This window comes from Ovis canadensis, chromosome 21, assembly GCF_042477335.2.
Source record: "Ovis canadensis isolate MfBH-ARS-UI-01 breed Bighorn chromosome 21, ARS-UI_OviCan_v2, whole genome shotgun sequence".
Classification (NCBI taxonomy): domain Eukaryota; kingdom Metazoa; phylum Chordata; class Mammalia; order Artiodactyla; family Bovidae; genus Ovis; species Ovis canadensis.
In genome coordinates this window covers 53,623,469-53,767,647 of record NC_091265.1, presented here as the reverse complement: position 1 = coordinate 53,767,647, position 144,179 = coordinate 53,623,469, and the positions used below count along the sequence as shown (strand labels likewise).

At 41.9% G+C, this 144,179-nt stretch overlaps 2 protein-coding genes and 2 pseudogenes across 2 annotated transcripts; 3 read left to right on the top strand and 1 right to left on the bottom strand.

Moving 5' to 3' along the window:
- The first annotated feature begins 31,618 nt into the window (after positions 1-31,618).
- Positions 31,619-41,114, top strand: LOC138427324 (pregnancy-associated glycoprotein 4). The gene is made up of 9 exons (XM_069566676.2): positions 31,619-31,676; positions 33,103-33,253; positions 34,226-34,343; positions 34,442-34,560; positions 35,735-35,928; positions 36,855-36,971; positions 38,645-38,786; positions 38,874-38,972; positions 40,951-41,114. Exons 1-9 carry the CDS (start codon positions 31,624-31,626, stop codon positions 41,098-41,100), a joined length of 1,143 nt encoding a protein of 380 aa, XP_069422777.2. The 5' UTR covers positions 31,619-31,623; the 3' UTR covers positions 41,101-41,114.
- A 20,557-nt stretch (positions 41,115-61,671) lies between these two features.
- LOC138426637 (pregnancy-associated glycoprotein 1-like) lies at positions 61,672-93,256 on the top strand (annotated as a pseudogene).
- Positions 93,257-110,688: 17,432 nt separating this feature from the next.
- On the bottom strand, positions 110,689-110,789 carry LOC138427352 (U6 spliceosomal RNA; annotated as a pseudogene).
- A 13,636-nt stretch (positions 110,790-124,425) lies between these two features.
- On the top strand, positions 124,426-132,235 carry LOC138427325 (pregnancy-associated glycoprotein 4-like). Its single transcript, XM_069566677.2, has 9 exons — positions 124,426-124,478; positions 125,547-125,697; positions 126,673-126,790; positions 126,890-127,008; positions 128,198-128,391; positions 129,313-129,429; positions 131,102-131,243; positions 131,331-131,429; positions 132,086-132,235. Exons 1-9 carry the CDS (start codon positions 124,426-124,428, stop codon positions 132,233-132,235), a joined length of 1,143 nt encoding a protein of 380 aa, XP_069422778.1.
- The last annotated feature ends 11,944 nt before the right edge of the window (positions 132,236-144,179 follow it).

Sequence of the window (144,179 nt, the reverse complement as noted above, 5' to 3'; positions counted from 1 at the left end):
TAAAAAAGCCTTTCTAAGGATCAGTGAAAGAAATAAAGGAAAATATTAGAATGGTAAAAAACAGAGATCTATTCAAGAAAATTAGAGATAGGGAAGGAATGTTTCAGGCAAAAAATGGGCATAATAAAAGAGAGACAGGGATGGACCTAACAGAAGCAGGATATATTAAGAAGAGGTTGAAAAAATACACAGAAGAACTACACAAAAATATATTAATGACCATGATAACCACGATGGTGTGATCAATCACCTAGAGCTAGACAATCCTGAAAAGCGAAGTCAAATGGGTCTTCAGAAGCATCACTAAGAGCAAATCTAGTGGGTGTGATGGCATTGCAGTAGAGCTATATCAGATCTTAAAAGATGATGCTTTTAAAGTGCTGCACTCAATATGCCAGCAAATGTGAAAAACTCAGCAGTGGCCACAGGACTGGAAATGTCATTTTCCTTACAATCCTCATAAAATTGATTTTAAAGAATGTACAACTACTGCACAGTTGCACTCATCTCACATGCTACCAAAGTAATTTATCCAGGCAAGTCTTCAACAATACACAAACTGTGAAATTCCATATGTTCAAGCTGGATTGAGAAAAGACAGAGGAACCAGAGATCAAGTTGCCAACATTCGTTGGATGATAGAAAAAGCAAGAGGATTCTAGTAAAACACCTACTTCTGCTCTATTGACCATGCAAAAACCTTTGACTATGTGGATCACAACAAACTGTGGAAAAACTTACAGAGAAGGGAATACCAGACCACCTTACCTGCCTTCTGAGAAATCTGTATGCAGGTCAAGAAACAACAGTTAGAACTGAACATGGAACAACAAACTGGTTCCAATTTGGGAATGGAATACGTAAAGGCTGTATACTGTCACCTTGTTTATATAACTTATTTACAGAGTACATCATGTGAAATGCCCAACTGGATATAGCACAAGCTGGAATCAAGATTGCTGGGAGAAATATCAGGAACTTTAGATATGCAGAAGACACCACCTTCATGGCAGAAATTGAAGGGGAACTAAAGAGCCTCTTGATGAAAGTGAAAGAAGAGAGCGAAACATCTGGTTTAAACTTCACATTCAGAGAATGAAGATCATGGCATTTGGTCCCATCACTTCATGGCAAATAATGGGGAGACAAAACAGTGACAGACTTTATTTTCAGGGGCTCCAAAATCACTGCAGAGGATGACTGCAGTCATGAAATTAAAAGATGCTTGCTCCTTTGAAGAAAAACTGTGACACAACTATACAATTTTTTTTTAAAGCAGAGACATTACTTTGCTGAAAAAGTTCAGTATAATCAAAGCTATTATTTTTCCAGTTGTCATGTATAGATGTGACAGTTGCCTCATCAAGAATGGTGAGCGAAGAATTGATGGTTTTGAACTGTGGCGTTTTACAAGACTCTTGAGAATCCCTTGGACTGCAAGGAGATCCACCCAGTCATCCTAAAGGAAATCAGTCCTGAATACTCATTGGAAGGACCAATGTTGAAATTGAACCTTCAATACTTTGGGCCAACTGATATGAAGAACTGACTCATTAGAAAAGACCCTGTTACTGGGCAAGATTGAAGGCAGGAGGAGAGAGGATGACAGAGCATGAGATGGTTGAATGGAAGCACCAACTCGATGGACATGAGCTTACCAAGCTCCAGGATTTGGTGAAGAACAGTGAGCCCTGGCATGCTGCAGTCCACAGGGTTGCAAAGAGTCAGACATGACTGAAAGACTGAACTGAAGTGAACATACCACATAGCAAATACTATTTGTAATGGGCATGTTTCTCCAGCAAGACTGGGGCTCCCTATGGCCCCAACATATATTCCCAATCAAGTTTGCACCCATGCACAGAAGTCAGTGCCTAGCATTCACAAGCCATTCAGTGAGTTCTGATTGCAGGGGGACCTTCATTTCAGTCGACAGAAAGGATTAAAAAACACATTTATCCCCCTGTCTGTAATAACTCCAAAGTAGGAAAGACAAATGAAAGAGCATTGTCTTACATCAAGCATCTGTCAGCAGACAATGGATTCTTGAGGTGGGGAGCAAGCAAGGAGAGTTCTACAATTGCCCCAACTCTAGAAATAGTTTCCAACACATACATGGAAGTTGAACCTAGGCAGAGACAAACAGTCTCCCCAAGAAGAGAGATTTATGACTTTATATAACTAGAGTCCACAGGAGAGAGCTACACACAGAGAACTGTAGGAAGCTACAGGTGATACTCTTCCAGTTTTCTGCAGAGAGTTGATAGTACTGGTCTGAATTATAGGGAACAATCCTTGAGTCTCAGATTGCACCAGGCCTAATTGTGTCCCCACCCACCAGTGTGTAAATTACTCATTTTTAATATAAATTTATTTATTTTATTTGGAAGATAATTACCTTACAATATTGTATTGGTGTGTCATACATTGACATGAATCCATCATTGGTATACACATATTTCTCATCCTGAACCCCCCTCCCACCGCCCTCCCTATAGTATCCCTCTGGGTCATCCCAGTGCACCTGCCCCAAGCATCCTGTATCATGCATCAAACCTGGACTGGTGATTCGTTTCACATATGATAATATACATGTTTCAATGCCATTCTCCCAAATCATCCCACCCTTGCCCTCTCCAGAGTCTAAAAGACTATTCTATATATCTGTGTCTCTTTTGCTGTCTTGCATACAGGGTTATCATTACCATCTTTCTAAATTACATATGTATGTGTTAGTATACTGTATTGGTGTTTTTCTTTCTGGCTTACTTCACTCTGTATAACAGGTTCCAGTTTCATCCACCTCATTAGAATGGATTCAAATGTATTTTTTTAATGGCTAAGTAATACTCCATTGTGTATATGTACCACACATTTCATATCCATTCATCTGCTGATGGACAACTAGGTTGCTTCCATGTCCTGGCTATTATAAACAGTGGTGCTGAGAGGGTAACAGGCAGGAAGGCCAGGGGTCTCCAAATGGAGGAAGTAGCCTGCAAGTGTCAGACATTTTTATCTCTCAAGCGGCAGGAGGAAACAAACTAGCAATATTTTTTCCTTCTCTATACAAATTTAAAAGGAGGTTTCTCTTAAAATTCTGTGTTGCCATGACACCTGGTTTCACCTGAAGTTATCCATTGTCTTTTTCTTATGGAAATGTTTATCTTAAGTTATGCTAATGTACTGTGCATTTACCCCAGACTCTGTCTTCAAGTTGGTTCCACCTTTTGGGCTCAGAACCTACTTGATAAACCAGTATGTTATACTCCGATATTGTTCCTCTAATCTATGTAAATAACACTATTTGTATGGTGCTCTGCCCTTCTTCAAGATTCAAGTTAATCCTTTTATGGCCCAAGATGAACCATTTAGAGCCAAGATTATCCCAAAATACATCTTATGGGTGAGGGGCCTGGTGCCATTCTTAGTTTTGTGACATTCCTTTCTTTCATTAACAGACTGCTGATGACTATATGACACCCAGCTAAAGACTAGCAGGGGGCTACTCTTTCTGCCCCCTTCTGATACCTATGTCAGAAGCTTTCTCTATCTCCTTTATACTTTAATAAAAGTTTGTTATACAAAAGCTCTGAGCGATCAAGCCTCGTCTCTGGCCCCGGATTGAATTCTTCTCCTCTGGGGGCCAAGAATCCCGGCGTCGTGATTCAACAACAACCTTTCGTCTTGGGGGCTCATCCGGGATCCTTCAGGACAAGGTAAGGATGCTTGGAGCTCTAGTTCTTTGTTCTCTTAGCGAACACATTTTCTGCTGTGCTTTACTAATTCTATGGTTTGCTTGTGTGAATGAATGAAATGCCCTGCATGAAGCAAGTGAGGAGCCTTGCTCTGAGGTTCCACGGTGATCTCATACGGCTTATGGCAGAAACCTGTCGGGGGTCTCTACCGACCTGCCAAGGCCAAGAGGCACCCAATGTCTCCTTTGGGAACCGACCAGAAATGGGCAAAGTGTGTCTCCTTTCTCAGTCAAACTTTTCGGTCTCTTTGACCATTTCATAACTCCTTGGGAATTAGAAGCACTAACCTAATCTATCGGATCATAGACTTTCCAGGGACTTGTGATCTATACTGTTACTGTGTACTGTGGCAAACTTGGATTGGTAGTCAAGAAAGCGCCTAGCCTCGCTAGGAATCGGAAGTTCGGAAACTAGATGGAGTTTTAGCCCCAAGAACATCTCGGAGGTTAAAGGTTACTCAGATTGGGAAGGCAATGGGTTTTTTCCTTTGGTAACACTGGCTCTTAGTGGACTAGAGGAGGCTGTCATATTGGTGTGGAGATGCTTGAAAAGAACATCTCAGCTTTATGTTCATATCGGTCTTATTATGGTCAGGAATATACTCAGGGTCATGCACAGGCACTCAGGTGATGAATGTTTCCCCCAGCATTCTTAGCTTGGGAGGCATTCCGGAAGATTACTCTGATTGCACCTCAGGTGGCATCAGAGGCAAGCAAGGTTAAAGGTGAAGAGCTGGACGTCAGGTAGAGATGCTATCAGGTCTACCCCTGGTACATCCCCACCCCGTCTTGGTGGTAGAACCGAGAGGGTCGAGAAGGCGCCTGTGTCAGTAAGGGACAGATTAAGTCCGATCAGGAAGGAAAAGCTTTTGGTGTAAAGTCTGTCTACACCCCCATCTAGAGCAGGGAGGGACGCCTCCGGTAGAAAAATGGCAGTGGTCGCTTTTTTCTCTCTTACAGATGGGAGCTAACAATTCCAGCCTCACTCCTTTGAACTGTATCCTGAAAAAAACTGGGATAGATTTGATCCCCAGGCCTTAAAGAAGACACACTTGGTCTTCCTATGCGATACTGCATGGCCACGGTATCCATTGGAGGATGGCAAACGGTGGCCTGTTGGAGGGTCTCTTAAATATAATACTGTTTTACAGTTAGACCGGTTCTGTAAAAAACAAAGGAAAAGTGATCTTAAAAGATAGATTTATCACTCAGTCTGCTCCAGATATCCGCCATAAGCTATAAAAACGGGCGTATGGTCCAAATCACGCTTTAGTGACTCTGTTACAACTGGCTCAGATGGTCTATGACGGTAGGGAATATGAGGAAAAGAAAGAAAGGCAAAGAAAGACAAAGGAAAAGGCAGAAGCCTTCGCAATGGCTATGAAAAATGCTCTTAAACAGCTGGAGAAAAATGCCCAGAGGGACCCAGGTGAAAAGGGATGGTCTTGCTATTCCTGTGGAAAGGAGGGGCATCTCAAGTGGGATTGCCCTCAGGCATCTAAGCTGCCGCCCCCCCCCCCCCCCGCCCCCCCACTCCATGTCCAGTCTGCAAAGGACCACACTGGAAGAGAGACTGCCCTCAGAGGCGTAGGTCTCCAGGGTCGGACTCTCAAGACAATCAGGACTGAAGGTGCCCGGGGGTCCCCACACAAGCTCCGGTCCTAATTACACCTGAGAAACTCCGGGTATTAATAATTATGGGGGCCCAATCCATCGATTTCCTTTTAGATACTGGGGCAACTTACTCTGTGCTTTCTGAAGCCCCTGGCCCACTTTCTTCCTGATCCGCTTCCGTAATGGGGCTGTCTGGATGAGCCAAAAGGTACTATTTCAGTTATTCTTTATCTTGTAACTGGGATTCTGTGCTACTTTCACACGAGTTTCTGATCGTGCCAAAATCTCCCTCACCCCTTTTGGGGAGGGATATACTGAGCAAGGTCCATGCCTCTGTTTTTATGAATATGGAGCCCTCCCTTTCTCTTCCTCTAGTTCAACAAAATGTAAATCCTAGAGTATGGGCTGATGGAAAATCTGTGGGTCAAGCACAAAATGCTATTCCTGTAGTTGTCAAGCTCAAAGACCCACACTTATTTCCACATAAGAAGCAGTATCCTCTGAAACCTGAGGTTAAGGAAGGGTTAAAACCCATCATCGAAAATTTAAAGGAACAAGGACTATTAATTCCCTGTAACAGTCCTTGCAACACTCCTGTTTTGGGTATAAAGAAATCAAATGGTAAATGGAGACTAGTTCAAGATTTACATATAATAAGTGAGGCTGTAGTTCCTTTACACCCCTTGGTGCCTAATCCTTATACTCTTGTCTGAAATTCCTGAACAAGCCAAGTATTTCTCAGTAATTGATTTAAAAGATGCCTTCTATTCAGTGCCTTTGGTGGAGGAAAGTCAATTTCTATTTGCCTTTGAAGACCCTATGCAGCCAGCTTCTCAATTAACCTGGACAGTTTTGCCCCAGGGATTTCGTGACAGTCCTCACTTATTTGGACAAAGTTTGTCACGGGATCTCCAAAACTTCAATAGCTCTGAAGCAGTGGTGTTACAATATGTAGATGATATTTTGCTCTGTGCTGAGACAGAGGAAGCTTGTTCGCGAGCCTCGAAGATTTCTTAAATTTTCTGGCAGGCTGTGGTTATAAGGCAGCAAGAGAAAAGGCTCAGCTTTGTCAACAATCAGTTAGATATCTGGGCCTAATCATATCAGAAGGGACTATGGCCATAGGCCCTGATAAAATTAAGGCTATACTAAATCATCCCCTACCTATGACTTTAAGACAATTGAGAGGATTTTTGGGAATCACAGGTTACTGTTGCATTTGGATTCCTGGTTATGGGGAACTTGCCCGGCCTTTATATAAACTTATAGCTGAAACTCAGAAGGCCCAAACTAACCACCTGGTTTGGTCACCAGAAACTCAAAAGGCTTTTAAGGTTCTTCAGACTGCTCTCCTGCAAGCTCCAGCTCTGAGCTTGCCCACAGGGTCAGAATTTAATTTGTTTGTCACTGAAAGGAAAGGTGTGGCCTTGGGAGTTTTGACACAACCCTGAGGGCCTCATCAGCAACCTATTGCTTATCTAAGCAGAGAATTAGATGTAATTTCATGTGGGTGGCCCCACTGCCTAAGAGTAATTGGGGCAGTGGCTTTATTAGCACCTGAAGCTTTAAAAATAATTAATGGACGAAACCTTACTGTACTGACTTCTCATGTTGTGAGTGGGATCTTAAATTCTACGGTTACTATTTGGGTAACAGACAGTAGGCTTCTTAAATATCAGTCATTGTTGTTAAAAGGACCAGTAACTCAGCTTAAAGTTTGTGGAAATTTAAATCCTGCCACTTTCCTTCCTGAGAAGGAAAATAAAACACCTGATCACGATTGTTCTCAATTCCTAACTTTAAACTATGCAGCTCGGGAAGATCTAATGGATACCCCATTAGACAATCCTGACCTGGAAATATTTAGAGATGGCAGTTCTTTTGTTCGGGATGGAAAGCATAAAGCAGGTTATGCCGTGGTGACTGCTGACCAGGTTTTGGAAGCAAAATCTCTCCCCCAGGGAACCGGTGCTCAGTTAGCAGAGCTTGTGGCTGTGACCCGAGCTCTAGAGTTAAGCAAAGGGCAGCGGGTAAATATCTACACGGATTCTAAATATGCTTATTTGACTTTACATGCTCATGCTGCAATATGGAAAAAAAGACAGTTTAAAACAACAACAGGTGAACCTATTAAGCATTTCAGAGAGATCGAAAGACTTTTAAATACTATATATTGTCCTAAAGACATAGCTGTTATGCATTGCAAAGGGTACAGCTGGGATGGGCGTAAAGTAGCCAAAGGTAATCAGTTGGCTGACTGTCAAGCCAAAAAAGTGGCACTTTATGAAACCCCTTCACTGCAGACGCCTTTGATCTGGACAGGTCCTGTGAAACAGAAAAAACTACAATATACTATAGAAAAATTAAAAAGATATGAAAAAAGAGGAGCAAAGATTACTGATAAAGGATGGTTACAGTCTGAGGATGGACGATTAATAATTCCTGAAAATGCTCAATGGAAAATTCTTAAGGGTTTACATCAGAGTTTTCATTTGGGTGCAGAGAGTACTTACCAAATGGCTTGTCGTTTGTTTGAAGGTAAAAATGTAACGAAAACTTTAAAGAATATTAACAAAAGGTGTAAAGTTTGTCAGAAAAATAACCCAAAGACTGAAAAGCTTGCAAAATCTGGATTACAAAGAAGTGGGAAGTATCCTGGAGAGGACTGGGAAATTGATTTTACTCATAAGCCAAAAGCTAATGGATATTCTTGCTTACAAGTTTGGGTAGATACTTTTACTGGTGGATTGAAGCTTTTCCCTGTCGTAGTGAACAGGCTAAGGAGGTTATAAAGATCCTAATCCATGAAATTATCCCCAGGTTTGGGCTGCCACGGAGCCTTCAGAGTGGCAATGGCTCCGCCTTTAAAGCTGCTGTAATTCAGGGGGTATCTAAAGCTCTAGGAATAGAATATCACTTACACTGTTCCTAGAGACCCCAATCCTCGGGAAAGGTTGAAAAAGTTAATGATATTATCAAAAGACATCTGCGCAAATTAACTCAAGAGACACAGGACAATTGGATTAAAGTCCTACTCATAGCTTTAATGAGGGCTTGAACTGCCCCCAGAAAGGAGGTACTGTCCCCCTTTGAATGTATTTATGGAAGGATTTTCTTATGCACAGACATCGTTATAGAACCTGAAGCCTTGGAGTTAACTAGTTATGTAACTCAGCTCTCAGCTTTCAACAGGCATTAACAGAACTCTGGGAGATGACTCCCGACACTGCCTCTGAGTCAAGCAAGCGTCTATTTGAGCCAGGAACTGAGGTCCTCATAAAAACTTTGGGATCTGGGGGCCCATCCCTCGAGCCCCTCTGGGAAGGCCCTCTGGAAGGCCTTATTCTTTCTTCTCCCACAGCTGTCAAAGTGCCATGAATTGATTTCTGGGTACATCACACTTCAGTTAAGAGGTGGCACCCTGACCAAAATTAAGTGACATCGTTTTATGTCTTTATTTTCTATGCTCTGACTTTGTACTTTTCAGATGGGCCTAATAACTTATGTGAGCTAACTTCTGCTGACTCCAAATATCCTGAGTCTGCCGTTTGATCCTCAAGACAATGCCTTCCTCTCCTGGGCTCACTCCTACGCTTCATTCCACAATCGGTCTAACTGCTGGGTCTGTGGAGCACTCCCCTCTTCATCAGTGGAAGACTTCCCGTGGTGGACATCTCCACTTCAAAAAAAAGACTTTCTCCAAGTGTGTAAATACCTTTGAAAGCAATTACATGCAATGCCTCTCCTTCATCTGATGACATCTACCAACCCTAAAATGGACTGGTGCAACACTTTGTACTTTAACTATGGACATAATGTGACTTTTAATTTTGATTTTAACTTGTTTAAATGACTATGTTGCCTTACATCTGTAACTGTATAACTAAATTTGTTTCTAGCCACATGAAAGCTTTTAAGTTACAAATGGTTGCTCAAACTCCTGCTACTGCTGCAGCTGCCTCCAGCTACTATTTGGGGCCCCTGGATCAGATATCCTCAATATGAGGATTAGGAGAATATGTTGCCTCGTCAATTTAGGGACAACGCCCCTTCTCAGCTCCAAAGCAGTAATGGAAAGAAAGCGATGCCCTTTTTCCGTAGGCAACATAATTCTCCTAAAAGAAAAGAGGGGAATGTGAGGGTAACAGGCAGGAAGGCCAGGGGTCTCCAAATGGAGGAAGTAGCCTGCAAGTGTCAGACATTTTTATCTCTCAAGCGGCAGGAGGAAACAAACTAGCAATATTTTTTCCTTCTCTATACAAATTTAAAAGGAGGTTTCTCTTAAAATTCTGTGTTGCCATGACACCTGGTTTCACCTGAAGTTATCCATTGTCTTTTTCTTATGGAAATGTTTATCTTAAGTTATGCTAATGTACTGTGCATTTACCCCAGACTCTGTCTTCAAGTCAGTTCCACCTTTTGGGCTCAGAACCTACTTGATAAACCAGTATGTTATGCTCTGATATTGTTCCTCTAATCTATGTAAATAACACTATTTGTATGGTGCTCTGCCCTTCTTCAAGATTCAAGTTAATCCTTTTATGGCCCAAGATGAACCATTTAGAGCCAAAATTATGCCAAAATACATCTTATGGGTGAGGGGCCTGGTGCCATTCTAAGTTTTGTGACATTCCTTTCTTTCATTAACAGACTGCTGATGACTATATGACACCCAGCTAAAGACTAGCAGGGGGCTACTCTTTCTGCCCCCTTCTGATACCTATGTCAGAAGCTTTCTCTATCTCCTTTATACTTTAATAAAAGTTTGTTATACAAAAGCTCTGAGCGACCAAGCCTCGTCTCTGGCCCCGGATTGAATTCTTCTCCTCTAGGGGCCAAGAATCCCGTGTCGTGATTCAACAACAACCTTTCAGTGTGATGAACATTGGGGTACATATGTCTCTTTCAATTCTGGTTTCCTTGGTGCGTATGCCCAGTAGTGGAATTACTGGGTCACATGGCAGTTCTATTTCCAGTTTTTTAAGGAATCTCCACACTTTTCTCCAGAGTGGCTGTACTAGTGTGCATTCCCATCAACAGTGTAAGAGGGTTCCTTTTTCTCCACACCCTCTCCAGCGCTTACTGCTTGTAGACTTTTGGATAGCAGCCATTCTGACTGGCATGAAATGGAACATCGTTGTGGTTTAGATTTGCATTTCTCTGATGATGAGTGATGTTGAGCATCTTTTCATGTGTTTGTTAGCCATCTGTATGTCTTCTTTGGAGAAATGTCTGTTTAGTTCTTTGGTGCATTTTTTGAATGTGTCGTTTATTTTTCTGGAATTGAGCTGCAGGAGTTGCTTGCATATTTTTGAGATTAATTCTTTGTCAGTTGCTTCATTTGTTAATATTTTCTCCCATTCTGAGGGCAGTATTTCCACCTTGTTTATAGTTTCCTTTGTTATGCAGAAGCTGTCAATTTTAATTAGGTCCCATTTGTTTTCTTTTTGCATTTATTTCCAATATTCTGGGAGGTCGGTCACAGAGAATCCTGCTGTGATTTATGTTGGAGAGTGTTTTACCTATGTTCTACTCTAGGAGATTTATAGTGTCTGGTTGTGCGTTTAGATCTTTAATCCATTTTGATTTTATTTTTGTGTATGATGTTAGAAAGTGTTCTGATTTCATTCTTTTATAGGTGGTTGGCCAGTTTTCCCAGCACCACTTAAAGAGATTGTCTTTTCTCCATTGGATATTCTTGCCTCCTTTGTCAAAGAGAAGGTGTCCATAGGTGTGTGGATTTATCTCTGGGCTTTATATTTCATTCTGTTGATCTATATTTCTGTCTTTGTGCCAGTACCATACTGTCTTGATGACTGTGTCTTGCAGTAGAGCCTGAAGTCCGGCAGGTTGATTCCTAGAGTTCCATTCTTCTTTCTCAAGATTGCTTTGGCTATTCGAAATTTTTTTGTATTTCCATACAAATTGTGAAATTTGTTATTTGTTCTAGCTCTGTGAAAAATACACTTGGTAGGGTTTCCATTGGATCTATAGATTGTTTTGAGTAGTATACTCACTTTCACTATATTGATTTTTCCGATCCATGAACATGGTATATTTCTCCATCTATTAGTGTCCTCTTTGATTTCCTTCACCAATGTTTTATATTTTTCTATATATGTCATTAGTTTCCTTAGGTAGATATAGCCCTAAGTATTTTAATCATTCATTGCAATGGTGAAAGGAATTATTTCATTAATTTCTCTTTCTATTTTCTCATTATTAATATACAGGAATGCAAAGGATTTCTGTGTGTTGATTTTATATCCTGCAACTTTACCATATTAATTGTTTAGCTCTAGTAATTTTCTGGCGGAGTCTTTAGGGTTTTCTATGTAGAGGATCATGTCCTCTACAGTGAGAGTTTTACTTCTTCTTTTCCAATTTGGATTCCTTTTCTTTCTTTTTTTCTTGGATTGATATTTTGATCATTATGTAGTGTCCTTCTTTGTCTCTTTTCACAGCCTTTGTTTTAAAGTCTATTTTATCTGATATGAGTATTGCTACTCCTGCTTTCTTTTGGTCTCTATTTGCATGGAATATCTTTTTCCATCCCTTCACTTTCACTCTTTATGTGTACTTTGTTTCAAAGTGAGACTCTTTAGACAACATATATAGGGGTCTTGTTTTTGTGTCCATTCAACCAGTCTTTGCCTTTTGTTTGGGGCAATCTGCTGCTGCTGCTGCTGCTGCTGCTAAGTCGCTTCAGTCGTGCCCGACTCTGTGCGACCCCATGGACAGCAGCCCAACAGGCTCCCCCATCCTTGGGATTCTCCAGGCAAGAACACTGGAGTGGGTTGCCAGTTCCTTCTCCAATGCGTGAAAGTGAAGTCACTTAGTCATGTCCAACTCTTAGCAACCCCATGGACTGCAGCCTACCAGTCTCCTCCATCCATGGGATTTTCCAGGCAAGAGTACTGGAGTGGGGTGCCATTGCCTTCTCCATTGGGGATTCTATCCATTTGCATTTAAGGTAATTATTGATAAGTATGATCCCGTTGCCACTTACTATGGTTTGGGTTCGAGTTTCTACACCCTTTGTGTGTTTCCTGTCTAGACAAGATCCTTTAGCATTTGTTGGAGAGCTGGATTGGTGGTGCTGAATTCTCTCAGCTTTTGCTTGTCTGTAAAGCTTTTGATTTCTCCTTCATATTTGAAGGAGATCCTTTCTGGGTACACTCATCTGGGCTGTAGGGTTTTTTTCTTTCATCACTTTAAGTATGTCCTGCCATTCCCTCCTGGTCTGAAGAGTTTCTTTGAAAGATAAGCTGTTTTTCGTATGGGAATCCCCTCGCATGCTATTTGTTGTTTTCCCTTGCTGCTTTCAATATTTGTTCTGTGTGTTTGATCTTTGTTAATTTGATTAATATGTGTCTTGGGGTGTTTGGCCTTGGGTTTATCCTGTTTGGGACTCTCTCGATTTCTTGGACTTGTGTGATTATTTCCTTCCCCAATTTAGGGACGTTTTCAAATATTATCTCAAGTATTTTCTCAAGGTCTTTCTGTCTTCTTCTTCTGGGACTCCTGAGATTCTTATGTTGGGTGTTTAACATTGTCACAGAGGTCTCTGAGATTGTCCCCATTTCTTTACATTTCTTTTTCTTTTTCCTCTCTGTTTCATTGATTTTTGCCATTCTATCTTCTACCTCCATCATGCTACTCTTGGTTCCCACCAGAGTGTTTTTTATCTCATTTATTACATTATTCATTATATATTGACTTTTTTATTTCTTCTTTGTCCTTGTTAAACCTTTCTTGCATCCTCTCAATCCTTGTCTCCAGGCTATTTATCTGTATTTCCTTATTGTTTTCAAGATTTTGGATCGTGTTCACTATCATTATTTCGAATTCTTTATCAGGTAGATTCCCTATCTCTTCTTCTTTTGTTTGGTTTGGTGGACATTTATTCTGTTCCTTTACCTGCTGGGCATTTCTCTGCATCTTCTTCTTGTTTATATTGCTGCCTTTGTGGTTGCCTTTCCGTATTCTGGCAGTTTGTGGAGTTCTTTTTATTGTGGAGTTTCCTTACTGTGGGTGGGTTTGGAGGGATGGCTTGTCAAGGTTTCCTGGTTAGGCAAGCTTGTGTTAGCGTTCTTGTGGGTAGAGCTGGATTTCTTCCCTCTGTAGTGCAATGAATTGTCCAGTAATGAATTATGAGATGTCCATGGATTTGGAGTGAGTTTGGGCAGCCTGTATATTGAAGCTCAGGGCTATGTTCCTATGTTGCTGGGGAATTTGCATGGTATGTCCCTCTCTGGAGCTTGTTGGCCCTTGGGTGGTGCTTGGTTTCAGTGTAGGTATGGAGGCATTTGATGACTTCCTATGGATTAGTGTTCCCTGGACTCAAGAGTTCTCTGGTGTTGTCAGGATTTGGACTTAAACCTCCTGCCCCTGGATTTCAGTCTTATTCTTACAGTAGCCTCAAGACTTCTCCATCTATACAGCACCAATGATAAAACATCTTGGTTAAAGATGAAAAGTTTCTCCAGAGTGAGGGACACCCAGAGAGGTTCAAAGAGTTACATGGAGAAGAAGGAGGAAGGAAACAGAGGTGGCCAGGGGGGATAAAGGGGGTAATCAAGAGGAGAGAGACAGATCCAGCCAGTAATCAGTTCCCTAAGTGTTCTCAGCTGTCTGGAACACACAAAGAGAATCACAGATTTGGGTAGAGAAGAGAAGGGGGAGGGAACAGATAGAGGCGACCTGGTGGAGAAAAAGGAGATCCAAAGGAGGAGACAACAATCAGGCCAGTGATCTCGCTCCCAAATAAAACTGGTTACTGAAGATTGGGTTCTTAAAGGTACAAAATTGATAACAAATACCAAAAAGCAAAGATTAAAAATCTAGAGTAAAGGTTGGATTCTCAAAAATACAATATTAAAGAAAAAAACTCACAAAATTATATATATATATATATATATATATGAAATTTGCTTTAAGAAATAGGGTCTCTTTTTTGTTTAAAGTAATAGTAGGTTATAAAAATGAAATTTAAAGGAATAGTAATCAGTTGTAATGAAGTGGATGAAACTGGAGCCGATTATACAGAGTGAAGTAAGCCAGAAAGAAAAACACCAATACAGTATACTAACACATATATACGGAATTTAGAAAGGTCGTAATGATAATCCTGTATGCGAGACAGCAAAAGAGACACAGATGTATAGAATGGACTTTTTGACTCTGTGGGAGAGGAAGAGGGTAGGATGATTTGGGAGAATGGCATTGAAACATGTATACTACCAGGTAAGAAACGAATCCCCAGTCTATGTTCAATACAAGATACAGGATGCTTGAGGCTGGTGCACGGGAATGATCCAGAGAGATGATATGGGGTGGGAAGAGGGAGGGGGCTCAGGATTGGGAACTCATGTACACCCGTGGCTGATTCATGTCAATGTATGGCAAAACCAATACAGTATTGTAAAGCAAAATACAGTAAAAATTAAATACAAAACAAAAACAAAACAATGAACAGATACCAACCTTAAGGGAAAAAAAGTAAAAAATAAAATAAAGAAAAAGGAAAAAAAATGAAATAAAGGAGTAGTATAGGACTTAAAAATTAAAAAAAAAATTTGAAGAATGAAAATTGTAAAAATATACCTAGGACTTTCTCTGGTGTTGTTGTGGACAGTGTGGCATCAGTTCACTTTCAGATAGTTCCTTTTCCAGCATATACTTCTCAAGATCTATGGGCCCCTTGCTATGCAGTCGGTGCTGACTGCAGGGTTTTAATCTATTGCACCTGTCACTTCCAGGGTGGGTCCCTCTGTTGTACCTTCTACTGTTTGCTGGTCTCTTCAGCGTCTAATTTCTGCCCTGACTGAAGGGGTTGGTGGTGGACAACTTTTTAGGCTCACTTGTTCACTCGTGCTATGGGGAGGGAGGAACACTGCAAACAAATATCACTGGCGTGGATGGGGAGTGCTCCCAGTGTCTCAGGCACACTGGGTTTGCCCCTGCTCACGGCATGTGTGCTTTCCCAGTCTACACTGTTCAGGCTCTAGGTTGCTCTGCTGAGAACTGTCTGAGGCGGGCCCTGGGTTGCATGCACTTCCCAGGTCTAAGCCTCTCAGGTTCATTTACTTGGATACTCAACAAAGGCACAGACTTGGTTGGGCCTGCGTTTTGTGCCCTTCCCAGGTCCAAGCCGCTCAGGTGACCATGACCAGGTGTTTGGCGAGAGCAGTCACTCCTACTTATTGCCTCTCCCGTCCCTGCTGCTCAGTTTTCTGGGTATACAACCAGCCTACCTTCTCAGCAGGATATTGACCATCCAGAATCCCAAGAAGACTTGGTTAGAAATGAAGCCTGCTTGCAGTAATCTTGCCTGGAGAATGTCGGGGACAGAGAAGCCTGGTGGGCTGCCGTCTAAGGGATCACACAGAGTCAGACGTGACTGAAATGACTTAGCAGCAGCAGCAGCTGCTTGCAGTTTGGTAGATGATGACTCTCTGGGGCCACGATTGCCCCCTTCCGGTTCTGGCTGCCCTCACTCCCCTGTCCCTGGCAGGGGATGGGCCGGTCCACAGCCAGCTACCTCTGCTCACTCCTTTGACTGTGAGCAGGCCGGGAGGTGTCTTAGTTTAAGGCTTTTCACCAGGGGAGCTATCCCAGGGTCTGGTTTGCTATCTCAAGTTAGTTCCCTCAGATTGCCCTCGGGCCATTCAGGCCCGATCCTTGTTCTAAGCAATGCAGCCCGCAACCCCTGCCCAGTGCCCGCTTGCTGGTGGCAGATGTGGGCGTCTGCACTGCTTCTCTGCCGGGAGTTACCATTGGGCATATAATCTGTGGGTTTAAATTATTTTTCCTCCCAATTATGTTGCCCTCTGAGGTTCCAAGGCTCACCACAGATTCACCATTGAGAGTGTTCCCTGGTGTTTGGAAGATTCTCTATTTTTTAAGACTCTCTTCCCAGGACGGATCTCCATCCCTACCTCGTTTGCCTCTCTTTTTATCTGTTACATTTTTCCTACCTCCTTTCAGAGACAATGGGCTGCTTTTCTGGGTGCCTGATATCCTCTGCCTGTATTCAGAAGCAGTTTTGTGGAATTTACTCAGCGTTCAAATGTTCTTTTGATGACTCTTTTGGGCAGAAAGTGTTCTCCCTGTCCTATTCCTCCACCATCTTAGGACTGTCCCCGAAATTACTCATAATTCTCTTGAGATCAATAGGACCCTGAAGACAATATTGCCTTGCTAGTGGGGAATAGTAAGCCTGGTCTAAAGTCTGGTTTCACCTCAGAAACTTTAAAAAACTCAGAAACTTTAAAAAAGTTTACAGCAAGCCTTCAAAAAATGCAATTGTTTCCAAGAAATTAACAGTGTTTGCAAACAGTGAAAGGAATAATTTATAAAAATTAAAAAATATCCAGCATCCAAATGTAAAGTGACCACATCCACAATCCAATTAAAAATTTCCATATAAATTGTGAACATATTTGTCCTAGTTTCATCTCAATATTGTAAGGTAATTATTCTCTGATTAAGATAAATAAATAAATTTAAAAAGAAAAAAATCCAGATGCATAAGGAAGCAAGAAAATATCCATAACGAGGGCAAAATCAATTAGTAAAAACACAAGTAAGATGTCTGTTACATAATTATGAACAGTAATTAATTAATGAACAGTAATTAATTAATGAATAGTACCCAAAATGATAAACAGGTAATATGTATTGAAAGGTAAATATAGGGACTCCCTTGGTGGTCCAGGGGTTACGGATCTGCTTTGCAATGAAATGCATTTGCAAATGGCAAAGTTTTATTTCTTTGCCAGAGAACTAAGGTGCCACATGCCACTGAGCAACTATGCCTGCATGTCTCAAATAGAGTTTACACACTGCAAGTACTGAGCTTGCCCTCCTCAAATAGAGAGTCCCTACAAACCATTCAACATCACAGTTATCCAAGTCTATGCCCCAACCAGTAACGCTGAAGAAGCTGAAGTTGAACAGTTTTTTGAAGAACTACAAGACCTTTTAGAACTAACACCCAAAAAAGATGTCCTTTTCATTATAGGGGACTGGAATGCAACAGTAGGAAGTCAAGAAACACCTGGAGTAATAGGCAATTTGGCCTTGGAATACGGAATGAAGCAGGGCAAAGACTAATAGAGTTTTGCCAAGAATATGCACTGGTCATAACAAACACCCTCTTCTACCAACACAAGAGAACACTCTACACATGGACATCACCAGATGGTCAACACTGAAATCAGATTGATTATATTCTATGCAGCCAAAGATGGAGAAGCTCTATACAGTCCACAAAAACAAGACCAGGAGCTGACTGTGGCTCAGATCATGAACTCCTAATTGCAAATTCAGACTTAAATTGAAGAAAGTAGGGAAAACCGCTAGACCATTCAGGTATGACCTAAATCAAATCCCTTATGATTATACAGTGGAAGTGAGAAATAGATTTAAGGGCCTAGATCTGATAGAAAGAGTGCCTGATGAACTATGGAATGAGGTTCATGACATTGTTCAGGAGACAGGGATCAAGACCATCCCCATGGAAAAGAAATGCAAAAAAGCAAAATGGCTGTCTGGGGAGGCCTTACAAATAGCTGTGAAAAGAAGAGAGGCAAAAAGCAAAGGAGAAGAGGAAAGATATAAGCATCTGAATGCAGAGTTCCAAAGAATAGCAAGAAGAGATAAGAAAGCCTTCTTCAGTGATTAAAGCAAAGAAATAGAGGAAAACAACAGAATGGGAAAGACTAGAGATCTCTTCAAGAAAATTAGAGATACCAAGGGAACATTTCATGCAAAGATGGGCTCTATAAAGGACAGAAATGGTATTGACCTAACAGAAGCAGAAGATATTAAGAAGAGGTGGCAAGAATACACAGAAGAACTGTACAAAAAAGACGTTCACGACCTAGATAATCATGATGATATGATCGGTAATCTAGAGCCAGACATCTTGGAAAATGAAGTCAAGTGGGCCTTAGAAAGCATCACTATGAACAAAGCTAGTGGAGGTGATGGAATTCCAGTTGAGCTATTTCAAATCCTGAAAGATGATGCTGTGATAGTGCTGCACTTAATATGCCAGCAAATTTGGAAAACTCAGCAGTGGCCACAGGACTGGAAAAGGTCCGTTTTCATTCTAATCCCAAAGAAAGGCAATGCCAAAGAATGCTCAAACTACCGCACAATCACACTCATCTCACATGCTAGTAAAGTAATGCTCAAAATTCTCCAAGCCAGTCTTCAGCAATACGTGAACTGTGAACTCCCTGATGTTCAAGCTGGTTTTAGAAAAGGCAGAGGAAACAGAGATCAAATTGCCAACATCAGCTGGATCATGGAAAAAGCAAGAGAGTTCCAGAAAAACGTCTATTTCTGCTTTATTGACTATGCCAAAGCCTTTGACTGTGTGGATCACAATAAACTGGAAAATTCTGAAAGAGATGGGAATACCAGACCACCTAACCTGCCTCTTGAGAAATCTGTATGTAGGTCAGGAAGTAACAGTTAGAACTGGAAATGGAACAACAGACTGGTTCCAAATAGGAAAAGGAGTACATCAAGGCTGTATATTGTCACCCTGCTTATTTAACTTATGTGCAGAGTACATCATGAGAAACGCTGGACTGGAAGAAACACAAGCTGGAATCAAGATTGCTGGGAGAAATATCAATAACCTCAGATATGCAGATGACACCACCCTTATGGCAGAAAGTGAAGAGGAGCTAAAAAGCCTCTTGATGAAAGTGACAGAGGAGTGCGAAAAAGTTGGCTTAAAGCTCAACATTCAGAAAACGAAGATCATGGCATCCGGTCCCATCATTCATGGGAAATAGATGGGGAAACAGTGGAAACAGTGTCAGACTTTATTTTATGGGGCTCCAAAATCACTGCAGATGGTGACTGCAGCCATGAAATTAAAAGACACTTACTCCTTGGAAGAAAAGTTATGATCAACCTAGATAGTATATTCAAAAGCAGAGACATTACTTTGCCAACTAAGTTGCATCTAGTCAAGGCTATGGTTTTTCCTGTTGTCATGTATGGATGTGAGAGTTGGACTGTGAAGAAGGCTGAGCCCCGAAGAATTGATGCTTTTGAACTGTGGTGTTGGAGAAGACTCTTGAGGGTCCCTTGGACTGCAAGGAGATTCAACCAGTCCATTCTGAAGGAGATCAACCCTGGGATTTCTTTGGAAGGAATGATGCTAAAACTGAATCTCCAGGACTTTGGCCACCTCGTGAGAAGATTGACTCACTGGAAAATTCTCTGATGGTGGGAGAGATTGGGGGCAGGAGGAGAAGGAGACGACAGAGGATGAGATGGCTGGAAGGCATCACAGACTCGATGGACGTGAGTCTGAGTGAACTCTGGGCGATGGTGATTAACAGGGAGGCCTGGCATGCTGTGATTCATGGGGTCGCAAAGACTTGACACGACTGAGGGACTGAACTTAATTGAATTGAACCACAAGGAATATACTGCATGGCACACTAAGACCCAGTACAGACAAAGAAATGATAAATGAATAAATAATTTAATAATTATCATAATAATGATAGACTGCAAGTTAAAGATGCATACCATGGATCTTAAAACTACTTAAAAAACAATTACAGTGAATAAAGTGACCAAAGATATAAAAGGGAATCCGAAAACCTACTCAGTCACAAGGAAGTCAGGGATAAAAAGAGACATGGGAAAAAAGAACATGGGACAAACTGAAGATAAAGAGCAAGATAATAGAGTTAAACCAAGTAGAGTTAACCCCTCAAATGTGAACCCAGACCGAAGATATACCCCAGGCCCCAGACGACAGCAGATCCCCATACACTGCACTATGAAGCTGAAACAGAGCCTTCCAGCCTCCAGGGCCCCATGTGCCTGGGCACAGAACAGCACCAAAAGTTTATAAGGAACAGTAATTTAGAAGACTTCAATCATACAAAGTACACTTCTGTTTATAAAGAAATGGCATTAGAAATCAATGTTCACTGGACAGAAGAATAAGGCGCTAGCATAGTGAAGACCTTCCTACTTTCAAAACACTAATTCTGCCCAGGAAGGAGCAGATAAATTACAGGACTTATATCTCTTCAATACTAGACATACTTGACATACATAGACAATACTAGACATACATGTTTGATTTTCATGGTTAGCCTCCTCTCTTGCTCATCCTGGGCAACAGGGACTGCTCCTCTAAACCACAGCTCAATCACTACACACAAAGCCCGATGATATTTGCCGCGTCTTTCACATAAACCTGTGAAAACATATGTTTCCTCCTATTTCACACCCTTGGCTCTTTTCAACCAACCACAGCTCTTTTCCTACCTCCTGGGATCTTGGTCCTCCGTCATTTGCAGCCATGTTCCCATACACTGGGCCTCACTTACACCCAAAGAAATTCTTATTCAGAGTGGCCATAATACATGCAAAAAGGGAAAGAACAGGCACCTCCTTACTCTCCTCTCTTGTTCCTTCACTACATACATTCACTGAAAACCTGGGTAGCAAGTTTGTTACATACAAACGTTCAAGTTGAAAACATTCAAACATGTAAAAGTGCATTTGCAAATGCAATCACATCAGTTAATTCACAGATCTGATACCCATTGTTGTGGGCACGTCCAAGACAAGTTGGTGTGCATTTGTGTACTTTACTGTACAGAACTGTATGGAGTACAATAGTGCAGGACTTTTATTTCAAGCCTATGCTGTCTGAAAGGAAGCATAAGTGCAGTGGTAATGGAGATGCTACTACTATTCTATTTTTAGAGGTGTACTTCTTTGCTCAGCTGTGTCTGAATTTTCAGTATATGGACTGGAATATGCCAGGCTCCTCTTGCCATGGGGATTCTCCAGACAAGAATACTGGAGTGGGTTGCCATGCCCTATCCAGGTACACAAGTTTTAATATGTTTCTTTTATTGTTTGTGTTTGTTTTTTATGTATTACTTGTGTGAAAAGTATCATAAAGTTATTAAACTACAGTAATATATAGCCAATTGTCTTAGTTGGGTACTTAAGTAACTTTGCTGGATTTATGAAGAAATTGGGATTTTTGAACCCCCCTTTCAAATGGAACTTGTTCACATACAGGGGACTTACTGTTCTGCTAAAACCTGTGGATCCAAAAGAGAACGCATCCCCTCCAGGTCCAAGGAAGTCACATTCTTGGTTGGGATTTTAGAGGAAACATGAGATCTCCATAATTCTAGCCATTTCAGTCTTTTCAAAAGACCTTGATCAGGACAAACAAATAGTAAAGTAGAAATAGTCATTGTGTTTCTACCCACTTCTAGAAAGTGTTGCTAAGTTTTCAATACTGGATCTTGTAATGCTGGTGGACTATTGGAGAAGTGATGTGAACAAAAATAAGGAAGGTGAACCAGGTAGGTCAGAATGTGAGATAACAAAGACAAGATATTTAGAAGCTGAAGAATTGAGAGAGATTTGGGACCTGGGTTGGAAAAGCAGTTTTCAAAACAAATTGGGTCATGTGGTATGTGTAATCCTCACTTCATCCCTTAGAAGATTTCTACAGACCAGTCTGCCTCTATTTTGTGGAGCACAGTTCAGATCCATCCAGCTGTTTCTCATTGCTGCTCCTTTCTCCTGGTTCCCACACTGTGGCCAGCCACTCAGCCTATTCCATTCAATTGTTGTTATTGTAGTTGTTGTTCTTTAAGGCAGGTGCTGCAGGCTACCTACAAAATGATCAGTTCTCTGCTTCTCCTTCAAAACTGAAAATAGTTTGTTATATAGCCATGAGCCCAGTAGCTACAAGACTGCCCTTCTTATACACCCGTGCCTTAGTCATGACTGGTGACTTAGAGATACAAGAAGATATGTAAGAGGGATTTCTTGGAAGACTGCATTCAAGGAGCTGATTTAGCTGAAAGATAGGATTCTTCCCTTCCTTACTTTCTTCTTAACTGATGTCTCGATTTTACTTGTGATGGCTGGAACTCCTGCAGTTGTATTGCACAATCATGTAAACTTGGAAATGGATACCACCCAAGTTCTGGCTGGCCCACCCCCAGCTTTGTTTCAGAGGGAGAGAAAAATCAAGTTTATCTTGGTAAAGTTATAGTTGTTTTAGTTTTTTGCAATGCGCATCCAAACTTAATCCTGATACTACTATGTGTTTAATATGATATAGCCTTATTATTTTGTTGGGTTTAGTGTACATATTTATGTTTTACATTTCTCTAATTTTTTATTTTATAAATTGATTCATCAGCCATTATACCTAAATTGTATAAATGCAAAATTATGATTATAAGCATGCTTTCCTTTGGATTTTTAACTTTTATACTTTCTTATCTTCTTTCCATTCTTGTTTTCTCCATATTGTACAGCCTGGGCCATGTCCTCTCTTATAACCTCATCCATATCCATATCTGCAGGCTAAAACAGACTGAGAGCTGTGTGGGGAGAACCAAAAAAGGATGAATTACAGAGACATGAATGAAGGATGGTGGACCTTGTTACTCATTATGAATGTTCTTCAGTAGGATCACATTCCCCTGCCCTTCTGTGTGCCCACCACCCCCAGGTTTGCCATGACCACGGAAGACAAGTCAGCCGGTGGAATTTGAGTAGAATTGATATGTCACTTCCAAATGGAAGTATTATTTTCTGTTCCACTAGCTGGAATGCAGATATAATGAAGGACTGGAGTAGCCATGTTAGACCAAAGGTAAGCAGCACAGGTGTAAGATGTGACAAGAAAGAAGTAGGTCCTCGTCTCTGTGGCGAGACCTTTACTAACTACATGACAGAGAATTGAAATTGTATTGTATTTAAGACAACGTTATTTCGGATTCGATTACAGTTGTTGAACCTGTAACCTAACAGTCAGAATGTCTGATCTTTGTGTTAGCCTTGTCTTGACATTAGGGTCTGAATGAGACAATATCTACTGATGTATATTTAGAAGTGAGTCAAGTGACAGCCCTGCCCTCAGGAAGCTTTGCTCTTGTGTGGGATTCAGAATCTGAAGCAAGAAAAAGCCACATGGAAAGAGAGATTCATGATCCTGTAGGAACCCTTGGGAGGGGAACCTCAATCAATCCTGATCTCAGGAGGTTGCTTGAAGCAGAGACAATCCTCTCTCAGTCTCCTCATAAATAGACCATGGTGCCAAGTTTCATGTAAAAGTGATTTATTTCGAATTCCTTCCAGAGTGTTTTCCCGCTTGATCCAGTGCTTAAGATGTGCATTTGAGACCTGGTTTGGGAAGATTTCAAATGCTGCAGGGCAACTAAGCTGGTGACCCACAGCTACTGAACCTGAATGACCTAGGGCCTGTGATCTACATTAAGAGAAGCACAGGATTGAAAAGCCAGTTCACTGCGATTACAGAGTAGCCCCTGCTCGCTGACAATATGGAAGTCCTGAGCAGCAATGATCTGCTGCTGCTGCTAAGTCACTTTAGTCATGTTCAACTCTGTGAGTCCCCATAGACGGCAGCCCACCAGGCTACTCTGTCCCTGGGATTCTCCCCACAGTGGAGTGGGTTGCCATTTCCTTCTCCAACAAATGAAAGTGAAAAGTGAAAGTGAAGTCGTTCAGTCATGTCTGATCCTCAGCAACCCCTTGCATTGCAGCCTTCCAGTCTCCTCTGTTCATGGAATTTTCCAGGCAACAGTACTGGAATGGGGTGCATTGCCTTCTCCGCAATGAAGACCTAGTGCTGGCAAAAGGAAAAAAAAAAAAAGATTCTCCGAGAGAAACGAGTGAGGTCTCACTGGAAGCAGGACATGAAAAATGATGAAACCAGTTTGTGTCTGATATCACGCAAGTCATTGAGAGGGTAGCTACAGCCTGTTTTCACAGGGAACTTGGGATATAAGTTGTGGCTCAAACATTTCCCAACCCAAGGCTATGGAGCTGGGATTTCACTTTCCCACTAGTGCCTCCCTCTCATCCTTCAACTAACACCCAGCTGGTGTCTCCAAGCCCTTGTATTAGATCCTCCAAAGACGAATCAATGGTGACACTAGAAGGAAAAGACACCAAAGCTCAGGAAAATGCAAACTCAGATAATGTCTAGATTTCTGCACCCGTTCTGCCATCTCCAGCATCATATCTGGATTTCTGCGAGTCTAAAAAACTCCATGGGTCTCTACATGTAAGCATTTTTTTTAATTCAGGTTTTAATTTATATAGGAGTGTAGTTGATTTGCAACATTGTATTAATCTTAGTTGTATGGGAAATTAATTTCCTTATACATGCACAAGTATCCATTGTTTCTTAGATTCTTTTCCCATACAGGATATTACAGTCTACTGAGCAGAATTCCTGTGCTGTACAGTAGTTCTTTGTTGATTATCTATTAAATAAAGTAGTATACATATATTAACCTCAAACTCTCAAATTATCCCTCTGCCACCTTTCCACATTGGTAACTATAATTATTGTTTTGATGGAGGGAAGTGTCTATAGGCACTTTTTGTATCAGGGTCTGTGCATGTGAGAGTGGAGTGGCCAGGGAAAGCAAGCCTGAGAGAGACTCATTTGAGATGATGCTAAATGTGGAGAAGGACCTGGCCACGCAAAAATCTGAGAGAAAAACATTCTAGATAAAGGAAGTCGACCCTGCTAAGGACTAAGTTAAACAAGTTTAATAAATGGCTACCCTTACACTGCCAATCTTCCTTCCACAGGTCAACCGCCATGACCTCATCCCATGTTTCAGTTGTGAGTTAGCAGGAACGAGCCATGTCAGCCTTCCCAAGAAGGGAGAACCTGGGGTAATCACAAGGCTGAATATGCTCTGGACTCCGGGGCTTGTACACAAACTGGTTATCACCAGGAGCATCAGGTGCCAGGGGGGCCACCAATGCTCTGACTCTCCACGTGCTTGTTCTCAGGGGTAGAAAAGCCAAGGAACTGATAGAGCAAAGAAACAAGTAATGACTCTTGTTTCATCTTGCCCTGTGTGATTCCCACTGCCCTTTGACCACACTGCTTTCTGCCCAAAACTCTTTCCTCTTTTGCTTCTTCAAAGGTTGCTTGTGAATAACATCAGCACCTGACTGTGAAGGCTGGTGGCTGGAACTCACCTCACAGTCAGCTGGGACCCGGAGATGTCCAGCCTTGTCCTGTGTTTCTGTCCTTTATCTCTAACCAGATTCATAAAGCAAAGTCCCTACAAAATATAAGGGTGATTGTAATTCTCTCAAGGCCTTAGAATCTCCAAGGTCTATTTGGAGCATCAAAGTGGGAACATATCCCCTGCATCATGGCTAGTCTCAGACCCCGACTTAACTCAGCCAGGGGTTCCCTGAGGAAACATAAGGCACATATCTAAGTTGCCAGAAGGCTGACCTCTTTCATTTTCATCAAGAGGCTTTTGAGTTCATCTTCACTTTCTGCCATAAGGGTGGTGTCATCTACATATCTGAGGTTATTGATATTTCTCCCGGCAATCTTGATTCCAGCTTGTGTTTCTTCCAGCCCAGCATTTCTCATGATGTACTCTGCCTATAAGTTAAATCAGCAGGGTGACAATATTCAGCCTTGACATACTCCTTTTCCTATTTGGAACCAGTCTGTTGTTCCATGTCCAGTTCTAACTATTACTTCCTGATCTACATACAGATTTCTCAAGAGGCAGGTTAGGTGGTCTGGTATTCCCATCTCGTTCAGTGAAAAATTACATGTTTCCTATTAACATTTGGACACATTCAGCCAGCTTTAAATTCAATATTAATAAACTAAGATAATGGGATCCAGCCTCATCCTTCATGGCAAATAGAAGGAGAAATGGTGGAAACACTGACAGATTTCCTCATCTTAGCCTCTAAAACCACTGTGGATGCTGCCTGCAGCCATGACATCAGAAGACATTAGTTTCTTGGCAGGAAAGCTATGAGAAACATAAACAGTGTGTTAAGAAGCAGAAACATCATTCTGCCTAACAGACTGGAAGATGTCTGGCCTTTTTATTTTGGTTTCTAAACATTCTGTCCAGTCCCCACTGGTATTTGAAGTCCCTCACTTTACCAGTCCTTCAAAATTCCCAAGATTATTTGTGCATTTCTCTATCCAGTCCTGAAATCAGCCATCTCTTTAAGATCTTCTGATGGGAAATGTATTTAGAAGCTACATGTTAGACCTCAGAATAGGTACTGTCATCAAGTTGTTACTGCTTCTAAGCTTTACAGTGGTTGAAGGAGGAAGTACCCATTTTCCTTAAAAGTTAAAATAAAAAGGAATATAATTAGTTGGTACAAACTTATGCTTTCAGTTCAAGATTTAAGACAGCAGGGTTTGAATTAAACTTCTTTATATTATGTGTGAACCTTTTTTCGTAGCCACTGAAAGGCTTACTTTAAAACATTAGTTTTAATTATCATCTTGCTTTTACCTGTTAACATACATACGATCCTGTCACAATAACAGAAACAACATGAGGAACAATAAGTGGTTGAATTTTTGCTCTCTTTAGCTGCGATTGCGGTGCAGATGCATGACGGTTACAATGGCAGCGCAGAAGTGTGGCGGAGAGGAACTACCTTACGTCCAAATCAGGGGCAGCAACCAAGAGAAGCTATCCTACATCCAAGGTAAAAAGCAGAGGCTGTGCTTTGCTAGAGAGCAGTGAAGTGATACCCCACGTCCAAGGTAAGAGAAACCCAAGTAAGATGGTAGGCGCTGAGAGAGGGCATCAGAGGGCAGACGGACTGAAATCACATGCACAGACAACTAGCCAGTCTGGCACAGGGACCACAGCCATGTCTAACTCAATGAAACTAAGCCATGCCGTGTGGGGCCACCCTAGACAGATGGGTCATGGTGGAGAGGTCTGAGAGACTGTGGTCCACTGGAGAAAGGAATGGCAAACTATTTCAGTATTCTTGCTTTGGGAACCCCAAGAACAGTATGATAAGCAAAAAGAACACTGAAAGATGAACTCCCCAGGTCAGTAGGTGCCCAATATGCTACTGGAGATCAGTGGAGAAATAACTCCAGAAAGAATGAAGGGATGGAACCAAAGCAAAGACAAAACACAGTTGTGGGTGGGACTGATGATAGAAGCAAGAGTTGATGCTGTAGAGAGCAAATTTGCATAGGAACCTGGATTTTTAGGTCCATGAATCAGGGCAAATTGGAAGTGGTCAAACAGGAGATGACAAGAGTGAACACAGACATCCTAGGAATCAGCAAACTTAGATGGACTGGAATGGGTGAATTTAGCTCAGATGACCAATATATCTATTATTCGGGCAGGAATACCTTAGAAGAAATGGAATAGACATTATAGTCAACAAAAGAGTCTAAAATGCAGTACTTGGATGCAGTCTCAAAAACGACAGTATGATCTCTGTTCGTTTCCAAGGTGAACCATTCAGTACCACGATAATGCAAGTCTATGCCCCCATCAGTAAAGCTAAAGAAGCTGAAGTTGAACAGTTCTATGAAGACCTACAAGACCTAGAACTAACAGCCAAAAAAAGTATCATTCTCATTGTAAGGGACTGGAACGCAACAGTAGGAGTCAAGAAACACCAGGAGTAACATGGAAATTTGGCTTCGGAGTACAGAATGAAGCAGTGCAAAGGCATTCTGCCAAGAGAACGCACTGGTCATAGCAAATACCGTCTTCCAACAACGCAAGAGAAGACTCTACACATGACATCACCAGATGGTTGGCACCAAAATCAGACTGATTATATTCTTTGCAGCCAAAGACGGAGAAGATCTATACAGTCAGAAAAAAAAAAAAAAAGACTGGGAGTTGATGGTGGCTCAGATCATGAACTCCTTATTGGCAAATTCTGACTGAAATTGAAGAAAGTGGAGAAAAGCACTAGACCATTCAGGTATGACCTAAATCAAATCCCTTATGATTATACAGTGGAAGTGAGAAATAGATTTAAGGGACTAGATCTAATAGACAGAGTGCCTGATGAACAATGGACCAAGGTTCATGACATTGTACAGGAGACAGCAATCAAGACATCCCCAAGGAAAAGAAATCCAAAAAAGCCAAATGGCTGTCTGAGGAGGCCTTACAGATAGCTGTAAAAAGAAGGGAAGCAAAAAGCAAAGGAGAAAATCAAAGATTTACCCATTTAAATGCAGAGTTCTAAAGAATAGCAAGAAGAGAAGAAAGCCTTCCTCAGTGATCAAGGCAAAGAAATAGAGGAAAACAACAGAATGGGAAGGACTAGAGATTACTTCAAGAAAAGTAGAGATACCAAGGGAATATGTCATGCAAAGATGAGCTCAATAAAGGACAGTAATGGTATGGACCTAAGAGAAGCAGAAGATATTAAGAAGAGGTGGCAAGAATACACAGAGGAACTGTAGAGAAAAGATCTTCATGACCCAGACAATCACTATGGTGTGATCACTCACCTAGAGCCAGACATCCTAGAATGTGAAGTCAATGGGCCTTAGGAAGGATCACTATGAACAAAGCTAGTGGAGGTGATGGAATTCCAGTTGAGCTATTTCAAATCCTGAAAGATGATGCCGTGAAAATGCTGCACTCAATATGCTAGCAAATTTGGAAAAAGCAGCAGTGGCCACAGGACTGGACAAGGTCAGTTTTCATTGAAATCCCAAAGAAAGGAGGTGCCACAGATTGCTCTAATTACCACACAATTGCACACATCTCACACACTAGTAAAGTAATGCTAAAAGTTCTCCAAGCCAGGCTTCAGCAATACGTGAATCATGAACTTCCAGATGATCAAGCTGGTTGTAGAAAAGGCAGAGGAACCAGAGATTGTATTGCCAACATCTGATGGATTATCAAAAAAGCAAGAAATTCGAGAAAAACACCTACTTCTGCTCTACTGACTATGCCAAAGCCTTTGACTGTGTGGATCACAATAAAATGTGGAAAATTCTGAAAGAGATGGGAATACAAAACCACCTGAATTGCCTCTTGAGAAACCTGTACTCAGGTCAGGAAGTAGTAGTTAGAACTGGACTTTTGAACGGTGGTGTTGGAGAAGAATCTTGAGTGTCCCTTGGACTTCAAGGAGATGCAACCAGTCCATCCTAAAGGAAATCAGTCCTGAATGTTCACTGGAAGGACTGATGCTGAAGCTGAAACTCCAGTACTTGGCCACCTGATGCAAAGAGCTGACTCATTTGAAAAGGCCCTGATGTTGGGAAAGATTGAAGGCAGGAGGAGAAGGGGATGACAGAGGATGAGATGGTTGGATGGCATTACCAACTCAAGGGACATGAATATGTGTGGACTCCGGGTTGGTGATGGACAAGGAGGTTTGTCTGCTGCCCTTCATGGGCTCACAAGAGTTGAACATGACTGAGGAACTGAACTGAACTGAAGTTGTTGAATATATTGTCAGACTTCTTTCCTTTTTTTCTTTTGGTTTTCTTTGGTTTTGTTCTGATGGGCAGGATTTTTGTTTTTCCTTAGAAGATATTCCACTCTGAATGCAGAGTCATAAGTCTGAATTTTTAAAGCCACTTAAGTAATGTGTTGTTATAGGTAGCTAGTCAACACCTTGATGCAATTAGATTTATTAGTCTTTGTTCTCAATTTGTTCAGTTCAGATCAGTCCTTCAGCTGTGTCTGTCTCTTTGCAACGTCATGCACTGGAACAGGCCAGGCTTCCCTATCCATCACCAACTCCTGGAGCTTTCTCAAGCTCCTGTCCATCGACTTGGTGATGCTATCCAACCATCTCATCCTCTGTCTTTCACTTCTCGTCTTGCCTTCAATCTTTCCTAATATCAGGGTCTTTTCCAATGAGTCAGCATGTTTAGTATGCAGTCAGTCTCTTTTAAAATCAATCAACATGAATTGAATTCGTCTTTGTCCCCACTTCACTCTCAACTCTAGGCCAGAAACAAAAACCTGCAGAGACTGAAGGTTGATGCCAGCACATTGCTGTGGAGATTTTGTACCCCTCCCTTTTTTTTTGGGGGGGGGATGGTGAAATAAAATTAGTTGCTAATTTAAAATCAGTACATTGTACATAAATATCCAAACTTCTGATTTTCTTGAAAACATGGCCAACTGGCCTGGTTTCCAGCACAGGTGAAGTGGAGAAAGGCTGCTCCCAGAGGTAAGGCCTGTGCTGCCCAGATTCCAACATGGCCACCTAGTCCTAGTATCATATTTCCTGCCTCCTGGGGCCATGAGTTTGTGAGAACTGTGGTGTTGGAGAAGATTCTTGAGAGTCCCTTGGACTGCAAGGAGATCCAACCAGTCCATTCTGAAGGAGATCAACCATGGGATTTCTTTGGAAGGAATGATGCTAAAGTTGAAACTCCAGTACTTTGGCCACCTCATGAGAAAAGTTGACTCATTGGAAAAGACTTTGATGCTGGGAGGGATTGGGGGCAGGAGGAGAAAGGGACGACCGAGGATGAGATGGCTGGATTTCATCATGGACTCGATGGACATGAGTCTGAGTTAACTCCGGAAGTTGGTGATGGACAGGGAGGCCTGGAGTGCTGTGATTCATGGAGTCACAAAGAGTCGGACACGACTGAGTGAATGAACTGAACTGAACTGAACTGAACTGAGACTTCTAGCTCTCTTAAGATAAAGACTACTTTTGTCTTGATCAACTTTGACTTTGAAGCCTTTAACCCAGAACCTAGCACACAGTTCTTCCTTGTACAGTTGTTGGATGATAGAAAATATCTTGTGGATGCATTTGACATTTCTTGCAATACAGACACCATGCAATTGAAGTACTGCTTTGCCCTATATCTTTGATGCAGCCTAGCATCATAGGTGTCCCATGTCTGCCATTCGACCCACTACCTAAACCCAGTTGTATGTCCCTGGGCTGTCCCTGAAGTCTTCACTTTGCCATTTGACAACTTATCATCCTAGCAATATCCTCACCAATGAAGACAGCAATGCATATCTCACGAAGTAGCTAGGAAGATGACATGAAACCACACACGTCGAGCATGGCCCCAAATATCCATTTTCATGATGTTGTTAGCAGTTTTTTTTCTCCAAGTAGCCCGGTTTTCCATCTTCTTAGATGTCCATGCAAATCAGCTTGATTTTCGAGCCAAGATTCAAGGAAGAGATTACAGCTCAATTCTCTGTATTCTGAAAAGCTTCAAAGTCCATTCGCCGAGAACACTGATGAAGGTAAAGTTTTTATTGAGACCTTTGTGTTTTTTCCAGATCTTTTAGTGGCCTGAAGGGGAAAACTAGGGTAGGTCAGAGCATATATAACTAGGGGCTCCCAGCCACCACTACATGCTAAGAATCCAAACTTCCCTGAGTACTTGGAGCCAGAAAAGAAGCATGAAGTGGCTTGTGCTCCTCGGGCTGGTGGCCTTCTCAGAGTGCATATTTAAGTAAGTATGGGGACAGTATGTCACATCATATTCCTTTCTCGGATTTTTCTTTTCATCTGATTATTCTTCTAACCATCAGGTTTAGAATGGAAAGGAATATTACTGTAAGATTCTTCAAGTTCAACACTGACTTATTGATAAGTAACTTGCTATAGGAACTGTGGATCCCAAGATCTTGGTGTAGATTAGTGTTGCACAACACTTGGGGTCTAGTCATGTCATGACCTGTTGAAAATGCAGCTCCTTGCAACTGTTCAGTGCACAGTCAATGCAGATGTTGATCTGGTCCTGTGGAATAGCACTTTTCTGCATTTTGTTCAACATGTCTTCCCTGTCTATTTCAGTGTGTATATGCCTATATCTGCATCTCTGTATCACTGTCATTTATCTCTCCATCTCTTTGGAAGTCACTGGGTGTGTACTTCTCTATGTGTTGTTTGCTTTTTTTTTTTTCACTGAAAACAAATATTATATTTAAGGATACAAATATTTTCCATATTAACTCTAGATTTTTCAGCTCGTTACAAAGTATTTTCTCTTAACTTATTCATGGAATAGGCAAAATGTAAATGTCTTTAAAAATAATATGAGAAAGATTCTAAAGATGATAATAAAATATTCTTATGTTTCCTCCAGTACAAAGATATTTTTACTGATAAAAATGGTGATTTACCATAAGATGATTTTCAGTCTTTGTTAACTTATAGAATAAATGATGTGGCTTTTAGAGTCTTGCAGTCTTTCATTTATCAATCCAAGAAGCTAATGAAAGTTTGCCTAAACTTTCCCATATTAAAAGTGTTGTTTGCTTTTAATTTTTCATTTGACTCATCCTTCCTTCTCAAGCCTCTGAATTTCCCTTACTTGTTCCCTATATTTGGACTCTTCTTTCAACTCTCTCTTCTCATTCAACTTGGAGAAAGATACACTGTTTTATATCTGACAAGCAGTGTGACCATAGCCAACTCAGAAACCTCTTGCATTTCAAATTTCTCCCTTGTAAAAGAGAATGAGTCCCCTTTCTACCTCCTTCCTTGAGGTTCTTTGTGAAGGAATGAGTGGGATGGCAACAACAATGCTAACGGCTGTCACTGTTGAGACTTCCTATTTATCAGGTACCTTATATCCATCACTTCGCATAGCCCCAAGATATTCTATTTGGAGGGTTTGTATTGTTACATTCCACCATTTTGCCGAAGGGGAGACTGAGACACCACCTGGTCATATGGCTTACCCAAGATGGCAGAAAAGAACCTGTATTCAAATCTATGTCTTTGCCATGGTATATGCATAATATTCTGATAATAATGTGCCTCATAAAAATGATTAGAAAACACACAGGGCCATTACAATGACAGTTATATCTTAACACTGACAGCTAATTGTAGCATCTTCTTTGTTTTCTTTGTCAAACACTTGGTGAAAGAATACCTCTAAGGAGAGTGAAGACCATGAGAAAAACACTCAGTGGTAAAAACATGCTGAACGATGTCTTGAAGGAGCATCCTTACAGACTGCCCCAGATTTCTTTTCGTGGCTCAAATCTAATTATTCACCCACTGAGAAACATCAGAGATGTGAGTATTTTGGGATGATGGTGCTCCACAGTGCTTCCTGGTGCTCTAGCTTAGCATGGGGCTCATCTGGAGGTGCCAGGTGGGATGTTAGGGTTGGGATTCCTGCAGAAGGCCGAGACACTGGAAAACAGGAACCCCACCTAGAGATAAGGCACTCTCATCCTCAACTGTTGGTCTTGGTGCCTGGGCCTGGCCATTACCAGGTGGCAGGTAAATATCCATTTCTGTGTCAAACGTGTCATTAGTTTGAGAGTGATTGTTCCTTCTGAAATAAGTGAGCACCTCAGTTACAGATGAAGAGTGAACTATCATTGATCAAGAGGTAGAACCAAATGCAAAGCAACTGTGAATCCCCAGGTAGAGGAATTCGGTTTCCACAGATGCAAGAACAACAGCACGAAAAAGTTACTGAACCTGTATTCCATGTATGGCCATAAGAATCTAACAGAGTGCTTACTCTTTCTAGATTAGAAAAGGGCTTATTTTGTCTTCAAAAATGCCCATGCCAGCCTGAGAGATAGGCAAAGAGTAAATACATGTCAAATGAAAGGGTCACCTGTGTGGTGTTGATTGGATGTGGTCTGAGTTTAGAGGGAGTAGCTGGAGTTGATCAAGAAGGACCTCCTGGAAAAGGGATTGCTAAGGCTTGGTTTGAAGAGACTACAGAGCTTCTCAAATGAAGGCACCAGGACTTCCCTGGGTGTCCAGTGGTCCTGGAGGCCCAGTGGTTATGCCTCTGGTCTTCTCATGCAGGAGGTACCACTTCAATGCCTGTTCATAGAGTCAATATCTTGCTTACAATGTAGCACAGGAAAAATATATCAAATGTAGATACCTCTGTGACCAAAGTCTGTGAACTGCACGATGGTTAGAAAGTGGTCTCAAGAGATATGTGACACCCAGAGGGAGGCATCAGTGTGGGAATAGAGGGTAATCAATCTGCATTAACCCACTCCCTCCTTCTCTATGTAGACATTCTACGTGGGTAACATCACCATTGGAACACCCCCTCAGGAATTCCAGGTTCTCTTTGACACAGGCTCATCTGTTTTGTGGGTGCCCTCTGTCCTTTGCAACAGCTCAACCTGTTGTGAGTACAGACACTCCCTACGCGGATGATCTTTCACTTGCCCTGCTGCCCTATTTCCACCCTTGGCACCTGATGACACTCATCTCTTGTGTCTGCAGCTATACACGTTAGGTTCAGACATCTTCAGTCTTCCACCTTCCGGACAACCAATAAGACATTCTGGATCACCTATGGAGCTGGGACAATGAAAGGAGTTGTTGCTCATGACACAGTTCGGGTAATAGAGTAACAAATGCTGAGTCAGGACTAGATATGAGGAGACCACTGCTTGCAAAACAGATGCAAGACCATATGGCAGGACCCTTCTTATCCTAACTCCCATAGATATTGGCCATCTTATCAACAGGATCTTGTCTCTGAGGTGGTAGTGCCCGTGGTGACACACAAGCAAACAGATTAGCTAACCCAGAGTGTGGCTTGAGGTGTTGACTTGCAGCTCCTCTGCCCATGAGCAGTTCAAGGTTCATTTCTCTCAGAGTGAAAAGGGATAAAAGCACCCACTTTTATATTAACAGACTCTTCCAGCCACTTTCCACTTAATTCTGCAACAACTTCACAAAGCAGTTACTCTGATTAGCTCATGAGACATATGAGGAAACTGAGGTCCAGACAGCAAGGGCCTTGCTGAGAGCACACATGTGATAAAAGGTGGAGTTAGGCTGGCTTTTCAGGACTGAGGTTGCTGTGGGGTGTTTGGGGACAGGATAAAACTGATCTGGGGACCTTGGGGGGCAGTCAAGGCCTTCAGGTATCCAGAGAGGGAAACTGGAGGCCTGAGAAGTCAAGGGGCCTGATAAATGAGTTCTCACTCTAGAGGACCCTTGAGAGTCTAATAAATCTATGGCTTGCCTCCCCCAAAGTACTTGAGTAGTTCCCTCCCCCCTCATACACACTGACAGAAATATACACATATCCCCAAAAGTAATTCCCCAGACAATAATTTCATAGAACCCTGCAAGCAAGATTGTGTTTTTGTCTTCTGTCTTCCTGGACAGATGCAGAATCCACAGTACCTTACAGAGAATTCAGTCCATTCCTGTCATTAAGTCACAGTGATGCCAAAGAGAAGGCTACCTTGCTCTCAATTGTTTATCCATAAGGTGGCACCAATGGGACCTGGCCTGACTCTTGGTTGCCCCACCTGGACAGAAGCCACGGGGCAAATTTGACTCACTCAGGTGGTGTTTTTCAGAGGGGCAGATGTTTTAAAATTCACAGCCTCTCTCAAATGGAACCCAAATTCCCCTTTTACTTTGCTCTAACCATCTCTGGGCAACCAAAGACAGAGCCCAGCCTCAATTCTTCTCTAAGGATCTAAAGGCAATGCACCCCAGCCCAGTCCTAGCCCCATTTCATGTATCTATAAGTGAGAACACTCTTCTCTCCCACAGATTGGGGACCTTGTAAGTATTGACCAGCCGTTTGGTCTAAGCATGGCAGAATACGGGTTTCATGGCAGAAGATTTGATGGCGTCTTGGGCTTGAACTACCCCAGACAATCCTGCTGTAGACCAACTCCCATCTTTGACAAGCTGAAAAATCAAGGTGCCATTTCTGAGCCTGTTTTTGCCTTCTACTTGAGCAAGTAAGTCTGAGATGGACAATTCCTTTCTCCAGATTAGCTGTAAGATGCTTTCAGTTGCACAAAAATTATAGAACACTTGATAAAGAAGTATCCAGAGAGTAATATAACCAAGGATAACTATGGCCCCAGGTCCCTATCTGGTTTCACCACTGGCTTTTATAAATAAAATTTTATTGGAACACAACCCTACTCCTGGGCTCAAGACCAGTAACTTGGTCTAGGGGGTGAGTCATGAGGGAGGAAAAAGGAAGGCAACAGGAAACAAGTTGGAGGAAGAAGCATTATGATTTGCTTATGAATTTGATAAGGAAGGAAGGAGAAGAAGGATTGTGGATATCTTTCCTTCCTCATTAGCATTTAAAAGAGAGCCCAGTACCAGCTACCCAATTTGTGGAGCCACTGAGAAATGAAAGTATGGGACAAAAGAATGTGGGACCCCTTGTTCAAGAAATATTAGGCATTTCAAAACAGGGCGAGCAGAGGTGGGGTCCCTTCTGAGTGTGGGGCCCTTTGGACATTGTAGGCCACAGGCCATTGGAGCCAATTCTGGGTGACCTGAACCCATACCCTTAGAACTCCCAGGCCTTAACTTTCATGAAAAATGACAAGGTGGACACGGGGAAAGCCAAAACACTTCAGCACCCTGTCCTCTGAGGGTGTCTGAGCACTCAGGTCGCTGGAGGTCCAGGGCATCTTTCAAAGACATAGTGGGTGGAGCTCAGACAACTGATTCAGCTTCTAACCTCCTCTGTGCCACTCATGAGACAGTAACAGACCTCAGTCTGGATCTCTATCTCTCCTGGACTCGGTTTCTGCATCTGTACATGGGGACCTCGTTAGGGCCTTGATGGGTGGACCAGCACAGCTTTCAGACAGTGCTGTTGTTACTGTCCTCCAAGGATCCCCCAACTCACTTCTCTCTACAGAGACGAGCAGGAGGGCAGTGTGGTGATGTTTGGTGGGGTGGACCACCGCTACTACAAGGGAGAGCTCAACTGGGTACCATTGGTCAAAGCGGATGACTGGACTATACAAGTAGACCGGTAAGCCTCTCCCTCTGAGGGTCACCCCAAGTGATGCTCTCACTACTGTACATGGACACAGGCAGACACACACAAATACAGTCTCAGACACAGTCACACAGACATATACACCACCCACAATGACACAGACAGACACACAGACCCTTGGAAACACACAAGCAGACACATATTAACATACACAGAGACACATAAAAACACGCATAGCTAGTCAGAGACACACAAGAACTCACAGAGACACATACAAACACACATACAGACAAACACACAAGCACATAGATACACAAACAACTCATGGGTTCATAATCCCCAGGCCTTCTGAGCAAGGTTCTGACTAGGGTCCTAAAAGAGTTCAGAGAGGTCTGTGCAGCTGGGAGAGGGCTGCACCCATTGCCCTTTGAGGTGGGGATCATGGTTAGAGGACTATATAGTGTAGTGAACAGAGGATCAGGGAGAGTTTCACCAGCCTGGACAGAGTTATGATAAGATGACTAACTGTCCAGGGCTACCTAGTACATAGGAAGTTCTCAGTACAGATAAATGTCTGTTTAAAAACAGGGACAGTCCTGAGAAAATGGGGAAAACTGGTCTTAGGGAGCAGCTACCCAGCAGTAGAGAGAGGCTGGCCGCAGTCTTAAGACCTGAAAGCAACTAATAAAAAAGGCACCCCATGTTCATGGGCACACAGTGGGGCAGTGGCTATAACAGAAAATCAGGAAGGTGGGATCGAGGAGTGACCTGAGGACAAGAAGCTTAATTGACAGGATTCTGTGGGATACCCTCAGACAAAAGCTCACCTGCCCTTTGGAGTCTGTGTGGGCTAGTCATGTATTTCCTGGCCAGGGTCTCAGGGTCTGAGCTGGTTGTAGGAGCAGTGTTGGGAGACACCCTCTCCCAGAGGAGTCCCTCTCTCCCCCTACTATAAGAATCTGCCTCCCCTGCGAATCTCCATCTTCACTCTGTGTGCGACCTGTTATTTGTTCCCCATCAGATACAGCTCTCTGGATTTTTCTTATTTTTTTCTCTGTTCATTCACTCTTTGAACAGACAAGCACTGGGCATCCACTGTGTGCCAGGCACTTTAGGGAGGCAAGGAGAATAAAACTCGCCCTCACATCTAAGAAGGCAGATGTACATGAAGTGACTCGCCCAGATAGTGAATTGTGACTTTGGTACATGCTAGACATGAGGAGGAGAAGGCAATGGAAACCCACTAAAGTACTTTGCCTGGAAAATCCCAGGGACAGGAGAGCCTGGTGGGCTGGTCTCTATGAGGTCTGACAGAGTTGGGCACGACTGAAGTGAGTTAGCAGCAGCCCAGCAGCAGCAGTCATGAGGAAGGGTCTACAGAGAGTGACCAAGACAGGAGACTGATAAACACCAGGGGAAAGACTTCCCAAAAACAATATAATTAAGCTAGAATCTGGAAGATGAGAAGAAATATACTAGTCAAAGGGGAGTGGAGTCTTCTAGGAAGGAAGACCAGTTTGTGTCAAGGTACAAAAATCCTGGTGTATTCAAGTCCTGCATTTGAGGATGTCAGGAAAGGTGCTGTGTCAACAGGAAAGGAAAAGAGGGCAAGAAATGAAGGGCTGTTTAGGAGACAGTCGGGAAGGGGGCACCTCTGGGGAGACTCAGAGTGACCTTGATGCCCGCTTTCTTCTATTGTCTCTCAGCATTTCCATGAGAAGAGAGGTTATTGCTTGTTCTGATGGCTGTGATGCCCTTTTGGACACTGGGGCATCATTTATCCATGGCCCAGGAAGACTGATCGATGACATACAAAAGCTCATTGGCGCCGAGCCACGAGATTTCAAGGTGAAGGGTAATGCCCCAGGGTCACTCCCAGTCTCCACACACAACAGGGATTTCCATACTTAATGTCTCACCCTCTCTCTCTAACAGCACTACATTTCATGTTCTGCAGTCAATACTCTGCCCTCTATTATCTTCACCATCAATGGCATCAACTACCCAGTGCCAGCTCAAGCCTACATCCTCAAGGTGAGGGGACAATACTGAGGGTTGGTTCTCAAACTGGAGGTTACAGGAACCCTTGGGCTGCTGCTGGGAGGAGGGCGCCCTCTGTAGGCCATGTCATACCATTGCAGAATTTGCTGAGCCCTGTGGCTGAGCCAGTGCCTCCCACAAAACCAATCACTTGAAAGTAAAGGGCAGTATGGGACTGCCGGGAGCCAGTGTGAGGAACTCCGCCCATAGCAAAGGTCATGAGTAGGGAGGCTTTGGCATACGCAAAGGTGGGATTGAACCTCAGGAAACCCCCTGTTCCCGAGCATCTACCCCCAAAACCAGAGTCTACCTACTTTACTGTTTCATGCTCTCACCTTCACCTCTGACTTTATGGGGGGGGAGGAGGGGGGGGCTGTTCCACACCGGTTCTCTCGAAGAAGGAGTAAACTTGCAGCTCCAGTCAATAAAAATTTCTGGGCATGACAAGGGTGTCTCAGGTCAAACCTCTACACTGATTTTCCATATGGCTTGGTGGGAGTTAGGGAGTGGGGAACACTAAGGTCCTCAGTCCCCAAAGAGCTTCAATTCAATCTGAACCCTTAGGTGCATGAACATAAAATTCAGCTCTAGCAGTCCCTAAAATAGGCCATGGTACAAGGAGAATGGCTGGGGACAGTCCAAGTGTGAAATCCCTGCAAAAGTTAACAGTCTGCCTTACCTTCTCAAGATTTTTCTGGTTTGAATGATAAATTACATGATCAGCCTAGTCCTCGCCTGCATCTTCCCCTTGCTCTGAAGAGGTGCCTTCTTTGTCAGTTGGGATACCAAACCAAGTGGGGAGGTTGTATAATAAGGTGTATAAAGGGCACACAGTGACTGCTCAGCCCCGGCACAGGGTGAAGACTCCATGTCAGCTCCCTGCGAGAGCTCAGAGCAGGCTGATGGGCTCAAAGAAGACTTTGAGGAAGAGAGGGAATTTCAGGAATTCTAAAACGACAAACTAATTGAGCCATATGGAGGGTTGCTTGGTTCTAGGCAAAAGTGCACTGGTTTTTATGCAAATGTCATCTCAAGGTGCTCTGCACTAAGTCACTGGGGACTTACTAGGGCTGATGAGGGCTACGGACTGACTAGCGGGGATGGGGAACCAGAGTACCTTACCCATCCAAGCCTGGAGTGGCCAAAGAGGGTGAGGGTGGGCTGAAGGAGGCTTCTTAGTGTTCCTGAGTTAAGCGTTCAAGAACGTGTTGCAGGCACTGCTCTATTTAAGATGGATAACCTACATTGAGTTACTTTGTAGCACAAGGAACTCCACTCAGTTATATGACAGCCTGGATGGGAGAGGTGTCTTTGGGACCAGGATAACCGGAAACATACAGTTGGGTCCCTTTACTATCCACCTGAAACTCAGAATATTGTTAATCAGCTATATTCCAATGCAAAATAAAGGGGTTTTTTTCCAATAAAATACAGATTGTGGGGATGCAGGAGGAGAACCAGCATTCTCTGCAGAGAAAACAAAGAGCAGGAGTCAGAAGGAAAGAAACAGGGAGTGAGGGGAACTATGGACACACTTGTTCTTTTCTAAATAATTATATTTAAGTTTGGCATATCTTCAGTGTTGCATTGTTTTGCTGCACAAAAATGTGACACAGTTATACACATAAAAAATCTTTTATTCTTATTCTTTTTCATGTGGTTTATCACTCTTCGTTGTATATAGTTCCTGACGCTCTACAATAGGACTTTGTTTTTGTTTTTTTTTTTTTTTTACACATTCCTCTGTTTCCCAGCCTCCCAGTCCTACACTCACCACACCCTTCCACATGACAACCTGATATCTTGGAGCTTTTTGGTTTTCGATGAACTCTCATATCCCCTGCTGTTGAAAAAACCCCTTGATATTTACCAAAAGAGGGGAAAAAAACAAACAAATAATTTCGCTGGGTCTGGATATTGGGGGGACTCACTGGTAAGGGCTCATGCTGACTGGTGTCTCTGACTTCTCCAGGGTTCTACAGGCCACTGCTATACCGCCTTTAGAGCGAAAAGAGTGAGGACATCTACAGAGTCCTGGGTCCTGGGTGACGTCTTCCTGAGGCTGTATTTCTCAGTCTTTGATCGAGGAAATGACAGGATTGGACTGGCACCGGCAATGTAAATGCTTGGAGTGGTTCAGGAATCAGTAAGGCTGTTCCTAACACACACTCAATCACACTTTGGGCACTCCTGCCCAGGATGCTGGTGAACTATATTTGGTTTTCTGTACACCCTATTCTCAGTAATAATAAAGGGTTTCACTCTTAATGGTGCTGAAACAAACATTGCCTCTGTTTGTGTCTGGGTGTGAAGGATCTAGAACCAAGTCTGAATCAAAATTGAGAGGAGCCCTACTCCAACTGGCTTCAAGGAAAGGGGAGACTCATTGAAATGATTCTGGGAATCCAGGATACAAGAATCAGAGCAATACAAAGATCTCAGTGACTGGAACCAAGAGATCAGAAGTCATCAATTCTCTTTCACCCTCGCTATTTCCCTTCAGTCTGCTTTGATGGTCTTAGCCTGGCAACATTTTTCCTTAAGGCTTCTACACCTAGTGAGGGAGTTCAAGCTACCTACCCTAAGGCTTTAAATCCTGAAGGCATCTCCTAGTAGGGAAAAAGGATTGCAGACATCAGAGTTCAAGAGCGTTCTCTAAATGACCCATCTCAGTTCACATGTACAGCTCCAGATCAGCCATCTGGCAGGGACATGGTGTCTTATGACTGGCTTGACATGGTCTTTGGCCCTGACTCAGCAGCACACGTGAGTTTCCTCCAGAACTACATGACTGAAACTGGGGAGAGGCAGCCCCAAGGATAGCAACTGGCAGATGGTCTAGGCCATGGAAGAGTTTGTGACGACCCACAAACTCCACCACTTGCTCATTCGGAGGAATTATAAGGGGTAAAGAAATAGACTCTCTTTGTCCCATCTCAGAGGAACTTATCATTGGGCTTCTCCTCCAGGGGATTTTGGGTGAGGTGCTTCACGGAGAGCTGGTTCCCCCTTTTTCCCACACCCCAGGCACCAGCTGTCTGCCACATATGCCTGCTCTATCCTTTCTAGTCCTACATAGAAAGTGGTGGTCCCAGTGGATCCCTGAGCCATCTCCCTCTTCCAGGGCCCAGAATGCCCCTTCCTTGGCCTCCAATGCTGTTGGGGAGAATGCAATGCATGTATCAGGGAACCCAGGGTACACAGAGCCTTCAGCCTTTCTGAGCTTCCTCCAGGGGTGGAGCTACAGAGTATTTGCTTGGAGCTGCCATGGTTAGGCTCTTTTGCAGTGGCAGAATCCATTCCTTCCACCTGGAGGCCCTCAGTAGATGCTTCAGCTGAGTCAGCAGGCGTCATAAGTTGATTTCCTTTCAGATTGACTGGTTTGATCTCCTTGTTGTATAAGGGACTCTCAAGAATCTTCTCAAGCACCACAGTTCAAAAGCTCAATTCTTTGGCATTCACCCTTTCTTATGCTCCAGATCGCTCATCTGTACATGATTACTGGAAATATCATAGCTTTGACGCTACAGACCTCTGTATCAAAGTAAGGCTCTGCTTTAAAATACACTGTGCAGGTTTTTCGTAGCCTCTCTTCCTTCCAAGAAGCAAGTGTCTTTTACTTTTGGGCTGTAGTCAAGGTCCATTGTGGTTTTGGAGCCCAGGAAAATAAAATCTGCCACTGTTTCCACATTTCCCTCATCTATATGCCATGAAGTGGTGGGACTGGATGCCATGAATGTTGAGTATAATTTTGAGAAGAGTTTTTGAATGTTGAGTTTTAAGCCAGTTTTTGCATCTCCTCTCCTCATCAAAAGGCACTTTAGTTCTTCTTTGCTTTCTGCCATTAGGGCAGTGTTATCTTCATATCTGTGGATGTTGATATTTCTCCCATCAATCTTTATTCCAGCTTGGGATTTATGCAGTCCAGCATATCAAATGATGTATCCTACATAGAAGTTAAATAACCAGAGTGAGAATGTACACCTTGTCACGCTTCTTTCCCAGTTTTAAATCTTTCAATTGTTCCATGTCTGATTCTAACTGCCGCTTTTTGAGCTACATACAGACTTTTCAGGAGACGGGTAAGGTGATCTGGTACTCCCATTTCCTTAAGAATTTTCCACAGTTTATGGTGGTCCTTTATGTAAAAGACTTTAGCATAATCAGTGAAGCAGACAGAAATGTTTACTAGGATTCCCTTGCTTTCTCTATGGTCCAATGGATATTACCAATCTGATATCTTGTTCCTCAAATCAGTTTGTACATCTGGAAGTTCTCAGTTCATGTAGTGTTGAAGCTTAGCTTGAAGGAGTTTGAGCATTACTTTGCTAGCAAATGAGATGAGTGCAATTGCATGATAGGTTGAACATTCATTGGAATTGCCTTTCTTTTGGATTGGAAAGAAAATTGACCTTTCCCAGCACTGTGGCCACTGCTGAGTTTTCCAAATTTGCTGACATATTGCATGCAGCATTTTAAAGCCACATTCTTTAGGATTTTTAAATAGCTCAGCTGGAATTCCATTACCTCTCCTATCATTGTTTGTAGTGATGCTTCCTAAGGCCCACTTGACTTCATACTCCAGTATATCTGGCTTTACATGAGTGACCCCAGCATCATCACTATCCCGATCTTTATGACCGTTTTTGTACAGTTCTTCTGTGCATTCTTGCCACCTCTTCTTAATCTCATCTGCTTCTGTTAGGTCTCTGACTTTTCTAACCTTTATTGTGCCCATCCTTCCATGAAGTGTTCCTCTGGTAGCTCCAAATTTCCTGAAGTAATCTATACTCTTTACATTTCTATTATTTTCCTCTAATTCTTACAGTGTTCACTTATGAAAACTTTCTTATATCCCCTTGCTATTCTCTGGAAGTCTGCATTCCATTCAGTATATCTTTCCCTTTCTCCTTTGCCTTTCACTTCTCTTATTTTCTCAGCTGTTTTAAGGCCTCCTCGTGCAACCCCTTTTCCTTCTCCTATTTGTTTTTCTTGGGGATAGTTTTGGTGACCACCTCCCGTACAGTGTTATGAACCTCCATCCATAGATCTTCAGGCTTCCAGACCTAATCCCTTGAATCTATTTTTCATCTCCACTATAAAATCATAAGGGATTTGATTTAGGTCATAGGTGAATGTTCTACTGGTTTCCTTACATTCTTCAATTAAAGCCTGAGTACTGCTCGCTTCTGCCTAAGCATTGTTGCCAGATCACCACCCACCACTCCCAGTGGGTGTGAAGCAAAAACACACAATTTGAGGACTATTACCCTGGGTTTGTGCTTGGATTTTCACGTGCTTAGCTGTGTGACCCTTATCAAGTCCCTTAACCTCAGTTTGCTCATCTGGTCAATGGGCACGATGATGATAATTCCACCTCTAGATGCATGTGTGCCCGCTAAGAAGAGATGGCCCTGAGAGGGCTTCCTGGAATCCTGAGTCTGAAAAAGTATGAATTATTCTGCCACCTGGGAAGATGGAAATCTTCTGTTTAGAGATTATGGCTGCCATCCCCAAGGATAAATATTGATTAAAGGCAAATGACATCTATCTCTGAACATTACCCAGAACTCTGACTCAGCCGATGCTTCTGTTTCCTGGGCCCCAATAAGAGCTAATCATTACTGGCTCAGATTGCTCCCTTCCCAGGCTTACCAGTCAGCGTTTCCTTGTCAACTACTTCTAGCCTGAAATCACACTGCAAGGAGAGTTGTAAGGCTGTTGGTCTCTTTTCAGTTTCCCACATCTCCAGCGTAGCAACAAGTAGCTGTTATGGCTTCTTGTCATGGCAACAAGTATGGCAACATGTACAGTCAATCTCAGCCTGTTAAATGAAACTGTCCCCATTTGGCAACTCATGTTTAAATTACCTACAGTTGCCTTAGAAACCTTCCTATGCTTGCTGTGTAATGACCAAATATGTGTGGACTTGATCTAGTTTTCTTTCCCAAGTATGATTCCAACCATGCAATGAAGTAACCAGACATTTAGTCTTCTAACTACCCACAGGAATTGACAAAAGCAAACCACCCATCCATTTCTTGTTTGCCCCAAAACAACTTTGAAGTGATCTGCTGAAACAATGTGATACATTGGCATGTACACTCCAGAAGGGACACTTTTTCTGGATTCATTTTGCACCTAGTGCCTGATGTCTACCACAAAACTCTCCCTCCAGCAGCCGGCCACCTGGTTTTTGAGGACTCAGCCAACTCCAGATCCCTTCGACATCCCTCAGTAAAATCTAGAGAACAAACAGTCTCTCCTGCAGAAAACAGTTTTTTGGTTTTTTTTTTTAAGAAAACAATTTCTGGTAACATTCAAATCTTGTGCTCCTTGCCTTGGATTCAAGGACCTGCACCAGAGGATGGGATGCCTCCCCTTCCAACTAAACCTTTACACTCCAACCAGGACCAGAGCCTTCACTGGACCCCGTGTCCTTATTGGTATCATTCAGTTGTTAAGCCATGTCTGACTTTTTGTGGTTACATGTTTGGCAACAAATCAGGCCTCCCTGTCTTTCACTATTTCATGTAGTTTCCTCAAACTAATGTCCTTTGAGTAGGTGATGCCATCTCATATTGTCATCTCTCTCTTTCTGCCCATGATATTTCCCAGCATCAGGGTCTCTTCCAATGAGCAGGGTCTTCATATCATTGCCCTAAGTGTTGGAGCTTCATCTTCATCATCAGTTCTTCCATTGAATGTTGCTGTACCACTTCATGTTTCCAATCACCTAACAATATTGAACACTGATAAAGTTTAATAGAAGTGGGATCTGGTCCTCTGGAAAATTCCAGCACTGCTCCCCTACCTTTCTCTTACCATTCTCTCCACCTGGCATAGAATTGCTTCCCTACAGCTTCTTCAGCTTGAAATGGCCTGCGGACCAAAAATTGTCAGCTATCGAGGACTTGTTCATTCCTCCTTCCTTAAAGACTTCTGCCTGCTTCCTGATTGCCTTCTGTACATCAATTCAGTTCAGTCTCTCAGTCATGTCCACTCTTTGCTATATCATGGGGTGCAGCACGCCAGGCTTCCCGGTCCATCACTAACTCCCAGATGTTGCTCAAACTCATGTTCATCAAGTTGATCATGCCAGCCAACAATTTAGTCTTCTGTCTTCCCCTTTGCCTCCTGCTTTTAATCTTTCCCAGCATCTGGGTCTTTTATAATGAGTCAGTTCTACCCATCAATTGGCCAAAATAATAGAGGTTCAGCTTTAGCATCAGTCCTTCCAATGAATATTCAGGACTGATTTCCTTTAAGATGGGCTGGTTGGATTTCCCTGCAGTCTAAGAGACTCTCAAGAGTCTTGTCCAGCACACAGTTCCAAAGCATCAATTCTTTGGTGCTCAGCTTTCTTTATGGTCCAACTCTCACATCTACTCATGACTTCTGGAAAAACCATAGTTTGACTCTACAAATCTTTGCTGGTAAAGTAATGTCTATGCTTTTTAGTATTCTGTCAAGGTTTTTCATACCTTTTCTTCCAAGGACCAAGTGTTGTTATTGTTGTTGTTTTCCCTACAGCTGCAGTCATTATCTGCAGTTAGTTAGGATCCCAGGGAAATAACCTCTATCACTGTGTTCATTGTTTCTCCATGTATTTGCCATGAAATAATGGAACTGGATGCAGTGATCTTCGTTTATTGATCTGTACGTACTTAATCAAGGTCATCCCCAACAAAATGAAATGCAAAAAGGCAAAATGGTTGTCCGAGGGTGCCTTAGAAATAACTTAGAAAAGAAGAGAAGCAAAAGGTAAAAGGGAAAAGAAACACATACCAACCTGAAGGCAGAGTTTCAAAGATAGCAAGAAGCTATTTTTAAAAAGCCTTCCTAAGTGATCAGTGCAAAGATATAGAGGAAAACAATAGAATGGAAAAGACCAGAGATCTGCTCAAGAAAATTAGAGGCAGGGAGGATCATTTCATGCAAAGATGGGCCAAATAAAAGACAGAAATGGTATGGACCTAAGAGAAGCAGAACATATTAAGAACAGGTTGAAAGAATATATAGAAGAACTATACAAAAAAGATATTAATGACCCAGATAACCACGATGGTGTGATCACTCACCTAGAGCTAGACATCCTGAAATGTGACGTCAAGAGGGCCGTAAGAAGCATCACTACAAGTAAAGCTAGTGGTTGTGATGGAATTGTAGTTGAGCTATTTCAAATCCTAAAAGATGATGCTGTTAAAGTGCTGCACTTAATACACTACCAAATTTAGAAAACTCAGCAGTGGCCACAGGTTGGAAAGGTTGTTTTCATTGTGATCCCAAAGAAAGGCGATTTCAAAGACTGTTCAACTACCACACACTTGCACTCATCTCACATGCTACCAAAGTAATTTCTCCAAGCAAGTCTTCAACAGTGCATGATCTGTGAAATCCCATATGTTCTAGCTGTACTTAGAAAAGGCAGAGGAACCAGAGATCAAATTGCCATCATCCATTGGATCATAGAAAAAGCAAGAGAATTCCAGATATATACCTACTTCTGCTTTATTGACCATATAAAAGCCTTTGACAGTGTGGATCACAACAAACTTTGGAAAACTTACTGAGATTGGCATACCAGACCATTGTGCCTGCCTTCTGAGAAATCTGTATGCAGGTTAAAAAGCAACAGTTAGAACTGAACATGGAACAGCAGACTGATTCCAAATCAGGAAAGGAATAAGTAAAGGCTGTATATCGTCACCCTGCTTATTTAAATTATATGCTGAGTACATCATGCGAAATGCCCAACTGGATGAAGCACAAGTTGGAATCACGGTTGGTGGGAGAAATATCAATAACCTCAGATATGCAGAAGACACCACTCTCATGGAAGAACATGAAGAGAAATTAAAGAGTCTCCTGTTGAAAGTGAAAAGGGAGAGTGAAACTTCTGGCTTAAATTCCACATTCAAAAAATGAATATCATGGCATTTCGTACCATCACTTCATGGCAAATAGATGGGGAAACAATGGAAACAGTGAGAGACTTTATTTTTAGGGGCTCCAAAATCACTGCAGGTGATGACAGCAGCCATGAAATTAAAAGATGCTTGCTTGTTTGAAGAAAAGTTATGACAAGCCTAGCCACATTTTTTAAAAGCAAAGACATTATTTTGCTGAAAAAGTTCAGTATAATCAAAGCTATTTTTCCAGTTTTCATGTATGGATGTGACAGTTGAGGCATAAAGAATGGTGAGTAATGAACTGAAGGTTTTAAACTGGGTGGTGGTGGTGTTAGACAAGTCTCTTGAGAGTCCCTTGGACTATACGGAGATCCAACAAGTCCATGCTAAAGGAAATCAATCCTGAATATTCATTGGAAAGACAGATGCTGAAGCTGAAATTCCAGTACTTTGGCCAACTGATATGAAGAACTTACTCATTAATAAAGACCCTATTACTGGGAAAGATTGAAGGCAGGAGGAGAAGAGGATGACAGAGGATGAGATGGTTGGATGGCATCACCAACTCGATGACATGAATTTGAGCAAGATCCAGGAGTTGGTGATGGACAGAGAAGCCTGGCGTGCTGCAGTCCATGGGGTTGCAAAGATTCAGGCATTACAGAGTCACTGAACTGAACTGAACATACCCCTTAACAAATGCTATTTGTAACTGTCAGGTTTCTCCAGCAAGACGGGTCTCCCCAAAGCCCCATATCCATAGTTAGTCTGCACCCATGCACGGAAGTCAGTGCCTAGCATTCACAAAGCATTCAGTGAGTTCTGATTGCAGGGGGACCTCTATTTTGCCAGACATAGAGGAGCAAAGGACACATTTATTCTCCTGTCTCAAACAACTTCAAAATAGAAGAGATAAATGAAGGAACACTTTTTTACATCCAATTCCTAGAACAATAATCTTTAGAGTCATGAAGCTGAAGAATAGTGAGTATGTTAAATAGAGACATGGAAAATAGGAATGAAAAGACTGTGGGAAAAAATTAATTGCCCATCACAGAGATTTGAAACAACTTTAAGACTACTGAAATATATGTAAATGGAATCCCACAGGAAATGAAAAGAGGAGAACAGAGAAAATAACTTCATAATTACTGGCTGAAAATTTTCCAGATACTATGAAAGCTTTAAACCCATTAACACAGAAGTTCAATTAACTCAAGGACTAGAAATAGGACAACTATTCAAAGGTGCATGATAATTCATTGTTTCAAACAGTCAACCAAAGAAATGTAACCAGAAGGAAAATCAGACACAGTAGAACCAAAAATGGGAAAGACAGAAGATTAGGCATAGGAAACAATGTTAGCCAGAGGACACTGTCATTACATCTTAAAATGCTTAGAGAAATATAATTGACTCAGAATTCAACACCCAAGAAAAATACATATCAAAAACAAGATAAAATACTTTCTCAGACATACAACAACTATGAGACTGCATCACCACCAACAACCAATGTAACAAGAAAATATTTTACTAGGCCTCAAAAGTGAGATCTCCATAATTTTAGCCATCTCATTCCTTCAAAAGACCTTGATAAGGACAAACAAATATTTAAGTAGAAATAGTCATTGTGTTTCTACCCACTTTGAGAAAGTATTGCTAACTCCTCAGTTCTGGATCTTTCAATACTTGTGGACTAGATGGAGAAGTGATGTGAACAGAAATAAACAAGGTGAGACAGGTAGATCAGAATGTGAGGTAACAAAGATAAGATATTTAGAAGCTGAAAAATTGAGAGAGACTTGGGACCTGAGCTGGAAAAGCAGTTTTCAAACCACATTGGGTCATGTGGTGTGTATAATCCTCACTTCAGTCCTTAGAAGATCTCTACTGACCAGTCTGCCTTTTATTTCTGGAGCACAGTTCAGGTTCATCTAGCTGTTTCTCATTGCTGTTCCTTTCTCCTAGCTTCCACACTGTGCCCAGCAATTAAGCCTAATCTATTCAGAAAAGGTTTCTTCTTTTAGGCAGGTGATGCAAGTTACCTACAAAATGATCTATTCTCTGATTCTCTTTCAAAACTAAAAATAGTTTGTTAAATAGCCAAGAGCACAGTAGCTACAGGACTGCATTTCCTGCCCACCTGTGCTCTTAGTCATGACAGGTGACTGAGATGCATGGAGAATCTGTAAGAGGGATTTCTATAAAGACTGCTTTCAAGGAGCTGATTTAGCTGAGAGATGGGACTCTTCTCTTCCCTACTTTCTTCCTAACTATTGTCTGGATTTTAGTTGTGACGGCTGGAACTCCTGCAGTTGTATTGCACAATCATGTAACCTTGGAGATGGATACCACCCAAGCTCTGGCTGGCCCACCTCCACCTTTGTTTCAGTGGGAGAGAAAAATGAAGCTTATCTTGCTAAAATTATAGTTGTTTTAGTTTTTTGCAATGTGCATCAAAATTTAATCCTGATACTACTATGTGTTTAATATGATATAGCCTTATTATTTCATTGGGGTTAGTGAATATACTTATGTTTTATATTTGACTATATTTTTGTTTTATAAATTGATTCATCAACCATTATACCTAAATTGTATAAATGCAAAATTATGATTAAAAGCATGTTTTCTTTTAGATTTTGAATTTTTATACTTTCTTATCTTCTTTACATTCTTGTTTTCTCCATATTTGTACAGCCTGGTCCATGTCCTCTCTTATAACTTGATCCATATCCATATCTGCAGGCTAAAACAGACTGAGAGCTGTGTGTGGAGAACCAAAAAAGAATGAATTACATAGACATGGATGAAGGATGGTGGCCCTTGTTACTCATCATGAATGTTCTTCAGTAGGATCACATTCCCCTGCCCTTCTGTGTGCCAACCACCCCCAGGTTTGCCATGACCATGGAAGATATGTCAGCCCATGGAATTTGAGTAGAGTTGATATGTCACTTCCAAATGTAAGTATTATTTTCTGTCTCATTAGCTGGAATGCAGATATAATGACAGGAGCTGGAGTAGCCATGTTAGACCAGAGGTAAGCAGCACAGGTGTAAGATGTGACAAGAAAGAAGTGGGCCCTCATCTCTGTGGAGAGACCCATACTAACATTATATGACAGAGAATTGAAGTTGTATTGTATGTAAGACAATGTTACTTAGGTTTTTATTACAGTCGTTGAACCTGTAACAACAGTCAGAATAACTGATCTTTGTGTTAGTCTTGTCTTGACATTGTGGTCTGCATGAGACAATACCTACTGAGGTATACTTAGAAGTGAGTCAAGCGACAGCCCTGCCCTCTGGAAGCTTTGCTCTTGTGTGGGATTCAGAAACTGAAGCAAGAATAAATCCACATGGAAGGAGAGATTCATGATCCTGTAGGAACCTTTGGGAGGGGAACCTCAATCAATCCTGATCTCACGAGGTTGCTTGAAGCAGGGACAATCCTCTCAGTCTCCTCATATATAGGCCATGGTGCCTAGTTTCATGTAAAAGTGATTTATTTCAAATTCCTTCCAGAGGGTTTTCCCTTCTGAGCCAGTGTTTAAGATATGTGTTTGAGACCTTGTTTGAGAAGATTGTAAATGCTGCAGGGCAACTAACCCAGTGGGCCAAAACTACTGAGCCTGAGTGACCTAGAGACTGAACTACATCAGGAGAATCACAGGATTGAAAAGTCAGTGCACTGCAACTACAGAGGAGTCCCTGCTCGCTGCAAATAGAGAAGTACTGAGCAGCAATGAAGACCTAGTGCAGCCAAAAAAAAAAAAAATTCTCGCAGAGAAACCAGTGAAGTCTCAGGGGAAGCAGGACATGAAAGAGGATGAAACCAGTCTGGGTCTGATATCAGGCAAGTCATGGAGAGGGACGCAAGAGCCTGTTTTCACAGGGAACTTGGGACATAAGTTGTGCCTCAAACGTGCCCCAACCCAAGGCTAGGGAGCTGGGATTTCACTCTCCCACTAATGCCTCCCTCTCATCCTTCAACTAACACCCAGCTGGTGTCTCCAAGCCTTGTATTAGATCCTCCAAAGACAAATCAAAGGTGACACTAGAAGCAAAAGACACCACAGCTCAGGAAAATATAACCTCAGAAAATATATAGATTTCTGTGCCCATTCTGGCATATCCAGCATCATATCTGAAATTCTGCGAGTCTAAATAACTCCATGGGTCTCTACATGTAAGGATTTTTTTAAAAAAAGCTTTTAATCTGTATAGTAGTATAGCTGATTTATAGCATCGTATTAATATTAGTTGTATGAGAAATTAATTAGCTTTTAATCTGTATAGTAGTAGAGCTGATTTATAGCATAGTATTAATATTTGTTGTATGAGAAATTAGTTCCCTTATACATAGACATATATCCATTCTTTCTTAGATTCTTTTCCCATACAGGATATTACAGACTATTGGGCAGAATTCCTGTGCAATACAGTAGGTCTTTGTTGATTATCTATTAAATAAGGTAGTATAAATATATTAATCTCAAACTCTCAATTTATCCCTCTCCCAACTTTCCACATTGGTAACTATAATGTTTTTTTTTTTTCAGAATTTTATTTTTTTTAATTTTTATTTTTACTTTATTTTGCTTTACAATACTGTATTTGTTTTGCCATACATTGACATGAATCAGCCACGGGTGTACATGAGTTCCCAATCCTGAACCCCTCTCCCACCTCCCACCCCATATTATCTCTCTGGATCATCCCCGTGCACCAGCCCCAAGCATCCTGTATCCTGTATCAAACATAGCCTGGCGATTCGTTTCTTACCTGGTAGTATACATGTTTCAATGCCATACTCCCAAATCATCCCACCCTCGCCCTTTCCCACAAAGTCCAAAAGCCTGTTCTATACATCTGTGTCTCTTTTGCTGTCTTGCATACAGGGTTATCATTACCATCTCTCTAAATTCCATGTATATGTGTTAGTATACTGTATTTGTGGTTTTCTTTCTGGCTTACTTCACTCTGTATAATCGGCTCCAGTTTCATCCATCTCATTAGAACTGATTTAAATATATTCTTTTTAATGGTTGAGTAATACTCCATTGTGTATATGTACCACAGCTTTCTTATCCATTCATCTGCTGATGGACATCTAGGTTGTTTCCATGTCCTGGCTATTATAAACAGTGCTGCGATGAACATTGGGGTACACGTGTCTCATTCAACTCTGGTTTCCTCGGTGTGTATGCCCAGCGGTGGGATTGCTGGGTCGTAAGGCAGTTCTATTTGCAATTTTTAAGGAAACTCCACACTGTTTTCCATAGTGGCTGTACTAATTTGCATTCCCACCAACAGTGTAAGAGGGTTCCCTTTTCTCCCCACCCTCTCCAGCAGTTATTGCTTGTAGATTTTTGGATCACTGCCATTCTGACTGGTGTGAAATGGTACCTCATTGTGGTTTTGATTTGCATTTCTCTGATAATGAGTGATGTTGAGCATCTTTTCATGTGTTTGTTAGCCATCCGTATGTCTTTTTTGGAGAAATGTCTATTTAGTTCTTTGGCCCATTTTTTGATTGGGTCGTTTATTTTTCTGGAATTGAGTTGAATAAGTTGCTTGTATATTTTTGAGATTAGTTGTTTGTCAGTTGCTTCATTTGCTATTATTTTCTCCCATTCAGAAGGCTATATTTTCACCTTGCTTATAGTTTCCTTTGTTGTGCAGAAGCTTTTGATTTTAATTAGATCCTATTTGTTTATTTTTGCTTTTATTTCCAGTATTCTGGGAGGTGGATCATAGAGTATCCTGCTGTGATTTATGTCGGAGAATGTTTTGCCTATGTTCTCCTCTAGGAGTTTTATAGTTTCTGGTCTTACATTTAGATCTTAAGTCCATTTTGAGTTTATTTTTGTGTGGGGTGTTAGAAAGTGATCTAGTTTCATTCTTTTACAAGTGGTTGACCAGTTTTCCAGCACCACTTGTTAAAGAGATTGTCTTTACTCCATTGTATATTCTCGCCTCTTTTGTTGAAGATAAGGTGTCCATAAGTGTGTGGATTTATCTCTGGGCTTTCTATTTTGTTCCATTGATCTACATTTCTGTCTTTGTGCCAGTACCATACTGTCTTGATGACTGTGGCTTTGTAGTAGAGCCTGAAGTCAGGCAGGTTGATTCCTCGAGTTCCACGCTTCTTTCTCAAGAAGAAAGAGAAGAATTGCTTTGGCTATTTCCATACAAATTGTGAAATTATTTGTTCTAGCTCTGTGAAAAATACCGTTGGTAGCTTGATAGGGATTGCATTGAATCTGTAGATTGCTTCCGGTAGTATACTCATTTTGCCTATATTGATTCTTCTGATCCATGAACATGGTATATTTCTCCATCTATTAGTGTCTTCTTTGATTTCTTTCATCAGCGTTTTATAATTTTCTATATACAGGTCTTTAGTTTCTTTAGGTAGATATATTCCTATGTATTTTATTCTTTTCCTTGCAATGATGAATGGAATTGTTTCCTTAATTTCTTTTTCTACTTTCTCATTATTCGTGTATAGGAATGCAAGGAATTTCTTTGTGTTGATTTTATATCCTGCAACTTTACTATATTCATTGATTAGCTCTAGTAATTTTCTGGTGGAGTCTTTAGGGTTTTCTATGTAGAGGATCATGTCATCTGCAAACAGTGAGAGTTTTATTTCTTCTTTTCCAACTTGGATTGCTTTTATTTCTTTTCCTGCTCTGATTGCTGTGGCCAAAACTTCCAGAACTATGTTGAATAGTAGTGGTGAAAGTGGGCACCCTTGTCTTGTTCCTTGCTTTAGGGGAAATGCTTTCAATTTTTCACCATTGAGAATGATGTTTGCTGTGGGTTTGCCATATATAGCTTTTATTATGTTGAGGTATGTTCCTTCTATTCCTGCTTTCTGGAGAGTTTTAATCATAAATCGATGTTGAATTTTGTCAAAGGCCTTCTCTGCATCTATTGGGATAATCATATGCCTTTTGTTTTTCAATTTGTTAATGTGGTGAATTACATTGATTGATTTGTGGATATTGAAGAATCCTTGCATCCCTGGGATAAAGCCCACTTGGTTATAGTGTATGATCTTTATAATGTGTTGTTGGATTCTGATTGCTAGGATTTCGTTGAGGATTTTTGTATCTATGTTCATCAGTGATATTGGCCTGTAGTTTTCTTTTTTTGTGGCATCTTTGTCAGGTTTTGGTATTAGGGTGATGGTGGCCTCATAGAATGAGTTTGGAAGTTTCCTTTCCTCTGCAATTTTCTGGAAGAGTTTGAGGAGGATAGGTGTTAGCTCTTCTCGAAATTTTTGGTAGAATTCAGCTGTGAGGCCGTCTGGACTTGGGCTTTTGTTTCCTGGAAGATTTCTGATTACAGTTTCAATTTCCATGCTTGTGATGGGTCTGTTAAGATTTTCTATTTCTTCCTGTTTCAGTTTTGGAAAGTTGTACTTTTCTAAGAATTTTTCCATTTCTTCCACATTGTCCATTTTATTGGCATATAAATGCTGATAGTAGTCTCTTATGATCCTTTGTATTTCTGTGTTGTCTGTTGTGATCTCTCCATTTTCATTTATAATTTTGTTGATTTGATTTTTCTCCCTTTGTTTCTTGATGAGTCTGGCTAATGATTTGTCAATTTTATTTATCCTTTCAAGAACCAGCTTTTGGCTTTGTTTATTTTTGCTATGGTCTCTTTTAATTCTTTTGCATTTATTTCTGTCATAATTTTTAAGATTTCTTTCCTTCTACTAACTCTGAGGTTCTCCATTTCTTCCTTTTCTATAGCTTTAGGTATAGAGTTAGGTTATTTATTTGACTTTTTTTATAATTTATTTATTTATTTATTTATTGATGGAGGGAAGTGTCTAGGAACTTTTTGTTTCAGGGTCTGTGCTTGTGAGAGTGCAGTGGCCAGGGAAAGCAAGCCTCATTTGAGACTGAAGGTAAATGTTGAGAAGGACCTGGCCATGCAAAAAAGCAGGAAGAAAAACATTCTAGATGTGGGAAGTGGCCCCAGCTATGGGCCAAGGTAACCAAGTTTAATGAATGGCTACTGTTCCACTCCAACCTTCCTTCCATCCTTGGAACTTGGCCTACAGGTCAACCACCATGACCTCATCCCATGCTTCAGTTGTGAGTTAGCAGCAATGAGCAATGTTAGCCTTCCCATGAAGGGAGAACCTGGAGTTATCATGAGGCTGAATATGCTCTGGACTCAGAGATGTGTACACAACTGGTTATCACCAGGAGCATCAGGTGCCAGGGGCACCACCAATGCCTCTGACTATCTTCATTTACTTGTTCTCAGAAGTAGAAATGCCAAGGAACTGATAGAGCAAAGAAACAAATAATGTCTCTTGTTCCATCTTGTCCCATGTGATTCCCATGGCCCTTTGACCACACTGCTCTCTGACCAAAAACTCTTTCCTCTTTTGCTTCCTCAAAGGTGGCTTGTGAATAACATCAGCACCTGGCTGTGAAGCCTTGTGGCTGGAACTCAACTCACAATCAGCCGGGACCCAGAGATGCCCAGCCTTGTCCTGAGTTTCTATCTTTTTTCTCCAACCAGATTCATAAAGCAAAGTCCCTAAAAAACATAAGGGTGATGGTAGTTCTCTTAAGGTCTTTGAATATCCAAGGTCTATTTAGAGCATCAAAGACAGAACATATTCCCCTGCATCCAGGCTAGTTTCAGGCCTCAGCCTCCCTCAGCCAGGGGTTCCCTGAGGAAACATAAGACACTTATCTACGTTGCCAGAATGCTGAGAAGAGAATGCTGCTCACTGTGAATGCAGGTTCATGTTATCTAGTCATCCAAAGGTCTGTGTTGTCTGAATGAGGATAGGGAGCTCTGGGGATTCTGAGTTGGGAGTGAGTCAGTCACCACCTGCATGATGGCCTCCTAGGGTCACTACAGCTCACAATGGGCTCCCCATTGTGCCTGGAACCCAGAAGAAATAGCCTGCGGTTTTGCTTTCCTGTTGCTAGAAGTAGGTAGGTATGCTGATAAAATCAGAACCAGACTTGAAGGGCAACGGGAAAGGAACTTCCACCCTGGTGCCTGCAGATATCTGATATCTCTCCAGCTTGGATGCAATCGAGTTTTCTCTCATCTTACCCTTCCTGGAAGTCTCCTAGTCTGAGAACCAAGGTTCCTGGGACCCAAGTCTTCACTAACGTACCTGCAGCTTTAGAGTGAGTCACCAACCCAGGGTTCAGTTTCCCACCTCTTGGATGAGGGAGACTGGACTTGCTTCACAGCACTTGTTCCAGACTGAAGTTCAGGGCCAATCAGTGGACAAGGGACTCAGAGGTGCATGTTGCTGAGGATGCTGAGGCTGCCTCTGGTAGGCAGGGGGCTGTAACTGTCTGATGATGTTCATGGGTCCTGGGATCAGAACTGGGAGTGATAGACCACTTGGCACACAGCTGCTATGACACCGAGGAGCTTATATGCCTTGCCTGCTAGAACTTACCATCATTTAGGTTCTGTGGGATGAGATCAGGTAGTTATAATTCAGAAGTTACCTATGGGGAAGTTTGTAGATTCCTCAGCAAAAACCCAAATTAGGTTGATGAACCATCTCTGCTAAAAAACTTGGGGAACTAGATATGCCAGGACTCTTAGACAAATTTTGTAGTATTTTAAATACTATTTAAAGTAGGTTATCTTTTGAATGACCTTACATTTGCTCTCTGCCTTAGGATGATACCCACAGTGAGAGTGGAATCAAAGGGCTCTAGGGGAGGCTGTCACTCTCCCTGTGACTCAGTAGGAGTGAGTACAGCTCTCTCCCTTCCACATCTGGAGCAGGAATTCCAGCAGGAAGGACGTGACCTCCAAGTTTAACCAGAAGACTCAGGTAGGTCTGGCCCTCAGGTAGGCACTATTCTTTTTCCCAGTGCTTCTTCCTTCCCTCCTGAATCCTGTGCAAGCTGCCCACCTCCTGGTTCCTGGGTTCTCAATTTCTCCTCCCTTCTCTTGCAAATATCCATGCAGTCCCACCTGTGGCTTCCTCTCTACCCAGGCCCAATCCCTCACATGCAGATGGCACGAAAGAAGGGAAAACTAAGGACGGGTCTGCCCAGTTCATTCTTCTAAAAATGTCCACATTCCTTCTGCTTCCAGACCCTTTCCTGAATCACTAACATCTCCAGCTAGTTGACTCAGCTTAGCAGGGTAATGAAAATGCAGATGTGGTAGGGGTGGTAAGTTGGGGGACGGTTTTCAGATGACAAGAGATGAGTTGGAGTAAGGAGCATGTTGTCCTCCAACCACTCATTCACTGGGGACCTGCCTGAATCTGCTATCTTGGACTCATTCAGGTATCTCTACGACAGAAATTTCAAAATGGACTTTCTATAAACTTCTTACTACAAAACGATTTCAAACATAAAAATATAATAAAGAAGAGTGTCATAAATGCTATATTTTATCATTTTGCATCAATAAGTACAAAACTAACCTCTTAGTCCCACAGATTGTCATTGACTGGAGACTATGCAACATCAAAGTGATGGCCATTTGAGTTCTCGGTAAAGACATTCCTAACTTGCATCAGTCTTTCTCTTTGCTATCTTCTCACATGTGGTGGTTGAAGGGAAGGAGGAAGAGGGAGAATAAGAGAGAAAAATAGGGAGAAGCTAATCCCATCATGAGGGACCACCATCAGAAATCCATGTCATCCTGGGTACCGCCCAAACGCCCTACTTCCTAATACCATCACACGGGGAGTCAAGGGTGGACATAATTCAATCCATAGCAGCTATGTAGATCTGCTTTTATATCAAGACAGACACTCATTTCATTCTCTCTTTTGCTTCTTATTTATTTTTCCTGAAGTATTTTAGTACATTTCACAAAATGTACATAATGAGTATTTGGCGTAAAATAATGGGATGTTAAAAACAATGCACTTTGTTGCCAATAAAATTAACATCTAATATCCAGTCCATGTACAAATTTCCCTGATGCTCAAAAAGCAGTTTTCACAGTTTATTGAAAGAATGTAGTCATATGTTGCACTTGGTTGATCTCCTTTAAGATGAAATAACTGTTCCTCTCCCAATTTTAATGCCATTCATTTGTTCAGAAACTGGGTGGTAGCAGGGTGGATTGTCTTACAGAATGTCCCACTATTGGGTTTAGAGCAGTTAATCGTCCTTTACGATTACCAAGATTATTTTGTGCATTTCTTTACCCGGTCCTGAAATCAGCCATCTCTTTGAGAATCCATGCATCATCTGATGGGAAATGCATTTAGAAGCTATATGTTAGACCTCAGAATAGTCACTGTTGCCATGTTGTCATGGCTTGTGGGCTTTACATTGGTCAGAGTAGGAAGGACTCATTTTCCTTAAAAAATAAAATAAAAAGAAATATAATTAGTTGGTACAAACTTATGCTTTCAGTTCTAGATTTAAGACAGCAAGGTTTGAATTAAACTTCTTTCTGTTACCTGTGAACCTCTTTTTCTAGCCGTTGAAAGGCTTATTTCAGAAGATTAGTATTAATTATTGTTTTGCTTTTACCTATTAACATACGTATGATTCTGTCACAATAACAGAAGTTATGAGGAAAAATAAGTTGTTGAATATAGTTTCAGATTTCTTTCCTGTTTTTTTTTATTTTGATATTCTTTGGTTTTGTTTTGGATGGCAGTATTTTTTGTTTTTATTTAGAAGATATTCCACTCTGAATATAATCATAATTCTGAATTTTAAAGCTACTTAAGTAATGTGTTGTTATGGGCAGCTAGTCACCAACTTGATACAATCAGATTCATCAGTCTCTTTCTTCTCAATTTGTTCAGTTCAGTTCAGTCCTTTCAGTGGTGTCCATCTCTTTGCAATGCCATGGACTGCAGCATGCCAGGCTTCCCTATCCACCACCAACTCTCGGAGCTTACTCAAGCTCATGTCCATCGACTTGGTGATGCCATCCAACCATCTCATTCTGTCTACCACCTCCCTTCCTGCCTTCAATCTTTCCTAACATTAGGTTCTTTTCCAATGAGTCAGTTCTTCCCATCCGGTAGGCAAATAATTGGAGCTTCAGCTTCAACATAAGTCCTTCCAGTGAATATACAGGACGTTGTTGTTGTGTGTTTTTTTTTTTTTTTTTAGGATGGACTGGTTTGATCTCCTTGCAGTCCCAGGTGTTCTCAAGAGTCTTCTCAAACACCATAGTTCAAAGGGCATATATATGTGCCGTTTGTCAGTGACGTCATATTCCCTCTGTTGGGATTTAACCACCAGAACTGAATTTAAACAACATGCAAAAATGAGGATTAAGTCACAGTGCCCCATCTAAACACACCTGGCAAAAGGAGAGGCTGCTGTTGTATTCAAGGGACAGGCATGGATTGATCTCAAGCAGGAATAGGCCCTGGGAGTCCTGGATGAGTCACTAAACACGATTGTCTTTACTTTGGCTGCCACAGTAGTTTTGTCTTCTTTGATTGGGAAGACATTCCAAAATTATTTTTTGTATGTTTGGTTTGGCAGACAAAATTTTTCATAACATAAAACTTATGGGGAAATTATATTAGAAATATATCCATTTATCTTCAGCAGTTAAATTTTGTTGGCTTGTATATCCCTGATGATCTTTCTTTTTAAATAGAAAGGAAACACACATGTTCAGTGTGCATTAAGTCTCTTTGTAAATCAACCAACATGAATTAAATTCCTCTCTGTCCCCACTGCAGTCCCAACTCTAGGCGAGAAATAAAAACCTGCAGAGACTAAAAGCTGATTCCAGCACATCACTGTGGAGATTTTGCTCCCATTGTTTTTTTGGGAAAAAAATTAGTTGCTAACTTTAAAATCAATAGATTGTATATAAATATCCAAACTTCCAATTCTTTTGAAAACATGGCCAAGTAGCCTGCTTTCCAGCATGGGTGAAGTGGAGGAAAGGCTGCTCCTAATGGTAAGACCTGTGTGGCCCAAAGTTCAACTTGGCCAACTAGTCGTAGTATCATATCTCCTGCCTCCAGGGACCATGACTTTGTGAACTAGACTGCTAGGTCTCTTAAGATAAAGACTACTTTGTCTTCATCAACTTTGACTTTGAAGCCTTTAACCCAGAACTTAGCACACAGTTCTTCCTCGTACATTTGTTAAATGCTATAAAATATGCTGTGGATGCATATGACATTTCTTCCAATACTGAAACCATGCAATTGAAGTACTGCTCTGCCCTAAATCTTTGATGCAGCCTGGCATCATAGGTGCCTCTGATGTCTGCCATCAGACCCATTACCTAAACCCAGTTGTATGTCCCTGGGCTGTGCCTGAAGTCTTCACTTTGCTATTTGACAACTTATCCTCCTAGCAATCTCCTCGCCAATGAAGACAGCAATGCATATCTCATGAAGTGGCTAGGAAGATGACATGAAACCAAGAAAGTTGAGCATGGCCCTTAATATCCATTTTTATAGTGTTTTTAGCAGTTTTTTCTCCAACTAGGCAAGGTTCAACATCTTCTTAGATGTCCATGCAGATCAGTTTGATTTTCCAGGCAACTTTCAAGGAAGAGATTACAGTTCAATTCTCTGTATTCTGTGAAGCTTCAAAATCCACTCACCAAGGACACTGATGAAGATAAAGATTTTATCGAGACCTTTGTGTGTGTGTGTGTGTGTGTGTGTGTGTGTGTTTCCAGACCTATTATTGGCCTAAAATGCTAAACTAGGGCATGTCAGAGTATATATAACTAGGGACTCCTGGTCACCACTACATGCTAAGAACTCAAACTTCCCTGAGTACTTGGAGCCAGGAAAGAAGCATGAAGTGGCTTGTGCTCCTCGACCTAGTGGCCTTCTCAGATTGCAGAGTCATGTAAGTATGGAGAGTGTAAGCCACATCATCTTCCTTTCTGTGATTTTTGTTTTCATCTGATTATTCTTCTACTCATCAGGTTTAGAATGGGATGGAATATTTCCCTGACAATCTTAAAGTTCAGCCCTTAAATATTGATAAGTACCTTGCTATAGGAACTCTGAGAACTATGGTTCTTGGTGTAGATTTACAGAGTTGCACAACTCTGGGGTCCAGTCTTGTCCTATTGTCCAATTTCCTATTGAAATTGGAACTCCTTGCAATTGTTCAGTGCACAGTCAATGCAGATGTAGCTGTGATCCTGGGGAATAGCACTTTTCTAGGTTTTATTTAGCATGTTCTTTGTTCCCTCTCTACTTCAGTGTGTATATCTCTATGTCTGCATGTCTGTATCACTATCATTTGTCTCTCCATCCCTTTGGAAGTCTCTGTGAGTGTATTTCTCTCTGTAGTGTTTTCTTTTAAATTTTATTTTAATTTTCTACACTTCCTGAACTTGTTACCTATCTCCTGGATTCTTCTTTTAACTCTCTCTTCTCTTTTAATTTGGAGAAAGATTGGGAGAGCAAGTTATACACCGTTTTATATCTGACAAGCAGTATGACCACAGCCAATTCACAAGCCTCTCACATTTCAAATTCCTCCCTTGTAAAGAGGAAAGGAATCCCCCTTCTACCTCCTTCCCTGAGCTTCTATGAGAAGGATACATTGGGGTGGCAAAAGCAATGCTAGTGGCTGTCATTGTTGAGACTTCCTATTTATCAGGCACCTTATATCCATCACTTCACTTATCTCAGAGATATCCTATTTGGAGGATTTGAATTGTTACATTCCACCATTATACTGAAGGGAAGACTGAGATCCCACATGGTCATATGGCTTACCCAACATTACAGAACAGAAGCTTTATTCAAACCTACGTCTTTGCCATGGAATATGCAAAAAATTCTTATAATAAGGTGACTCATAAAAATGAGTGGAAAGTACAGAGTGCCATTACAATGACAGTTATACTTTAACACTGACATGTAATTGTAGCATTTTCTTTCTCAAATGTTCGGTGAAAGAATACCTCTAAAGTATTCACCCACCAAGGAACATCATGGATGTGAGTGTTTTGGGAGGATGGTGCTCCACAGTGCCCCCTGATGCTCTAGCCTAGCACTGGGGCTCATCTGGAGATGCCACGTGGGATGTTGGGGCTAGAGCTCTTCAGGAGGCAGAAACACTGGGCAAAAGGGGCCCCATGCAGAGGAGAAGGCACTCTCATCCTCAACTCTTGGTCTTGGTGACTGGGCCCAGAAATTACCAGGTGGCAGGTAAACATCCATTTCTGTGTCAAAGATGTCTCATTAGTTTGAGGGAGATTGTTCCTTCTGAGCAGAAGGCAATGATGACCCACTACAGTACTTTTGCCTGGAATAACCCAAAGACAGAGAGGCCTGGTAGTCCCTGGGGTCGCTAAGAGTCGGACACAACTGAGCGACTTCACTTTCACTTTTCACTTTCCTGAATTGGAGAAGGAAATGGCAACCCACTCAAGTGTTCTTCCCTGGAGAAACCCAGGGACGGTGAAGCCTGGTGGGCTGCTGTCTATAGGGTTGCACAGAATCAGACACGACTGAAGTGACTTAGCAGCAGCAGCAGCTCCTTCTGAACTAAGGGAGTCAACTAGTTACAGATGAAGAAGGAACCATTTCTGATCAGAATGTAGAACCAACTGCAAAGCAGTTGCAAATAACCAGGCAGAGTAATTCAGTTTCCACAGATGCAAGAACGACAGCAAGAAAAAGTTACTGAACCCATATTCCCTGTAAGGCCATAAGAATCTAACACAGTGCTTACTGTTTTTAGATTAGAAAAAGGGCTTATTTGTCTTCAAGAATGCCCATGTCAGCCTGAGAGATAGGCAAAGAGTAAATACATGTCAAATGAATTGGTCACTTGTGTGGCGTTGATTGAATGTGGTCTGAGTTTAGAGTTAGTGCCTGGGGTTGATCAAGAAGGACCTCCTGGAGAAGGGGATGCTAAGGCTGCATTTGAAGAGACTACAGAATTTCTCAAATAAAGGCACCAGGACTTCCCTGGGTGTCCAACAGTCTTGGAGGTCCAATGGTTATGCCTCTGCACTTCCAATGCCAGAGGTACCGTTTCAATGCCTGGTCATAGAATGAATAACATGCATACAATGTAGCACAGGAAAAAAAAAAAGTGAAGTAAAATGCAACCACCTCTGTGATCAAAGGCTGTGAGCTTCACAGTGGTTGGAAAGTGATCTCAAGAGATATATGACACCCAGAGGGAGACATCAGTGTGGGAACAGAAGGTAGCCAGTTCTGCATTAACCCACTCCCTCCTTCTCCATATAGATGCTCTATGTGGGTAAAATCATCATTGGAACACGCCCTCAGCAATTCCAGGTTATCTTTGATGCAAGATCATCTGACTTGTGGGTTCCCTCCCACATTCGCCCCAGTCCAGCCTGTTGTGAATACAGACACCCCCTATCAGGACCATCTTTCACTTGTCCTGCTGCCCTGTTTCCACCCTTAGCACCTGATGACACTCATCTGTTGTGTCTGCAGCTACACAAGTTAGGTTCAGACATTACAAGTCTTCCATCTTCCGGCCAATCCAGAAGACCTTCTGGATTGCCTATGGATCTGGGAGCATGAAGGGATTTCATGCTTATGACACCATTCGGGTAATGTGTAAAAAGAAGCTGAGTCAGGACTGGCTGTGGAGTGACCCCTGATTGCAAAATAGATGCAGGACCATTTGGCAGGAACCTTCCTAGCCTAACTCCCAGAGACATTGGCCATCTTACCCACAGGATCCTGTCCCAGGGGAGGCAGTGCCCGTGGTGACACATGAGCAAACAGATTATCTAACCCAGAGAGTGGCTTGAGGTGTGGACTTGCAGCTCCTCTGCCCAGGAGCAGTTCAAGATTCATTTTGCTGGGAGCAAGAAGAGGGAAAAAAACACCCACTTTTATATTCACAGACTGTTTCAGCCACTTTCCTCTGATAACTGGTTTAATTCTGCAACAACCCCACAAAGCAGTTACTCTGATTAGCTCATGAGACGTATGAGGAAACTGAAGTACAGACAGCAAGGGCCTTGCTGGGAGCACACGTGTGGTAAAAGGTGGAGTTAGGCTGGCTTTTCAGGACTGAAGTTGCTGTGGGGTATTTTGGGACAGGATAAAAGTGATCTGGGGATCCTTGGGGCAGTCAAGGGCTTCAGGTATCCAGAGTGGGAAACTGGAGGCCTGAGAATTCAAGGGGCTTTATAAATGAGTTATCACTCTAGAGGACCCTTGAGAGTCTCATAAACCTATGGCCTGCCTCCCCAAAAATGCTGGATTAGTTCACCTCTCTTTCTCTCTCATACACACTCATAGAAATATACACATATCCCCAAAAGTGAATTCCCCAGGCAGTAATTTCATAGAACCCCGCAAGCAAGATTGTGTTTTCGGGTTCTGTCTTACCAGACAGATGCAGAATCCACAGTACATTACAGAGAATGCAGTCCATTCCTGTCATTAGGTCACAGTGATGCCAAAGAGAAGGCTATCTTGCTCCAGATTGTTTTGTCTATAAGGTGGCACCAATGCGACCTGGCCTGACTCTTGGTTGCCCCATCTGGACAGAAGCCACGAGGCCAATTTGACTCACTCAGGTGGTGTTTTTCAGAGGGGCAAATGTTTTAAAATTCATAGCCTTTCTCAAATGGAACCCAAATTCCCCTTCCACCTTGCTCTAACCATCTGTGGGCGACCAAAGACAGAGCCCAGCCTCAATTCTTCTCTAAGGATCTAATGGCAATGCACCCCAGCCCAGTTCTAGCCCCACTTCACATATCTGTAAATGGGAACACTCTTCTCTCCCTCAGATTGGGGACCTTGTAAGTACTGACCAGCCATTTGGTGTAAGCGTGGCGGAATGTGACTCAGTTATACACATAAAAATATTTTTTTTCTTATTCTTTTTCATGTGGTTTGTCACTGAATATTGAATATAGTTCCTGACGCTGTACAATAGGACTTTGTTGTTTTTCATTCCTCTGTTTCCCCAACTTCCAGTCCTCCACTCACCACACCCTGCCTCATGGAAACCTCATGTCTTGGCCCTCTGGTTTTGGATGAACTCTCATATCCCCTGCTGCTGAGAAAACCCCTTGATACTTACCAAAAGAGGGAAATAAAACGAAGTATTTTGCTGCATCTGGATATTGGTGGGAGTCACTGGTAAGGGCTCATGCTGACTGGTGTGTGTTTCTGACTCTCCCAGGATTCTAGAGGCTGCTGCTATATCACCTTTAAGAGAACACTGTGAGTCAATCTATAGAGACTTGGGTCCTGGATGACATCTTCCTGAGGCTGTATTTATCGGTCTTTGACCAAGGAAATGACAGGATTGGCCTGGCACAGGCAGTGTAAATGCTTGGAGTGGTTCAGGAATCAGTAAGGACTCTCCTAACACACACTAACTCACACTTTAGGCACTGCTGCCTGGGATTTTGGTGAACTGTATTTGGTGATCTGCACACCTTATTCTCAGTAAAGATTAAAGGGTTTCACTCTTAATGGTGCTGAAACAAATGGTTGCCTCTGTTTGTGACTGGGAGTGCAGTATCTAGAACCAAGTCTGAATCAAAATTGAGAGGAGCCCTACTCCAACTGGCCTTAAGGAAAAGAGAGACTCACTGAAATGATTCTGGGAATTAAGGAAACAAGGCTCAGAGCAAATACAAAGATCTCAGCGACTGGACCCAAAAAATCAGAAATCATCAATTCTCTCTTTCTCACCCTCGGTCTTTCCTTTCCCACTTCTTTGATGGTGTTAGCCTGACATCTTTCTTCCCTAAGACTTCCCCACCTAGTGAGGGAGTCCAAGCTACCTGCCCTATGGTTTTATATCCTGAAGGCATCTCCTAGTAAGGAAAGAAGCACAGAGCCGTTAGAGTTCAAGGGTGTTCCCTGAATGACCCACCACAGTTCACATGTACAGCCCTAGATCAGCCATGGGGTCCTATCACTGGCTTTACATGGTCATTGGACCTGACACAGCCGCACACATGATTGTCAATTTCCTCCAGAACTACATGACTGAAGCTGGGGAGAGGCAGCCCCAAGGATGGTGACTGGGGAATGGTCTAGGCCATGGAGGAGTTTGTGATGACCCACCAACTTCATCACCTCCTCGTTCAGAGGAATTATAAGGGGTAATGAAATAGACTCTCTTCATCCCACCTCAGATGATCTTATCACTGGACTTCTCCTCCAGGGGATTTTGGGTGAGATATTTCATGCAGAGCAGGTTCCCTCATGTTCCCACACCCCAGTCACCAGTTCTCTGCCACATATGCCTGCTCTGTCCTTTTCAGTCCTACTTGGTAAGTGGTGGCCCCAGTGGACCCCTGAGCTATCTCCCTCCTCCAGGGCCCAGAATGACCCTTCCTTGGCCTCCAGTGCTGTTGGGGAGAATGCAACGCATGTATCGTTGGACCCAGGGTACACAGAGCCTTCAGCCTTTCTGAGCTTCCTCCAGGGGTGGAGCTATAAAGTATTTGCTTGGAGCTGCCATGGTGAGGCACCTTTGCAGTGGAAGCATCCGTTCTTTCCACCTGGATCCCTCAGTGCATGCCTCAGATAAGACAGCAGGGGTCAAAGCCTGATTTCCTTTTAGATTGACTGGTTTGATCTCCTTGCTTTATAAGGGATTCTCAAGAGTCTTCTCAAGCACCATATTTCAAAAGTTAATTCTTTGGCATTCACCCTTTCATATGGTCCAGATCACTCATCTGTGCATGATTACTGGAAAAATCATAGCTTTGACACTGCAGACCTCTGTAGCAAAGTGAGTCTCTGCTTTTTAATACACTGTGCATTTTTTCGTAGCCTTTATTCCTTCCAAAGAGCAAGTATCTTTTAATTCTGTGTCTGCAGTCAAGGTCCATAGTGATTTTGGAGCCCAAGAAAATAAAATCTGCCACTGTTTCCACGTTTCCCTCATCTATATGCCATGAAGTGGTGGGACTGGATGCCATGAATGTTGAGTAATTTTTTGTGAATAGTTGTTTGAATGTTGAGTTTTAAGCCAGCTTTTTTTCATCTCCTTTCCTTATCAATTGGTCTTTAGTTCTTTATTTTCTGCTATTAGGGTGGTGTCATCTTCACATCTGTGAATGTTGATATTTTCCCCACAATGTTTATTCCATCTTGGGATTTATGCAGTCCAGCATGAATCGAATGATCTTTCCTACATACAAAATCAATAAGCAGAGTGAAAATATGTACCTTGCCTTGCTCCTTCCCCAATTTTAAATATTTTAGTTGTTCTGTGTCTGATTGTAACTGCCAATTTTTGACCTCCATACAGGCTTTCAGGAGACAGGTAAGGTGATCTGCTACTCCCATTCTCTTAAGAATTTTCCTCAATTTGTTGTGGTCCACACAGTGAAAGGCTTTAGCATAGTCAGTGAGGCAGATGCAGATGTTTTTTGAGAATCCCCTTGCTTTCTCTATGGTCCAATGAATGTTGGCAATTTGATCTCTGGTTCCTCAAACCAGTCTGTACATCTGGAACTTCTCAGTTCATGTACTGTGAAGCATAGCTTGAAGGATTTTGAGCATTACCTTGCTAGTAAGTGAGATGACTACAATTGCATGATAGGTTGAACATTCTTTGTAATTGTCTTTCTTTTGGATTGGAATGAAAACTGACCTTTTCCAGCACTGTGGCCACTGCTGAGTTTTCCAAATTTGCTGACATATTGAATGCAGCACTGTTACAGTCTCATTCTTTAGGATGTTTTAAATAGCTCAGCTGGAATTCCATCATCTCCACTAGCTTTGCTTGTAGTGATGCTTCCTAAGGCCCACTTGATTTCATGCTCCAGTATATCTGGCTTTACATATGTGACCCCAACATCATCTCTATATGGGTCATTATGACCATTTTTGTATAGTTCATCAGTGCATTCTTGTGACCTCTTGTTAATCTCATCTGCTTGTTAGGTCTTTGACTTTTCTGTCCTTTACTGTGCCCATCTTTGCATAAAGTATTCCTATGGTGTCTCCAATTTTCCTGAAGAGATCTATACTCTTTACAATTTATTATGTTCCTCTAATTATTGCACATTTCACTTACAAAGACTTTCTTATCTCTCCTTGCTATTCTCTGAAAGTTTGCATTTCATTGAGTATATCTTTCCCTTTCTTGTTTGCTGTTCACTTCTCCTATTTTCTCAGCTGTTTTCAAGGCCTCCTCAGGTAACCACTTTGCCTTCTCACATTTGTTTTTCTTGGGGATGGTTTTGGTCACGACTTCCCATACAATGTTACAAACTTCCATCCATTGTTCTTCAGGCTACCAGACCTAATCCCTTGAATCTATTTGTCATCACCACTGTATAACCATAAGGGATTTGATTAGGTCATAGCTGAATGCTCCAGTGGTTTTCCCTACTTTCTACAATTGAAGACTTAATATTGCTTTCTTCTGCCTAAGCAATAGTGCCAGATTACCACCCACCACTCCCAGTGGATATGGAGCAAAAAACAGAATTTGAGGACTATACAAATGAAGTGAGAAATAGAAGTAGAAGAAATAGATTAAAGGGACTAGATCTGGTAGACAGAGTGCCTGATGAACTGTGGACAGAGGTTCGTGACATTGTACAGAAGACAGGGATCAAGACCATCCCCATGGAAAAGAAATGCAAAAAAGCAAAATGGCTGTCTGGGGAGAACTTTCAAATTCCTGTGAAAAGAAGAGAAGCAGAAAAAAAAAAGGAGAAAAAGAAAAATATAAGCATCTGAATGCAGAGTTCCAAAGAATAGCAGCAAAGAGAGATAGGAAAGCCTTCCTTAGCAATCAATGCAAATAATAGAGGAAAACAACGGAAGAGGAAAGACTAGAGATCTCTTCAAGAAAATTAGAGATACCAAGGGAACATTTCATGCAAAGATGGGCTCAATGAAGGACAGAAGTGGTATGGACCTAACAGAAGCAGAAGATATTAAGAAGAGGTGGCAAAAATACACAGAAGAACTGTACAAAAAACAGCTTCATGACAAAGATAAACAATATGGTGTGATCACTCACCTAGAGCCAGACACCCTGGAATGTGAAGTCAAATGGGCCTTAGGAAGCATCCCTATGAACAAGCTAGTGGAAGTGATGGAATTCCAGTTGAGCTATTTCAAATCCTGAAAGATGATGCTGTTAAAGTGCTAAACTCAATATGCCAGCAAATTTGGAAAGTCAGCAGTGGCCACAGGACAGGAGAAGTTCAGTATTCATTCCATTCCCAAAAAAGGTAATGCCAAAGAATGCTCAAACTTCAGCACAATTGCACTCATCTCACATGCTAGTAAAGTAATGCTCAAAATTATCCAAGCCAGGCTTCAGCAATACATGAACCGTGAACTTCCAGATGTTCAGGCTGGTTTTAGAAAAGGCAGAGGACTCAGAGATCAAATTGCCAACATCGGCTGGATCATCGAAAAAGCAAAAGAGTTCCAGAAAAATATCTATTTCTTCTTTATTGACTATGAAAAGGCCTTTGACTGTGTGGATCACAATAAACTGTGGAAAATTCTGAAAGAAATGGGAATACCATACCACCTGACCTGCCTCTGGAGAAACCTGTATGCAGGTCAGGAAACAACAGTTAAAACTGGGTAAGGAACAACAGACTGGTTCCAAAGAGGAAAAGGAGAATGTCAAGGGTGTATATTGTCACCCTGTTTATGCAGAGTACCTCATGAGATAGGCTGCGCTAGAAGAAGCACAAGATGGAATCAAGATTGCCAGGAGAAATACCAATCACCTCAGATATGCAGATGACACCACCCTTATGGCAAAAGTGAAGAGGAGCTAAAAAGCCTCTTGATAAAAGTGAAAGTGGAGAGTGAAAAAGTTGGCTTAAAGATCAACATTCAGAACTCTAAGACCATGGCATCTTGCCCCATCACTTCATGGGAAATAGATGGGGAAACAGTGGAAACAGTGTCAGAGTTTATTTTGGGGGGCTCCAAAATCACTGCAGATGGTGACTGCAGCCATGAAATTAAAAGACGCTTACTCCTTCAAAGGAAAGTTATGATCAACCTAGATAGTATATTGGAAAGCAGAGATATCACTTTCCCAACAAAGGTCCATCTAGTGAAGGCTATGGTTTTTCCAGTGGTCATGTATGGATGTGAGAGTTGGATTGTGAAGAAAACTGAGCGCCAAAGAATTGATGATTTTGAACTGTGGTATGGGAGAAGACTCTTGTGAGTTCCTGGGACTGCAAGGAGATCCAACCAGTCCATCCTAAACGAGATCAGTCCTGTGTGTTCCTTGGAAAGACTGATGTTAAAACTGAAACTCTGATACTTTGGCCACCTCATGCAGAGTTGACTCATTGGAAAAAAGCCTAATGCGGGGGGGGGGGGCGCTGAGGGGATTTGGGGCAGGAGGAGAACAGGATGACAGAGGATGAGATGGCTGGATGGCATCACCAACTTGATGGACATGCGTTTGAGTGAACACCGGGAGTTGGTGATGGACCACGAGGCCTGGCATGCTGTGATTCATGGGATCACAAAGAGTCGGACACGACTGAGCGACTGAACTGAAGTGACCCTAGGTTTGTTCTGGGTTTCACATATTTAGCTGTGTGACCTTGATCAAGTCACTTAACCTCAGTTTTCTCATCTGGAAAATTGGCACCATGATGATGCTTCAACCTTTTTAGATTGCATGTGTGCCTGCAAAGAGCAGGTGGCTCTGAGAGGGCTTTCTGGTTTCCTGAGTCTGGAACAAATACGAATTATTCTGCCACCTGGGGAGAAGGAAATCTTCTGTTTAGATTTTATGCCTGCCATCCCCAGAGTTAAATACTGATTCAAGCCAAATGACATCTATTTCTGAACCATAACACAGAACTCTGACTGAACAGATGCCTCTCTTTTCTGGCGTCCCACAAGAGCTAATGATCATTATATCAGATTACTCCCTTCCTTAGCCTTTCCAGTCAGCCTTTTCTTGCCAACTACTTCTAGCCTGAAATCAACTGCAAGGAGAGTTGTAAGGCTTTTCGTCTCTTTTCGGTTTCCCACATCTCCAGCAAGGCCAAACAAGTAGCTGTTATGGCTACTCATCATAGCAACAACTATGGCAACCTGCAGAGTCCAATCTCAGCCTGTTAAATTAAACTGTCCCCATTTGGCCCCTCATGGTGAAAATACCTACAGTGGCCTTAGAAACCTGCCTATGCCTGCTGTTTATCAGGAAATATGTGTGACCTGATCTAGTTTGCTTTCCCAAGCATGATTCCAACCATACATTTAAGGAACCAGACATTTAGTCATCTGACTATCCAGAGGAATTGACAAAAGCAAACCACCCATCGTTCATTTCTCACTTACCTCAAAACAATATTGAAGTGATCTACCACAACAATCTGATACATTGGCATGTACACTCTAGACGGGACACTTCATCTCTGGATTCATTTTCCACTTAGTGCAGAATGTCTACCATGAGCCTGGCATTGCAGCAGCTGGTCACCTGGTTTTTGTAGACTTAGCCCACTCCAGATCCCTTTCACAGCCGTCAGTAAAATCTAGAGAACAAACAGTCAAAGCTCCCACTTCTTCAGAAGACAGCTTTTGTGTTTTTTAGAATGTAATATTTGGTAACACATTCAAAATCTTGTGCTCCTTGCCTTGGATTCAAGGACTTGTACCAGAGGATGGGAAGCTTCCCCTTCCACCTAAATATTTCTCTAGTCCCACCAGGGCCAGAGGCTTCACTGGACCTGTGTCCTCACTGGTATTGTTCAGTTGCTAACTCATGTCTGATACATTGTGATTACATGTACAACAGCAAAACAGGCTTCCTTGTTTTTCATTATTTTGCGGAGTTTCCTTAAACTCATGTCCATTGAGTTGGTGACGCCATCACATCATTTCATCCTTTTGATACCTCTCCTGCCAACAATCTTTCCCAGCATCAGGGTCTCTTCCAATGAGCTGGCTCTTCACATTAGGTGGCCTAAATGTTGGAGCTTCATCTTCAGCATCAGTCTTTGCATTAAATATTGTTCTATCACTTCCAAAACAAAACTCATGTTTCCAATCACCTAATATATTGAGCATTGATAAGGTTTAATAGAACAGGGATATTGTCCCCTGGGAAATCCCAGCACTGCCACCCTTCCTTTCTCTTACTATTTTCTGAACCTGGAATAGAATTGCTTCCCTACAACTTCTCTTGCTTGAAAAGACCTACCAACCTATCATTGTCAGCTATCCAGAAACTGTTCCTTCCTCCTTCCTCAAAGACTTCTGCCTGCTCCCTGATTGTCCTCTGTACATCAGTTCAGAGGACTTGCTATATCATGCTAACTTCTTGCTATATCATGGGGTGCAGCACACCAGGCTTCCCTGTCCATCACCAACTTCTGGAGCTTGATCAAACTCATGTTCATCAAGCTGGTGATGCCACCCAACAATTTCATTTTCCGTCTTCCCCTTTACCTCCTGCCTTTATTCTTTCCCAGCATCAGGGATTTTTCTAATAAGTTGGTTCTTCCCATCAGGTGGCCGAAGTATTAGAGGTTGAGCTTCAGCATCTGTCCTTCCAATGAATATTCAGGACTTATTTCCTTTAGGGTGGACTGGTTGGATCTACTTGCAGTCCAAGGGACTCTCAAGAGTCTTGCCCAATACCACAGCTTAAAAGCATCAATGCTTTGGTGCTCAGCTTTCTTTATGGTCCAACTCTCACATCCATCACAACTTCTGGCAAAACCATAGCTTTAACTATACAGACCTTTGCTGTTAAACAATGTCTATGCTTTTTAGTATGCTGTCTAGGTTTTTCATAGCTTTATTTTCCAAGGATCAGCATCTCTTTTTTTCAGAGCTGCAGTCACTATCTCCAATGATTTTGGAGCCCAGGAAAATAAAGCTTGCCGCTGTTTTCATTGTTTCTCGATATATTTGCCGTGAAGTAATGGGATGGATGCCATAATCTTCTATCTTGTGATCTGTACATACCATATCAAGACCATCTCTAAGAAGAAGTGCAAAAGGTTGTCTGAGAAGGCCTTACAAATTACTTGCAGAAGAACAGAAGCAGGACGGAAAGGAGAAAAGAAAGACATACCCATCTGTATGCAGAGTTCCAAAGAAGAGCAAGGAGAGATTTTTTTAAAGCCTTCATAAGTTTTCAGTGCAAAGAAATGGAAGAAAACAACAGAATGGGAAAGATCTGAGATCTCTTCAAGAAAATTAGAGATAGGGAGGGAACATTTCATGCAAAGGTGGGCACAATAAAGGACAGAAATGATATGGACCTAACAGAATCAGAATATATTAAGAAGAGGTTGAAAGAATACATAGAAATGTACAAAAGAGATATTAATGACCCAGATAACCATGATGGTGTGATCACTCACCTGGAGCTAGATATCCTGAGATGCACATCGAGTGGGCCTTCAGAAGTATCACTAGCAGAAAGCAAGGGGAGGTGAAGGAATTGCAGTTGAGCTATTTCAGATCTTAAAAGATGATGCTGTTAAACTGCTGCACTCAGTATGCTAGCAAATTTGGAAAACTCAGTAGTGGCCACAGGACTGGAAAGGTCATATTCAATCCAATCCAAAAGAAAGGTGAGTTCAGAGAATGTACATCTCCCACACAGTTGCACTCATCTCACATGCTACCAAAGTAATTTCTCCAAGCAAGTCTTCAACAGTACATGCACTGTGAAATTCCAGATGTTCAAGCTGGATTGAGAAAAAGCCAAAGAACCAGAGGTCAAACTGACAACATCTGCTGGTTCATAGAAACAGCAAGAGAATTGCAGAAAAAACGCCTACCTCTGCTTCATCAAATATGCAAAAGCCGTTGACTGTGTGGATCACAACAAACTGTGGAAAACTTACAGAGACTGGAATACCAGACCATCTTATTTGCCTCCTGAGAAATCTGTATGAAGGTGAGAAGCAACAGCGAAAACTGAACATGGAACAGACTGGTTCCAAATCAGGAAAGGAGTATGTCAAGGCTGTATATTGTCACCCTGATTACTTAACTTATATGCAGAGTACATCATGAGAAATGCCCAACTGGATGAAGCAAAAACTGAAATGAAGATATCCGGGAGAAATATCAATAACTGCACATAATCAGATGACACCACCATCATGGCAGAAAGTGAAGAGGAACTAAAGAGTCTCTTGATGAAAGTGAAAGAGGAGAGTGAAACATCTGGCTCAAACTCCCCATTCAGAAAATGAATATCATGGCATTTGGTCCCATCACATCATGGCAAATAGATGGGAAAACAGTGGAAACAGTGAGAGATTTTATTTTGGGGGGCTCCAAAATCACTGCAGATGATGACTACAGCCATGAAATAAAAAGATGCTTGCTTGTTTGAACAAAAGCTATGACAAACCTAGACAGCATTTTAAAAGCAGAGACATTACTTGCTAAAACAGCTCAGTATAATCATAGCTCTGATTTTTCCTGTTGTCATGTATGGATGTGACAGCTGCACCATAAGGAGTGGTGAGCAATGAAGAATTGATGCTTTTGAACTGTAGTGTTGGACAAGACTCTTGAGAGACCCTTGGACTGCAAGGAGATCCAACCAGTCAATGCTATAGGAAATCAATCCTCAATATCCAATGGAAGCACTGAATATGAACCTGAAGCTCCAATACTTAGGCCAACTGTTGCAAAGAACAGACTCATTAGAAAAGACACTGTTGCTGGAAAAGATTGAAGGCAGGCAGAGAAGAGGACAACAGAGGATGATATGGTTGGATGGCATCACTGACTTGATGGACATGAGTTTGAGCAAGCTTCTGAAGTTGGTGAAGGACAGGGATGCCTGGCGTGCTGCAGTCCATGGGGTTGCAAAGAGTGGGGCATGACTGAGCGACTGAACTGAATTGAACAGACCCCATAGCAAACACTGTTTATAATTGGCATGTTTCTCCAGCAAAACTGGGGCTCCCTAAGGCCCCAACACATATCCCCAGTCAAGTCTGCACCCATGCACAGAAGTCAGTGCCTAGCATTCACAAGGCATTCAGTGAGTTCTGATTGCAGGGGGACCTCCATTTTGGTAGACATAGAGGAGCAAAGGACACATTTATCCTCTTGTCTCAAACAACTCCAAAATAGACAAGATAAATGAAAGAGTAGCTTTTTACATCAAACATCTGGCAGCAAAATGGATTCCTGGGGTGGGAGGGAGGAGCCAGCAAGGTGAGTTCTACAATAGCCTCAACTCTAGAAATAGTTTCCAACACATACATGGAGGGGGTATCTAGGCAGAGACAAACAGTCTCCCCAAGGATAGAGATTTGAGACTCTAGATAATTAAGAGTTCACAGGAGAAAGCTACACAGATAGAACTGTGGGAAGGTACAGATGATACCCTCCAGTTTTCAGTGGACAGTGTATAGTAATGGTAAGAATGATAGGGAACAAACCTTGAGCCCCAAATTGAGCCAAGTCTAATTGTGTCCTCACCCACCAGAGTGGAAATGATTCATAATTCCCATGACATCAGTAGGGCCTTGAAGACAATATTGTCTTGCTAGTGGGGATAATAAACCTGGTCTAAAGTCTGGTCTCATCTCAGCTAAAAAAAACTGAACAGCAAGCCTTCAAAAAGTACAACAGTTTCCAAGAAATTAACAATGTTTGTGAAGAGTGCCAAGAATAATTTATAATAATTAAAAAACATGCAGGATCCAAAGGGTAAAAATGACCACATTCAACATCCAATTTAAAATTTCCATATAAATTGTGAGGGTATTTGTCCTAGCTCCTTCACAGTATTGTAAAATAATTATCCTCTAACTAAGATATATAAATTTAAAAAGAAAAAAAATTCCAGATGTCCAAAGAAGCAAGAAAATATCCAAAATGAGGGGAAAATCAATCGGCAAAAACATGCTCAATCACTACAAACAAATCTCGATGATATTTGCTGAGTCTTTCACATACACCAGTGAAAGATTGTTTTCTCCTCTTTTACACTTCTGGCTCGTTTCAACCAACCATGGAACTTGTGCCACGTCCTGGAATCTTGGTCCTCTTTCACTTGCAGTGATATCCTAGTTCCATCAGTATATTGTAATGTAATTATTCTCAAATTAAGATAAATAAATTTAAAGAGAAAAAAATTCTGGATGTGCAAAGAAGCAAGAAAACATCCATAATGAAGGAAAAATCAATTAGTAAAAGCACAGTTAAAAATGTACATTACATAATTAGTGAGGAAGGACGTTAAAATACTTCAGTTCAGTTCAGTCACTCAGTAGTGTCCGACTCTTTGTGACCCCATGAATCGCAGCACGCCAGGCCTCCCTGTCCATCACCAACTCCAGGAGTTCACTCAGACTCACGTCCATCAAGCCAGTGATGTGATCCAGCCATCTCATCCTCTTTTGTTCCCTTCTCCTCCTGCCTGCAATCCCTCCCAGCATCAGAGTCTTTTCCAATGAGTCAACTCTTCACGTGAGGTGGCCAAAGTACTGGAGTTTCAGCTTTTGCATCATTCCTTCTTACTACAGCAATAATCCTTATATTCATGAAGCTGAAGAGTATTGAGTATGTTAAATAGAGACATGGAAAATACTAATGGAAAGAATGTGAGAAAAAATTAATTGTCCATCACAGAACATTGAAACAACTTTACGAATACTACAATATATGTAGATGGAATCCAACAGGAAGTTAGAAACAGGAGAATAGAGAAAAAAAACCTCATAATTACTGACTGAAAAATCTCCACATATTATGAAAGCTTTAAACCCACAAACACAGAAGCTCAAGTAACTCAAGGACAAGAAGTATGACAACTATACAAAGGCACATCATAATTCATTGCTTAAAACAATCAACCAAAGAAATGTAACCAGAAGGAAAAACAGACACAGCAGAACAAAAGATGGGAATGACAGCAGATTTGGCATAGGAAACAATGTTAGCCAGAGGACACTGGCACCACATCTTACAGTGCTGATAGAAATAGAATTGACTCAGAATTCTATACCCAAGAAAGATACATATCAAAAACAAGATAAATACTTTCTCAGACATACAGCAACTACAAGACTGCATCACCACCAACAGACCAATGTAATAAATGTTTTATAAAAGGTCTAAAGTCAGAAGGAATTTAAAAGGAAGGAGAAATCTGGATACAAAGAGTGAAGGAACAGAAACAAAATGATCAACATATAATATATATTAAAAGGTAATTATAATGAGTTTCCCAGTGGTCCAGTGGTTAAGGATCGGCTTTGCAATGCAGGGGATGCTGGTTTGTTTCTTCACCAGAGAACTAAAATCCTACATGCCACTGAGCAACTAGGCCTGCATGTCTCAAATAGTTTACACGATGCAAGTACTCCTCAAATAAAGAGTCCCTACCACAAGAAAGATCCTTCATGCCACACTAAGACCCAACACATCCAAGAAATGATAAATAAATATACAATTTAATAATTATTAATAATTATCATAATTAGTAATGATAGACTGGAAAGTTAATGATGCATACTATGGATCTTAAAACTACTTAAAAATAGTTACAGTTAATAAAGTGACAAAGTCTATGAAAGGGAATCATAAAAAGTACTCAGTCATAAAGAAGTCAGGGATAAAAAGAGGCATCGGAAGAAAGAACATGGAACAACCTGAAGATAAAGAGCAAGATGGTCCAATTAAACCCAACTAGAGTTAACCCCTCAGATGTGAACCCAGACTGAAGATACAATGCAGGCCCCTGATGACAGAGATCCCCATACACTGCACTCTGCAGCTGAAACAGAGCCTGCCAGGCTCCAGGGCCCCTTGTGCCTGGGCACAGAACAGCACCAAAAGTTTATATGGAACAGTAAATTAGAAGACTTCAATCATATGAAGTACATCCTCTGTTTATAAAGAAATTTCATTAGAAATCAATATTCACTGGACAGAAGAAGAAAAAGGTGCTAGCATAGTGTGGACCTTCCCTCCTTTACTATTCTAATTCTTTCCATGAAGGAGCAGATAAATTGACAGGACTTACATCTCTTCAATACTAGATATACTTGACCTGGGACACATGTTCAATTGTCATGGTTCATTCTCCTCTCTTTGCTCATACTGAGCAACAGAGACTGCTCCTGTAAACCACAGCTCAGTCACTACAAACAAATCCAGATGATATTTGCTGAGTCTTTCACATAAACCAGTGAACACTTGTTTCCCCCTAATTCCCACTCCTGGCTCTTTCCAACCAACCATGGCTCTTGTGCCACGTGCTGGAATCCTGGTCCTCTGTCACTTGCAGTGATGTTCTCATACACCAGGCCTCAATTATGCTCCATGCAATTCCTATTCAGAGTGGTCATAATACATGCAAAAATGGAAAGAACAGGCAGCTCCTTACTCTCCTCTCTTGTTCATTCACTACATACATTCACTGAACACCTGTGTAGCGAGTCTGTTACAAACAAACCTTCAAGTTGAAAACTTTCAAACATGTAAAAGTGTAGTTTAATGTGCAATCACATCAGTTAGTTCACAGATCTGACACACATGGTTGTGGGCACATCCCAGACAAGTGGGTGTGCTTTTGTGTACTTTACTCTACAGAACTGTATGGAGTACAATAAGTGTTAGTTGCTCAGTAGAGCCTGACTCTTCTTGACCCCATAGACTGCAGCCCACCAGGCTCCACTGTCCGTGAGATTTTTCCAGCAAGGATATTGGAGTGCGTTGCCAAATCCTTCTCCAGGGGATCTTTGCAACCAAGGGATTGAGCCTGGGTCTCCTGCACTGCAGGCAGATTCTTTGCCGACTGAGCTACAAGGGAAGCTGATGGAGTACAATAGTGCAGTATTTTTAATTCAAGCCTATGATGATTGAAAGGAAGCGTAAATGGAGTGGTAATATAGATGGTACTACCATTCTATTTTTAAAAGTGTGCTTAGTTCAGCTGTGTTCTAATTTGTCAACATATGGACTATAGTCAGCCAGGCTCCTCTTGCCATGAGGAGTCTCCAGACCAGAATACTAGAGTGGGTTGCCATGCCCTCTCCAGGTACTGCAAGATTAAAAATGTTTTTTTATTGTTTGTGTTTGTTTTTTATGTATTATTTGTGTGAAAACTATCATAAACTATTAAACTGGTGTAACATATAGCCATCTGTTTTAGTTGGCTGTCTAAGTAACTTTGCTGGACTTATGAAGAAATTGGAATTTTTGAACACCCTTTTGAAATGTAACTTGTTCATACACAGGGGACTTACTGTCCTGCTAAAACCTGTGGATACAAAAGTAATTGCATCCCCTCCAAGTCCAAAAAAGTAACATTCATGTTTGGGATTTTAGAGGAAACGTGAGATCTTGATAATTCTAGGCATATCAGTACTTCAATAGACCTTGATCATGAGAAACTAATATTAAAGTAGACATAGTCATTGTGTTTCAACACACATCTAGAAAGTGTTGCTAACTCCTCAGTACTGGATCTTGTAATGATTGTTACTGGATAGTGAAGTGATGTGAACAGGAATAAGGAAGGTGAGACAGGAACGTCAGAATGTGAGATAACACAGACAAGGTATTTAGAAGCTGAAGAACTGAGAGAGATTTGGGACCTGAGTTGGAAAAGCAGTTTTCAAAACAACTTGGTTCCTGTGGTATGTATAATCCTCACTTCAGTCCTTAGAAGATTTTTACTGACCAGTCTGACTTTTTTTTTTTTTTTCCCTGGAGCACAGTTCAGATCCACCCATCTGTCTCTCATTGCTGATTCTTCCACACTGTGCCCAGCTGTTCAGCCTAATATATTCAGAAAAGGTTTGTTCTTTAAGGCAGACACTGCTGGCTGACTACAAAATGATCTATTCTCTGCTTCTCTTTCAAAACTGAAAATAGTTTGTTATATAGCCATGAGCCCAGTAGCTACAGGACTGCATTTCCTACCCACCCGTGCTCTTGGTCATGGCTGGTGACTGAGACACAAGCTGACCTATAAGAGGGATTTCTTGGAAGACTGCATTCAAGGAGCTGATTTAGCTGAGAGATGAGTCTCTTCCCTCCTTACCTTCTTCCTAACTGCTCCCTGGATTTTAGCTGTGATTGCTGGAACTCCTGCAGTTGTGTTAGACGATCATGTAACGTTGGAGATAAATACCATCCAAGCTCTCACTGGCCCACCTCAATCTTTGTTTCAGTGGGAGAGAAAAATCAAGTTTATCTTGCTAAAGTTATGGTTGTTTATTATTTTGCAATGTGCATCCAAACTAATCATGATACTACTATGCATTTAATGTGATATAGCCTTTTATTTTGTTGGGTTTAGTGAATATATTTATATTTTACATTTCTCTTATGTTTTATTTAATAAATTGATTCACCAAGCACAGGTATACCTAAATTGATTAACTGCAAAATTATAATTATAAGCATACTTTACTATAGATTTTGCATTTATATACTTTCTGATCTTCTTTCCTTTCTTGTTTTCTCCATATTTGTACATCCAGGGCCATTTCCTCTCTTACAGCCTCATCCGTATCCATATCCACAGGCAAAAACAGGCTGAAAGATGTGTGGGGAGAACCAAACAAGAATGAATTACAGGCACATGAATGAAGGGTGGTGGCCTTTGTTACTCATCATGAATGTTCTGTAGTTGAATCACATTTCCCTGCCCTTCTGTGGACTCAATACACCCAGGTTTGCCATGACCATGAAGATACTTAAGCCCATGGAATTTGAGTACAGATGATATGGCACTTCCAAATGGAAGTATTATTTTCTCTCCCACTAGTTGGAATGAAGATGTAATGATAAGGGCTGGAACAGCCATATTAGACCAGAGGTAAGTAGCACAGGTGGAAGATGTAACAAGAAAGAAGTGGGTCCCATTTCTGTGGAGGGTCCTGCATTTATATTATATGAAAGAAAATTAAAATTGTATTGCATTTAAGGCAATGTTATTTAAGGTTCAATTACAGTATTTGAACCTGTAACCTAAAACTCATAATGGAATAACTGATCAGTCTGTTAGCCTTGTCTTGACATTAGAGTCTGGTATAATGAGACAAGATTTACTGATGTATACTTACAAGTGAGTTAAGTGACAGCCCTGCCCTCTGGAAGCTGTGGTCTAGTGTGGGTTTCAGAAACTCAAGCAAGAACAAAGCGACATGGCGGGGACAGCTTCAAGATGCTGTAGGAACACTTGGGAGGGGAACCTAAATCAGTCCTGGTCTCACGAGGTTGCTTGAAGTAGCGGACAATCCTCTATTGGTCTCCTTAAAAAATAGTCAAGGTGCCAAGTTTCATGTAAAAGTTATGTATTTCAAATTCCTTCCAGAGGATTTTCCTTTTTGATCCACTGCTTAAGATATGCATTTGAGATCTGGCTTGGCAAGATTTTAAATGTCCCAGGGCAACTAAACCAGCAGGCCACAACTACTGAGACTGAGTGCCCTAGAGCCTGTGATCTGCATCAAGAGAAACATAGGCTTGAAAAGCCAGTGTACTGCATTTACAGAGCAGCCCCAGCTCGCTGCAAATAGAGAAGTCCTGAGCAGCAATGAAGACCTAGTGCAGCCAAAATTTTTTCCAAAAAAATGGGGAAAATAACAATAACACAAGAATTGTGGGAGACTTTAATATCCCACTCACACCTATGGATAGATCAACTAAATGGGGAAATAACAAGGAAACACATATTATAAATGATACCTTAGACCGGTTAGACCTAATTGACATCTATAGGACATTTCACCTGAAAACAATGAATTTCACCTTTTTTGGAGGTGCACATAGAACCATCTCCTAGATAAAGTACATCCTGGGCCATAAATCTAGCCTTGGCAAATTCAAAATAATTGAAATAATTCCAAGCATCTTTTCTGGTCACAATGCAGTAAAATTAGATGTCAACTACAGGAGAAAAACTATTAAAATTCCAACATATGGAGGGTGAACAGCATGCTGCTGAATAACCAACAATTCACGGAATAAATAAAAAAGGAAATCAAAATATGCATTCAGTTCAGTTCAGTCCAGTCACTCAGTCGTGTCTGACTCTTTGCAACCTCATGAATCACAGCACGCCAGGCCTCCCTGTCCATCACCATCTCCTGGAGTTCAATCAAACTCACGTCCATTGAGTCAGTGATGCCATCCAGCCATCTCATCCTCTGTCGTCCCCTTTTCCTCCTGCCCCCAATCCCTCCCAGCATCAGAGTCAACTCTTCGCATGAGGTGGACAAAGTCCTGGAGTTTCAGCTTTAGCATCATTCCTTCCAAAGAACACCAGAAATGAATAAAAATGAAAACATAACCACCCCAAAACTATGGGACACTGTAAAAGCAGTGTTAAGGGGCAGGTTCATAGCAATACAGGCTTACCTCAAGAAACAGGAAAAAAAAGTCAAATAAATAACCTAACTTTGCACCTAACACAACTAGAAAAGGAAGAAATGAAGAACCCTAGGGTTAGTAGAAGGAAAGAAAACTTAAAAATTAGGGCATAAATAAATTTAAAAGAAATAAAGGAGACCATAAGAAAAATAAACAAAGCCAACAGCTGGTTCTTTGAGAGGATAAATAAAATTGAAAAACCATTAGCCAGACTCATCAAGAAACAAAGGGAGAAGAGTCAAGTCAACAAAATCAGAAATGAAAATGGAGAGATCACAACAGATAACGCAGAAATACAAAGGATCATAAGAGACTACTATCAGCAACTATATGTCAATAAAATGGACAACAGGGAAGAAATGGACAAATTCTTAGAAAAATAAAGTTTCCAAAACTGAACCAGGAAGAAATAGAAAATCTTAACAGACCCATCACAAGCACAGAAATTGAAATTGTGATCAGAAATCTTCCATCAAACAAAAGCCCAGGACCAGATGGCTTCACAGCTGAATTCAACCAAAATTTAGAGAAGAGTTAACACCTATGCTACTCAAACTCTTCCAGAAAATTGGAGACAAAGACAAACTGCCAAACTCATTCTATGAGGCCACCATCGCCCTAATACCAAAACCAGACAAAGATGCCACATATAGGCCAATATCACTGATAAACATAGACACAAAAACCTTAAAAAAATTCTAGCAAAGAAAATCCAACAACATTTTAAAAGATCATACATCATGACCAAGTGGCCTTTATCCCAGGAATACAGGGAGTCATCAATATCCACAAATCAATCAACATAATTTATCACATTAACAAATTGAAAAATAAGAACCATATGATTATCTCAATAGATGCAGAGAAGGCCTTTAAAAAAATTCAACATCCATTTATGATAAAACCCTCCAGAAATCAGGAAGAGCAGGAACATACCTCAACATAATAAAAGCTTTATATGACAAACCCACAGTAACATGATCCTCAATGGTAAAACATTGAAAGCATTTCCCCTAAAGTCAGGAATAAGACAAGGGTGCCCACTCTCATCATTACTATTCAACATAGTTTTGGAAGTTTTGGCCATAGCAATCAGAGCAGAAAAAGAAATAAAAGGAATCCAGACTGGAAAAGAAGAAGTAATACTCTCACTGTTTGCAGATGACATGATCCTCTACATAGAAAATCCTAAAGATTCCACCCGAAAATTATTAGAGCTAATGAATGAATATAGTAAAGTTGGAGGATGTAAATCAACACAGAGAAGTCCCTTGCATTCCTATACACTAATAATGAGAAAATAGAAAAGAAATTAAGAAAACAATTCCATTCACCATTGCAATGAAAAGAACAAAATACATAGGAATATATCTACCTAAAGAAACAAAAGACTTATATATAGAAAACTGTAATACACTGGTGAAAGAAATCAAAGAGGACACTAATAGATGGAGAAATATGCCATGTTCATGGATCAGAAGAATCAATATAGTGGAAATGAGTATAGTATCCAAAGCAACCTTTACATTCAATGCAATCCCTATCAAGCTACTAATGTTATTTTTCACAGAACTAGAACACATAATTTCACAATTTGTATGGAAATACAAAAAACCTCGAATAGCCAAAGCAATCTTGAGAAAGAAGAATGGAACTGGAGGAAACAATCTGCCTGACTTCAAGCTCTACTACAAAGCCAAGGACCAAGGTAACAAAGTTTAATAAAAGGCTATCCTTCCACTGTCAACCCAGAAGAAACAGCCCGAAATATTGCTTTCCTGCTTCTACATGGAGGCAGATATGCTGATAAAATCGGAACCAGACTTGAGGGGCAAAGGGAAAGGAACTTCCACCCTGGTGCTTGCAGACATCTGAGAGCTACCCAGCAGTGGATGCAGTTGAGCTTTCTCTCATCTTTCCCTTCCTGGAAGTCTCCTAGCCTGGGAACCAGAGTTCCTGGGTCCCAACTCTTCACTAAGTTATCTGAAGCCTTAAGGTGAGTCATACACCCCAGGGTTCAGTTTCCCATCTCTTGGATGAGGGAGACTGGACTTGCTCCAGAGCACTTGTTCCAGACTGAAGCTCAGTGCCAATCAGTGGACAAGTGGCTCAGAGGTGGGTGTTGCTGAGGATGCTGAGGCTACCTCTGGTGGTCAGGAGGCTGTAACTGTCTGGTGATATTCATGGGTCCTGGGCTTAGGACTGGGAGTGGTAGACCACTTGGCACACAGCTGCTGTGACACCTAGGACCTTAGAGGCCTTGCTCCCTGGAACTTACCATCATTCGGGTTCTGTGGGATGAGATCAGGTAGTTATAAGTAAAAAGATACCAATGGGGAAGCTTGTAAAATCCACAGCAGGACCCAAATTAGGCCAATGAATCATCTCTCCTAAAAAACTCTGGGAACAAGATATGCCAGGACTCTTAGACAAATTTTGTAGTATTTTAAATACTATTTAAAGTAGGTCATCTTTTGAATGAACTGCCATTTGCTCTCTGCCTTGGGATGATACCTACAGTTAGAGTGGAATCCAAGGGCTCCTGAGGGAGGCTGTCCCTCATCTCATGACTTATTAGCAGTGAGTACAGCTCTATCCTCTTCATATCTGGAGCAGAAATTGAAGCAGGAAGTATGTGACCTCCAAGTTTAACAGGAAGACTCAGGTACATCTGGCCCTCAGGTAGGCACTATTCTTTTCCCAGTGCTTCTTCCTTCCCTCCAGCGTCCTGTGCAAACTGCCCACCTCCTGGTTAATGGGTTGTGAATTCCTCCTCCCTTCTCTTGCAAATATCCATGCAGTCTCACTTGTGCCTTCCTCACTAGCCAGGCCCTATCCCTCACCTGCAGATGGCAATAAAGAAGGGAAAACCAAGGAGGGGTCTGCCCAGATCGTTGTTTCTAAAAATGTATGCATTCTTTCTCTTTTCAGACCCTGTCCTGAGTCATCAAGATCTCCAACTAGATGACTCTAGCTTAACAGGGAAGTGGAGATGCAGATAGTGTTAGAGGTAAGCTTGTCAGGTATGGGTGGGGGGAGGGGATGGTTTTCAGATGACAACAGAAGAGTTGGAGGAAGGAGCATGTGGTCCTCCAACCACTCACTCATCGGGGACCTGCCTGAATCTGCTATCTTGGGCCCCTCAGGGTATCACTAAGACAGAAACTTCATTCTATAAACTTCTTACTACAAAACTATTTATAGCAAATATAAGAAAGAAGATGGTCATGAACCATATATTTCATCATTTGGCATCAATAACTACAAAACTAACCTCTTAGTCCCACAGGTTGTCATAGACCGGAGACTATGCAATATCAAGGTGGTGGACAATTGAGTTCCTGTTGAAGACATTCTTGACTGGCATCAGGTCTTTTTCTTCTTGCTATGTTCTCATTTGTGGTGGGGAAAGAGAAGTAGGAAGAGGGAGAATAAGAGAGAAAAGGAGGGAAAGGATAATCCCATCATGGGGGACCACCATCAAACTCTATGTCAACTTGCTCACCTCCCAAAAGCCCTACTTCTTAATACCATCACATTGGAGTCAAGGGTGGACACAATTCAATCCATATCTGCTGTGCAGATCTGTTTTTAAATCAAGACAGACCCTCATTTCATTCTCTCTTTTACTCCTTATTCATTTTTCCTGAAGTGTTTTATGGACGAGATGAACATTTCACAAAATATACATAATGATTATTGGGGTCAAATGATACAATGTGAAAAAAAATGCTCTTTTGTCCCTAATAAAATAAACATCTAATATCCAGTCCATGTACAAATTTTGCTGATGCTCAAAAAGCAGATGTCTTTTCACAGTTTATTGAGAGAATGTAGTCATATGTTGCACTTGGTTGTTCTCCTTTAAGATTAATCACTGCTCCTCTCCCGATTTGAATGCCGTTATTTGTTCAGAAACTGGAAAGAAGCAGGGTGGTCTGTCTTAGAGAATGTCTCACTATTGGGTTTAGAGCAGGAGTCCACAATACCAGCACAGTGGGTCAGGACAAGTACCAGTCCTGGATCTATTAGAAACCAGACCTCCACAGCAGGAGGTGAGCTGCAGGCCAGTGAGTGAGCCTTCATCTGTACTATAGCTGTTCCCCATCACTCTCCTCATCCTCAGAAGGGATAGTCTAGCTTGTTTTCCTGGAACTGTTTGTAATTACATAACCTATGCATAATAGAAACAAAAATAGCATAAATATTGGTGATTATTTTCCTTTCTCAGAGCTCAGAATCTTTTGAGTTGGTGCCCTAGCAGTCTATCACAGTGACAAATTAGATGTTGCCTATTAACATTTGGACACATTCAGCCAGCTAAAAATTACATATTAAAAAACTAAGATCATGGGATCCAGCCCCATCCTTGATGGCAAATGGAGAATTTTTCAGAGGAGCAGATGTTTTAAAATTCACAGCATCTCTCAAATGGAACCCAAATTCCCCTCCCAGGTTGGTCTAACCGTCTGTGGGCCACTGAAGAAAGAGCCCAGCCTCAATTCTTCTCTGAGGATCTTAATGCAGTGGACCCCATCCCAGTCCTAGCCCCACTTCATGTATCTATAAGTGGGAAACTCTTCTCTCCCACTCATTGTGGACCTTGTAAGTACTGACCATCTGTTCCGTCTAACTTTCATGGATTCCTGGTTTGAGATGCCTTTTGATGGCATCTTGGGTTTGAACTACCCCAACATATCCTTCACTGGAGCCATCTCCATCTTTGACAAGCTGAAGAATCAAGGTGCCATTTCTGAGTCTGTTTTTGCCTTCTACTTGAGCAAGTAAGTCTGAGATGGACAATCTCTTTCTCCAAATTAGTTGTAAGATGCTTTCAGTTGCAAGAAAATTATAGAAAATTTGGTAAAGAATTATCCTGAGAGATAATCTAACCCACCAAAACTATGGTCCCAGGGCCCTACCTGACATCACCCCCTGGCTTTTATAAATAAATTTTATTGGAACACAACCCAGATCCTGGGCTCAAGACCACTAACTTGGTCTAGGGGGGTGAGTGAGGAGGAAGCCTAATGGAAGGCAACAGGAAACAAGTTGAAGGACAAGGCATTAGGATTTGCTTATGAATTTGATAAGGAAGGAAGGGGAAGGATGGTGGCTATCTTCCCTTCCTCATTATCATTTCACTTGGAGCCCAGGTCCAGCTACCCAATTTGTAGGAGCCAGTGAAAAATGAAAGTGTGGGACACAAAAGTGTGGGACCCCCTTGTTCAAGAAATATTAGGCATTTCAAGACAGGGAAAGCAGAGATGGGGTTCCTTCTGAGTGTGGGGCCCTTTGGAGAGTAGAGGTCACAGGCCAGTGTAACCAATTCTGGATGACCTTAACCCACATCCTTAGAACTCGCAGGCTTTATTTTCCTGAAAAATGACAAGGTGGACAAGGAGAAAGCCAATATGCTTCAGCACCGTGTCCTCTGAGTGGTTCTGAGCATTCAGGGCACAGGAAGTAGGGTATCTTCAGAAGATATAGTGGGTGGATCAGGTGACTCAGCTTCTAACCTCCTCTGTGCCACTCATTAGCCAGTAACCGACCTCAGTCTGAATCTCAATTGCTCCTACCTCGATTTCTGCAACTCTATATAGGGACCTTATTAGGGCCTGGATGGGTGGACTAGCACGGCTCTCAGACAGTGCTGTTGTTACTGTCCTCCAAGGATTCCCCCTCCCTCTTCTCTGCTCTCTACACATGCAGGGTGAAACACAGTGTGGTGATGTTTGGTGGGGTGGATAAATTCTACAACCAGGGAGTGCTCAACTGGGTACCATTGATCCACACAGGCAACTGGAATGTACATATGGACCTGTAAGCCTCTCCCTCTGAGGGTCAGCCCAAGTGATGCTCTTGCTACTGTACATGGGCACAGGCAGACACACGCAAATACATTCTCAGACACAGAATCACACAAAAATATACACCACTCACAACAACACAGACAGACAGACAGACACATGCAAACACACAAGCAGACACCTATAAACATGCACAGAGACACACATAAACATGCATAGCTAGTCAGAGACACACAAGCACTCACAGAGACAAAAACAAACACATATACAAACAAACACACAAGCAGACAGATATGCAAACAACCCATGGGTTCATAATCCCCAGGACTTCTGACCAGGGTACTAAAAGGGTCTGGAGAAGTTTGTGCAGATGGGAGAGAATTGCACCCACTTCCCTGTGAGGCATGGAGTATGGTTAGAGGACTCTACAGTGTGGTGAACAGAAGCATAAGATGACCAACTGTCCAGGGCTACCTGGGACACAGGAAGTTCTTAGTACAGATAAATGTCATTTTAAAAACAGGGAAAGTCCTGAGCAAATGGGGAGACTGGTTTCCTAAGGGAGCAACTACTGAGCAGGGTAGAGAGATTTGCTGAAGTCTTAAGACATAAAAGCAACTAATAAAAAAGACACCCCAAGTTCATGGGCACACAGTGGGGCAGGGGCTATAACAGAGAATCAGGAAGGTAGGATCCAGGATTGAATTGAGGACAAGAGGCATAATTGATAGGATTCTGTGTGATACCCTCAGACAAAAGCTGACCCGTTCTTTGGAGTGTCTGTGGGCTTGCCATATATTTTCAGGCCAGGGACTGAGGGTCTGAGCTGGTTGTAGGAGCAGTGCTGGCAGAAACCCTCTCCCAGAGGAGCCCCTGTCTCCCACCATTATGACAGTCTACTGCCCCCGCGAATCTCCATCTGCATTCTGCGACTGACCCATTATTCGTTCCCCACCAGATACGGCTCTCTGGGTATTTCTCATTCATTATTCTCACAGCCTTCATTCACAAGCCAAACAGACAAGCCTTGGGCATCCACTGTGTGCCAGACACTTTAAGGAGGCAATGAGAATGAAACTTGCCCTCAGTCTAAGAAGGCAGATGCACAGGAAATGAGACACACACATAATTAATTGTGACTTTGGTACATGCTAGACATGAGGAAGTGTTTACAGAGACTATCAAGGAAGGAGACTGATCAACACTGGGGGAAAGACTTCCCTGAAACCATGACAATTAAGCTGGAATCTGGAAGATGAGAAGAAATTTGCTAGTCAAAGGGGAGGTGGCTCCTCTAGGAAGGAAAACCAGCTTGAGTCAAGGTTCAAAAGAGCCTGGTGTATTCAAGCACTGCATTCAAGAATGTCAAGGAAGGTGCCATGTCGGGAGCAAAGAGAAAGAGGGCAAGAGACAAAAGGCTGTTTAGGAGACAGTCAGGAAGGGGGCACCTCTGGGGAGACTTAGAGTGACCTTGATGCCTGCTTTGTCACACTGTCTCTCAGCATCTCCATGGAAAGAAAGGTTATTGCTTGTTCTGGCAGCTGTGAAGCCCTTGCTTGTTTTGGCGGCTGTGAAGCCCTTGTGGATACTGCGATATCACTGATCCTTGGCCCAAGAAGACGGGTCAAAAACATTCAGAAGCTCATCGGCCATGGGGTTCTGTGGTGAAGGGTCATGCCACAGGGTCGCTCCCAGTCTACACGCACAAGAAGCATCCCCAGGGCCAACCTCTCTCCCTCTCTCTCTAACAGCACTACGTTTCATGGTTTGCAGTCAATACCCTGTCCTCTATTATCCTTACCATCAATGGTATCAACTACCCAGTCCCAGCTCAAGCCTACATCTTCAAGGTGAGGGGAGAAGCCTGAGGGGTGGTTCTCAAATAGGAACTTGAAATAACACTTGGGCTGCTGCTGGGAGAACGGCGCCCTCTTCAGGCCATCGCCCACTATTGCAGAAGCTGCTGAGCCCTGTGGCTGGGCCAGAGCCTCCCACAACATGAACAACCTGAGAGTAAAGGGCCGTCTGGGACACTGATCATCCTGAAATAAATGTGGAGACACCACGCCATGCTGGCATGGTGGGAGTCACAAGGAGAGGGGAACACTCAGGTCCTCAGTGTTCAAAGAGCTTCAGTTCAATCTGAACCCTCAGATGGATGAACATGGAAGGTCAGCTCTAGCAGTCCCTGAATAAGTCATGTGACAAGGAGAATGGCTGGGGACAGTCCCAGTGTGATGTCCCACCATAGGGATTAACAGTCTCCTTTCCCTTCTTGCAGTTTTCCTGGTTTGGATGATAAATTACAAGGTCACCCTAGTTCTCGGATCCATCTTCCCATAGCTCTGGCCGGGTGTTCCCTTTGTGAGTCAGGCTACCCAACCCCTCTGAAGGGAGGCTGGATACTAATGAGAATAAAGGGTTCACAGTGACTGCTCAACCCCGGCACTGAGTGGAGGATTCATGTCAGCTCCCTAGGGGAGTTCAGAGCTGGCTGATGGGCTCGAAGAAAACTTTGAGGAAGGGAGGGAATTTCAGGAATTCTAAAACTGTAAACTCATGGAGCCATATGGAGGGTTGCTTGGTTCTAGGCAAAACTGCACTGGATTCCATGCAAATGACATCCCAAGATGCTCTGCACTGGGGCACCGGGGACTTACTCGGGGTGATGAGGGCTACAGACTGACCAGTGGGATGGGGAACCAGAGTACCTTACCCAACCAAACCTGGAGTGTCCAAGGAGGGTGAGTGCGGGCCAAAGGAGGATTCCCAGAATTCCTAAATTAAGTTTTCAAGAACGTGTTGTGGGCACAGCTCTGTATAAGATGGATAACCAACAACGAATTACTGTGTAGCACAGGGAACTCCACTTAATTATATGACAACTTGGATGGGAGGGGTATTTTGGTGACCAGGATACATGGATACATATGGTTGAGTCTGTTTACAGTCCATCTGAAACTCAGAATATTGTTAATCAGATATCCACCAATACAAAATAAAATTGTTTAATAAAGTATGGATTGTGGGGATGCAGGAGGAGAACCAGCATCTCTGAAGAGAAAACAAAGAGCAGGAGTCAGAAGGAAAGAAACAGGGAGAGAGGAGAACTATGGACACTCTTTTTCTTTACCAAAATTTTATTGAAGTGTGGCTGTTGTTCAGTGTTGTGTTAAGTTCTGTTGCACAGCATTGTGACTCAGTTATACACATATGGAAATATATATTCTTTTTCTTATTCTTTTTCATGTGGTTTATGACTGGATACTTAATATATTTCCTTATGCTCTACAGCAGGACTTTGTTGTTTATCATTCCTCTGTATCCCCAACTCCCAGTCCTTCCCTCCCCTACACCCTTCCTCATGGAAACCTCATGTCTTGGCCCTTTTTGGTTGTGGATGAACTCTCATATCCCCTGCTAAGGAGAAACTCCCTTGATACTTACCAAAAGAGGGAGATAAAATCAAGAATTGTGCTAGGTTATGATATTTGTGGGAGTCAAATATAAGGGCTCAGGCTGACTGGTGTGTGTCTCTGACTCCCCCAAGATTCTAGAGGCCACTGCTATACCACGTTTAAAGAGAACACAGTGAGGACATCTAGAGAGAACTGGATCCTGTTTGACGTCTTGCTGAGGCTGTATTTCTCAGTTTTTGATGGAGGAAATGACAGGATTGGCCGGGCACAGGCAGTATAAATGCTTGGTGTGGTTCAGAAATCAATAAGGGTGCTCCGAGCAAACTTTAAATCACACTTAGGGTACTCCTGCCCAGGATGCTGTGAACTGTATTTGTTGGTCTGCACACCCAATTCTCAGTAAAGAATAAAAGGTTTCACTCGTAATGGTGCTGAAACAAAGAAGTGCCTCCGTTTGTGTCTGGGAGGTGTACAATGATTGGGAAGGATCTAGAACAAAGTCTGAATCACAGTTGTGAGGAGCCCACCTCCAACTGGCTTCAAGGAAAAGGGAGACTCTCTGAAATGATTCTGGGAATCCAGGACACAAGACTCAGAGCAAATACAAAGATCTCAGTGACCGGACCCAAGAAATCAGAAGTCATCAGCTTCTATTTCACACCCTCACTCTTTCATTCCCTCTTCTTTGATGGTATTAGGCTGACAGCTATCTTCCTAAAGCTTCTACACCTAGTGAGGGAGTCCAAGCTACCTACCCCAGGGTTTTATATCCTGAAGACATCTCCAATAAGGAAAGAAAAGATAGAAGACATCAGAGTTCAAGGGTGTTCTCTGAATGACCCACCTCAGATCACATGTGCAGTCCTAGATCAGCCAACCTGGCAGCACCATGCGATCCTATGACTGCCTTTAGATGCTCTTGGGGTCTGACCCAGCAGCACTCATGATTGTCAATTCCCTCCAGAACTACATGATTGAAGCTGGGGAGAGACAGCCCCTAAGAAAGTGACTGGGAGATAATCTAGGCCATGGAAGAGTTTGTGATGACCTACCAACTCCACCACGTCCTCATTCAGTGGAATTATAAGGGGTAATGAAATAGACTCTCTTCATCCCATCTCAGATGAACTTATCACTGGGCTTCACCTCCAGGGGAGTTTGAGTGAGGTACTTCATGGAGAGCTGGTTCCCTTTTGTCCCATACCCAGTCACCAGCTCTCTGCCACATATGCCTGCTCTGTTCTTTCCAGTTCTACTTGGTAAGTGATGGCCCCAGTAGATCCCTGAGCCATCGCCCTCCTCCAGAGACCAGAATGACCCTTCCTTGGCCTCCAATGCTGCTGGGGAGAATGCAACACATGTATCAGGAGACCCAGGGAACACAGAGCCTTCAGCCGTTCTGAGCTTCTCCATAGGTGGGGCTACAAACTGTTTGCTTGGACCTGCCATGGTTAGGCTTTTTGCAGTGGACACATCCGTTCTTTCCACCTGGAGGCCCTCAGTAGGTGCCTCAGCTGAGTCAGCAGGGGTCACAGGTTGATTTCCTTTCAGATTGACTGGTTTGATCTCCTTGTTGTATAAGGGATTCTCAAGTATCTTCTCAAGCACCACAGTTCAAAAGCTCAATTCTTTGGCATTCATCATTTCTTGTGGCCCAGATCGCATATCTGTAGTTGATTACTGGAAAAACCATAGGTTTCGCTCTACAGACCTCTGTAGCAAAGTGAATCTCCACTTTTTAATACACTGTGCAGGTTTTTCATAGCCTTTCTTCCTTCAAAGGAGCAAGTGTGTTTTAATTTTGTGGCTGCAGTCAAGGTCCATAGTGATTTTGGAGCCCAAGAAAATAAAATCTGCCACTGTTTCCACTTTTCCATCATCCATATGCCATGAAGTGGTGGGACTGGATGCCATGAATGGTGAGTATCTTTTTGTGAACAGTTTTTAGAATGTTGAGCTTTAGCTAGTTTTTTCATCTCGTCTCCTTATCACGAGGCTCTTTAGTTTTTCTTTGCTTTCTGCTATTAGGGTAGTGTCATCTTCATAACTGTGGATGTTGATACTTCTCCCAGCAATCTTGATTCCAGCTTGGGATTTATCCAGAACAGCATATTGAATGATGTATCTTACATATAGGTTACATAACCAGAGTGACAATGTATACCTTGTCATGCTAGTGTCTCAATTTTGAATTTTCAATTTTTCGGTGTCTGATTCTAACTGCTGCTTTTTGACCTACACACAGACTTGTTAGGAGAAAGGTAAGGTGATCTGGTACTCCCATTTCCTTAAGAATTTTCCAGTTTGTTGTGGTCCACACAGTGAAAGGCTTTAGCATAGTCAGTGAAGCACATGGAAATGTTTTTTCTGGGATTCCCTTGCTTTCTCTATGATCCAATGAATGTTGGCAATTTGATCTCTGGTTGCTCAAACCAGTTTGCATATCTAGAAGTTCTCTGTTCATGTACTGTTGAAACTTAGCTAGAAGGATATTGAGCATTACCTTGCTAGCAAGTGAGATGAGCACAATGGCATGACAGGTTGAACATTCTTTGGAATTGCCTTTCTTTCGGATTGGAATAAAAACTGACCTTTACTAGCACTGTGGTCGCTGATGAGCTTTCCAAATTTGCTGACATATTGAATGCAGCACATTTACAGCCTCATTCTATAGGAACCTTAAACAGCTCAGCTGGAATTTCATCACCTTCCTTAGCATTTCTTGTAGTGATGCTTCCTCAAGCACACTTGATGTCATACTCCAGTATCTGGCTTTATGTGAGTGACCTAGCAACATCCCTATCTTGGTCATTATGACCATTTTTGTGTAGTTCTTCTGTGCTTTCTTGCCACCTCTTGTAATCTCATCTGCTTCTGCTAGGTCTTTGACTTCTCTGTCCTTTATTGTGCCCATCTTTGCATGAAGTGTTCCTCTAGTATCTCCACTTTTCTTGAAGAGATCTATACTCTTTACAATTCTATTGTTTTCCACTAATTATTGCACTATTTACTTATGAAGACTTTCTTATCTCTCCTTGCTATTCTCTGAAAGTCTGCATTCCATTGGGTATATCCTTCCCTTTCTCCTTTGCCTTTCACTTCTCTTATTTTCTCAGCTATTTTTAAGGCCTCCTCATGCAACCACTTTGCCTTCTCACATTTGTTTTTCTTGAGAATGGTTTTGATGACCACCTCCCGTACAATGTTACAAACTTCCATCCATAGTTCTTCAGGCTAACAGACCTAATCCCTTGAATCTATTTCTCATCCCCTCTATATAATCATAAGGGATTTGATTTAGGACATAGCTGAATGTTCTGATGGTTTTCCTTACTTTCTTCAGTTTAAACATAAATAATGTTTGCTTCTGCCTAAGCATTGCTTCCAGATCACCACTCATCACTCCCAGTGGGTGTGGAGCAAAAACACACAAGTTGAGGACTGTTACCCTGGGTTTGTGGTTGGCTTTTTCACATGCTTTGCTGTGTGAGCTTGATCAAGTCTCTTAACATGTTTTCTCATCTGGAAAATGGGCATTATGATGATAATTCCACCTTCTAGTTTGCATGTGTGCCTGCAAAGAACAAGTGGACCTGAGAGGGCTTTTTGGGTTCCTGAATCTGGAACAAATATGAATTATTATGCCACCTGGGGAGAAGGAAATCTGTTTAGAGGTTATGGCTGCCATCCACAAGGCTAAATATTGATTCAAGCCAAATGACATCTATTTCTGAACCCTGACCCAGAACTCTGACTGAGCCCATGCTTCTGTTTTCTGGGCTCACATGAGAGCTAATGATTACTGTCTCAGATTACTCCCTTCCTCAGCCTTACCAGTCAGCCTTTCCTTGTCAACGGCTTCTCTGCTGAAATTACGCTGCAAGGAAAGTTGTAAAAGCTCTTGCTCTCTTATCATTTTCCCACATCTACAGTGTAGCAACAAGTAGCTGTTATGGCTACTCTTCATAGCAACAACTATGGCAACCTGTACAATCCAATTTCAGCCTGTTATATGAATCTTTCCCCATTTGGCCCCTCATGTTTAAATTACCTATAGTTGCCTTAGTAATCTTCCTTTGCTTGCTGTTTAATGTCAAAATATGTGTGGACCTGATATAGTTTTCTTTCCCAAGCATAATTCCAACTATGCAGTTAAGTAACCAAACATTTAGTCTTCTAACTACCCACAGGAATTGACAAAAGCAAACCACCCATCAGGCATTTCTTGCTTGCCCCAAAACACCATTGAACTGATCTACTGAAACAATGTGATACATTGGCATGTACACTCCAGAAGGGACACTTTTTCTCTGGATTTGTTTTCCACCTAATGCAGAATGTCTACCATAAGCCTGGTCTTCCAGCAGCTGGTCACCTAATGTTTGCTGACTCACCCCACTGCAGATTCCTTCCACATTCCTCAGTAAAATCTAGAGAACAGACTCAGTCAAAGTTCTCACTCCTGCAGAAAGCAGTTTTTTTGTTGTTTGCTTACGTTTGTTTTTTGATTGTTTGTTTGTTTAAGAAAACAATATTTGGTAACACATTCAAAATCTTGTGCTCCTTGCCCTGGATTCAAGCACCTGCACCAGAGGATGGGAAGCCTCCCCTTCCACCTAAATCTTTCACCACTCCCACCAGTGCCACAGGCTTGACTGGACCCCAAAGACTTCTGCCTGCTCCCTGAAGTTTTCTGTACATTAGTTCAGTTCAGTCTCTCAGTCATGTGCAACTCTTTTCTATATCATGGGATCCAGTATTCCAGGTTTCCCTGTCCATCACCAACTCCCAGATCTTGCTCAGACTCATGTTCATCAGGTCGGTGATGCCACCCAACAGTTTCATCTTCTGTCTTCCCCTTTGCCTTCTGCCTTTAATCTTTCCTTGCATCAGGGTCTTTTCTCATGAGTCAGTTCTTCGCATCAATTGGCCAAAGTATTGGAGGTTCAGCTTCAGCATCGGTCCTTCCAGTGAACATCCAGGACTTATTTCCTTTAGCATGAACTGGTTGAATCTCCTTGTAGTCCACAGGACTCTCAAGAGTCTTATCCAACACCACATTTTAAAACCATCAATTGACCCAGAGAGATGTTGTGGGGAGGGAGGTGGGAGGGGGGGTCATGTTTGGGAACGCATGTAAGAATTAAAGATTTTAAAATTAAGGAAAAAAAATAAATAAAGAAATAAAGAAAAAAAAAACCATCAATTCTTTGGTACTCAGCTTTCTTTATGGTCCACCTCTCACATCCACTCACGATTTCTGGTAAAACCATAGCTTTGACTATACGGACATTTGCTGGTAATGTAATGTCCCTGCTTTTTAGTGTGCTGTATGGTTTTTCATAGCTTTTCTTCCAAGGAGCTAACGTCTTTTTTTTTTTTCCTCACAACTGTGGGCACTATCTAGAGTGATTTTTGAGCCCAGGTAAATAAAGCCTGTCACTGTTTTCATTGTTTCTCCAGGTATTTGCCACGAAGTGATGGAACTGGATGCCGTGATCTTCATTTTCTGATCTGTACATAACACATCAAGACCATCCCAAAGAAAAATAAATGAAAAAAGGCAAAATGGTTGCCTGGGGAGGCCTTACAAATAACTTTGAAAAGAAGAGAAGCAAGAAGACAAAGGGGGAAAGAAAGACGTACCCATCTGAATGCAGAGTTCCAAAGAATAGCAAGAAGAAATTTTTAAAAAGCCTTCCTAAGTGATCAGTGAAGTAAATAGAGGAAAACATTAAATGGTAAAAAACCGAGATCTCTTCAAGATAATTAGAGATAGGGAGGGAATGTTTCACGGAAAAACGGGCACAATAAAAGAGAGACATGGGATAGACCTAACAGAAGCAGAATATATTAAAAAGAGGTTGAAAGAATAAATAGAAGAACTGCACAAGAAGATATTAATGACCACGATAACCATGATGGTGTGAACACTCACTTAGAGCTAGACAATCCTGAAATGCGAAGTCAAATGGGTCTTCAGAAGCATCACTAAGAGCAAATCTAGTGGGTGTGATGGCATTGCAGTAGAGCTATATCAGATCTTAAAAGATGATGCTTTTAAAGTGCTGCACTCAATATGCCAGAAACTGTGGAAAACTCAGCAGTGGCCACAGGACTGGCAAGGTCGTTTTCCTTGGAATCCTCATGAAAGGTGATTTTAAAGAATGTTCAGCTACCACACAGTTGCACTCATCTCACATGCTAACAAAGCAATTTCTCCAGGCAAGTCTTCAACAACATGAACTGTGAAATTCCATATGTTCTTCTGGACTGAGAAAAGACAGAGGAACCAGAGATCAAACTGCCAACATTCATTGGATGATAGAAAAAGCAAGAGGATTCTAGAAAAACACCTACTTCTGCTTTATTGACCATGCAAAAGCCTTTGACTATGTGGATCACAACAAACTGTGGAAAACTTACAGAGAAGGGAATACCAGACCACCTTACCTGCCTTCTGAGAAATCTGTATGCAAGTCAAGAAACAATAGTTAGAGCTGAACATGGAACAATAAACTGGTTCCAATTCAGGAAAGGAGTACATAAAGGCTGTATATTGTCACCTTGCTTAAAAACTTATATGCAGAGTACATCATGTGAAACGCCCAACTGGATGAAGCACAAGCTGGAATCAAGATTGCTGGGAGAAATATCAGGAACTTCAGATTTGCAGAAGACACCACCTTCATGGCAGAAATTGAAGGGGAACTAAAGAGCCTCTTGATGAACGTGGAATAGGAGAGTGAAACATCTGGTTTAAACTTCACATTCAGAAAATGAAGATCATGGCATTTGGTCCCATCACTTCATGGCAAATAGGTGGGGAAACAATGGAAACAGTGAGACACTTTATTTTCAGGGGCTCCAAAATCACTGCAGATGATGACTGCAGTCATGAAATTAAAAGATGCTTGCTCGTTTGAAGGAAAACTATGACACAACTATACAATTTTTTTTTAAGGTAGAGACAACTTTGCTGAAAAAGTTCAGTATAATCAAAGCTATTATTTTTCCAGTTGTCATGTATGGATGTGACAGTTGCACCATAAAGAATGGTGAGTGAAGAAGAACTGATGGTTTTGAACTGTGGCGTTTTACAAGACTCTTCAGAGTCCCTTGGACTGCAAGGAGATCCATCTAGTCATCCTAAAGGAAATCAGTCCTGAATACTCATTGGAAGGACTGATGCTGAAATTGAACCTCCAATACTTTGGACCAACTGATGTGAAGAACTGACTCATTAGAAAAGACCCTGTTACTGGGCAAGATTGAAGGCAGGAGGTGAGAGGATGACAGAGCATGAGATGGTTGGATGGAATCACCAACTCGATGGACATGAGTTTCCCCAAACTCCAGGATTTGGTGAAGAACAGCGAGCCCTGGTGTGCTGCAGTCCACAGGGTTGCAAAGAGTCAGACATGACTGAGAGACGGAACTGAACTGAACATACCACATAGCAAATACTATTTGTAATGGGCATGTTTCTCCAGCAAGACTGGAGCTCCCTATGGCCCCAACATATATCCCCAATCAAGTCTGCACCCATGCACAGAAGTCAGTGCCTAGCATTCACAAGCCATTCAGTGAGTTCTGATTGCAGGGGGACCTCCATTTCAGTTGACATAAAGGATTAAAAAACACGTTTATCCTCCTGTCTCTAATAACTCCTAAGTAGGAAAGACAAATGAAAGTATTGTCTTTCATCAAACATCTCTCAGCAGAGAATGGATTCATGAGGTCAGGAGCAAGCAAGGAGAGTTCCAAAATTGCCCCAACTCCAGAAATAGTTTCCAACACATACATGGAAGTTGAACCTAGGCAGAGACAAACAGTCTCCCCAAGAAGAGAGATTTATGACTCTATATAACTAGAGTTCACAGGAGAGAGCTACACACAGAGAACTGTAGGTAGGTACAGGTGATACTCTTCCAGTTTTCTGCAGAGAGTTGATAGTACTGGTCTGAATTATAAGGAACAATCCTTGAACCTCAAATTGCACCAAGTCTAATTGTGTCCCCACCCACCAGCGTGTAAATTACTCATTTTTAATATAAATTTATTTTATTTGAAAGCTAGTTACTTTACAATATTGTATTGGCTTGCCATGCATTGACATGAATCCAACACGGGTATACACATGTTTCTCATCCTAAACCCCCTCCCACCTCCCTCCCTTTACCATCCCTCTGGGTCATTCCAGTGCACCCGCCCCAAGCATCCTGTATCATGCATCGAACTTGGACTGGCGATTCATTTCACATATGATAATATACATGTTTCAATGCCATTCTCCCAAATTATCCCACCCTTGCCCTCTCCAGAGTCCAAAAGACTATTCTATACATCTGTGTCTCTTTTGGTGTCTTGCATACAGGGTTATTGGAGAAGGCAATGGCACCCCACTCCAGTACTCTTGCCTGGAGAATCCCATGGATGGAGAAGCCTGGGACAAGACTGAGCGAATTCACTTTCATTTTCACTTTAATGCATTGGAGAAGGAAATGGCACCCACTCCAGTGTTCTTTCCTGGAGAATCCCAAGGAAAGGGGAGCCTGGTGGGCTGCCATCTATGGCGTCGGACATGACTGAAGTGACTTAGCAGCAGCAGCAACATACAGGGTTATCATTACCATCCTTCTAAATTACATATGTATGAGTTAGTATACTGTATTGGTGTTTTTCTTTCTGGCTTACTTCACTCTGTATAACAGGCTCCAGTTTCATCCACCTCATTAGAATGGATTCAAATGTATTTTTTTAATGGCTGAGTAATATCCATTGTGTATATGTACAACAGCTTTCTTATCCATTCATCTGCTGAGGGACATCTAGGTTGCTTCCATGTCCTGGCTATTAAAAACAGTGGTGCAATGAAGATTGAGGTACACGTCTCTTTCAATTCTGGTTTCCTTGGTGTGTATGCCCAGTAGTGGGATTGCTGACTCAAAAGGCAGTTCTATTTCCAGTTTTTTAAGGAATCTCCACACTGCTCTCCATAGTGGCTATACTAGTTTTCATTCACACTAACAGTGTAAGAGATTTTCCTTTTCTCCACACCCTCTCCAGCATTTCTTGCTTCTAAACTTTTGGATAGCAGCTATTCTGACTGATGTGAAATGGAATCTCATTTGGTTTTGATTTACATTTCTCTGATAATGAGTGATGTTGAACATATTTTCATGTATTTGTTAGATTCAATGCAATCCCTATCAAGCTACCAACGGTATTTTTCACAGAGCTAGAACAAATAATTTCACACTTTGTATGGAAATACAAAAAACCCTCGAATAGCCAAAGCAATCTTGAGAAAGTGAATGAAACTGGAGGAATCAACCTACCTGACTTCAGGCTCTACTACAAACCAATAGTCATCAAGACAGTATGGTACTGGCACAAAGACAGAAATATAGATCAATGGAACAAAATAGAAAGCCCAGAGATAAATCCATGCACCAATGGTCACCTTATCTTTGACAAAGAAGGCAAGAATATACAATGGAGAAAAGACAATCTCTTTAAAAGTTATGGGCCTTGCTCACAGAAGCTTGGTCACCCCGTGTCATTCTTTCTTTCCTTTTCAGGCTGACTCCCTGAAGCGCAGGGTCCCTCTGAGTTCACTTCTCTGCCCAGGCTTCTAAGACCCACTCGAGAGGGTTCCCAAGGTGGGGCACCCTCTGCTATTCGGGAGGGCGCCTGTGGCCTACGTGAAGAGAACAAGGCCTATGCTCGGGCTTTATTGGCTTTCTGCATAAATCAAGGAATATCAGCCTCTTTCTCTCCTCTATTTTCTTAACTGCAATATTCTTTCTTTATCTCTCTTTATATCTCCAAATAAATCTCAGTCGCCAATGCTGTCACACTTTGGATACCCTGGATCCAACCGGGGCTGGACCCCAGTACCTTATCTTTGACAAAGGAGGCAAGAATTTCCAATGGAGAAAAGACAATCTCTTTAACAAGTGGTGCTGGAAAACTGGACAACCTCCTGTAATAGAATGAAACTAGAACACTTTCTAACACCATACACAAAAATAAAATGGATTAAAGATCTAAACATACAACCAGAAACTATAAAACTCCTAGAGGAAAACATAGACAAAACACTCTATAACATACATCACAGCAGAATCCTCTATGACCCACCTCCCAGAATATTGGAAATAAAAGCAAAAATAACCATATGGGACCTAATTAAAATTAAAAGCTTCTTCACAACAAAAGAAACTATAAGCAAGGTGAAAAGACATCCTTCAGAATGGGAGAAAATAATAGCAAATGAAACAACTGAAAAGAACTAATCTCAAAAATATACAAGCAACTCCTGCCTCTCAATTCCAGATAAAATATGACCCAATCAAAAAATGGGCCAAAGAACTAAACAGATGTTTCTCCAAAGGACAAAGAGATGGCTAATGAACCTGTGTGTCTTTCAGTTCTGGTTTCCCTAGCGTGTATGCCCAACAGTGGAATTACTGGGTCATATGGCAGTTCAGTTTCCAGTTTTTTAAGGAATCTCCACACTGTTCTCCAGAGTGGCTGTACTAGTGCGCATTCCCACCAACAGTGTAAGAGGGTTCCTTTTTCTCCACACCCTCTCCAGCATTTATTGCTTGTAGACTTTTGGATAGCAGCCATTCTGACTGACGTGAAAGGGTACCTCATTGTGTGGTTTTGATTTGCATTTCTCTGATAAAGAGTGATGTTGAGCATCTTTTCATGTTTGTTAGCCATCTGTATGTTTCTTTGGAGAAATGTCTGTTTAGATCTTTGGCCCAATTTTGTATGTGTCATTTATTTTTCTGGAATTGAGCTGCAGGAGTTGCTTGTATATTTTTGAGATTAATTCTTTATCAGTTGCTTCATTTGTTAATATTTTCTCCCATTCTGAAGGCAGTATTTCCACCTTGCTTACAGTTTCCTTTGTTAGGCAGAAGCTGTCAATTTTAATTAGGTCCCATTTGTTTTCTTTTCGCTTTTATTTCCAATATTCTGGGAGGTCGGTCACAGAGGATCCTGCTGTGATTTATGTCACAGAGTGTTTTACCTATGTTCTACTGTAGGAGCTTTATAGTTTCTGGCTGTACACTTAGATTTTTAATACATTTTGAGTTTATTTTTGTGTATGGTGTTAGAAAGTGTTCTAATTTCATTCTTTTACAGGTGGTTGGCCAGTTTTTCCAGCAACACTCTTTAAAGAGATTGTCTTTTCTCCATTGTATATTCTTGCCTTCTTTGTCAAAGATAAGGTGTCCAATGGTGAGTGGATTTATCTTTGGGCTATTTCGTTCCATTGATCTATATTTCTGTCTTTGTGCCAGTACCATATTGTCTTGATGACTGTGGCTTTGTAGTAGAGCCTGAAGTCAGGCAGGTTGATTCCTCCAGTTCCATTCTTCTTTCTCAAGATTGCTTTGGCTATTCGAGGTTTTTTGTATTTCCTTACAAATTGTGAAATTATTTGTTCTAGCTCTGTGAAAATTACCATTGATAGGGTTTCTATTGGATCTATAGATTGTTTGGGGTAGTATACTCACTTTCACTATATTGATTTTTTCGATCCATGAACATGGTATATTTCTCCATCTGTTAGTGTCCTCTTTGATTTCTTTCACCAATGTTTTATAGTTTTCTATATATGGGCATTTAGTTTCTTTAGGTAGATATAGCCCTAAGTATTTTAATCATTCATTGCAATGGTGAATGGAATTATTTCATTAATTTCTCTTTCTATTTTCTCATTATTAGTATATAGGAATGCAAAGGATTTCTGTGTGTTGATTTTATATCCTGCAACTTTACCATATTCATTGTTTAGCTCTAGTAATTTTCTGGTGGAATCTTTCGGGTTTTCTATGTAGAGGATCATGTCCTCTGCAAACAGTGAGAGTTTTACTTCTCTTCCAATTTGGATTCCTTTTACTTCTTTTTTTCTTGGACTGATGTTTTGATCATTATGTAGTGTCCTTCTTTGCAGCCTTTTTTTTAAAGTCTATTTTATCTAATATGAGTATTGCTACTCCTGCTTTCTTTTGGTCTCTATTTGCATGGAATATCTTTTTCCAGCCCTTCACTTTCAGTCTGTATGTGTCCCTTGTTTCAAAGTGGGTCTCTTGTAGACAACATACATAAGGGTCTTGTTTTTGTATCCATTCAACCAGTCTTTGCCTTTTGTTTGGGGCATTCTATCCATTTACATTTAAGGTAATTATTGATAAGTATGATCCCATTGCCATTTACTTTATTGTTTTGGGTTCGAGTTTCTACACCTTTTCTGTGTTTCCAGTCTAGACAAGATCCATTAGCATTTGTTGGAGAGCTGGATTGATGGTGCTGAATTCTCTCAGCTTTTGCTTGTCTGTAAAACTTTTGATTTCTCCTTCGTATTTGAAGGAGATCCTTGCTGACTACAGTAATCTGGGCGGTAGGTGTTTTCTTTAATCACTTTTAGTATGTCCTGCCATTCCCTCCTGGGCTGAAGTGTTTCTATTGAAAGATAAGCTGTTTTCCTTATGGGAATCCCCTTGTATGGTATTTGTTGTTTTTTACTTGCTGCTTTCAATATTTGTTCTGTGTGTTTGATCTTTGTTAATTTGATTAATATATGTCTTGGGGTGTTTGGCCTTGGGTTTATCCTGTTTGGGACTCTCTCGATTTCTTGGACTTGCATGATTATTTCCTTCCCCAATTTAGGGAAGTTTTCAACTATTATCTCAAGTATTTTCTCAAGGTCTTTCTTTTTGTCTTCTTCTTCTGGGACTCCTGTGATTCTTATGTTGGGGTGTTTAGCATTGTCCCAGAGGTCTCTGAGATTGTCCTCATTTCTTTCTATTTCTTTTTCTTTTCCCTCTCTGTTTCATTGATTTCTGCCATTCTATTTTCTACCTCCATTATTCTACTGTTGGGTCCCACCAGAGTGTTTTTTTATCTCATTTATTGCATTATTCATTATATATTGACTATTTTTTATTTCTTCTATGTCCTTGTTAAACCTTTCTTGCATCTTCTCAATCCTTGTCTCCAGGCTATTTATCTGGATTTCCTTATTGATTTCAAGATTTTGGATCATTTTCACTATCATTATTTCGAATTCTTTATCAGGTAGATTCCCTATCTCTTCCTCTTTTGTTTGGTTTGGTGGACACTTATTCTGTTCCTTTACCTGCTGGGTATTTCTCTGCCTCTTCTTGTTGTTTATATTGCTGCCTTTGTGGTCACCTTTCCGTATTCTGGCAGTTTGTGGAGTTCTTTTTATTGTAGAGTTTCCTCACTGTGGGTGGGTTTGGACGGATGGCTTGTCAAGGTATCCTGGTTAGGTAAGCTTGTCTTGGCGTTCTTGTGGGTGGAGCTGGATTTCTTCCCTCTGTAGTGCAATGAAGTACCCAGTAATGAGTTATGAGATGTCCATGGGTTTGGAGTGAGTTTGGGCAGCCTGTATATTGAAGTTCATGGATATGTTCCTGTGTTGCTGGAGAATTAGCATGGTATGTCTTTCTCTGGAACTTGTTGGCCCTTGGGTGGTGCTTGGTTTCAGTGTAGGTATGGAGGCATTTGATGACTTCCTATTGATTAGTGTTCCCTGGATTCAGGAGTTCTACGGTGTGGTCAGGATTGGACTTAAGCCTCCTGCCTCTGGGTTTAAGTCTTATTTTTACAGTAGCCTCAAGACTTTTCCATCTATACAGCAGCAATGATGAAACATCTAGGTTAAAGATGAAAAGTTTCTCCACAGTGAGGGACATCCAGAGAGGTTCACAAAGTTACATGGAGAAGAGAAGAGGGAGGAAGGGAGGTAGAGGTGACCAGGAGTAGAAGAAGGGGAATCAGAAGAGGAGGGAGCAAACTAGTCAGTAATGACTTCTTTATGTGCTCTCCACAGTCTGGATCCCTCAGAGATGTTCACAGAGTTACACAAAGAGAAGAGGGAGGAAGGAAACAGAGGTGTCCAGGGGGTATAAAGAGGGGAATCAAAACACAGATCCAGCCAGTAATCAATTCCCTAAGTGTTCTCAGCCATCTGGAACACTCAAAGTGATTCACAGAGTTGGGTAGAGAAGAGAAGGGTGAGGGAGGAGATAAAGGCGACCTGGTGGAGAAAAAGGAGATCCAAAAGGGGAGACAGAATCAGGCTGGTGATCTCGCTCCCAAGTAAAAATGGTTACTGAAGATTGGGTTCTTAAAGGTACAAAACTGATAACAAATACCAAAAAGCAAAGATTAAAAAGGTAGAGTATAGGTTGGATTCTCAAAAATACGATATTAAAGAAAAAAAATAATTCACAAAAGTTATTATATATATATACACACATATATATATATATATATACGTATGTGTATATATATATATATATATATATATATATATATAGTTTGCTTTAAGAAATAGGGTCTTCTTTTTTTTTTCAACGTAATAGTAGGTTATACAAATGAAATTTAAAGGAGTAGTAGAGGACTTAAAAATAAAAAAAATAAATTCAAAGAATGAAAATAGTAAAAATATATCTAGGACTTTCTCTGGTGTTGTTGTAGACAGTGTGGGTCAGTTCACTTTCAGATAGTTCCTTTTCCAGCTTATACTTCTCAAGATCTATACGCCTCTTCCTATGTAATTGGTGCTGACTGCAGGGTTTTAACCTATTGCACCTGTCACTTCCAGGGTGGGTCCCTCTGTTGTACCTTCTTCTGTTTGCTGGTCTCTTCAGTGTCTAATTTCTGCCCTGACCAAAGGGGTTGGTGGTGGACAATTTTTTAGGCTCACTTGTTCACTCGTGCTATGGGGAGGGAGGAACACTGCAAACAAATATCACTGGCGTGTGTGCGGAGTGCTCCCAGTGTCTCAGGCACACTGGGTTTGCCCCTGCTCACGGCATGTGTGCTTTCCCAGTCTACATTGTTCAGGCTCTAGGTTGCTCTGCTGAGAACTGTCTGAGGCGGGCCCTGGGTTGCATGCACTTCCCAGGTCTAAGCTGTTCAGGTTCATTCACTTGGGTACTCCTCAAAAGCGCAGACTCGGTTGGGCCTGTGTTTTGTGCCCTTCCCAGGTCCAAGCCGCTCAGGTGACCATGACCAGGTGTTTGGCAAGCGTGGTCGCTCCTACTTATTGCCTCTCCTGTCCCTGCTGCTCAGTTTTCTGCGTGTACAACCAGGATACCTTCTCAGGAGGATATTGACCATCCAGAATCCCAAGAAGACTTGGTTAGTAACGAAGCCTGTTTGCAGTATTCTCGCCTGGAGAATCCCAGGGACAGACAAGCCTGGTGGGCTGCCATCTAAGGAATCACACAGACTCGGACATGACTGAAGCGACTTAGCAGCAGCAGTAGCTGCTTGCAGTTTGGTAGATGATGACTATATGGGGCCACGATTGCCCCCTTCCAGCTCTGCCTTCCCTTGCTTCCTTGTACCTGGCAGGGGATGGGCCTGTCCACAGCTGGCTACCTCTGCTCACTCCTTTGACTGTGAGCAGCCCTGGCAGTGTCTTAGTTTAAAGCTTTTCACCAGGGTAGCTATCCCAGATGGCTTGCTATCTCAAGTTAGTTATCTCAGATTCCCTGGGGCATTCAGGCCCGGTCCTTATTCTAAGCAATGCAGCCCGCACCCCCCTGCCCAGTCCCCGCTTGCTAGTGGCAGATGAGGGGGTCTGCACTGTTTCTCTGCTGGGAGTTACCATTGGGCATGTAATCTGTGGGTTTAAATTATTTATTTATGTTTCCTCCCACTATGTTGCCTTCTGAGGTTCCAAGGCTCACCACAGACTCGCCAGTGAGAGTGTTTCCTGGTGTTTGGAAGCGTCTCTATTTTTTAAGACTCCCTTCCCGGGCCAGATCTCCATCTCTACCTCTTTTGCCTCTCTTTTTACCTGTTACATTTTTTCCTACCTCCTTTCAAAGACAATGGGCTGCTTTTCTGGGTGCCTGATATCCTCTGCCTGCATTCAGAAGTAGTTTTGTTGAATTTACTGTGCATTCAAATGTTCTTTTGATGAATCTTTTGAGGAGAAAGTGTTCTCCTTGTCCTATTCCTCCACCATCTTAGGACTGTCCCCGAAATTACTCATAATTCCCATGAGCTCAATAGGGCCCCAAAGACAATACTGCCTTGCTAGTGGGGAATAGTAAACCTGGTCTAAAGACTGGTTTCATCTCAGCTTAAAAAAATTTACAGCAAACCTTCAAAAAATGCAATTGTTTCCAAGAAATTAACAGTGTTTGCAAACAGTGAAAGGAATAATTTATAAAAATTAAAAAATATCCAGCATCCAAATGTAAAGTGACCACATCCACAATCCAATTAAAAATTTCCATATAAATTGTGAATGTATTTGTCCTAGTTTCATCTCAATATTGTAAGGTAATTATTCTCTGACTAAGATAAATAAATAAATTTAAAAAGAAAAAAATCCAGATGCATAAAGAAGCAAGAAAATATCCATCACAAGGGCAAAATCAATTAGTAAAAACACAAGTAAGATATATGTTACATAATTAGCAAGGAAGGACATTAAAATGCTTACTACATCAATAATCCTTATATTCATGAAGCTGAAGAATATTGAGTATGTTAAATAGACACAGGTGAAATAGAAATGCAAAGACTCTGGGGAAAAATTAATTGTGCATCAGAGACTTGTGAAGCAACTTTAAGAGTGCTAAAATATATGTAAATCGAACCACACAGGAAGTGAAAGACAGGAGAATAAAGCAAAGAACTTCATAATTACTGGCTGAAAAATTTCCAGGTATGATGAAAGCTTTAAAGCATTAACACAGAAACTCATTTAACTCGAAGACAAAAAATATGACAACTCTACAAAGGCTCATCATAATTCATGGATTAAGATAATCAACCAAAGAAATGTAACCAGAAGGCAAAACAAACACAGTAGAACAAAAAATGGGGATGACAGCAGATTAGGCAAAGGAAACAATGTTAGCCAGGGTACACTGGCGCCACATCTTAATTGCTGAGAGAAATATAATTGACTCAGAATTCTATACCCAAGAAAAATACATATCAAAAACAAGATAGAATACTTTCTCAGACAGACAGCAACTACAAGACTGCATCACCACCAACAGATCAATGTAATAAATGTTTTTTTTTAACAGTTCTCAAGTCAGAAGGAATTTAAACAAAGTGAAAATCTGGATCTACAGGGGGAATGAACAGTACCCAAAATGATAAACATGTAATATGTATTAAAAGGTAAATATAGGGACTTCCTTGGTGGTCCAGTGGTTACGGATCTGCTTTGCAATGCAATGCATTTGCAAATGGAAAAGTTTTGTTCCTTTGCCAGAGAACTAAGATGCCAGAAGCCACTGAGCAACTATGCCTGCCTGTCTCAAATAGAGTTTACACGCTGCAAGTACTGAGTTTGCCCTCCTCAAATAGAGAGTCCCTACCACAAGGAAGATCCTGCATGGCACATTAAGACCCAGTACAAATGAATTCTTTTTAACGGCTGAGTAATACTCCATTGTGTATATGTACCACAGCTTTTGAGATGGATGAAACTGGAGCCGATTATACAGAGTGAAGTAAGCCAGAAAGAAAAACACCAATACAGTATACTAACACATATACATGGAATTTAGGAAGATGGCAATGACGACCCTGTATGCAAGACAGGAAAAAAGACACAGATGTGTATAACGGACTTTTGGACTCAGAGGGAGAGGGAGAGGTGGGAAGATTTGGGAGAACGGCATTCTAACATGTATACTATCATGTAAGAATCGAATTGCCAGTCTATGTCTGACGCAGGATACAGCATGCTTGGGGCTGGTGCATGGGGATGACCCAGAGAGATGTTATGGGGAGGGAGGTGGGAGGGGGGTTCATGTTTGGGAACGCATGTAAGAATTAAAGATTTTAAAATTTAAAAAATAAAAAACTAAAATAAATAAATAAATAAAAATAAAATTTAAAAGAAAATTAAAAAATAAAATAAAATAAAATTTAAAAAATAAAAAACTAAAAAATAATAATAAAATTAAAAAAAGACCCAGTACAGACAAAGAAATGATAAATGAATAAATAATGTAATAATTATCATAATTAATAATGATAGACTGGCAAGTTAAAGATGCATACCATGGATCTTAAAACTACTTACAAAACAGTTACAGTGAGTAAAGTGACAAAGGATATAGAAGGGAATCCGAAAACCTACTCAGTCACAAAGAAGTCAGGGATAAAAAGAGACATGGGAAAAAAGAACTTGGGACAAACTGAAAATAGATCCCATTTGTTTATTTTTGCTTTTATTAAAAATATGGAACGCTTCACGAATTTGCGTGTCATCCTTGCGCAGGGGCCATGCTAATCTTCTCTGTATCGTTCCAATGACAAACTGAAAATAAAGAGCAAGATGGTCGAATTAAACCCAACTAGAGTTAATCCCTCAGATGTGAACCCAAACTGAAGATACACCGCAGGCCGCAGATGACAGAGATCCCCATACACTGCACTCTGCAGCTGAAACAGAGCCTGCCAGGCACCAGGGCCCCTTGTGCCTGGGTACAGAACGGCATCAAAAATTTATAAGGAAAAAAAAAAAAAGTTTATAAGGAACAGTCATTAAGAAGACTTCAATCATACAAAATATAACCTCTGTTCATAAAGAAATGGCATTAGAAATCAATGTTCACTGGACAGAAGAAGAAGGTGCTGGCATAGTGAAGACCTTCCCACTTTTACAACACTAATTCTGCCCAGGAAGGAGCAAATAAATTACAGGACTTATATCTCTTCAATACTAGACATACTTGACATACATAGACAATACTAGACATACATGTTTGATTTTCATGGTTAGCCTCCTCTCTTGCTCATCCTGGGCAACAGGGACTGCTCCTCTAAACCACAGCTCAATCACTACACACAAAGCCTGATGATATTTGCCGCGTCTTTCACATAAACCTGTGAAAACTTGTTTCCTCCTATTTCACACCCTTGGCTCTTTTCAACCAACCACGGCTCTTTTCCTACCTCCTGGGATCTTGGTCCTCCGTCATTTGCAGCCATGTTCCCATACACCAGGCCTCAATTACACCCAAAGAAATTCCTATTCAGAGTGGCCATAATACACACAAAAAGGGAAAGAACAGGCAGCTCTTTACTCTCCCCTCTTGTTCCTTCATTACATACATTCACTGAAAACCTGTGTAGCAAGTTTGTTACATACAAACGTTCAAGTTGAAAACATTCAAACATGTAAAAGTGCATTTGCAAGTGCAATCACATCAGTTAATTCACAGATCTGACACCCATTGTCATGGGCACATCTAAGACAAGTCGGTGTGCATTTGTGTACTTTACTGTGCAAAACTATATGGAGTACAATAAATAGTGCAGGACTTTTATTTCAAGCCTACACTGTCTGAAAGGAAGCATAAATGCAGTGGTAATGGAGATGCTACTACTATTCTATTTTTAAAGGAGTGCTTAGTTGCTCAGCTGTGTCTGAATTTTTAATATATGGACTGCAGTATTCCAGGCTCCTCTTGCCATTGAGATTCTCCAGACAAGAATACTGAAGTGGGTTGCCATGCCCTATCCAGGTACACAAGATTTAAAATGTTTCTTTTATTGTTTGTGTTTGTTTTTTATGTATTACTTGTGTGAAAAGTATCATAAAGCTATTAAAAACAGTAATATATAGCCAATTCTCTTAGTTGGCTACCTAAGTAACTTTGCTAGATTTATGAAGAAATTGTGATTATTGAACACCCTTTCAAATGGAACTTGTTCATATACAGGGGACTTACTGTTCTGCTAAAACCTGTGGATCCAAAAGTGAACGCATCCCCTCCAGGTCCAAGGAAGTCACATTCTTGGTTGGGATTTTAGAGGAAACATGAGATCTCCATAATTCTAGCCATTTCAGTCTTTTCAAAAGACCTTGATCAGGACAAACAAATACTAAAGTAGAAATAGTCATTGTGTTTCTACCCATTTTGAGAAAGTGTTGCTAAGTTTTCAATACTGGATCTTGTAATGCTGGTGGACTGTTGGAGAAGTGATGTGAACAAAAATAAGGAAGGTGAACCAGGTAGGTCAGAATGTGAGGTAACAAAGACAAGATATTTAGAAGCTGAAGAATTGAAAGAGATTTGGGACCTGAGTTGCAAAAGCAGTTTTCAAAACAAATTGGGTCATGTGGTGTGTGTAATCCTCACTTCATCCCTTAGAAGATTTCTACAGACTGCTCTGCCTCTATTTTGTGGAGCACAGTTCAGATCCATCCAGCTGTTTCTCATTGCTGCTCCTTTCTCCTGGCTCCCACACTGTGGCCAGCCATTCAGCCTGTTCCATTCGTTTTGTTGTTGTTGTTGTTGTTGTTCTTCTTCTTTAAGGCAGGTGCTGCAGGCTGCCTACAAAATGATCAGTTCTCTGCTTCTCTTTCAAAACTGAAAATAGTTTGTTATATAGCCATGAGCCTAGTAGCTACAGGACTGCCCTTCCTATACACCCGTGCCTTAGTCATGACTGGTGACTTAGAGAGGCAAGAAGATCTGTAAGAGGGATTTCTTGGAAGACTGCATTCAAGGAGCTGATTTAGCTGAGAGATGGGACTCTTTCCTTCTTTACTTTCTTCATAACTGATGTCTGGATTTTACTTGTGATGGATGGAACTTCTGAAGTTGTATTGCACAATCATGTAACTTTCGATATGGATACCACACAAGCTCTGGCTGGCCCAACCCCACCTTTGTTTCAGAGGGAGAGAAAAATCAAGTTTATCTTGCTAAAGTTATAGTTGTTTTAGTTTTTTGCAATGTGCATCCAAACTTAATCCTGATACTACTATGTGTTTAATATGATATAGCCTTATTATTTTATTGGCTTTAGTGAATATATTTATGTTTTACATTTCTGTAATTTTTCATTTTATAAATAGATTCATCAGCCATTATACCTAAGTTGTATAAATGTAAAATTATGATTATAAGCATGCTTTCCTTTGGATTTTTAATTTTTATACTTTCTTATCTTCTTTCCTTTCTTCTTTTCTCCATATTTGTACAGCCTGGGCCATGTCCTCTCTTATAACCTCATCCATATCCATATCTGCAGGCTAAAACAGACTGAGAGCTGTGTGGGGAGAACCAAAAAAGGATGAATTACAGAGACATAAATGAAGGATGGTGGCCCTTGTTACTCATCATGAATGTTCTTCAGTACGATGATTACATTCCCTGCCCTTCTGTGTTCCCACCACCCCCAGGTTTGCCATGATCATGGAAGATACTACAGCCAGAGGAATTTGAGTAGGTGTGATATGTCACTTCCAAATGGAAGTATTATTTTCTGTCCCACTAGCTGGGATGCAGATATAATGACAGGACTGGAGTAGCCATGTTAGACCATAGGTAAGCAGCACAGGTGTAAGATGTGACAAGAAAGAAGTGGGCCCTCATCTCTGTGGAGAGACCTGTACTAACATTATATGACAGAGAATTGAAATTGTATTGTATGTAAGACAATGTTATTTAGGATTTGATTACAGTCGTTGAACCTGTAACCTAACAGTCATATTAGAATAACTGATCTTTGTGTTAGCCTTATCTTGACATTAGGATCTGAATGAGACAATATCTCCTGATGTGTACTTAGAAGTGAGTCAAGTGACATCCCTGCCCTCGGGAAGCTTTGCTTTAGTGTGGGATCCAGAAACTGAAGCAAGAACAAAGCCACATGGCAGGAGAGATTCATGATCCTGTAGGAACCCTTGGGAGGGGAACCTCAATCAATCCTGATCTCAGGAGGTTGCTTAAAGCAGAGACAATCTTCTCTCAGTCTCCTCATAAATAGACCATGGTGCCAAGTTTCACATAAAAGTGATTTATTTCAAATTCCTTCCAGAGTGTTTTCCCTTTTGATCCAGTGCTTAAGATGTGCATTTGAGACCTGGTTGGGGAAGATTTCAAATGCTGCAGGGCAACTAAGCTGGTGACCCACAGCTACTGAGCCTGAGAGCCCTAGAGCTTGTGTTCTACATCAGGAGAATCACAGGATTAAAAAGCCAGTGCACTGCAATTCCAGAGTAGCCCCTGCTCGCTGACAATATAGAAGTCCTGAGCAGCAATGAAGACCAGCTGCTGCTGCTAAGTCACTTTAGTTGTGTCTGACTCTGTGAGTCTCCATAAATGGCAGCCCACCAGGCTCCCCCATCCCTGGGATTCTCCAGGCAAGAACAGTGGAGTGGGTTGCCATTTCCTTCTCCAGTGCATGAAAGTGAAGTCATTCCTTGGTGCCTGATCCTCGGCGACCTCATGCTCCACAGCCTTTCAGGCTACTCCGTTCATGGGATTTTCCAGGCAAGAGTATTGGAGTGGGGTGCCATTGCCTTCTCCACAATGAAGACCTAGTGCTGGCAAAAGGAAAAAAAAAATAACAAAAAAAACAAAAAACGATTCTCCCAGAGAAACCAGTGAGGTCTCAGGGGAAGCAGGACATAAAAAATAATGAAACCAGTCTGGGTCTGATATCATGCAAGTCATGGAGAGGGAAGCTACAGCCTGTTTTCACAGGGAACTTGGGATATAAGTTGTGCCTCAAACATGCCCCAACCCAAGGCTAGGGATCTGGGATTTCACTCTCCCACTAGCGCCTCCCTCTCATCCTTCAACTAACACCCAGCTGTTGTCTCCAAGCCTTTGTATCAGATCCTCCAAAGACAAATCAAAGTTGACACTTGAAGCAAAAGACACCAAAGCTCAGGAAAATGCAAACTCAGATAATGTCTAGATTTCTGCACCCGTTCTGCCATCTCCAACATCATATCTGGATTCCTGTGAGTCTAAAGAACTCCATGGGTCTCTACATGTAATCATTTTTTTTTAATTCAGGTTTTAATTTATATAGGAATGTAGTTGATTTGCAACATTGCATTAATCTTAGTTGTATGGGAAATTAATTTCCTTATACATGCACATGTATCCATTGTTTCTTAGAGTCTTTTCCCATAAAGGATATTATAGACTACTGAGCAGAATTCCTGTGCTGTACAGGTGATTCTTTACTAAATAAAACAGTATACATATATTAATCTCAAACTCTCAATTTATCCCTCTGCCACCTTTCCACATTGGTAGCTATAATTATTATTTTGATAGAGGGAAGTGTCTATAGGCACTTTTTGTATCAGGGTCTGTGCTTGTGAGAGTGGAGTGGCCAGGGAAAGCAAGCCTGAGAGAGACTCATTTGAGATGATGCTGAATGTGGACAAGGACCTGGCCATGCAAAAATCTGGGAGAAAAACATTCTAGATAAGGGAAGTAGCCCCTGCTAAGGACTAAGGTAACCAAGTTTAATAAATGGCTACGCTTCCACTCCCAATCTTCCTACCATGCTTGGAATTGACCCACAGGTAAACCACCATGACCTCATCCCATGCTTCAGTTGTGAGTTAGCAGGAATGAGCCATGTCAGCCTTCCCAAGATGGGAGAACCTGGGGCTATCACGAGGCTGAATATGCTCTGGACTCAGGGACTTGTCCACAAACTGGTTATCAGAAGGAGCATCAGGTGCCAGGGGCACCACCAACGCTCTGACTATCTCCATGTACTTGTTCTCAGGAGTAGAAAAGCCAAGGAACTGATAGAGCAAAGAAACAAGTAATGACTCTTGTTTCATCTTGCCCCATGGGATTCCCATGGTCCCTTGACCACAATGCTCTCTGCCCAAAAACTCTTTCCTCTTTTGCTTCTTCAAAGGTGGCTTGTGAATAACTTCAGCACGTGACTGTGAAGCCTGGTGGCTGGAATTCTAATCATAGTCAGCTGGGACCCAGAGATGTCCAGCCTTGTCCTGTGGTTCTGTCCTTTTTCTCCAACCAGATTCATAAAGCAAAGTCGCTACAAAATAAAAGGGTGATTGTAATTCTCTCAAGGCCTTAGAATCTCCAAGGTCTATTTGGAGCATCAAAGTGGAAACACATCCCCTGCATCCAGGCTAGTCTCAGACCCCGACCTCGCTCAGCCAGTGGTTCCCTGAGGAAACATAAGGCACATATATAAGTTTCCAGAAGGCTGAGAAAAGAATGCTTCTCGCTGTGAATGCAACTTCATGTTACCCAGTCAACCAAAGGTCTGTGTTGTCTCAATGAGGATTGGGAGCTCTGGGGATTCTGAGTTGGAAGTCAGTCAGTCACCACCTGCATGACCGCCTCCTAGGGTCACTACAGCTGGGGCTCTCCCAGTGTGCCTGGAGCCCAGATGAAACAGCTCTGAATATCGCATTCCTGCTGCTCCAGGGAGGCAGGTCTGCTAATAAAATCGGAACCAGACTTGAGGGGCAACGAGAAAGAAACTTTCACTCTGATGCTTGCAGACATCTGAGAGCTACCCAGCAGTGAATGCAATGATGTTTTCTCTCATCTTTCCCTTCATGGAAGTCTCCCAGCCTGGGAACCAGAGTTCCTGGGTTCCATGTCTTCACTAACCTACCTACAGCTAAGGTGAGTCATACACCCCAGGGTTCAGTTTCCCATTTTTTGGATGAGGGAGTCTGGACATGCTCCAGAACACTTGTTCCAGAATGAGGCTCAATGCCAATCAGTGGACAAGTGGCTCAGAGGTGGCTGTTGCTGAGGATGATGAGGTTGCCTCTGGTGGTCAGGGGGATGTAACTGTCTGGTGATGTTCATGGCTCCTGGTCTCAGCACTGAGAGTGGTAGACCACTTGGCACACAGCTGCTGTGCCATCAAGGACCTTAGAGGCCTTGCTCTCTGGAACTTACCATCATTTGGGTTCTGTGGGATGAGATCAGGTAGCTATAATTCAGAAGTTACCAATGGGGGAGCATGTAGATTCCTCAGCAGAATCCCAAATTTGGGTGATGAATCATCTCTCCAAAAAACTCTGGGAACTAGATATGCCAGGACTCTTCAACAAATTTTGTAGTATTTTAAATACTTTTTAAAGTAGGTCATCTTTAGGATGACCTGCCATATGGTCTCTGGCTTGGGATGATACCCACAGTTAGAGTGGAATCAAAGGGCCTCTGGGGGATGCTGTCCCTCTCCCTTTGACTCATTAGGAGTGAGTAGAGCTCTCTCCCCTCCACATGTGGAGCAGGAATTCCAGCAGGAAGGACATGACTTCCAAGTTTAACCGGAAGTCTCAAGAAGGTCTGGCCCTCCTGTAGGCACTATTCTTTTCCCAGTATTTCTCCCTTCCCTCCTGGGTCCTATGCACACTGCCCACCTCCTGGTTGCTGGGTTCTGAATTTTTCTGCCCTTCAATTGTAGATATCTAGGCAGTCTCACTTGTGGCTCCTTCCCTACGCAGGCCCAATCCCTCACCTGCAGATCGCACTAAAGGAGGGAAAACCAAGACGGGTCTGTCCCGTTCATTCTTCCTAAAAATGCCTGCATTCCTTCTGCTTCCAGACCCTGCCCTGAGTCATCAACATTGCCAGCTAGATGACTGAGCTTAGGAGAGGAATGGAGATGTAGATTGGGGAAGGGGGTGGTAAGGGTGTCAGAAGTGGGGGACAGTTTTCAGATGACAAGAGATGAGTTGGAGTAAGGAGCATGTGGTCCTCCAACCACTCATTCATTTGGGACCTGCCTAAATCTGTATTCTTGAACTCCTCAGGGTATCACTAAGACAGAACCTTCAAAATGGACTTTCCATAAACCTCTTACTGCAAAAAAAAAATTCAAACATAACAAATATAAGAAAGAAGAGTGTCATGAACCCTATGTTTCATCATTTGGCATCAATAACTAGAAAACTAACTTCTTAGTCCCAAAGGTTGTCATAGACTGAAGACTATGCAACATCAAGGTGGTGGCCAATTGAGTTCCCAGCGAAGACATTCTTGACTTGCATCAGTCTTTCTCTTCTTGCTATGTTCTCACATGTGGTGGTGGAAGGGAAGGAAGAGGGAGAATAAGAGAGAAAACGAAGCAGAGGCTACTCCCATCATGAGGGACCACCATCAAAACTTCATGTCAACCTGGGTGCTTCCCAAATGCCCTACTTCCTAATACCATCACATTGGCAGTCAAGGGTAAACACAATACAATCCATAGCAGCTATGCATACAAGCTATCTGTTTTTAAATCAAGACAAAGCATTGTTTCGTTCTCTGTTTTAATGCTTATTCATTTTCCCTGAAGTATTTTAGGGACAAGATGAACATTTCACCACATCTACATAATGAGTATCTGTGGTAGAATGATAGGATATGAAAAAAAAATGCTCTTTTGTTCCCCCCAAAAAATGAACATTTTATATCCAGTCCATGTGCAAATTACCCTGATGCTCAAAAAGCAGATGTCTTTTTACAGTTTATTGAAAGAATGTAGTCATATGTTGCATCTGGTTGTTCTCCTTTAGGACTAAATAACTGTTCCTCTCCCAATTTTAATGCCATTCATTTGTTTAAAAAATGGGCGGAAGCATGGTGGTTTGTCTTACAGAATGTCCCACTATTGGTTTTAGAGCAGGAGTCCACAATACCAGCACAGTGGGTCAGGACCAGTACCAGTCTTTGGTCTATTAGGAACCAGACCTCCACAGCAGGAGGTGAGCTGCAGGCCAGTGAGTGAGGCTTCAACTGTATTATAGCTGCTCCCCATCACTTTCTCATCACCCACAGAAGAGGGAGTCTAGCTTGTTTTCCTGGAACTCTTTGTAGTTACATAACCTATGCTTAATAGAAACAAGAACAGCTTAAATATTGATGATTATTTTCCTTTCTCAGTGTCCAGAATGGTGAGCTGGTGTCCTAGCAGTCTATCACAGTGACAAATTAGATGTTTTCCTATTAACATTTGGACACATTCAGTCACCTTAAAATTCAATATTAAGAAGCTAAGTTTGCGGGATCCAGCCCCTCCCTTCATGGCAAATAGAAGGAGAAAATGTGGAAGCAGTGACAGATTTCTTCATCTTAGCCTCTAAAACCACTGTGGATGCTTCCTGCAGCCATGAAATCAGAAGACATTAGTTTCTTGGCAGGAAAGCTATGAGAAACATAAACAGTGTGTTGAGAAGCAGAAGCATCACTCTGCCCAACAGACTGGTAGATGTCTGGCCTTTTCATTTGGATTCCTAAACATTCTGCCCAGTCCTCACTGGTCTTTGAAGTCCCTCAGTTTTCTGGTCCTTCACGATTCCCAAGATTATTTTGTGCATTTCTCTACCCAGTCAAGTAATCAGCCATCTTTTTAAGATCTTCTGATGAGAAATATATCTAGAAGCTACATGTTAGACCTCAGAATAGGCACTGTCATCAAGTTGTTACTACTTCTAGGCTTTACAGAAGTTGGAGGAGGAAGTACCCATTTTCCTTAAAAATTAAAATGAAAATAAATATAATTAGTTGGTACAAACTTATGCTTTCAGTTCAAGTTTTAAAATAGCAGGGTTTGAATTAAACTTGTATATGTTATGTGTGAACCTTTTCTCCTCCCACTGAAAGGCTTACTTTAAAACATTAGTTTTAATTATCGTCTTGCTTTTACTTGTTAACATACATGCGATTCTGTCACAATAACAGAAACAATATGAAGAACAATAAGTGGTTGAATTTTTGCTCGCCTCTGCTGTGATGGTTGTGCAGATGCATGATGACAACAACGGCAGTACAGAAGTGTGGTGGAGAGGAATAACCTCACGTCCAAATCAGGGGCAGCAAACAAGAGCAGCTACTCTACTTCCAAGGTAAAGAGCAGAGGCTGTACTTTGTTGGAGAGCAGTGAAATGATACCCCACGTCCAAGGTAAGAGAAACCCAAATAAGATGGTAGGCGCTGAGGGAGGGCATCAGAGGGCAGACAGACTGAAACCACATGCACAGACAACTAGCCAATCTGGCATGCGGACCACAGCCTTGTCTAACTCAGTGAAACTAAGACATGCCATGTGGGGCCACCCTAGATGGATGGGTCATGGTGGAGAGGTCTGACAGAATGTGGTCCACTGGAGAAGGGAATGGCAAACCATTTCAATATTCTTGCCTTGAGAACCCCAAGAACAGTATGATAAACAAAAAGATAGAACACTGAAAGATGAACTCCCCAGGTCAGTAGGTGCCCAATATGGAGATCAGTGGAGAAATAACTCCAGAAAGAATGAAGGGATGGAACCAAAGCAAAGACAACACAAAGCGGTGGGACTGGTGATAAAAGCAAGATTTGATGCTGTAGAGAGCAATATTGCATAAGAACCTGGATTGTTAGGTCCATGAATCAAGGCAAACTGGAAGTGGTCAAACAGGAGATGACAAGAGAGAACACAGACATTCTAGGAATCAGCGAACTTAGATGGGCTGGAATGGGTGAATTTAACTCAGATGACCATTATATCTACTACTGTGGGCAGGAATCCCTTAGAAGAAATGGAGTAGACATCATGGTCAACAAAAGAGTCTGAAATGCAGTACTTGGATGCAGTCTCAAAAACAACAGTATGATCTCTGTTCATTTCCAAGGCAAGCCATTCAATATCACGGTAATCCAAGTCTATGTCCCGATCAGTAAGGCTGAAGAAGTTGAAGCTCAACAGTTCTATGAAGACCTACAAGACCTTCTAGAAAAAACACCCCCAAAAAGATGTCATTTTCATTGTAGGGGACTGGAATACAAAAGTAGGAGTCAAGAAACACCAGGAGTAACATGCAAATTTGGGCTTGGAGTACAGAATGAAGCAGGGCAAAGGCATTCTGCCAAGAGAATGCAAGGTCATAGCAAATACCCTCTTTCAACAACACGAGAGAAGACTCTACACATGGACATCACCAGATGGTTGGCATCAAAATCAGATTGATTATATTTTTTGCAGCCAAAGAGGGAGAAGTTCTATACAGTCAGAAAAAACAAGACTGGGAGCTGATGGTGGCTCAGATCATGAACTCCGTATGCCAAATTCAGACTGAAATTGAAGAAAGTGGAGAAAAGCACTAGACCATTCAGGTATGACCTAAATCAAATCCCTTAGGACTATACAGTGGAAGTGAGAAATAGATTTAAGGCACTAGATCTAATAGACAGAGTGCCTGATGAACGATGGATAGAGGTTCATGACATTGTACAGGAGACAGGAATCAAGACCACCCCCAAGGAAAAGAAATCCAAAAAGCCAAATGGCTGTCTGAGGAGGCCTTACAGATAGCTGTGAAAAGAAGGGAAGCAAAAAGCAAAGGAGAAAATCAAAGATTTACCCATTTGAATGCAGAGTTATGAAAAATAGCAAGGAGAGATAAGAAACCCTTCCTCAGTGATCAATGCAAAGAAATAGAGGAAATCAACAGAATGGGAAAGACTATAGATCACTTCAAGAAAAGTAGAGATACCATGGGAATATGTCATGCAAAGATGAGGTCAATAAATGACAGAAATGATATGGACCTAACAGAAGCAGAAGATATTAAGAACAGGTGGCAAGAATACACAGAGGAATTGTACAGAAAAGATCTTCACGACCCAGATATAATGATGGTGTAATCACTCACCAAGAGCCAGACATCCTAGAATGTGAAGTCAATGGGCCTTAGGAAGCATCACTATGAACAAAGCTGGTGGAGGTGATGGAATTCCAGTTGAGCTATTTCAAATCCTGAAAGATGATGCTGTGAAAATGCTGTACTCAATATGCTAGCAAATTTGGAAAACTCAGCAGTGGCCACCGAACTAGACAACGTCAGTTTTCATTGCAATCCCAAAGAAAGGCAGTGCCAAAGATTGCTCTAACTACCACACAGTTGCATTCATGTTACACACTAGTAAAGCAATGCTAAAAATTCTCCAAGCTAGGCTTCAGCAATACATGAATCATGAACTTCCAGATGATCAAGCTGGTTGTAGAAAAGGCAGAGGAACCAGAGATCATATTGCCAACATCTGATGGATTATTAAAAAAGCAAGAAATTTCAGAAAAACACCTACTTCTGCCCTACTGACTATGCCAAAGTCTTTGACTGTGTGGATCACAATAAAATGTGGGAAATTCTGAAAGTGATGGGAATGCCAGACCACCTGAATTGCCTGTTGAGGAACGTGTATTCAGGTCAGGAAACAGTAGTTAGAACTGGACTTTAAAATGGTGGTGTTGAAGAAGAATCTTGAGTGTCCCTTGGACTGCAAGGAGATGCAGCCAGTCATCCTAAAGGAAATCAGTCCTGAATGTTCACTGGAAGGACTGATGCTGAAGCTAAAACTCCAATACTTGGCCACTTGATGCAAAGAGCTGACTCATTTGACAAATCCCTGATGTTGGTAAAGTTTGAGGGCAGGAGGAGAAGGGGATGACAGAGGATGAGATGGTTGGATGGCATTGTCAACTCAAGGGACATGAATATGTGCAGACTCCAGGTTGATGATGGACAAGGAGGCCTTGTGTGCTGCCATTCGTGGGCTCACAAGAGTTGAACATGACTGAGCAACTGAACTGAACTGAAGTTGATGAATATAGTGTCAGATTTCTTTCCCCTTTTTCTTTTGGTTTTCTTTGGTTTTGCTTTTGATGGGCAGGATTTTCTTTTTCCTTAGAAGATATTCCACTCTGAATGTAGAGTCATAAGTCTGAATTTTAAAGCCACTTAAGTAATGTGTTGTTATAGGTAGATAGTCAACATCTTGATGCAATTAGATTTATTAGTCTTTTTTGTTTGTTTGTTTTCAATTTGTTCAATTCAGTTCAGTACTTCAGTTGTGTCCGTCTCTTTGCAACACCATAGACTACAACAGGCAAGGCTTCCCTATCCATCACCAACTCCTGGAGCTTTCTCAAGCTCATGTCCATCGACTTGGTGGTGCTATCCAACCATCTCATCATCTGTCTTCTGCTTCTTTTTCTTGACTTCAATTTTTCCTAATATCAGGGTCTTTTCCAATGAGTCAGCATGTTTACTAAGCATTCACTCTCTTTTAAAATCAGCCAACATGAATTAAATTCCTTTCTGTCCCCACTGCACTCCCAACTCTAGGCCAGAAACAACCCTGCAGACTAAAGGCTGATTCCAGCACATCACTGTAGAGATTATGTTCCCACTGTTTTTTTTCGGGAAAATAAAATTAGTTGCTCACATTAAAATTAGGAGACTGTAGATAAATACCCAAACTTCTGATTTTCTTGAAAACATGGCCAACTGGCCTGCTTTCGAGCATGGGTGAAGTGGAAGAAAGGCTGCTAACAGAGGTAAAGCCTGTGCTGCCCAGATTCCAACATGGCCACCTAGTCCTAGTATCATATCTCCTGCCTCCTCGGGCCATGACTTTGTAAGAACTAGACTTCTAGCTCTATAAAGATAAAGACTACTTTTGTCTTGATCAACTTTGACTTTGAAGCCTTTAACCCAGAACCTAGCACACAGTTTTTCCTTGTACAGTTGTTGGATGCTATAAAATAGCTTGTGGATGCATCTGACATTACTTCCAATATAGAAACCATGCAACTGAAGTACTGCTCTGCCCTAAATCTTTGATGCAGCCTGGCATCATAAGTGTCCCTAAGTCTGCCATTAGACCAACTACCTAAACCCAGTTGTATGTCCCTGGGCTGTCCCTGAAGTCTTCACTTTGCCATTTGACAACTTATCATAGCAATGTCCTCAGCAAAGAAGAGGGCAATGCATATCTCACAAAGTCAGCAATGCATATCTCACGAAGTAGCTAGGAAGATCACATGAAACCACACCTGTCGAGCATGGCCCCTAATATCCATTTTCATGATGTTGCTAGCAGTTTTTTCTCCAAGTAGCCTGGTTTTCAATCTTAGATGTCCATGCAGATCAGCTTGATTTTTGAGCCAAGATTCAAGGAAGAGATTACAGCTCAATTCTCTGTATTCTGAAAAGCTTCAAAGTCCATTCGCCAAGGGCACTGACTAAGGTAAAGTTTTTATCGAAACCTTTGTGTTTTTTTCAGATCTTTAATGGCCTGAAGGGGAAAACTAGGGTAGGTCAGAGCATATATATCTAGGGGCTTCCGGTCACCACTACACACTAAGAACCTAAACTTCCCTGAGTACTTGGAGCCAGAAAAGAAGCATGAAGTGGCTTGTGCTCCTTGGGCTAGTGGCCTTCTCAGAGTGCATAGTCAAGTAAGTATGGGGACTGTATGTCACATCATATTCCTTTATCTGATTTTTCTTTTCATCTGATTATTCTTCCAGCCATCAGGTTTAGAAGGGAATGGAATATTTCCCTAAGAGTCTTAAAGTTCAACTCTGACTTATTGATAAGTAACTTGCTATAGGAACTGTGGATCCCAAGGTCTTTGTGTAGATAAGGGTTGCACAACACTTGGGGTCTAGTCATGTTATGACCTGTTGAAAATGCAACTCCTTGCAACTGTTCAGTGCCCAGTCTATGCAAATGGTGATGTGGTCCTGTGGAATAGCACTTTACTACATTTTGTTCAACATGTCCTCTTTTTTTCCAGTTCTACTTCAGTGTGTATATGCCTATATCTGCATCTCTGTATCACTGTCATTTATCTCTCCATCTCTTTGGAAGTCACTGAGAGTCTATTTCTCTTTGTGTTGTTTGCTTTTAATTTTTCATTTGACTTGTCCTTCCTTCTCAAGCCTCTGAATTTCCCTTCCTTGTTCCGTACATCTTGGATTCTTCTTTCAATTCTCTCTTCTCCTTCAACTTGGAGAAAGATAAACTGTCATATATCTGACAAGCAGTGTGACAACATCCAACTCAGAAAACTCTTGCATTTCAAATTTCTCCCTTGTAAAATAGAATAAAAGTCCCCCTTCTACTTCCTTTCTTGAGGTTCTTTGAGAAGGAATGAGTGGGATGGCAACAGCAATGCGAATGGCTGTCATTGTTGACAATTCCTATTTATCAGGTTCCTAATATCCATTACTTCACTTATCCCCAAGGTATCCTATTTGAAGGGTTTGTACTGTTACATTTCACCATTTTGCCGAAGGGGACACCGAGGCACCTCATGGTCATATGGCTTGCGTAAGATGGCAGAGAGAACCTGTATTCAAATCTATGTCTTTGCCATGGTATATGCATAAAATTCTGATAATAATGTGCCTCATAAAAATGATTAGAAAACACACAGGGCCATTACAATGACAGTTATACCTTAACACTGACAGCTAATTGTAGCATCTTCTTTGTTTTCTTTGTCAAATGCTCGGTGAAAGAATACCTCTAAGGAGAGTGAAGACCATGAGAAAAACCCTCAGTGGTAAAAACATGCTGAACGATGTCTTGAGGGAGCATGCTTACAGACTGCCCCAGATTTCTTTTCGTGGTTCAAATCTAACTATTCACCCACTGAGAAACACCAGAGATGTGAGTATTTTGGGATGATGGTGCTCCACAGTGCTCCCTGGTGCTCTAGTTTAGCATGGGGCTCATCTGGAGGGGCCAGGTGGGATGTTGGGGGGTTCCTGCAGGAGGCCGAGACACTGGAAAACAGGAACCCCACCCAGAGGAGAAGGCATTCTCATCCTCAACTGTTGGTCTTTGTGACTGGGCCTGGCCATTACCAGGTGGCAGGTAAATAAATATCCATTTCTTTGTCAAACATGTGTCATTAGTTTGAGGGTGATTGTTCCTTAGGAACTAGGTGAGCCACTCAGATACAGATGAAGAGTGAGCCATCAGTGATCAAAAGGTAGAATCAACTGCAAAGCAATTGTGAATCCCCAGGTAGAGGAATTTGGTTTCCACAGATGCAAGAACAACAGCAGGAAAAATTTACTGAACCTGTATTCCGTGTATTGCCATAAGAATCTAACATAGTGCTCACTGTTTTTCAATTAGAAAAGGGCTTATTTTGTCTTCAAAAATGCCCATGCCAGCCTGAGAGATAGGCAAAGAGTAAATACATGTCAAATGAAAGGGTCACCTGTGTGGTGTTGATTGGATGTGGTCTGAGTTTAGAGGGAGTGACTGGAGTTGATCAAGAAGGACCTCCTGGAGAAGGGGGTGCTAAGGCTTGGTTTGAAGAGACTACAGAGCTTCTCAAATGAAGGCACCAGGACTTCCCTGGGTGTCCAGCAGTCCTGGAGGCCCAGTGGTTATGCCTCTGTTCTTCCCATGCAGGAGGTACCACTTCAACGCCTGTTCATAGAGTTAATATCTTGCTTACAATGCAGCACAGGAAATATATATCAAATGCAGATAATTCTGTGACCAAAGTCTGTGACCTGAACGGTGGTTCGAAAGTGTTCTCAAGAGATATGTGACACCAGAGGGAGTCATCAGTGTGGGAACAGAGGGTAGCCAGTTCTGCACTAACCCACTCCCTCCTTCTCCCTGTAGATACTCTATGTGGGTAATATCACCATTGGAACACCCCCTCAAGAATTCCAGGTTATCTTTGACACAGGCTCATCTGACTTGTGGGTGCCCTCCGACTATTGCAACAGCTCAGCCTGTTGTGAGTACAGACACACCCTACCCGGACCATCTTTCCCTTGCCCTGCCACCCTTTTTTCCACCCTTGGCACCTGATGACACTCATCTCTTGTGTCTGCAGCTACACACGTTAGGTTCAGACATCTTCAGTCTTCCACCTTCCGGCCTACCAATAAGACGTTCAGAATCATCTATGGAGCTGGGACAATAAAAGGAGTTGTTGCTTATGACACAGTTCGGGTAACAGTGTAAAAAATGCTGAGTCAGAACTGGATATGTGGCGTCCACTGCTTGCAAAACAGATGCAGGATCATGTGGCAGGACACTTCCTAGCCTAACTCCCATAGATATTGGCCATCTTACCCACAGGATCATGGGGGTGGCAGTGCCCATGGTGACACAGGAGCAAACAGATTAGCTAACCCAGAGTGTGGCTTGAGGTGTGGACTTTAGCTCCTCTGCCCATGAGCAGTTCAAGGTTCATTTCGCTTGGAGCGAGAAGGGATAGAAGCACCCACTTTTATATTAACAGACTGTTCCAGCCACTTTCAGATGATAACTGGTTTAATTCTGCAACAACCCCACAAAGCAGTTACTCTGATTAGCTCATGAGACATATCAGGAAACTGAGGTCCAGACAGCAAGGGCCTTGCTGAGAGGACACATGCGGTAAAGGGTGGAGTTAGGCTGGCTATTCAGGACTGAAGTTGTGGTGGGGTGTTTGGGGACAGGATAAAACTGATCTGGGGACCCTGGGGGCAGTCAAGGGCTTCAGGTATCCAGAATGGGAAACTGGAGGTATGAGAAGTCAAGGGGCCTGATAAATGAGTTCTCACTCTAGAGGACACTTCAGAATCTAATAAATCTATGGCTTGCCTCCCCCAAAATACTTGAGTAGTTCCCCTCTCTCTCTTTTTCTCTCATACATGCTCACAGAAATATACACATATCCCCCAACGTGAATTCCCCAGATAGTAATTTCATAGAACCCTGCAAGCAAGATTGTGTTTTTGTTTCTGTCTTCCTGGACAGACACAGAATCCGCAGTACCTTACAGAGAATTCAGTCCATTCCTGTCATTAGGTCACAGTGATGCCAAAGAGAAGGCTATCTTGTTCTTGATTGTGTTGTCCATAACGTGGCACCAATGGGACATGGCCTGACTCTTGGTTGCCCCACCTGGACAGAAGCCACGAGGCAAATTTGACTCACTCAGGTGATGTTTTTCAGAGGGGCAGATGTTTTAAAATGTACAGCCTCTCTCAAATGGAATCCCAATTCCCCTTCCACCTTGCTCTAACTGTCTGTGGGCAACCAAAGACAGAGCCCAGCCTCAATTCTTCTCTAAGGATCTAATGGCAATGCACCCCAGCCCAGTCCTAGCCCCACTTCATGTATCTGTAAGTGGGAACACTCTTCTCTCCCATAGATTGGGGAGCTAGTAAGTACTGACCAGCCATTCGGTCTAAGCGTGGCAGAATACGGATTTCAGAGCCGAAGATATGATGGCATCTTGGGCTTGAACTACCCAAAGCAATCCTGGTCTAGAACCATCCCCATCTTTGACAAGCTGAAGAATGAAGGTGCCATTTCTGAGCCTGTTTTTGCCTTCTACTTGAGCAAGTAAGTCTGAGATGGACAATTCCTTTCTCCAAATTAGCTGTAAGATTCTTTCAGTTGCACAGAAATTATAGAACATTTGATAAAGAAGTATCCTGAGAGTAATATAAGCAAGGATAACTATGGCCCCAGGGCCTTACCTGGCTTCACCACTGGCTTTTATAAATAAAATTTTATTGGAACACAACCCTACTCCTGGACTCAAGACCAGTAACTTGGTCTAGGGGGTGAGTCACGAGGGAGGCAAAAGGAAGACAGCAGGAAACAAGTTGGAGGAAAAAGCATTACGATTTGCTTATGATTTTGATAAGGAAGGAAAGAGAAGGATGGTGGATATCTTTCCTTCCTCATTAGCATTTAAAAAAGAGCCCAGGAATAGCTCCCCAATTTGTGGAGCCAGAGAGACATGAAAGTGTGGGACACAAAAGTGTGGGACCCCTCATTCAAGAAATATTAGGCATTTCAAGACAGAGAGAGCAGAGGTGGGATCCCTTCTGAGTGTGGGGCCCTTTGGACATTATAGGTCACAGGCCAGTGGGGCCAACTCTGGGTGACGTGAACACACACCCTTAGAACTCCCAGGCCTTGATTTTCCTGAAAAAAGATAAGGTGGACACGGGAAAAGCCAAAACATTTCAGAACCATGTCCTCTGAGGGTGTCTGAGCACTCAGGTCGCTGAAGGTCCAGCGTGTCTTCAGAAGACATAGCGGGTGGAGCTCAGACAAGTGATTCAGCTTCTAAGCTTCTCTGTGCCACTCATGAGACAGTAGCAGACCTCAGTCTGGATCTCTATCTCTCCTGGACACGATTTCTGCATCTGTACATGGGGAACTTATTAGGGCCTTGATGGTTGGCCCAGCACAGCTCTCAGACAGTGCTGTTGTTACTGTCCTCCAAGGATCCCCCCTCACTTCTCTCTACAGAGACGAGCAGGAGGGCAGTGTGGTGATGTTTGGTGGGGTGGACCACCGCTACTACAAGGGAGAGCTCAACTGGGTACCATTGGTCAAAGCAGATGACTGGACTATACACGTAGACCGGTAAGCCTCTCCCTCTGAGGGTCACCCCAAGTGATGCTCTCACTACTGTACACAGACACAGGCAGACACACACAAATACAGTCTCAGACACAAAGTCACACAGACATATACACCACCCACAATGACACAGACACACAGACACTTGGAAACATACAAGCAGACATTTATAAACCTACACAGAGACACATAAAAACATACATAGCTAGTCAGAGACACACAAGCACTCACAGAGACACATAAAAACACACATACAAACAAACACACAAGCACATAGATACACAAACAACCCATGGGTTCATAATGCCCAGGACTTCTGAGCAAGGCTCTGTCCAGGGTGCTAAAAGGATCCAGAGAGGTCTGTGCATCTGGGAGAGGGCTGCACCCACTACCCTTTGAGGTGGGAAGCATGGTTAGAGGACTCTATAGTGTGGTGAACAGAGGATCAGGGAAAATTTTACCAGCCTGAACAGAGTTATGATAAGATGACCAACTGTCCAGGGCTACCTAGGACGTAGGAAGTTCTCAGTACAGATAAATGTCATTTTAAAAACAGGGACACTACTGAGAAAATGGAGAAACTGGTCTTCCTAGGGAGCAGCTACCCAGCAGTGGAGAGAGGTTGGCTGCAGTCTTAAGATGTGAAAGCAACTAATAATAAAGGCACTCCATGTTCATGGGCACACAGTGGGGCAGTGGCTATAACAGAGAATCAGGAAGGTGGGATCCAGGAGTGTCCTGAGGACAGAGGCATAATTCATATGGTTCTGTGTGACACCCGAATACAAAAGCTGACTTATCCTTTGGAGTTTGTGTGGGCTAGTCATGTATTTCCTGGCCAGGGTCTCAGAGTCTGAGCTGGTTGTAGGAGCAGTGCTGGGAGACACCCTCTCCCAGAGGAGCCCCTCTCTCCCCCTACTATAAGAATCTGCTGCCCCTGTGAATCTCTATCTTCACTCTGTGTGCGACCTGTTATTTGTTTCCCAGCAGATACAGCTCTCTGGAGGTTTCTTATTGTTTTCTCAGTCTCATTCACTCATTGAACAGACAAGCATTGGGCATCTACTGTGTGCCAGGCACTTTAGGGAGGCAAGGAGAATAAAACTTGCCCTCACATCTAAGAAGGCAGATGTACATGAAGTGACTCACCCACATAGTGAATTGTGACTTTGGTACATGCTAGACATGAGGAGGAGAAGGCACTGGCAACTCACCAAATTACTTTGCCTGAACAATCCCAGGGACGGCAGAGCTTGGTGGGCTGCTCTTTATGAGGCTGCATAGAGTCGGACACGACTGAAGTGAATTAGCATCACCAGCAGCAGCAGACATGAGGAAGGGTCTACAGAGAGTGACCAAGACAGGAGACTGATAAACACCAGGGGAAAGACTTCCCTGAATCAATGACAATTAAACGGGAATCTGGGAGATGAGAAAAAATTAGCTAGTCAAAGGGGAGTGGAGTCTTCTAGGAATGAAGGCCAGCTTGTGTCAAGGTACAAAAGATCCTGGTGTATTCAAGTACTGTATTCGAGCATGTCAAGAAAGGTGCTGTGTTGAGGGCAAAGGAAAACAGGGCGAGAGATGAAGAGCTGTTTACAAGACAGTCAGAAGGGAGCAACTCTGTGGAGACTCACAGTGACCTTGTTGCCCCCTTTCTTCCATTGTCTCTCAGCATCACCATGAAAAGAGAGGTTATTGCTTCTTCTGACGGCTGCGCGGCCATGGTGGACACCGGGGCATCACATATCCAAGGCCCAGGAAGACTGGTCGATAAAGTACAAAAGCTCATTGGCGCCAAGCCACGGGGTTCCAAGGTGACGGGTCATGCCCCAGGGTCACTCCCAGTCTCCACATATAAGAAGGATCTCCATAGTCAACCTCTCACATTCTCTCAATAACAGCACTATGTTTCATGTTCTGCGGTCAATACTCTGCCCTCTATTATCTTCACCATCAATGGCATCAACTACCCAGTGCCAGGTCGAGCCTACATCCTCAAGGTGAGGGGACAATACTGAGGGTTGGTTCTCAAACTGGAGGTTGCAGGGACCCTTGGGCTGCTGCTGGGAGGAGCGCGCGGGTGGCGGCCATGTCACACCATTGCGGTTAATCAGCTACACTCCAATACAAAATAAAGGTTTTTTCTTAGATTCAGGAGTAGAACCAGCATTCTCCGCAGAGAAACAAGGAGCAGAAGTCAGAAGGAAAGGAACAGGGAGTGAGGGGAACTATGAACACACTTGTTCTTTTCTAAATAATTATATTGAAGTGTGACTGATCTTCTTGTTGCAATAAGTTCTGATGCAAAATAATGTGACTCAGTTATACTATAAAAATATTTTCTTATTCTTTTTCAAGTGATTTATCACTGAATATCGAATATAGTTCCTTATGCTCTATAGTAGGACTTTGTTGTTTTACATTCCTCTGTTTCCCCACTTCCCAGTCCTCCACTCACCACACCCTTCCTCATGACAACCTGATGTCTTGGCCCTCGTTGGTTTTGGATGAACTCTCATATACTGTGCTGCTGAGAAAACCCCTTGATACTTACCAAAAGAGGGAAATAAAATAAAGTATTTTGCTAGGTCTGGATATTGGAGGGAGTCACTGGTAAGGGCTCATGCTGACTGGTGTGTGTCTCTGACTCCCCCAGGATTCCAGAGGCCACTGCTATACTGCCTTTAAAGAGAAAAGAGTGAGGACATCTACAGAGTCCTGGGTCCTGGGTGACGTCTTCCTGAGGCTTTATTTCTCAGTCTTTGATCGAGGAAATGACAGGATTGGCCTGGCACCGGCAATGTAAAAGACTGGAGTGGTTCAGGAATCAGTAAGGTTGTTCCTAACACACACTCACTCACAGTTTGGGCACTCCTGCCCAGGAGGCTGGTGAACTGTATTTGGTGTTCTGTACACCCTATTCTCAGTAAAGAATAAAGGGTTTCTTAGTTTAATGGTGTTGAAGCAAATGTTGACTCTGTTTGTGTCTGAATGTGAAAGATCTAGAGCTAAGTCTGAATCAAAATTGAGAGGAGCCCTACTCTAACTGGCTTCAAGGAAATGGCAGACTCATTGAAATGATTCTGGGAATCCAGGATACAAGAATCAAAGCAAAGGTCTCAGTTACTGGAACCAAGAAATCAGAAGTCATCAATTCTCTTTCACCCTCGCTATTTCCCTTTGGTTGGCTTTGATGGTCTTAGCCTGGCAACTTTTTTCCTTAAGGCTTCTACACCTAGTGAGGGAGTTCAAGCTACCTGCCCTAAGGTGTTAAATCTTGAAGGCATCTCCTAGTAAGGAAAAAGGATTGCAGACATCAGAGTTCAAGGGTGTTCTCTGAATGACCCACCTCAGTTCACATGTACAGCCCCAGATCAGCCATCCTGTCAGCGACATGGTGTCTTATGACTGGCTTGACATGGTCTTTGGCCCTGACTCAGCAGCAACATGATTGTTAATTTCCTCCAGAACTGCATGACTGAAGCTGGAGAGAGGCAGTGCCAAGGATAGCAACTGGCAGATGGTCTAGGCCATGAAAGAGTTTGTGATGACCCACAAACTCCACCACCTCCTCATTCGGAGGAATTATAAGGGGTAATGAAATAGACTTTCTTTGTCCCATCTCAGAGGAACTTATCACTGGGCTTCTCCTCCAGGGGATGTTGGGTGAGGTGCTTCATTCAAAGCTGGTTCCCTCTTTTTCCAACACCCCAGTCACCAGCTCTCTGCCACATATGCCTGCTCTGTCCTTTCCAGTCCTACCTGGTAAGTGGTGGTCCCAGTGGATCCCTGAGCCATCCGCTTCTTCCAGGGCCCAGAATACCCCTTCATTGGCCTCCAGTGCTGTTGGGGAGAATGCAACGCATGTATCAGGGAACCCAAGGTACATAGAGCCTTCAGCCTTTCTGACCTTCCTTCAGGGGTGGAGCTACAAAGTATTTGCTTGGAGCTGCTATGGTTAGACTCTTTTGCAGTGGAAGAATCCATTCTTTCCACTGGAGGCCCTCAGTAGATGCCTCAGCTGAGTCAGCAGGATTCATAAGTTGATTTCCTTTCAGATTGACTGGTTTGATCTCCTTGTTGTATAAGGGACTCTCAAGAATCTTCTCAAGCACCACAGTTAAAAAGCTCAATTCTTCAGCATTCACACTTTCTTATGGTCTAGATCACTCATCTGTACATGATTACTGAAATATCATAGCTTTGACACTACAGACCTCTGTAGCAAAGTGAGGCTCTGCTTTTTAATACACTATGCAGGTTTTTCATAGCCTTTCTTCCTTCCAAGAAGTAAGTGTCATTTAATTTTGGGCTGCAGTCAAGGTCCATTGTGGTTTTGAAGCCCAAGAAAATAAAATTTGCCACTGTTTCCATGTTTCACTCATCTATATGGCATGATGTGGTGGGACCAGATGCCATGAATGTTGAGTATATTTTTGTGAAGAGTTTTTTGAATGTTGAGTTTTAAGCCAGTTTTTGCATCTCCTCTCCTCATCAAGAGGACTTTATTTCTTCTTTGCTTTCTGCCATTAGGGCAGTGTCATCTTCATATCTGTGGATGTTGATATTTCTCCCAGCAATCTTTATTCCAGCTTGGGATTGATGCAGTCCATCATATTGAATGATATATCCTATATAGAAGTTCAATAACCAGAGTGAGAATGTACACCTTGTCATGCTTCTTTCCCAGTTTTAAATTTTCCAGTTGTTCTGCATATGATTCTAACTGTTGCTTTTTGACCTACATACAGACTTTTCAGGAGACAGGTAAGGTGATCTGGCACTCCCATTTCCTTAAGAATTTTCCACAGTTTGTTGTGGTCCTTTTTGTGAAAGGCTTTGGCATAATCAGTGAAGCAGACAGAAATGTTTTCTGGGATTCCTTTGCTTTCTCTATGGTCCAGTGGATGTTGCCAATTTGCTCTCTGGTTCCTGAAACCAGTCTGTACATCTGAAAGTTCTCAGTTCATGTAGTGTTGAAGCTTAGCTTGAAGGATTTTGAACATTACCTTGCTAGCAAGTGAGATGAGTGCAATTGCATGATAATTTGAACATTCATTGGAATTGCCTTTCTTTTGGATTGGAAAGAAAATTGACCTTTTCCAGCACTGTGGCCACTGCTGAGTTTTCCAAATTTGCTGTCATATTGAATGCAGCACTTTTGCAGCCTCATTCTTTAGGATTTTTAAATAGCTAAAGTGGAATTCCATCACCTCTCCTATCATTGTTTGTAGTAATGCTTCCTAAGGCCCACTTGACTTCATACTCCAGTATATCTGGCTTTACATGAGTGACCCCAGCATCATCCCTATCCCGATCTTTTGTTTTTGTACAGTTCTTCAGTGCATTCTTGCCACCTCTTCTTAATCTCATCTGCTTCTGTTAGCTCTTTGACTTTCCTGCCCTTTATTGTGTCCATCCTTGCATGAAGTGTTCCTCTGGTAGCTCCAATTTTCCTGAAGTGATCTATACTCTTTACATTTCTATTATTTTCCCCTAATTCTTACAGTGTTCAATATGAGGACTTTCTTATATCCCCTTGCCATTCTCTGGAAATCTGCATTCCATTTAGTATATCTTTCCCTTTCTCCTTTGCCTTTCACTTCTCTTATTTTCTCAGCTGTTTCTAAGGCCTCTTCAGGTAACCCCCTTTCCTTCTCACATTTATTTTTCTTGGGAATGGTTTTTGTGACCACCTCCTGTACAATGTTACAAACCTCCATCCATAGATCTTCAGGCTTCCAGACCTAATCCCTTGAATATATTTTTCATCTCCACTATAAAATCATAAGGGATTTGATTTGGGTCATAGCTGAATGTTCTACTGGTTTTCCTTACTTACCTCAATTAAAGCCTGAATACTGCTTGCTTCTGCATAAACATTGTTGCCAGATCACCACCCACCACTCCCAGTGGGTGTGGAGCAAAACCACACAATTTGAGGACTCTTACCATGGGTTTGTGCTTGGCTTTTCATGTGCTTATCTGTATGACCTTGATCAAGTCCCTTAACCTCAGTTTGCTCATCTGGTCAATGGGCACCATGATGATAATTCCACTTCTATATGCATGTGTGCCCGCTAAGAAGAGATGGCCCTGAGAGGGCTTACTGAGTTCCTGAGTCCGGAAAAAATATGAATTATTTTGCCACCTGGGGAGATGGAAATCTTCTGTTTAGAGGGTATGCCTGACATCCCCAAAGCTAAATACTGATTCAAGCCAAATGACATCTGTCTCTGAACCTGACTCAGAACTCTGACTGAGCCAATGCTTCTGTTTTCTGGGCCCCAACAAGAGCGAATCATTACTGGCTCAGATTCCTCCCTTCCCAGGCTTACCAGTCAGCGTTTCCTTGTCAACTACTTCTAGCCTGAAATCACACTGCAAGGAGAGTTGTAAGGCTGTTGGTCTCTTTTCGGTTTCCCACACCTCCAGTGTAGCAACAAGTAGCTGTTATGGCTTCTTTTCATGGCAACAAGTATGGCAGCCTGTACAGTCAATCTCAGACTGGTTAATGAAACTGTCCCCATTTGGCCACTCATGTTTAAATTGCCTACAGTTGCCTTAGAAACCTTCCTATGCTTGCTGTTTAACTAACATATATGTGCAGACTTGATCTAGTCTTCTTTCCCAAGTATGATTCCAACCATGCAATGAAGTAACCAGACATTTAATCATCTAGCCACAGGAATTGACAAAAGCAAACCACCCATCCATTTCTTGCTTGCCCCCAAACAACTTTGAAGTGATCTGCTGAAACAATGTGATAAATTGGCATGTACACTCCAGAAGAGACACTTTTTCTGGATCCGTTTTGCACCTAGTGCCAGATGTCTACAACAAGCCTCGCCCTCCAGCAGCCAGTCACCTGGTTTTTGCAGACTCAGCCCACTCCAGATCCCTTCAACATCCATCAGTAAAATCTAGAGAACAAACCCAGTCAAAGCTCTCTCTCCTGAAGAAAACAGTTGTTTGTTTTTTTTAGAAAACAATTTTTGGTAAAACATTCAAAATCTTGTGCTCCTTACCTTGGATTCAAGGACCTGCACCAGAGGATGGGAAGCCTCCCCTTCCAACTAAATCTTTCTCCACTCCAACCAGGACCAGAGCCTTCAATGGGCCCTATGTCCTCATTGGTATCATTCAGTTGCTAAGCCATGTCTGACTCTTTCTGATTACATGTTCAGCAGCAAAACAGGCCTCCCTGTCTTTCACTATTTCATGTAGTTTCCTCAAACTCATGTCCTTTGCGTAAGCAATGCCATCTCATACTCTCATATCTCTCTCTTTCTGCCCACAATCTTTCCCAGCTTCAGGGTCTCTTCCAAAGAACTGGGTCTTGACATCATTGGCCTAAGTGTTGGAGCTTCATCTTCATCATCAGTCCTTCCATTGAATATTGCTCTACCACTTCCAAAACAAAACTCATGTTTCCAATCACCTAACAATATTGAACATTGATAAAGTTTAATAGAAGTGGAATCTGGTCCTCTGGAAAATCCCAGCACTGCCGCCCTGCCTTTCTCTTACCATTCTCTCCACCTGGCATTGAATTGCTTCCCTACAGCTTCTCCAGCTTGAAATGGCCTGCTGACCCAAAATTGTTAACTATCCAGGAATTGTTCCTTCCTCCTTCCTTAAATACGTCTGTCTGCTCCCTGATTGTCCTCTGTACATCAGTTCAGTTCAATCTTTCAGTTATGTCCACTCTTTGCTATATCATGGGGTGCAGCATGCCAGGCTTCCTTGTCCATCACAAACTCCCAGAGCTTGCTCGAACTCATATTCATCAAGTTGATCATGCCACCCAACAATTTCATCTTCTGTCTTCCCCTTTATCTCCTGCTTTTAATCTTTTCACCATCAGGGTCTTTTATAATGAGTTAGTTCTACCCATCAATTGGCCAAAATGATAGAGGTTCAGCTTCAACATCGGTCCTTCCAATGAATATTCAGGACTGATTTCCTTTAAGATGCACTGGTTGGATTTCCTTGCATTCCAAGGGACTCTCGAGAGTCTTGTCCAGCACACAGTGCAAAAGCATCAGTTCTTTAGTACTCAGCTATCTTTATGGTCCATCTCTCACATCCACTCAGGACTTCTGGAAAAACCATAGCTTTGACTCTACAGATCTTTACTGGTAAAGTAATGTCTATGCTTTTTAGTATTCTGTCAAGGTTTTCCATAGCTTTTCTTCCAAGGACCAAGTGTATTTTCTTTTTCCATAGCTGCAGTCACTATCTGCAGTTATTTTGGAGCCCAGGGAAATAAACTCTGTCACTGTGTTCATTGTTTCTCCATGTATTTGCCTTGAAATAATGGAACTGGATGCAGTAATCTTCGTTTTTTGATCTGTACGTACCTAATCAAGACCACCCCACAGAAAAATAATTGCAAAAAGGCAAAATGATTGTCTGATGATGCCTTAGAAGTAAGTTAGAAAAGAAGAGAAGTATAGGCAAGAGGGGAAAGAAACACATGCAAATCTGAATGCAGAGTTCCAAAGATAGCAAGAAGAGATTTTAGAAAAGCCTTCCTAAGTGATCAGTGCATAGATATAGAGGAAAACAACAGAATGGGAAAGATCAGAGATCTGCTCAAGAAAATTAGAGGTAGGGAAGGATCGCTTCATGCAAAGATGGGCCGAATAAAAGACAGAAATGGCATGGATGTAAGAGAAGCAGAATATATTAAGAAGAGGTTGAAAGAATATATAGAAGAACTATACAAAAAGAATATTAATGATCCAGATAACCACGATGGTGTGATCACTCACCTAGAGCTAGACATCCTGAAATGTGAAATCAAGAGGGCCTTTAGAAGCATCACTACAAGTAAAGCTAGTGGTTGTGATAGAATTGCAGTTGAACTATTTCAAATCCTAAAAGATGATGCTGTTAAAGTGCTTACTTAATACGGTAGCAAATTTGGAAAACTCAGTAGTGGCCACGGGATTGGAAGGGTTGTTTTCATTGCAATCCCAAAGAAAGGCGATTTCAAAGAATGTTCAGCTACAAACACTTGCACTCATCTCACATACTAACAAAGTAATTTCTCCAAGCAAGTCTTCAACAGTACATGAACTGTGAAATCCCATATGTTCAAGCTGGATTTAGAAAAGGCAGAGGAACCAGAGATCAAATTGCCATCATCCATTGGATCATAGAAAAAGCAAGAGAATTCCAGAAATATACTAATTCTGCTTTATTGACCATATAAAAGTCTTTGACAGTGTGGATCACAACAAACTGTGGAAAACTTATTGAGATTGGCATACCAGACCATCGTGCCTGCCTTCCGAGAAATCTGTATGCAGATCAGGAAGCAATAGTTAGAACTGAACATGGAAGAGCAGACTGGTTCCAAATCAGGAAAGAAGTAAGTAAAGGCTGTATATTGTCACCCTGCTTATTTAAATTATATGCTGAGTACATCATGTGAAATGCCCAACTGAATGAAACACAAGCTGGAATCACGGTTGGTGGGAGAAATATCAATCACCTCAGATATGCAGAAGAGATCACTCTCATGGCAGAACGTGAAGAGAAACTAATGAGCCTCTTGATGAAAGTGATAGGGGAGAGTGAAACATCTGGCTTAAATTCCACATTCAAAAAATGAAGATCTTTGCATTTCGTCTCATCACTTCATGGCAAATAGATGGGGAAACAATGGAAACAGTAAGAGACTTTATTTTTAGGGGCTCCAAAATCACTGCAGATGATGCCTGCCATCATGAAATTAAAAGATGCTTGCTTGTTTGGAGCCAATTATACAGAGTGAAGTAAGCCAGAAAGAAAAACACCAATACAGTATACTAACACATATATATGGAATTTAGGAAGATGGCAATGACGACCCTGTATGCAAGACAGGGAAAGAGACGCAGATGTGCATAACGGACCTTTGGACTCAGAGGGAGAGGGAGAGGGTGGGATGATTTGGGAGAATGACATTCTAACATGTATACTATCATGTAAGAATTGAATCGCCAGTCTATGTCTGACGCAGGATGCAGCATGCTTGGGGCTGGTGCATGGGGATGACCCAGAGAGATGTTATGGGGAGGGAGGTGGGAGGGGGGTTCATGTTTGGGAACGCATGTAAGAATTAAAGATATTAAAATTTAAAAAATAAAAAACTAAAATAAATTTAAAAAAAAAGAAAAAAAAAAAAAAGAAAAGTTATGACAAGCCAGCCGGACTTTTAAAAGCAAAGACATTACTTTGCTGCAAAAATTCAGTATAATCAAAGCTATTTTTCCAGTTGTCATGTATAGATGTGACAGTTGAGGCATAAAGAATGGTGAGTAATGAAGAATTGAAGGTTTTGAACTGTGGTGTTGGACAAGACTCTTCAGAGTCCCTTGGACTACAAGGAGATCCAACAAGCCCATCCTAAAGGAAATCAATCTTGAATATTCATTGGAAGGACAGATGCTGAAGCTGAAACTCCAGTACTTTGGCCAACTGATGTGAAAAACTTACTCATTAGAAAATACCCTATTACTGGGAAAGATTGAAGGCAAGAGGAAAAGAGGATGGCAGAGGATGAGATGGTTGGGTGGCATCACCAACTCGATGACATGAGTTTGAGCAAGATCTAGGAGTTGATGAAGGACAGAGAAGGCTAGCGTGCTGCAGTCCATGGGGTTACAAAGAGTCAAACATGACTGAGCGACTGAACTGAACTGAACATACTCCATAGAAAATGCTACTTGTAACTGTCAGATTTCTCCAGCAAGACAGGGCTCCCCCATATCCATAGTTAGTCTGCACCCATGCACAGAAGTCACTGCCTAGGTTTCATAAGGCATTCAGTGAGTTCTGATTGCAGGGGGACCTCCATTTTGGTGGACATAGAGGAGCAAAGGACACATTTATTCTCCTGTCTCAAACAACTTGAAAATAGAAGAGATAAATGAAAGAGCAGTTTTTTACATCCAATGTCAGGCAGCAGAGTATGGATTCCTGAGGTGGGGAGCAAGCAAGGTGAGTTCTACAATTGCCACAACTCTAGAAATAGTTTCTAACACATACATGCAAGGACTATCTAGGCAGAGACAAACAATCTCCCAAGAAGAAAGATTTGAGACTCTAGATAGTTAGAGTTCACTGGAGAGAGCTACATACAGATAACTGTGTGAGTATACAGGTGATACCCTACAGCAGAGAGTTAATAGTACTGGTCAGGATTATAGGGAACAATCCTTGAGTCTCAAATTACACCAAGTCTAATGGTGTCCCCACCCACCAGCATGGAAATTACTCATAATTCCCATGACATCAATATAGCCCTGAAGACAATACTGCCTTACTAGTGGGGAGGGAATAGTAAACCTGGTCTAAAGGCTGGTCTTATATCAGCTAAAAAACCTGAACAGCAAGCCTTCAATAAATACAGTTGTTTCCAAGAAATTAACAGTGTCTGCAAACAGTGCCATGAATAATTTATAAAAATTAAGAATATCCAGCATCCAAAGGGTAAAAATTGCCATATCCAATATCCAACTTAAAATTTCCATATCAATTGTGAAAATATTTGTCCTACATCAATCAAAATATTGTAAATTAATTATTTTCTAATTAAGATAAATAAATAAATTAAAGTAGTAAAAAAAATTCCAATGTTTAAAGAAGCAAGAAAATATTCAAAATGAGGGGAAAATCAATTAGTAAAATCACTGTTAAAATATACATTACATAATTAGCAGGGAAGAACATTAAAATGCTTCCTAGAATAATAATATTTAGAGTTTTGAACACTGAGTATGTTAAATAGAGACATGGAAAATAGGAATGAAAAGACTGTGGGAAACAATTAATTGTGCATCACAGAGATTTGAAACAACTTTAGGAATACTGAAATATATGTAAATGGAATCCCACAGGAAGTGAAAGAAGGAGAATAGAGAAAAGAACTTCCTAATTACTGGCTGAAAATTTTCCAGATATAATGAAAGCTTTAAACTCATTAACACAGAAGTTCAATTAATGCAAGGACAAGAAATAGGACAACTATTCAAAGGTGCATGATAATTCATTGTTTCAAACAATCAACCAAAGAAATGTAACCAGAAGGAAAAACAGACACGATAGAACAAAAATGGAAAAGACAGAAGATTAGGCAAATGAGACAATGTTAGCCAGAGAGCACTGGCACCACATCTTAAAATGCTGAGAGAAATATAATTGACTCAGAATTCTATACCCAAGAAAAATACATATCAAAAACAAGATAAAATACATTCTCAGATGTATATCAACTATGAGACTGCATCACCACCAACAACCAATGTAACAATAAATGTCTTTTACCAGGCCTCAAACATGAGACCTCCATAATTCTAGCCATCTCAGTCCTTCAAAAGACCTTGATAAGGACAAATATTAAAGGAGAAATAGTCATTGTGTTTCTACCCACTTTGAGAAAGTATTGCTAACTCCTCAGTTCTGGAGGTTGCAATGCTGGTGGACTAGATGGAGAAGTGATGTGAATAGAAATAAGGAAGGTGAGACAGGTAGGTCAGAATGTAAGGTAACAAAGACAAGGTATTTAGAAGCTGAAGAATTGGGAGAGATTTGGGACCTCAGTTGGAAAAGAAGTTTTCAAATTAAACTGGGTCGTGTGGTGTGTATAATCCTCACTTCAGTCCTTAGAAGATCTCTACTGACCAGTCTGCCTCTTTTTTTCTGAGGCACAGTTCAGGTCCATCTAGCTGTTTCTCATTGCTGTTCCTTTCTCCTGGCTTCCACACTGTGCCCAGCCGTTCAGCCTAATCCATTCAGAAAAGGTTTGTTCTTTTAGGCAGGTGATGCAGGCTACCTAAAAAATGATCTATTCTCTGCTTCTCTTTCAAAACTGAAAATAGTTTGTTATATAGCCATGAGCTCAGTAACTACAGGACTGCATTTCCTACCCAGCCGGGCTCTTAGTCATGACTGCTGACTCAGATGCAAGCAGATCTTTAAGAGGGATTTCTTTAAAGACTTCTTTCAAGGAGCTGATTTAGCTGAGAGATGGGACTCTTCTCTTCCCTACTTTCTTCCTAACTCTTATCTGGATTTTAGTTGTGATGGCTGAAACTCCTGCAGTTGTACTGGACAATCATGTAACCTAGGAGATGGATACCACCCAAGCTCTGGCTGGCTCACCTCCAGCTTTGTTTCAGTGGCAGAGAAAAATCAAGTTTATCTTGCTAAAGTTATAGTTCTTTTAGTTTTTTGCAATGTGCATCCAAACTTTATCCTGATACTACTATGTGTTTAATATGATATAGCCTTATTATTTTGTTGGGTTTAGTGAATAAATTTATGTTTTACATTTCTCTATTTTTTATTTAATAAATTGATTCATCAACCATTATACCTAAATTGTATAAATGCAAAATTATGATTATAAGCATGCTTTCTTTTAGAATTTGAATTTTTATAATTTCTTATCTTCTTTCCTTTCTTCTTTTCTCCATATTGGTACAGCCTGGATCATGTCCTCTCTGTTAACCTCATCCATATCCATATCTGCAGACCAAAACAAACCAAGAGCTCTGTAGGGAGAACCACACAAGAGTGAATACAGGAACATGAATGAAGAGTGGTGGCCTTTGTTACTCCTCATGACTGCTCTGAGGTAGGATCACATTCCCCTGCCCTTCTGTGTGCCCACAACCCCCAAGTTTTTCATGAAAATGGAAGATACTTTGGCCAGTGGAATTTGAGTAGAGGTGATATGTCACTTCCATACTGAAGTATTATTTTCTGTCCCACTAGCTGGAATGCAGATGTAATGACAGCACCTGGAGCAGCCATGTTAGACCAGAGGTAAGTAGCACAGGTGGAAGATGTGACAAGAAAGAAGTTGGGCCCTCATCTCTGTGGAGAGACCTGCACTAACATCATATGAAAGACAGTTGAAATGGTATTGTATTTAAGATAACGTTATTTAGGGTTTGATTACACTCGTTGAACCTGTAACCTAACAGTCATATTAGAATAACTGATCTTTGTGTTAGCCTTGTCTTGACATTAGGATCTGAATGAGACAGTATCTACTGATGTATGCTTAGAAGTGAGTCAAGTGACAGCCCTGCCCTCTGGAAGCAGTGCTCTAGTGTGGGATTCAGAAACTGAAGAAAGAACAAAGCCACATGGCAGGACAGTTTCAAGATGCTGTAGGAACCCTTGGGAGGGGAATCTCAATCAGTCCTGATCTCAGGATGTTGCTTGAAGCAGGGACAATCCTCTCACAGTCTCCTCATAAATAGGCCATGGAGCCAAGTTTCATGTAAAAGTAAGTTATTTCAAATTCCTTCCAGAGTGTTTTCCCTTTTAATCCAGTGCTTAACATATGCGTTTGAGACCTGCTTTGGGAAGATCGCAAATGCCCCAGGGCAAGTAACCCGGTGGGCCAAAACTACTGAGCCTGAGTGACCTAGAGACTGATCTACATCAGGAGAAGCACAGGACTAAAAACCAGTGCACTCAATGGAGTATTACTCAGCCGTTAAAAAGAATACATTTGGATCAGTTCTGATGAGATGGATGAAACTGGAGCCGATTATACAGAGTGAAGTAAGCCAGAAAGAAAAACACCAATACAGTATACTAACACATATATATGGAATTTAGAGAGATGGCAATGATGACCCTGTATGCAAGACAGCAAAAGAGACACAGATGTGTATAGCGGACTTTTGGACTCAGAGGGAGAGGGAGAGGGTGGAATGATTTGGGAGAATGGCATTGAAACA

Bases quoted from the DNA above. Each gene is read 5' to 3' on its own strand.
- LOC138427325 (XM_069566677.2), top strand. From the start codon at position 124,426: ATGAAGTGGCTTGTGCTCCTTGGGCTAGTGGCCTTCTCAGAGTGCATA. The intron at 125,698-126,672 runs GTGAGTATTTTG...TTCTCCCTGTAG, and splicing joins CACTGAGAAACACCAGAGAT to ATACTCTATGTGGGTAATAT. The intron at 127,009-128,197 runs GTAACAGTGTAA...TCTCTCCCATAG, and splicing joins TTGCTTATGACACAGTTCGG to ATTGGGGAGCTAGTAAGTAC.
- LOC138427324 (XM_069566676.2), top strand. From the start codon at position 31,624: ATGAAGTGGCTTGTGCTCCTCGGGCTGGTGGCCTTCTCAGAGTGCATA. The intron at 35,929-36,854 runs GTAAGTCTGAGA...TTCTCTCTACAG, and splicing joins TTTGCCTTCTACTTGAGCAA to AGACGAGCAGGAGGGCAGTG. The intron at 38,787-38,873 runs GTGAAGGGTAAT...TCTCTCTAACAG, and splicing joins CCGAGCCACGAGATTTCAAG to CACTACATTTCATGTTCTGC.